This window comes from Malus sylvestris, chromosome 7 (assembly GCF_916048215.2).
Source record: "Malus sylvestris chromosome 7, drMalSylv7.2, whole genome shotgun sequence".
In the NCBI taxonomy this organism is placed as follows: domain Eukaryota; kingdom Viridiplantae; phylum Streptophyta; class Magnoliopsida; order Rosales; family Rosaceae; genus Malus; species Malus sylvestris.
Window position 1 is genome coordinate 16,605,910 of NC_062266.1, and position 144,179 is coordinate 16,750,088.

Genomic DNA, 144,179 nt, shown 5'->3' on the forward strand with positions numbered 1-144,179 from the left:
TCAATGCTAATTAAGCATGGATTATGGATACTGGTGCAACACACCATATGACAGGGGACATGGCTGATTTAAACATGATCACATATTTTGAAGGAGATCAAAAGGTAACTGTGGGAAATGGAGAGTGTCTTCCAGTGAAAAATACTGGTTCAAACTCTATCATCACTACATCTAAACCTTTACATCTTTTAACTGTCCTCCATGTTCCTAAGTTAGTTGCCAGTTTGCTATCTGTTTACACATTATGTAAAGATAATCATTGTTATGTCATTCTTGATGAGTTTGGATTTTGGGTGCATGACAAGGCAACAAAGACAATCTTAATGAGAGGAATGAGTAATGGGGGCTTGTACTACATTCCTAAGCAACTATTCTACAACTACAATAATTTGCTACATTTATCACCAACAGCTTTTCTCGGACAAGTGATCAAGACTTCAATGTGGCATCATAGACTAGGATATCCTAGCAATAAGATTATACATAGTATGCTTTCTCACTCTAAGATTCCTTATAAGTCTGATGTTGATAAGCATGTGTGTAGTTTCTGTTTACAAGGAAAAATGTCAAGACAGATGTTCTCTACTAGTTTTCATGTCTCTGTAAAACCCTTTGAGAGAATAAGTAGTGATGTTTGTGGACCATCACCGGTTGTATCAGTGGAAGGATATAAATACTATGTTGGTTTCATTGATGATTGTACAAGATTTTCTTGGATTTTTCCCTTGTGTTACAAGTCTCAAGTTCAATCTGTGTTTGAACATTTTTATGCATTTATCAAGAATCATTTTCAAGCTAGTGTCAAATATTTTCAATCTGATGGTGGAAGTGAGTACATGAGCTTGAGTTTTAAGAAATTCTTAGCTGCAAATGGAATATTACATTTGGTTTCTTACCCATACACTCCACAACAGAATGGAGTAGCAGAGCATAAACATAGACATATTATAGAAACTGCAGTAACTTTATTATCCATTGCTCATTTGCCTCACAATTTCTGGTTCCATGCTTGTTCTCATGCAACTTTTCTGATCAATAGAATGCCATGCCACAATTTACAAATGCAATCTCCATTTTTTAAGTTGTTTGGAAGACATCCAGAATTGAAAGGTCTTAGAATTTTTGGCACAACAATTTATCCCTTAGACCCTACAATTCTAGCAAATTGGATGCTAGAACTGATCAATGTATATTATTGGGTTATGCTTTAGGATACAAAGGTAGTGTGTGTTATCATCGAATGAAGAAGAAGTTGTTTATTTCAAGACATGTTGTGCATGATGAAACTGTGTTTCCATTTATGGATAAATCTTTCCATTCTTCTTTGCAACGGTCATATACTCCCTTTAACAAGCATCCTATACTTGCTCCAATTATCATACCTTTAGTTCCTAGTTCTGCTCAATCAAGTGGAAATAGTATGGATTCCTTCATCAATTGGAAGAACACAACATCATGCAGTATTCATCACAGTGGTGGTTCTAGAAGGAATGAGCAGCATATTAGTTCTTCAAGTCATTCATCATCTGGGAATAGTCGTTTACATGTTCAAAGTGATGATTATTTTGTAGAAGCTCCCCTCCCCCCTACATCCTTCTTCCTCTCAAACATCAAATGTTTTGTCGCTTGTCCATAGTTCTGCACAGTTAGAGGTAAATCTCTCTCCTGATCCAAATATTGATTCAATTGATACTGTCCATTCTGATGTATCTGTGGTATCTTCAAGTCATCCAATGACAACTAGATTGAAGTCCGGTGCCATCTCTAGGAAAGATTATAGTTCCTATATTGCATCTATTATTGATTTTTCTGAGATAAATGCTAGTGACTCTGTTGATGATGGATTCAAGGGTTACACTGCAGTATTATCTAATCATAATTCGGTTGAACCTAATACTTTTAGAACAGCAGTTGTACATGAACAGTGGATAAATGCTATGTTAGAAGAGTTTACAGCTTTACAAAAATAGGGAACATGGGAGTTGGTTCCACCACCAGTTGATAGGAATGTCATCGGAAGTAAGTGGGTTTATAAGATTAAGAAGGATCAACATGGCAAGATCTCTAGATACAAGGCTCGCTTAGTGGCTCAAGGCTATAGTCAAGAACATAGGTTAGATTATGATGATACATTTAGCCCTGTTGTACGACACACCACTGTATGACTTGTTCTTGCTATTGTTGCTTCACAGAGGTGGAAATTATGCCAGTTAGATGTCAAGAATGCATTTCTGCATGGTGATCTTCAAGAAGAGGTGTTCATGAAGCAACCACAAGGGTTTCAAGATTCTAATCATCCTCAGTATGTTTGTAAGCTTGTTAAGTCTCTATATGGACTTAAACAAGCCCCTCGAGCTTGGAATTCCAAATTTACCACATATTTACCTACTCTGGGTTTTGTGGTTTCAGAATCTGATCCTAGTTTGTTTGTTAAAGCTCTTGCTAATGATGTTGTGATTTTTCTTTTATATGTGGACGACATAATTATCACAAGTTCACAACCTGTGTTAGTGTAATAAATGATTGATAAGTTAGGAGAGGTGTTTGATATGAAAGATATGGGATTGTTAACATACTTCTTGGGTCTTCCGATTACTTACAAGGACAATGGGGATTTATTTATATCCCAGTCTAAGTATGTAAAAGATCTACTTCACAAGGCATTTATGGACTCTTATAAACCATGTTCAATTCCTTGCAAGCAACATACTCAGTTGTTTAAAGATGAAGGAACACTTTTACTTGATCCTACACTATTTCGTAGTCTAGTTGGGGGCCTTACAATACCTTACATTTACACGTCATGACATAGCATTTGTAGTGAATTATGCTTGTCAGTTCATGTCTACACCAATAGATTTGCATTTTGCCTTGGTGAAAAGGATTATGCGCTATTTACAAGGCACTATGAACTATGGTCTCACATTTTCTGATGCTGACTCTATGGAGTTAACTGTTTTTAGTGATGCTGATTGGGCATCGGATGTAAATACTAGACGATCAATCACTGGCTTCGTGGTCTTTGATGCGATGAAAGTTAAGCACTCAAATTAAACGCTCTTGTTGTTAAATTGTAGTATAAATGCAAGTAGGGATCGTTCTTAAACCGTGGATTATGAGGGCTTGCTAAAACCTCTAAACTTACTCAAAAACATAAAAACAAAGTTAAAAACGTTTGAATAGACTCAAGGGACTCAAAACAGATTCTAAAGACTCAAAACAACTTAAAAACACTCAAAACTGCCTAAAAACACAAACTGGGCAGATTTGACTCAAACACAACTTTGGACGAATTTAGTGTTTTGACTTAAATCAAAACACTCTAAAACACAAACAAAACAGATTTTAAACACTTTGGAACAAGAAAGTAAAATGGGAGTTTTGATTTGGATGAATTTGAAATAAACAAGCAAGTTATAAAACTAGGTAGATTATAAAATGAATTTGAGAAATAAAATGATGGATGGATTAGTTAGAGGTCCGTTCTTCACACATGACACACTTGTACATGAATCGATTTCCAATTGCTTTTTAATAAACTATGATACTCAACACCCCAGATTAACCGTGATGCACAAATTAACCCTCAGATTTTCCTTTACTCATTGAATTGGATGATGTTGGAAATGTGCCCTAAATCCAATCATATGATGATACTTTACGGACATTTCACATGTTAAACTAATCTAGTTTAACTATAAAAGGCAAAGATTATTGTTTGAGCCGTCTCATATAAATGTTATATGCTTAAACGATAAAGTCCAAGGAATATGTGATTGGGAGAATGTAATCTAATGAAGTTAGATTCATGAGACCATTCTTTCGTAGACACATCCTAAATGTTCCTGATCATAGGATTGCCAATTGGGCATTGACAGTCCGTCAAGATCGGTACGTGCTATGTCTTCTCTCAGGGAGAGTGACTAGTCTCGAGTCATTGGTGTGTGTGACATCAAGACAAGTACGTAGGTGCTCAGTAGAGAATGAGTTCACTGAACGCGATCAACGAAGAGTTCTCATACTCATGTCACATGAGAACTCATGGTTGGGATAATGCAAAGTAGTCCTTTGACCTGAGGCATCACAGTTGTCTTGTGGTTAAGTCCTTGATCTTTGATTATGTCAAACGTCATTCCATTGGAGTGTCCACGGCATCGTTGGGGTTAAGCCACTTAGTCATGGAGGCAAGTGAATGCGCAACAAGGGATCTCTAACCTTCAAACTGTTTGAGGGAGAATACTCTATGATATGATTAAGAATCTTTGGCCAAAGTATGAATGAGATTTAGGAAAACGTTCCAAATCACATTCAAGGTAATCATATAAGCACACGAATCACATTGGATAGTAGACATGAATAAATAAACTATCAAACCAAACAATGTGGTCAAGAGTATTGTATTAGAGAAATACCGTATTGCATTTGTAATCCCAAACTGAATAGGTTTTCTCTACCTCTTCTGATTAGCTTGGGTAACCATGATATGCTGCAAGGTGTCACTCATGGTTTGTGGAAGCCCTAAATGTGTGTAATCACTAAAGGGAGAATTGAAAGTAAGTTTCAATTCACAATCGATGTAAAATGGTTTTAATCGCCCACTGCCTCGCTAAAAGGAACCTAATGGATCGCACACCGTGTAAGGAGGAGATTGAAGAAACAATGGAGATGAGTAAGAATGATTAAATGGTTTAATCATTTATTTATGGCAATGATTAATTAATATGTTAATTAATCAAACGAATAAGTTCGTTAAAGACCTCGGGATAGTTTTGGATACTAAGGCCCAATGGGCTTCGAACGTCAAGCCCATTAACTTAAGTTGTATGACAACTTAATGAATAATGATTCACAAAGGCCCAAACAACCCAAAAATACCCCAAGGCCGGCCATGATGTTTAGGGTAGTGAACTTGGACTTATTTACAAGTTTGCCACTCAAATGAATAAAGGTATAAATATGACTTTATAGCCAAAATTCATTAGGGTTTGTTTTTGAGAAAATTGGTGAGAACTTGTCTCTCCATTTCTCTCTAAAGAGGCCGGCCACCTTGGGGGTGCATCTTGCAATCCCACTACTCCAAGGTCACTCATTTCTTCTCCAATCTCTCCTTGGTGAAGAGACTTAGAGGTTCTCAATTTTGGGAACTTGGAGAAACCTATTCTTCCATCCAAATCCATAGGTTTTAGATGCAAGGAATGAAGGCCCTCTCTTTGGGTGATTAGCCTTTGCTTATGCAAAGAGGAATCTACAAAGGTATAAATCTCAACTCACTTTGTTTTGAGTTGATTATTGGTTCACCAATCTACTAGGCTTTGAATTTCTTGGTTAATGTTTTGTTTTTGAATGCATGCAAGCATGATTCCGCCTTTTAATTGTTATTAGCATGCTATAGATGTTATTCAAATGAACATGTTTTCTCAAAATAATCCTTCAAGTGGTATCAGAGCCTAGGTCTAGTAGTTGGTGAATCCTTTTGGGTTTGTAGTTCATAGTTTGTGATTTAAAAGTTGTAATTGTTACAAGCTTTATTCTTGTTTCTTTGAATGTAAATTTTGTTAGAAAATTTGCCATCTCAAATGTTGTAGATGTAGTTCATATGAGCATGAATATTGGAGCTAAAATTTGGTGCCATGACTTTGGGGATTTTCGGCCAAATCCAAAGGGTGGATTTTTGGGTTCTTGTTTGACTTGTTAAAAGTGTTTTAAGGTGACTTTTGGAACCCCTATGTACCCTAGTTTGGTTAGATGTTATTTCCCTTAAGTTTAAATGGTTTTGGAATGTTTTTGGGTGAAAAATGTTCATGGAAAATTTTTGGGTTTTTCATGAATGTTCTTCATTGTTCTTGACATTTTTGCCAAGAACAAAAAGGTTTGTGTTTTGATTCAAAGTTTTGATTAATTTCATAAAGTCTTTGTTTTGTGTTGGTGGGTGTGACTTATCTATCAAAAACATTTATTGAAATTTTGAAAGGTGATAGAAATGGTGATGGGTGTGTAAGAAGTACTTCTCTTACACACACACCACTTGCAAGGCTTTGTTCACACCAAACTATTTCCACTTGCATGGCTTTATGACTTAGTTGAAAATTTTTCAAAAATTTTTGTGGACTCCTCTCTAAAACCGGCCCTCCCTTAAAGGGAGTGTTTTTGGGTCTTTTATGCAATTACATAAAGTTTTGATACTTTTGTGTATTTGCACTTTGGCCCAAAAGTTTACGTTTTTACGTTTAGGTCCAAAAACGCTAAAGGACAAATTGTTTTGCTCCTTTAATGAAGTTTTTGAATTGATTAAATTTTGGGTTCTAGTGTAATTACATGAAGTAGTGGACTTTTGTGTCTTTACAAAGTGACCCCAAAAGTTTTGCAATATAGCCCAAAAGTTGAGGTTAATTGCTTTATAGCCCAAATGTTGTGGTTATTGCAAGATGGCCCAAATTAAGTAGAGAACAAAATTGTTTTGTCTCTTTAAATGAGAATTGGATTTTCATTTTGTTTAGCTCCATTTAAATCAATTTTATGGATACAAAAACCAAATGAAAATGTTGCATTCAATTTAATTAGTTAAAGTGTTAATTAATTAAAGGGTGATTATGAACCTAAGCCTAATATAATTGAGCTATGTGAAAGGCCGTTTCAAATTTGTTTGAACCATGGGAATGTGTAGATTAGATTTTGGTTGTAATTTGATTTGATCAAATGTTGTAAAAGGGCTTAAGCTCTTCTTTACTTTAAAGTAATTTGTTTTATGCAAATGTTGTAATGAGCATAAGCTCACCTTTACTTTGAAGTACTTCTTTCTTGCTTTATTTGATATGCATGAAAATGAAGTAGTTGGGTCCAACGCCCCTAAGACAACACGCCTTAATGTGATTTAACGCGTAACTAAAATCAATCACCATCCCTAGACCGAGATTCAACACAAGGCTCGTGTTGAATCTAAACAAAGGTTCATAGTCATCCTAAGGCCCTAAGGCAACTATATAGTCCATCAAATGAATGCAAAGGTTATGTTAGTAGTATCATATACTCTTGCTTTAAAAACTTTTTATAAGCATAGTGGGAGTATTATATACAACTAAAAACAATCATATGGACCAATAGTTGTAATAGGACCAAAATTGTTTTAATAGAGATTAAAATGTATGTTTATATGTGATGAGACCTAAAACCCTCAACCAAACCATTGTTAAGTTGATAAGCGGAGAGTGCTTTGAACACTCTTTCGTGGCCTTCCACCGTGGTAGGCTCCAATCGTTTGTGACTCGTACACCGGCTTCACCCTATAATGGGGGAGTACAAAGTGCGTGCTTACACTCAGGAGGAGTTCTATATACATACATGATGAAGTGAGGTAGGCAACGAGTTTAGCCAACATGATATAATTCTGAGGCTATGCTTGAACCCCTACACGAACTAGGCATGGTGGGAATGACTTAACCAAGTGCAATGACGCCAACATGATATAATTCTGAGGCAATCATTCTCTAGAGGCCAAATAAGATGGGTACTTGCATTAGATGCAAATGAGTAAGCGTACTCTCTCATTATTATTAACGCTAGCCAACATGATATAATTCTGAGGTGGGCTTGGTAATAGTGAGCCTCCCATACCCTACTAAGAGTTTCATCCAAAACTCTCGAATTCCAAATGAGGGATATGGAATTTGCCAAAAATAGTGGGTGGTGCTATTTGATTTAAAGACCCGAATCAAATGGCTTAAAATCAATCAATTTATATTCGTTATGTATTTGTTTACCAATATATTTGCAAACGCTATCCAACACTTGACAAATAAAACCGAATGTTTTAGTTTCCGGACTTAGTACCACAATCCCAAAGAATGTCTTATAAAGATTGCATATGTATCTAAGTAGTCTCATCCTCACAATCTTCCTAATGATAATGTATCATTGGAAGAACATGTTAGAAAAGTCTATCATGAAGAGGACAACACAAACAACCAATGCTTAATCCTTTGTTAAATGAACAAAGGAACTTACGAAGATTAGCATAATGATAAGGACACTTTTAGTGTTATTAGTTCTTCACTTACAAATTGTTGTATGAAGAAATAATAGTTGCTTTGAACAACCCTTAGTCAATGCAAACACTAGTGCTTGTTTCTTTGTTAAATGAACAAAGAACTTGAGAAGAAAGCACAAAGGCATGGACACTTTATGTGCCATGATTCTTCACTTACAAATTGTTGTATGAAGAAATGAGAGTTGCCTTGTACAACTCTTGAAGGTTTGTAATTATGTTTAGAACATAATGGTTGGTTGACAAAAATAGTCCATTAACATGGACTTATGATGATTTTGAATCATTAAGTGTTGAAGTGATAAACCACTTAATGAGACGGAAACTAGGCAAGGACTTCACCTTTGTGTCCCTATCCTTATGGTTCACTAAGTTTATTGTAAACTATATAGTGAACAATAACCACATGCTCTCCAAAATGTTTGATGTGCATAACACAATTGAAATAAGTTTCAAGAGAGATAGTGGGAGTTTAGGGACCATGACTATTGTAGTCAGAGAAGTCATATGAAGAAGATAAAAATTAACTCCAAGGGAACAAACTTTCTTTATGAAAGGATGGACATTGGAAGGGGTATTTGCAAGAAATGTCTTGCAAATGTCAAGAACACACCTTTCGAAGGTGTTGTAAATTGTTCTTGAAAAGTTCAAAACAGTTGGTTCTTCTACTTGAATGCTTGATTCCGTATTAGTAACTATGTTTTACAATCGTTGTAAAAGTGTGACTAATAAGAAGTAGAAGATATATGAGAGAAGGAAAAGGTACTTCACATTCGGAAAGTGAATCAAATATAGATCTCTGCGAAAGCAGATGGTACTTACTTCCTCATATGAACTACCAAAGAAATTGGAAAAACATAGATTGTCTATATATTCCAATTTTAAGGAACTAAGTTCCGTCACTATGTGAAATGGATAAATGTATTGTTTGACAAAACATTGTTCTTTATTAATCAATGATTGGATTATGGTAATCTAATTGATTGTCTCTATAGTAGAGATGATATGGTAGTGTTAACTGTTTAGAATATAATGATGCTTAAAACCCAAAAGGTTGCAAGGTAGTGACTAATCCCAACTAAGTTGTGATTCCTCTAAAAACATAAATTACGAGTTGGTAATAAATGGACGCTTTGGATCGTTAGATCCGGATCCAATACCTTCTTGTTAAAATTGTATAGAGGCGAAATGTTTGAATCTTTATTCTTTTGGAAAGAAGAAAGAATCACAAAGTTGTTGAGGTTAATTCACTTAGATGTTAGTGGCACTTGTCCACAAACATAATACTACTCATGTTGGATGACATTCACCGAAGATCACCCTCGGTTGGACTATAGTTTATTTTAAATAAACACAAGTCCGAATACTTTGCAAAATGTTTCAAAGAATTCAAGAAATGTAAGTTGATGAGTAAGACATCTAAAGTATTTACCTCCTTGGATTTGATCCAAGGAAAGGTAACACTTTAGAATAGTTTCCTTGAAAGATATCAAGGAAAATAGCATCATAAGATAATGTATTTCTCCATTAGGAGAAGAACGAACTCGAATAAGATTTAGTTCGTTAGATATTATCAATTACCCATATATAGGATATATATGCTTCTAAGACAATATGATTGTCAATTAGAAGATCTTCCAAATTTTTCATGACTCCATAAGATGTAGTTGGAAAGAAAGACAAATCTTAAGCATGTTAAGATTTGGGGTTGTGTGCTTATAAGCAATATTTGTTTGATAACAATCTTGTAGGATATCCTTAAATTAACTTTTGGATATCGCTTCTATAAACCAATTAACAAATGTTGTTTTGTTGGATAGTTCATTGTAATCCTACAATGTGATTTGCCTAAGAGCAAATGAACGAGAGATAGAACTCAAAGAATGGGTTCTTTGAGAGACAAGAAAGTAATCAATAAATATAACAACCTAGTTCCTATACCAAAAGCTCCAAGGTAGTCAAGAAGGATTTATAAACCGTCTCAGTTGAATGGTTTGAACTTTATGACTATGTCATAGAGTTGCACCTCTTAATTCGAAAGAAATAAGAATGAAAATCCTTATGACTACATTGAGTGCATATACGATATATACTCAAGGAAATGGTAAAGTACCATTTGACCCGAAATAATGAAACCTTCACAAGCTAATTGGTAGCTTAAGGTGACTACAATCAAAGAGAATGGTTGACTTTGAAGGAACCATTTTTGACGTAGTCTTAGTTTCAATTAATTCGAAGATTGCTAGCTACAATTAAATGGTGATTCAATGTTTGGACATAATATAGGTTTCCGAAACCATTATTAAGATAGTCTTGATAATATATGTCTAAAAATATGAATCACAAGACATGTAAGTTGTAGAGATCCATCCATCATGGATCTTAGCAAGCTAGTGGGAGCTATAAGCGTCTTATGAGAGAAAGGTCAAATCGTTTGATTTCTCATAAAGATGTAAATGAATCTTTTGTTTACTAGGTTTACAAAAGATTAGTGGGAGTTAATCATATTCCTAAATTTGTATATATATATATATATATATATATATATATATATATATATATATATATGTGATATATATATGAATGTATATATGATATATTAATTTTGGAAATGAAAAGAATATTTCTTCGTTAAAGTTATGACTTTAAGCATTCTATAACGATAGAATGTATATGGGAGACATAGTCTATATACATGGGATGGAAATCTATATTGATAGATTTGAAGATATAATTTGATTATATCAATCCCTAATAATAGACAAAAGTTGCTAGGAAGTTTCTCATATGATGATAAACTTCAATTAGAAGGATGACTCTAGTGTGACTAGCAAGTTGCCCTTCTCAAAGGGAACGTACCCTTTTAACTCCCAAAGAAATAATGCGTAAATAGAATCCTTTATGCATACGCATAAAGGTGATTTATGTATTTCATATTGTATGAAAAACATTGATATGAGTTGTACCTAGAATGGTACAAGATGATATCAGTGCAAGCCCAGGATCAGAACCATGGCAACTGTCAAGTGAGTCCTTAAGTATTTAAGAAATACTAAAGGATAAATTCCTCAAAGATCGAGGAAGAATTAGAGTAACGTAATGGAAGCGTAAATGTATTAGATTATGAATCTAATCCATCATTGGATGTTTCTTCATTATGAATGAAGAGATAAACGGATATCTCTTTATTATGACTAAAGAGATATTTGGATGGAAACATTAAAGTAATGACTTTAGTGTGTTCCATTATGAATGCAAAATATATTGCCATAAAGAAGCTTACAACAATGTTATTTGGATGGGAAAGTTCATTTATGAACTCTCTATTCGGTTCCAACCAGAAAGTGTATGACACTAATGGGGCGATAGCTCAAGCCAGGGAATCAAGGTCTCATCAAGATCCGAACTCAAATGAGAGACTGAACCACATGATTGAGAATCATGTATAATGGTGACGTCGTTATTCTCAAGGTTGCTTCTATGGATAACATATGGATATCCATTGCCTAGGCCTACTACTCAGCCATTTATGAAATGACTACAAAAGAGGTATCATGACTGATGACCAAGCTGATTGGCTCTAGTGCAAGTGGGAGATTGTTGGAAATGTGCCCTAAATCCAATCATATGATGATACTTTACGGACATTTCACATGTTAAACTAATCTAGTTTAACTATAAAAGACAAAGATTATTGTTTGAGCCGTCTCATATAAATGTTATATGCTTAAACGATAAAGTCCAAGGAATATGTGATTGGGAGAATGTAATCTAATGAAGTTAGATTCATGAGACCATTCTTTCGTAGACACATCCTAAATGTTCCTGATCATAGGATTGCCAATTGGGCATTGACAGTCCGTCAAGATCGGTACGTGCTATGTCTTCTCTCAGGGAGAGTGACTAGTCTCGAGTCATTGGTGTGTGTGACATCAAGACAAGTACGTAGGTGCTCAGTAGAGAATGAGTTCACTGAACGCGATCAACGAAGAGTTCTCATACTCATGTCACATGAGAACTCATGGTTGGGATAATGCAAAGTAGTCCTTTGACCTGAGGCATCACAGTTGTCTTGTGGTTAAGTCCTTGATCTTTGATTATGTCAAACGTCATTCCATTGGAGTGTCCACGGCATCGTTGGGGTTAATCCACTTAGTCATGGAGGCAAGTGAATGCGCAACAAGGGATCTCTAACCTTCAAACTGTTTGAGGGAGAATACTCTATGATATGATTAAGAATCTTTGGCCAAAGTATGAATGAGATTTAGGAAAACGTTCCAAATCACATTCAAGGTAATCATATAAGCACACGAATCACATTGGATAGTAGACATGAATAAATAAACTATCAAACCAAACAATGTGGTCAAGAGTATTGTATTAGAGAAAGACCGTATTGCATTTGTAATCCCAAACTGAATAGGTTTTCTCTACCTCTTCTGATTAGCTTGGGTAACCATGATATGCTGCAAGGTGTCACTCATGGTTTGTGGAAGCCCTAAATGTGTGTAATCACTAAAGGGAGAATTGAAAGTAAGTTTCAATTCACAATCGATGTAAAATGGTTTTAATCGCCCACTGCCTCGCTAAAAGGAACCTAATGGATCGCACACCGTGTAAGGAGGAGATTGAAGAAACAATGGAGATGAGTAAGAATGATTAAATGGTTTAATCATTTATTTATGGCAATGATTAATTAATATGTTAATTAATCAAACGAATAAGTTCGTTAAAGACCTCGGGATAGTTTTGGATACTAAGGCCCAATGGGCTTCGAACGTCAAGCCCATTAACTTAAGTTGTATGACAACTTAATGAATAATGATTCACAAAGGCCCAAACAACCCAAAAATACCCCAAGGCCGGCCATGATGTTTAGGGTAGTGAACTTGGACTTATTTACAAGTTTGCCACTCAAATGAATAAAGGTATAAATATGACTTTATAGCCAAAATTCATTAGGGTTTGTTTTTGAGAAAATTGGTGAGAACTTGTCTCTCCATTTCTCTCTAAAGAGGCCGGCCACCTTGGGGGTGCATCTTGCAATCCCACTACTCCAAGGTCACTCATTTCTTCTCCAATCTCTCCTTGGTGAAGAGACTTAAAGGTTCTCAATTTTGGGAACTTGGAGAAACCTATTCTTCCATCCAAATCCATAGGTTTTAGATGCAAGGAATGAAGGCCCTCTCTTTGGGTGATTAGCCTTTGCTTATGCAAAGAGGAATCTACAAAGGTATAAATCTCAACTCACTTTGTTTTGAGTTGATTATTGGTTCACCAATCTACTAGGCTTTGAATTTCTTGGTTAATGTTTTGTTTTTGAATGCATGCAAGCATGATTCCGCCTTTTAATTGTTATTAGCATGCTATAGATGTTATTCAAATGAACATGTTTTCTCAAAATAATCCTTCAGATGAATGCATGCGACAACCCAAATCATTCTCTAAAAGTCCCCTATATGAATGCATAATAGAGATAAAATCAGAGATCATTACGTTCAATGAAAAATCATAAGTGTTGACGAGGCAATTATAACTATGAATGCATGATACAATTGCCAAGAATTCAATTAACGCAATTGTGATAGACAACCTTCACTACTCATGAATATAAACTTGTAACGATTAGGTGAAACTCATTTATATTCTAGCATCTAATTCATGCATGAAAACTAAGTATGCATCCTTAATAAACATACAAGAATCAGTTATGAATAAAATAGATAATTGAATTGCAATCACAACTTATCAAATCACAATTGGAAGAAATCAATTCAAATCTCAAGCATGTTCATGGCTTCAAACTTCCCCCTAACTAAATAGGGGTTTAGCCACTCATAATTGCAACAAAATTAGAAAATAACAAAGTAGACATTGAAAGCAAAAGAATGAAAACACCTAAAAACGCTCCAACAATCCAACTTGAATGGCAAGCACGTCCAAGGGTCCTCCTTCTTCTCTTTGTTGCGGCACAAGGTGTGGTTTGATGAATGGATGGTCTCTTGTGGTGGTTGATGGATATAGGTGAGTTATGGTGAAGGGTGGAGAGTTGTGTAGATGATATGGTGTCTTTGGATGATGGCCTCTAAATTATGGTGAAGGGTGGATGTATTTATAGGCTAGGGAGAGGAGTGTATGGAGTTGTAATGAGTGGATGTAATGGGTGTAGTGGATGAGTGTTTGGTAATGAGTAGTGTTTAGTAATGAGTGGATGTAATGGGTGTAGTGGGTGGATGTTTGGTAATGAGTGGATGTAATGGGTGTAGTGGGTTGTGGTAATGAGTGGATGTAATGGGTGTAGTGGGTGGATGTAATGGGTGTAGTGGATGAGTGTTTGGTAATGAGTGGATGTAATGGGTGTAGTGGATGGATGTTTGGAGAATGGATGTGTTGGGTGAAATGAGTGGATGTAGTGGTAGGTGAATGTGTTGGGTGAAATGAGTGGATGTAGTGGTAGGTGAATGTGTGTGTTGGGTGAAATGAGTGTGCTAAAATGGTTATTTATAGGGAGAGGATGATGCACAAACTTCAAATTTTGTCCATTCCTTTTCCTCCAAGCATATGCCATCCATTCCATGCCTAAAAATGCTCCAAAATGCTCCGAAATGCACTTTTTTGCCACATTAACCCTTTGGACCTACAAACACACGAAAATAGCTTAAAATACTAAAATAACTACGAACTAACAACATAAATGCCAAGAAACAAGCTAACTAAGTCGCATAAATATGCTCCTATCAGTCTTCTTAGGTCCAAATCCCATCTCTTGGCAATCAAAGAAGCAAGGAAGTGTTTCCAGAAGTTCAACTGAAGCAGAATATAAAGCTTTAGCTAATGCTGCTGCTGATGTCACTTGGATACGATTGATTCTCAAGGATTTGCATGTCTTCTTGTCATCTCCTCCACGTCTCAATTGTGATAATGTTTCAACACTTGCTTTGTGTTCTAATCCAGTTTTTCACACTCGGATAAAACACCTTGATACAGATTTTCATTTCCTTTAAGAACGAGTTCAAAAGGGAGATTTAGTGGCAGATGTATTAACCAAAGGTCTTCATGGTCCCTTGTTTCTGCAACATTGTTCCAATCTTAAACTGGGTTACCCCAGTTGAGATTGAGGGGGGGTATTAGGTGTGCATTTTCTAAATGGACAAGTGCAATGATCTTAAGAGTACATGTGTCACAATCTTGTGCTTGGATTAGTTAGAAGCTTACTTAGTACTTAAGTTTTCCTAGCTACTATAAATATTTAGAAGATTAACAGTTGTAAACACTTTTGCTGAAATAATATTTGCTCTCATACTTTCTCTCTCCCTCTCTCTCTCTTTAGAATTTGTTGTTCTTCATTTCTTATTTCTTAAGTCTTTGTAGAAGTGTTAATAGGTATTGCTAACGTGTTGAAAATAAAGTACATACAAAAAAAAAAAAAAACAAGAGAGAATAGATAGAGATTGGAAGGAGAAATTAAAATATCAAATATCTTAACTAATTACATATTACATATAAATTGACCCAAAAATGAACAACCACATAATAAATATTATTTATAAAAACATTTCATTCCTTACCAGTAAACATTTTTCTTTTCTAATTAACAACATATAAAATATTGACGACAAAAATACATAAATATTAGGACATACTTGTGTCCGTCATGGAGGAATGCACATACCTCATTGTTTGTGAATAAAGTATTCTTTATTTTCATTTGAATATCATCTAGACAGAAAATTGAAATATATATTTGAATTCAAATATCAATTATTCATCCAAATGTATGAAACAAGTTGATGATGTGAGTAGTACTAGTTAACATATTTATGATGAACCGTTTATTTATTTAATACATGTAAATGACTAAATGATACATTAATCTTTTGACACATAGATTATTTGCAATGAAATAGATGTATTCCACATCACGGGACTGCAAGTATTATGAAACTCAAATGTATAATCCACCCAATTTTTTTAGGGTTCTGATTTCCACTCCTTATTCAGAAACTTGTAAAATTATGGAATATATGGAAATATGAATGAATTAATTATGGATGTCTGCAAACACTGTTAGCACTCGATCAAGCATGTGTGTTTAATTCGAATGGGTTTTGCATGACACATTTTTTCAATGATTTTTTTCTCCCTAGTTTTTTTTGGGTGTGGGGGAAGGAACTTCCATATGGAATTCTTAACATCCTATGGCTTGAATTTAGTTCCTTGTCATTAATTTGACTTTTTCTTAACATCTTATGGCTTCAATTTAGTTCCTCGTGGCTGCTCGAAGCGCAAACTGCCAATTGAACTCGAGCCTAACTGTGTGGTTACTTTCCTCTATCCGTTATGCTGCCTTCTATGAGATGAACTAAATGATAGCCGCGTATGGATACTTTGCCTAAAAGGTCGCCCGTCATTTTCATATGAGTGTAGACCTAATGTGAGTGCACACTTGCTCGTGGGCCTAAACAAGAATGCATACTCCCTTACGCATTTAGGCGAGAGAAAGCGTTTTCCAAGGGCCTAGGTGGAAGTGCACATTTCCTGATTGCTTAGCGCGTGGCTAGTGAAGTGGCTGCTTGCTGGGACGCTGCTGGAGAGAAACATCATCACCTGCCCTTGTCCTACTTCGTGGCACCTTGTCTAGGACACGCTACATCTCGATATGCTACAGGAGTTGATTCACCAAGGTAGTCTGTTGCATTAGAGTGTTTATCAGTTCGGTGACCTGTCCGGATAGGTGAAGTTCACCATTTGGAGTGGAAGAGCAGGGATGGTAGGCATTTGCTTGAGTAGTGGAAGTGTAATGGACTTCTGGTACAAAGCTTGAGCCAGGATGGGTCAGATGTACAAAAAGGTGGGGTGAAAATCTCCTTTGTGCAACCATCGACCTCTAAATCTGGATCTGGGCTGGTTGAACTGGTCTGGGACCATGCTGGATTATTTGGAGGGCTGTGGAAGTAGGTAGGGCTCATGGGCACTGGGCCGCCTCAGTTTGTCTTACTTTGCCTCGAGCTAGAGGCACGCTGGGTTGTAGCTTGCGTCACAGTTGACGCTGCTTAGGCTGCCTCAGTCTGGCCAACTCGCGTCCAAGTGAAGGTGGTAGGTGCCAGGGGCTACTGTTTGGGACGACCAGCTATCTGGGTCTGCACTTGCTGGCTGCTTACGCTGTGGGCCTCCTACCCTAGGGTTTCCTCGCCATGAGTAGAGGTTGCCCCATGGGCCACTACAACGGCGGTTGCCGTTGATGGCATGGCCACTGTACCCCATTGAGGCAAATGTGTGGTCCTTACCATGATAAGCCTTGAAGAGCGCTGATGTGGAGCCACGTCGCGATCTTCATCAGTTAGTCCATGTTCTTCAACATAGGTGTCTCATTGGTTGTTGTAAAGACGAAAATCCTATGAAAAATCAAACAAGAGAGCACGTGTACAAAGAATATTTGTATTTATGTAAACATAGGGTTACAATCTCTATTTACAAGTTTCATTTGATTCGATCTTCGAATGATGTGTAGATGTGTGGGTTGTTGATTTAAGGGTCACAATGACTTAATCTTAGATGAACGGTTGCTGCGAGGTTTTGGCTCTTGGCGATTTGAAGGATTGGCACAGGTAGTAGTGCTTGATGATTCTTCTAAGGTTTGGTGAAGAACGTATAAAACTTTCTGAATTCTTCTAAGTATTTTGGGGCTTTGGGGTGCTTGAACTTTGGCAGCGTCTAGGTGTTTGAATGATTTCTAGATCTCTTTTCTTTGTCTTGGAGCCTCCTATTTATAGACTCTCCAAGCCTTTACTATGGATGAATTTGGCCTTGATTATGGGCTTGATTAATCGACGAAAGAACCAGGACTAGATTTGTGGGCCAGTTCGTGATTTGATTTCATCAATTAACATTTGATTTAATTAAATCAAAATCTCAAATAAATCCTTTCTGCCAAGTGTTGACACATATCCTTCTTGATGACTCATCCGATTTTGATGAGTCACATTTATGTGTACCACTTGTGAGACACATGGCGTATGCCACGTATACGCTAGCATGTCAAAAATTTTATGTGTTGGTGATAATCTATAGTTGTAGTTTTTGACTTTCATGCCATCGTAGTTGTGGATCTACGAACGAAGAAAGTTGAAAGCGAGAGTCTTCTCCGAGTCTTTGACTCAGAGCTCTTAATGAAAGCACAAATTTGTAGATGCAAATTTTCGCCATCTCTTCCTTTGACAAAAATGCACCTGCAAAATAATAACATTTAAGATTAAGGCCAAAAGCCTCACGTGCTCATGTGTCAGCTCCATGATTTTTGGGATTATTTTTGGCTCCACAGATTACAACTCTGATAGGATAGTATTGAATCCACAAGATATGGTAGAATCTCACAAGAATATCCAATATAACATAAGATTTACACAAGCACATTCCTAAACAATTAATCAGGACTGCAACATTTTGGTTGTTTTTACAAAAATTGAGACTTCAGGCCGTCAATTATTCAAAATTAGAAAAAGTCTAGTTTTCGATACGATTAAGAAACTTTTAATTTTGATTTAATTATTTGACATCTAGGATGTGCAATTTCATTCCTAGTCATGAGACAAAACAGTTTCTTATCAATGTCAGAAAAAAAAAATCCTCAAGGTGAGTTAATTCATCGAGTTCGACATATCTGTATTCTTGAGTTATTGAACTTCCTTCTTATGTAGGGATGCATGCTACCTGCTCATCGTTGAGATGCGAATTAAGGATTGAACGGATTAAAGTTTGGTGTTATAAAATGAGAGGTAGAGGGACTGCAGGTCCTGATCTCTTAAAATAAAACTCATCTTATCATATAATTTCTCATGTAGTCTCATTCGTTAAAATAAGTAAATGAGATAAAATAAGATTGTCCCATAAATAAATAATAGCATACAAAATGAGTGTATACCAGTTGCAATAGTGAACCAAATGTATGCCAATAACATTAATTAGAGAATAAAAGTTTTAGAGTAATGCTAAGAAGACTAAATTTGTAGACTTATTTTGCAAATAAATGATGTATCAGTAATAAGAAATAAGCACATTTATTAACGTTTAAGTAATAATCCTATCATCAACTTTCATATCATTTAGTTTATAAATTTAGTCTACAAATTTTATCTCCCTAACATTACTCAAAGTTTTATTAATCAAGTATATAATGGGAATGAAAACGTGCAAATTACAGATGAATGCAATACATAGGTCTATGATCAATTAATGAACTAAGGCATCGTTATATGCTACAAAAAAAGCACACACGACTCTACTTAACAATGGGACCATATTTTCTCACCACCATAATTATAGCATATGCTCATCATACACTTAATCATCTATCATGTGTCATTTCATTTAATTCTATTTAACTTTCATATTAAATGTTACTATTTCAATTTTGAAAAAAAAAAACCAAAATTAAGTTAAAGGATACGTGACAAATGATTAGGTGTGTGACGAACATACACTATAGTTTATGGTGATAAACAAAAATGCTCCCACTCAACCATAAGTCAAAGATTAAACTTTGGTTGATGGTACCAGATAAAACAACAATAATTATCACAAGCAATTGTACAATATTTGGTAACAATATGTTATGACGGTGTACTTTTCTTTGTATCCCGTATGCTGGTTATATAACTATATTGCTACAAGTAATATTAGACCTTAAATAAGAAAATCAATACCACGTCACATATTGGTTTTTATAGGTGCCAAAATTTACATCTTCCAAGTACTTACGTCCATCATGGAGGAATGCACATACCTCATTGCTTGTGAAATGTATTCTTCTTCATTTGAATATCATCCATACAAAAAATAGAAAAAAAAAATTTCAAATTCAAAGATCGTTTGTGCATCAAAATGTATGAAACAAATTGATGGTTTGAGTAGTACTAATTAACATATTCATGATGAACCGTCCGTTTATTTAATACATATGAATGACAAAACGATACATTAATACGATGAAAATACATTATTCGCAATGAAATAAGTGTATTCCCTATCACGCGGTTGCAAGTATTATGAAACTCAAATGTATAATCCACTCAACTTTTGGAGAATTTCCACCCCTTATTCAGAAACTTGAAAAATTATGGAATATATGGAAATAATAAGCATCTGTACCAAATATGAATGAATTAGTTGTGGATGTGCGCGGAATACTGTCACCACCACTCGATCAAGCATGTATGTCTAACTCGAATGGGGTTTTGCATGACACAGTTCTTCCATGATTTTTTCTCCACGGTGTTTTCGGGTGTGGGGGAGGGAACTTCCATATGGAATTCTTAAGATCTTATGGCTTCAATTTAGTTTCTTGTCCTTAATTATAATTTGACTTTTTCATAACGTTCGGACAAATATCAACTACAGTTTAGTAATATTCATCTTTATTTATAAGTAAGAGGTTTAAAAAAAAATTTCAAATTTGACTCAAATGGATGGCAATAATGTATTATATTTGTGTTCAGTTCAACACCTAATTAATAGCTACCTCATTGTGTGATCTAACCCAAACCTACATGCCTCCACATTATCCTATATATGTTGACCATATGTTAGTCTTAAATGATGCCACACGTGAGGAGCATGTTGAGAGTGCGAACCCGACCCCCACTGAAAAAGGAAGCCTTACCTAATAACGCAAAGAAAAAACATCTTTTTATACCATATTTTGTAAGTCACACGATGTAACGGTTGATGATTGAATTTAATTTTTAATGATCTAAAGAATTTATTCAATTATTAACCGTCACATCATATAAAATCATCAACTTTTCCATTTTCCATTCATTAGGGTTAGGGTTTAGAGAATCTAACACCTACGTGAAATTTTCTTATTCCGGTATCTTTCATGTAATTCGGCCCTAGTGAATGTGATACATACCATCCATATACCTATAGCTAGCCAATAGCTGCATAGCTCCTCCCCCACATCAAATTGGGCGCGTGGGTTTGGATAATATTCATTGCCCTAGGGCACAAATCTGCTCTGTCAACAGAGCTTATTAATAATGGACAATGCTCAGTAGATCAATTTTAAAATTAAATTTGTAAATTAAATAATGTGTTATTTATAAAAAATACACATAAATTAATACTTAAGTAATAATTTAATCATTAATAATCCCATTATTTGATTTACAAAATTTGATTTACCTAGCATTATCGAGATGATCCAATAATTATGTAAAATTGCTTAAATTGTTAAAATATGAAAAATAGAGGGAGCAAAAAGGAAGATTAGTAACTGCTGGGGGTTTCCGTATTTTGTTGTAATAGAATTAGAAGATGTATCATGTGCCACTTGAATTCTCTCTGCTAGAACATCCCATTTCTATAAAAAACAAACCTGGCCCCCTTGAGAACTCCCACTCCTCACAGACTGTCCATTTCACCAAACCACACCATTTTTGTGTAACCCCATCCTAAGGAGAAGAGGAATATATATCTATAGTTTATATATATGGGATAACAAATACAGAGACAAAAAGCACAAAATATATTTCATATTTAGTTTGCAAAAAAAGAAGGGGAAATTGAAGAGGTGAGAATATGGGGAGGGGAAGAGTAGAGCTGAAGAGAATAGAGAACAAGATTAACAGGCAGGTGACTTTCTCAAAGAGAAGAAATGGGTTGTTGAAGAAAGCCTATGAACTCTCTGTGCTTTGTGATGCTGAGGTTGGCCTTATTGTCTTCTCTACCCGTGGCAAGCTCTATGAGTTTGCCAGTGCTGGGTACTCTCTCTCTCTCTCTCTCTCTCTCTCTCTCTCTAACTAAAGTTTAAAAAAGATTGGTTCTTTTGCTCATTTTATGGATTGTGTGGTAATGGGTGGTTCTTAGATTTTCTTCTTCTTCTTCTTCTTCTTCTTCTTTTTTTTTTTTTTTTTTTTTTTTTTCTATATTTTTTTGCTGCATTTCTTTATCTCAGAAAGCTCATTCCTTTATTGTTGCATATTTCTTAAAAACCATTTTCTTTTGGAATTTTGGTTTCACATTTGTTGTGTTTACTTCTTCAAAGATTATAACTTAGGTTTTTTTTTTCACCTCCCTTGTTTTTGTTTCTTTAGCTAATAGCACCTGTCTCTGACATCTCTCCTTCCCTGGCTGAGCAATCTTTTTTTTTTTTTTTTTTTTTTTCTGATACTCCTTGTGCTCTTAACGTTTTTTGGATCAAACAAAGGCAGGTTTTCTGCGTCTATTATTATCCATTTTCCCAATCACAGATCGACATGTTTCATCCCCTCTCTCTCTTCATCTCTCTAGCTAGCTAAGCTCTTCTCGGTATATGGATGTGGTTGCTTGTCTTTGCTCTTTCATATATGTGAGAACAACTTCTCATCTCATATCATGTGGGGAGGTTTTAACAAACTGCACCTGCAGCAATCACCTGACTAGGAAACTCATCTTTTACCTTTGTATAAGAACTAGGCTCTCTCTCTCTCTCTCTCTCTCTCACACACACACAATATCCAACGTTCATAGAAACTTGTCCTCATTTCTTTAAAGCCTATGGTCTTTTGGTTTTACCAGTATTGTCCCTCTCTCTCTCTCTCTCTCTCTCTCTCTCTCTCTCTCTCTCTATATATATATATATATATATGATGGCCTCTATGGTGGGAGCAAATCCAAGCCTACAGTTCTGCCCAGATACATTATGTTGGTCTCTTTGTTTCATCTTTTGATCCCTAGGTTCAATGGGATTCTGTCTCTGTCTCTCTCTCTGTCTCTCTCTCTCTCTCTATATATATATAAAGCTTGCAATTAAGTTGTGTGGAAAATCAAGCATTGGTAAGCTCAAGAGAGATGAAATCTTGATCTTCAGATCTTTGGTCACTTTTTTTTTGGTAAAGAGTTCTTTGGTCCTTCAGATCTATGGTAATCTTCTTTATTTTAGTTTCTTAAAAGAACCCAGCTAGGGTTAAGTCATGGTTTTTGGTCAAGGAAAGTATTTGTATTTGAATCAGAATATTTTCAGAAAAAGATGTTACCTAATAAAATTACCTTTTCCTGGAAAGAGAATCCCAGGTTTTGTTTAGCAACAACTGGTATTCAAGGATTCGGTTTGACAAACTGGGCCTCAGTTCCAACTTTCAAATTGTATGATCCATATTGTTGAATGGTACATTAAATGATGCATGTTCAACTGCATATGTATATACATATACATTTATATATGCTGACGATATATATTTCCATAATCAACTATCCCCAAGTTCCCCAGTATATTTTGTTTTGTTTTGCTACTTTGGTGAAAATATTGCTTTCTCTCTCTCTCTCTCTCTCTCTCTCTAAAAGCTTTTGATGTGTCAAGCCTTGCCTGCAATTGTGGATCATGATATCATCAGTCCAGTAGTTTATAGATATGCCTTCGCTGTTTAGTATTTCCTCCTCTTCTGTACAATTAATGTCACAGACCACATATTAAATAGAAAATTTCCAATTTTGGTTTCAAAATTTATTTTTCAGTTTTTCTTACATTCTGGAAATAGATTTTGAACCTGGGTTCTAAAAAATTTCATTAAAATAAAAGGAAAACATATTCAAGCATATCTATAAAGCTGCAACACTTGCATAAATAGGTCCAGATCTATTTCATATTGTAAACAGAGAAGGGAAGAACTATCTCAAAGAATAAGAAAGGTTGTTTAGAGAGAGAAAGTATATGTTTGTATTGTATTTTCTTCAATATATCAGATTACACTTACACAAATGTATATATGTCTAACTATCTTAGCTTAACTACTAAGCTAAGATAAAGCTCACAAGATATTGACACTTGTCACAATCTAAGTTCATGATATGCTAACCAACTTAACTACCTTACACACTATATATAACATCCTCCCTCAATCTCAGAGTGAGGCTTTCCAACTCTGAGACTGTAGCAATGCGTGCGAAACAAAGGAGTAGAGAGTCCCTTTGTAAGAATATCGGCAAATTGGTCATTGGATGAAACGAATTGCACTTGCAGTAGCTTCTTGGCAACTCTCTCTCGGATGAAGTGGACATCGACTTCAATATGTTTAGTGCGCTGATGCATGACAGGATTGTAAGCAAGAGCAATGGTAGAAAGATTGTCACAGAACAAAGTTGTTGGACCAAAAACCTCAATCTGCATAAACTGAAGTAATTGTGTGATCCAATCGATTTCAGCAGCAGTACTTGAGAGTGCTCGATATTCAGCCTATGTAGATGATCGAGAGACTGTGTTTTGTTTCTTGGATGACCAAGAAATAGGATTTGGTCCGATAGACACAACCAATCTTGTTGTAGATCTACGGTCATTTGGGTCACCCGCCCAGTCTGCATCGCTAAAAGCATGGAGAGAACCAAGATCTTTAATATCAAATTCTTTGGTCAAAGCTCAAATAGTGATATCAATAGCAGCTGAATCACTACCTGTGATGAGGATATCATCAACATAAAGAAGTAGGATAACGACAGACTTGCCAACATGTATAACAAACAATGAGGGATCAGAATATGTGGAAAGGAATCCCAGAGAAGGAAGAAATGAGGTAAACCTGTCATTCCATGCCCTTGGGGCTTGTTTTAACCCATAAAAGGACTTGTGTAGTCGGCAAACATGTGCAGGATAGTGAGGATCACTAAACCCAGGTGGCTGTGTCATATACACCTCTTCCTAAAGAATGCCATGGAGCAAGGCATTCTTGACATCAAGTTGTCGTACTGGCCTTCCAAAATTAGCTGCTAATGCCAAAACCAACCTCACAGTTGTTGGTTTAACAACCGGGCTAAAAGTTTCTCCATAATCGATACCCTCTTTTTTATTAAACCCTTTGGCAACAAGGCGGGCTTTATATCGGGAAATAGAACCATCAGCATGCTTTTTGATCTTAAACACCCACTTACATCCTACCAAATTTTTATTATGAGGCAGTGGAACTAAAGACCAAGTGTGTTGAGTGTGAAGAGCCTGCAACTCTTCTTCCATAGCAGATAACCACATTGAAGACTTAAGAGCAGACTTGTAAGTGCCAGGTTCAACTTGTGAAATACCAACCGTTTCACTTTCTTGAACTACTAAAAGAAAAGCCTTCTTTTTCGAAATACCACTCTTAGCTCGGGTTTGCATAGAGTGAGTATTCATAGGAGGAATTGGAAGAATAATCTGCAAACGATCAGGTTGAAACTCATGTTGCAGTTCAATTGCAGTAGTACTCGAAGTTGCAGAAGTGAACTCATGAGAAGGCAACTCATGAGAAGGCTCATAACATACCCCACTTGAAATCTCAGGAACCACAGGGAGTACAGAAGAGGATTGTTATTCTGTGGATGCAGTAATGGATTGTAATGAACTACAAGTACCACTGTGTTGAGGAGATTGGGATGACATAGACACGATATGATTGTCACGATTAACTAATATGGAAGAAGATGATGGGAGAACAACAGAATTAGGAATAAAATGTTAGGTGACAGAACACTTAGCAGAGAGAGAAGGGTATGGAAGTTTAAACTACATGTCTGGAAATATAAAACTTGGTAGAACAAACATCATAACAAATGAAACCCTTGTATTTGGAAGCATAACCAAGAAAGATACTTTTGGATGTCTTAGGTTGCAATTTGGTACTGTTATATGGTTTTAGTAAAGGAAATACTGAACAACCAAACACTTTGAGATGATGTATATCTAGAACAGCACCAAATAACAATTCAAATGGAGATTAATTTTGAAGAATATGTGAAGGCATGCGATTTATAAGATATACAACAGTTTGGCACGCAAAAGACCAGAACATGGGTGGTAGAGAAGTAGTTTGCAAAAGAGTTATAGCTATTTCAATGATATGCCGATGCTTTCTTTCAGCCAAACCATTTTGCTCAGGTGTATAAGGGCAAGACAATTGATGTTTAATCCTCTTGTCCAGTAAAAATTGTTGAAATGATTTACTAAGATATTCACCCCCACCATCACTCTGTAATATTTTGATAGAAGTGGCAAAATGATTGGACACATAATTGGAAAAACCAACAAAGTAGAGAAAACATCACTTTTATTGATAAGACGAAACAGCCAACAATGTCTTGTGCATTCATCAATGAATGTCACATAATACCTAAAACCATCTATTGAATTACAAGGAGATGGACCCCAAATATCACTATGAATGACTTGAAATGGATGAACAGACTTAGACACAGAGTTGACAAATGGCAGTTTACAGAATTTACCTTCCAGACAAGTATGACACATCACAGACAGTGAATCAGGTAAAACAGACACATTACATTTCTTTAACATCAAAGACACCACAGAATTGGAAGGGTGACCTAGCCTATTATGCCAGAGACTAGAAGATACACGATGTCCAAGATAAGCAGTGGGAGCTGAAGGAGTGATAACCTTCTTTTTAACAGAAATTGGGATATGATACAATCCATTACTGCATTTTCCTTGAAAGAGAATCCTCCCTGTGGCTTTGTCCTGGATCCAGAAAGAGAATGCATCATATATTAGCCAACAATTGTTGTCCAAACAAAGTCTATGCACAGATAAAAGATTATGAGATAAACGAGGAACATAAAGAACTGAATTTAGTTGAAACGGTTTGAAGGAAGTGTGAAGAGTAGAAGAACCAATATGAGAAATCGATAAACCTGCACCACTCGTAGTCTGAATGGTGTCATTAGTAGGGTATGAGGAAGCCAATGACAAATTAGTCAAATTAGCAGTCATATGGGAAGAAGCTCCGGAATCAGTAAGCCACAGTTGCTGAGAAGGGGCACTTGGTGCATGAGATTGAGATGTCGAAGCATGCATAGCTGTCGGAGCATGAGAGAACATAGTAGAATTCTTGAAGTGATAGTATTTGGCACTATGATTCTTCTTCCCACAGATTTGATAGCATTCAGAGACTGCATTATCAGAATTTCGAAATCTGCAGGTAGGAGCGAGATGACCAAACTTGCCACAAATCTGACATGAGGTATTGGAAAATCCTTGTTGCCGTGGTGGAGAAGAACCAAGAATTCCAGGAGCTGGACTCGCATTGTAATTCCCATATGTATTCCTGAAACCTCCAGGACGAGAGTAGGAGTGATGCTAAAATTTACCCTTGTTTTTGTTCTTACTATAATTCGATTTGAACCCAGAAGAACCCCCATATGAAGAACCATTGGAAGGATCTCCAGTTTTGGTAGAATCTCCATAAGACGGTGAATGACTGCCATTATTTCTAGCAACCATAGCAGATAAGAAAGGAGTGATAGGGACATTGTCAACCATTGCTTCTTCAGCAAGTAACTAGGACCGGAGGTCCTTCATGGAAATCACATTCTCACGGCCTCGAATAATAGATCGCTGATGCGTAAAATAACTAAACACACAAATTAAACCCTCTTTTTATCAATTGTAGTAAAGTATGTAAGTAGGGATTGTTCTAGGCCGGGGATTAGGAGGGATTGCTAAATCACTTGGAAACTGACTTGAAAACGTGAAAACAAAGTTTAAAACACTAACTAGACTCAAAGAATGCAAAACTATACTTTAAAACACTAAAACAACCAAAAGACTCAAAACAGCCCCTAAACACTCAAAACTACCTTAAAAACACAATCTGGGCAATTTTGGGACTCTCACACAAACTTGGACAAATTTTGGTTTTCTAATGAACTAAAACACTTAAAAACATAATCTAAGACAAGTTCTAATTAATATGACTCAAAGAAATAAGATGGGGTTGATTTTTGACGAAAATAATTAAATTAAGACAAGAACAAAGTAAACAAATTCTTAGACAAATTTGGGTGAATCAAAACACTCTAACACACAACCAAAACAGAAATTAAACACTTTGAAACAATAAAGTAAAAGGGGGATTTTGGTTTTAATGAATTTGAAAACAAAACAAACTTTGTAAAACAAAACAGATTGTAAGTGAATTTGAATGAAACTTATGGATGGAAGATTAGCTAGGAGGTTCTTCTCCACATATGTCACACTTGCATACAAAACGATTTCCAGTTGCTTTTCGATAAGCTATGAATACTCAACGCCCCAAATTAACCGTGAATTGCACTAATTAACCCTCAGTTTTTTCCACAAGTTATTAGGTTGGATGATTGCATACGACAACCCAAAACATTCCCTACAAGTTCCCTACATGAATTGCATAATAGAGATACAAGCAAGAATCATTAAGTTCTATGAAAAACATAAGCATTGACGAGGCACTCGTTACTATGATTTGCATGAAACTTATGCCAAGAGTTTACTTAACGTGATTGTGACTAGCAACCTTCACTACTTGTGAATATAAGTTTATAACGATTAGGTGAAACTCCCTTATATTCTAGCGTCAAATTCATGCATGAAAATTAAGCGTGCACTCTTAACCAACATACACAAATTAGTTTTTATATGAACGGATAAGTAAATTGAATTCACAACTTATGAATCACAACTGGATGTAATCAAATCATATTGCAAGTATGAACATAGTTTCGAATCACCCCCTAACTAAGAGGGGTTTAGTTCCTCATACTCACAAAGCAAAGATACATAAAATTAGACATTAAAATCAAAGGAAAGAAAACACCTAAAATGCTCCAACTTGGTAGCAAGTGCATCCAAGATTCCTCCTTTCCCTTGCTTGCGGCAGATTGGGTTATGGACAGATTTTGGGTAGTTTTATGATGTAGAATGGATGGGGAATGGTATGGAAGGGTTTAGGGTGAGTGTGGAGGAGTGTTTGATGGTTGGAGGGTGGTGGAGAACTAGGCAAAGAGGGTGGAAGAAGGTGGAGTGGCTGTTATGTTTTCTAGGCACTAGAATGGTGTTTTTGGGGTGTTTTGCTTCCTAGGGTGTGTATGGACGAATTTTTGTGATAAAATGATGAATATGGGGGATTGTCCTTTGGCCAAGGGGTGTAAACATGTATTTATAGGCCCCAAAAACCTTAGAAAATCAGGTTAGGTTAAGGATGAAATGCATGGCAATTTGTGTGTGTGGTGTGCAATGGTCCAAGGGTGAAAATGAAGTAATGATGCAAAGTGTGAAGGGTAAAATGGAGTGGTGTTGTAGCTAGGGAGCATGAATGATTGTGTACATTGCATAGAGATGGAAAGGGAGGTGAAATGTGTCAACAAATGGGTCAAAGGTGCAACAACATGTGTTGCACATGGCATTGGATTCCAAATGTGAATGATAGAGCATCAATTGGTGCATGTAATGGATGTAAATGTTGTCTAAAATCTAATGAGTGAAGGGAACAAGAGGTATCAAGCAATTGAGTGTAATAATTAAATGAATTGAAGCATGAAATTAGAAATTATGTAGGGGACAAGAGTGATCAAGCATGGCATGGAATCCAAAGGGAATTCTATGTGGTTTGCATGGCAAGGAATGCAAGTTGGGGTGACAGATTTTTGGGCTGTTTTCTTCATCTTTTGGACCATAATTCTTCATATTCTTGGCCTCTTTAGTTCTCAAATTCGTCCATCCACTTGGCCCATGCATTTGCTATCCATTCCAAGCCCGAAACATGCTCCAAAGGCCTCCAAAATGCATCTTCTTGCATACTTTGTCCATAAAATCTGAAAACACACGAAAATGACTTTAAACATTAAAATAACTAAGGAAACACGACATAAATGCACAAGAACAAGCCAACTAAGTCGCATAAATGTGCTCCTATCAATCACAGAGTATTGTATTCAGATGGAAGGCCATTCAAGGTTAAGATAACTATATCATCATCATCAAAATGAACCCCAATAGCAACCAGATAGTCCCGAGCTTCTTTAATTCGTTGCAAGTATTGAGAAATGGAATCAGTACATTTCTTGATGTTCTGCAACTCTGATTTCATCTGAAAAATTGTAGCTCGAGTAATAATAGAGAATTGTTCTTTAAGACGCACCCACAGATCACGAGCACTAATACTACCGATGGCACAAGAGACCGCTGAGGGAGATAAAGTGGCGGTGATTAACGCATCAATGCCCTATCGTGCATCTTCCAAACCTTAAACTCATCACTTTCAATCAGAGAACCCCATCACTTGAAGAAACATTAGAATCCCCAGAAGTAGAAGCGACAAACCGTGGAGGGCAGATATGAGATCCATCAACAAAACCCATAAGACCATGACCTTCAAGAAGCAAGTCGATCTGAAAATTCCAAGTAAGATAATTGGAATCATCAAGTTTAACATTCACAGATGAAGAAACTGTGGAGATGAGAGACGTTATAGAAGATTGAAGAATCTGCAGCTGAGCAGAAGTCACCATTGCAAAGATCCGAGACAACCCAGATAAAGATTTTCACTGAGGAATTATATCAAACACTTGGTGTGCAGACAAAAAGATACACCGAGTATAGAGAACAGAGAATAATCACGACCCCAAGAGAGAGAGAAATCGTCAACCAGAATCTTTGAGTCATAACTTATAAAGATCTATATCTAACACATATTGCATATGTAATCAACATCTATATTTTACTTTTATTTTGTGGTGATCTTAACTTATAAAGATCTTTAACCTCAACCAGAATCTCTGAGTCATGAACTCATTTGTGTATGCGTGTGTAAAGAAGCTAGAGAGTTAATTTATTGTTTCATTGATTTTAAAGTTAATTTCCTGCCATGTTTTTAACTTCATATATATATATATGTTCATTTTACACTAGAATATATATATATATATATATATATATATATATTCATTTTACATAATCAGCCCAGAATATTTATTCAGATAATGAAATGCTTGAAACTTTTGCTCATAAGAATTTATCTTGGTGTACTTGAGATCAATGGTACTTTAATTAGTGATTTTCTTGGTATAATTTGCTATCTAATTAGGTTCAAATTTGTGAGCCGGTCGTTTACCATAAGTTTTAAAAATTATGTGCTGATCTGATGGCTTTGCTGTGGGAATAATTTCTTTATTTGATTCACCTACCAGTTTTCACAAACAAAATTTTAATTTACATTTTCTCGTGGCAGTATGAGCAAAACCCTTGAACGTTACCAACGTTGCTCCTTCACTTCACATGAGAACAGCATTGAACGTGAAACACAGGTTACTCTAGTTAATTTCTACTGTTTATCAAAAGTAGTTTCCTTTAGATTAAACTTGTAATGCACTCAAATCAGAAATTAATATCATGGGTTTAACAGTTTAGTTAATTCAAGCATAGTTTCATGAATGATCTTAACTATGTTTTGTTTTTGTGTATATATGGCTAATAATCATGCAGAGCTGGTACCAAGAAGTCACAAAACTGAAAGCTAAATATGAATCACTTCAACGAACTCAAAGGTTATGCAATAACTAATTAGAAATTAACAAATCAATAACTATATATCCATAATTATTTGCTAACCTTGGTTTATTTTTGTGATGCATTTGGATTAAGGCATTTGCTTGGTGAAGATCTTGGACCACTGAGTGTGAAGGAGTTGAAAAATCTTGAAAAACAACTTGAAGTGGCTCTTGCACAAGCCAGACAAAGGAAGGTGATTATTAATGCGTAATTACTTGCTATCGATAAGAAATTAAATTGTTAATTTATAGCATTGAAAGCTAATCCTTTTTTTAATTTTAGTTGTACGTCGATCACAAATATGAAAACACAACTAGAGGATCCTATTTCTATAGCTATCATCGTCAGTCTAATGATAGTCACACTCAGGTATCACAATTATGTTTCTATGCATATACTTAATATTCTCCTCTCTCTCTCTCTCTCTTTTTCTTTTTGTTTTTCAAACTTTATTCTGAGGTATTGCAAAATAAATTAATGCCTAACTTTGTTTTGCCTAATTAACTTTTAATAATAAATGTAGACCGGCAACCAACCCATCTTACAGGCTGCATTCCTTTTGTTTTCTTATTTTTCTCACTAAAATACATAAACATACATATTAAGTTCACAATCCTAAATTAATTAACTAGCCAGTTAAATGGACTAATAAGCTAATTGGACAATGAGATAATCTTATACATTCGGATTGTTCTTGATTGTAGGCACATCTTATGATCGAACAAATGGAGGACCTGCGCAAAAAGGTAAGAGAACTCTGAATTTATATAGTTAATTAAGTAATCATCTGCTACAAATAAAGAGCTCTTATCATCTCTCTAGCCATCGTCTTACAGACTGCAGTAATGCCATTGCACGTATGTGGTGATCGATGGAGGGGTGGGGTAATATTGTTATCAGTTAGGATTATGATAAATCTATACTTTGATTCCCTGCAATGTAACCAGAACAAACATTTCTTTTAAAATAATACACACCATGTTCATAATTTTATTAGCTGTATGACTTTCACAAACACAAATAATTTCTAACCTGCACTTGTTCTCTTTTTTCTTGCAAATTCTTGTGTTCTAAACTTGTCATTAGCATCTAAATATTTTCTAATATTCAAATACGGTAGGAGCGTCACCTTGGAGACCTTAACAAAGAGCTCAGGGTCCAGGTATATGTGCTACTGATATTCCTCCATATTTATGCCAGTAATACTCCATATTTGTGACATCAATTAACTAATTATAACTAGTATTGTGTTTATGCGCTTTAATTTGATTAGCTTGAGGCAGAAGGCCTTAATCTGAAAGTCATTCAGAACATGTGGAGCTCAAATGCAGCAGCTGGAAGTAGCAACTTTTCTTTGCATTCTTCACAAACCAATCCCATGGACTGTACACCTGAACCTGTCTTACAAATAGGGTAATTATCTCATTTCTCTTTTGTGCTTTTGGCTAAACTCAAGCTAGACTGATCAGATCATTGTTTTTCTGGAACAACTTCAACTATAAAAATACTAGCAATTAGGGTGAAAAAATAATCTTTGTCCTTTCTAGCAAAGTAAAAGTTTTCTTGCAGTTAATTGTGTAAGTAAATTTTTGGGTTTATGTTTAATGATCCAAAATTGTAAACTATTGTGCAAGTTTCGAACCATGCGAAAAGGGTAAAACAGTATTCTTATCCGAAAAATTCTATTTTTTGAACTTAAGCAGAATGAATTATTATTCAAGTCATCTATTGAATTTTGTGAATGGTATATTCATCATAAGACAATGAGGTACAAGAGATAGCAAATATATATGTGCTAGAGGGAAGAAAACAAGACTACATATCCCTCCTTGATTTACGTCTAAAGCTAACAAAAAAAGAACAAACAAGACACATCCCTTGAATTAAGGGAATTGACAACAAGACAAATAAGACACATCCCTTGAATTAAGGGAATTGACAACACTATCTATCACCCTAAAATCCTTTGTACGGTGAACATGCAACCTAACCTAACCCTAGTTGCCATTCTTTCTTCCAATACTCCCCCTCAAGCTGGATCAAAAGGATTAATTGATCCAAGTTTGAACAAAAGACGCTGAAAATTAGCAGAGGTTAGTCCTTTTGTGAAAATATCCGCAAGTTGATCATTACTGCGCGTCTAGTGAGTATCGATCACCTTGGACTGAACTTGATTTCTGACGTAGTGACAATCAACTTCAATATGTTTAGTTCGCTCATGGAATACAGGATTCGATGCAATGTGCATCGCGGCCTGATTATCACAGTGTAGGGACATGGGTTGTTGATGAGGAAAACCTAAAGCAAACAGAAGGTAATGCAACAACACTTTGTTTCTTGCTTTTTCAGGTAACTAGGTTGCCTCCCACAAATGTACAAAACCTAGTGGTAGACTTGCGATCAAGAGAATTGCCTGCCCAGTCAGCATCGGTATAGCCTGAGATCTAAGTGCGACTATTGTTGCGCATAAGAATTCCTCTACCAATGGAACCCTTAAGATAACATAGCACACGATGAACAATCTTCAAATGATCCATGCTTGGAGAGTGCATAAACTGGCTAACAATGCTGACGGTATATGATATATCAGGACGTGTGATAGTCAGATAAATGAGTTTGCCAACCATTATTTGATAATAACTTAAATTGGGAACTGGATCACCGTGAGTTTTTAGCTTCAAGTTACTATCTAAGGGGGTGCGAGCAGGCTTGCAATCTGTCATTTTTGCTTCGTGAACAAGATCCATGACATACTTGCGTTGGTTGAGGAAGAAACCCTTGTGAGAGTGTGCTATCTCGATGCCTAGAAAGTATTTGAGAGTGCTAAGATCCTTGATAGCAAACTTGTTGTTGAGATACTGTTTAAAAGCATTAATCTCTGACATATTATCACCTGTCACAATTAGATCATCAACATAAATGAGCATAACTAGTTTACCCACTGAGCTGGAACGAACAAATAGGGAAGAATCCGCAATACTTCGACAAAAACCAACCTTTCCAGAACATGACTGAGCTTGGCATACCATGCACGTGGACTTTGCTTGAGACCATAAATGGATTTATGGAGTTTACACACCATTTCTAGATTGTTTGATTGAGGATGACCTGGGGGTAACTTCATGTAAACCTCTTCTTCAAGTTCACCATGCAGGAAAGCATTTTTAACATCCATTTGAAAGAGAGGCCATGTATTGTTAATTGCAACCGACAACAATACTCCAACAATGTTCATTTTTGCCACCGAAGCAAATGTCTCTTTATAATCGACGCCATAGGTTTGTGTAAAACCTCGAGCAACCAAGCGAGCCTTATTCCTTTCGATTGTGCCATCTGAATAAAACTTAGTTTTGTACACCCAACGAGCCTTATTCCTTTCGATTGTGCCATCTGAATAAAACTTAGTTTTGTACACCCAACGACTCCCCATTGCCTTATTTCCTTTTGGAAGTTTCACTATAGTCCATGCGTTATTTTCATGGAGGGCTTGAAGCTCCTCTGCCATAGCATTTCTCCACTCACTGTGAAGATTGGCTTCTTGAAAACTTTAAGGTTCTAGAGCTTCATTAATGGCACTTAGGAATGTAGCAAAAAAAGATGAGACTTTGCTATAATCAATAACATCAGTCACGGGATACCTGGCAGTGTAGGTCACATAATCATGCAACTTGGATGGAAGTTTCCTCTCTCGTGCAGGATTGCGACAAACTGTAGGAGATTGAACTAGAGGTATTTGAACAACATCATGGTTAGAAGGATCACTGGAGGGTGCAGTGTGAATCTTTGATGAGGAAGGGGTTTCATCTTCAAGATGTTCTACCGAGTGAAGATTAACATCATCAGGCACATGATCACTAGGAGTGCATGTTGCATCTTCTCCGTTTGGATATGGAAAAGGAAATAAGTCCATCAAATGCTCCCCCTGTCTAGAGTAATCCAGTGATTGTGAGAAGTAAGGAACATGGTCTTCAAATTTAACATCCCTTGAAACAACCATTTTTCTAGTTGTTGAATTATAGCACTTGTAACCTTTTTGCGTAGATGAATAACCTAGAAAGACACATTTGGCAGCCCTTGGGTCTAGCTTGTCACGATTTTGAGCTTGAATGTGAACAAAGCATGTACACCCAAAGATTCTCAAATGGGAAAAGTTGATCTTTCTAATTTTCAAGACCTCATAAGGTGATTTAAAATTCAACACTTTACTAGGCAATCTATTGATGAGATATGCCGCAATAAGAACTCCCTGAGACCAAAACTTCTTAGGCACATTCATGTGAAACATAAGAGCTCTAGTCTTCTCAAGTAGATCTCTATTCTTCCTCTCGGCCACCCCATTTTGTTGAGGTGTTCAAACACAGCTTGTTTGGTGTAATATACCATGCGTGCTCAAGTAGTGTGACATGTTATGAGACATATATTATGTGCCGTTATTTGACCATACAATATGAATTTTTGAAGCAAATTGGGTGGCCACAAGTCTATGAAAATCTTGAAAAACTTCCATCACTTCACTTTTAAATTTCAAAAGATACAACCAAGTAATCCTTGTGAAATCATCCACAAAAGTTACAAAATATTTGTATCCATCAAAAGACTTTAGAATTGGTCCCCAAACATCGGAATGCACGATTTCAAAAGTATTACTAGCCCTAGACAAAAAGGAAGTAAATGGTATGTTGGAAATGTGCCCTAAAGCCAATCATGTGATGATACTTTATGGACATTTCACATGTTAAACTAATCTAGTTTAACATATAAAGGGCATAGATTATTGTTTGAGCCGTCTCATATAAATGTTATATGCTTAAACGATAAAGTCCAAGGAATTTGTGATTGAGAGAATGTAATCTAATGAAGTTAGATTCTTGAGACCATTCTTTCGTAGACACATCCTAAACGTTCCTGATCATAGGATTGCCAATTGGGCATTGACAGTCCGTCAAGATCGGTACGTACTATGTCTTCTCTCAGGGAGAGTGATAAGTCTCGAATCATTGGTGTGTGTGACATCAAGACAAGTACGGTAGGTGCTCAATAGAGAATGAGTTCACTGAACGCGATCAACGAAGAGTTCTCATATTCCATGTCACATAAGAACTCATGGTTGGGATAATGCAAAGTAGTCCTTTGACCTGAGGCATCATAGTTGTCTTATGGTTAAGACCTTGATCTTTGATTATGTCAAAGTCATCCCACCAGGAGGGTGTCCACGGCATCGTTGGGGTCAAGCCGCTTAGCTATGGAGACAAGTGAATGCGCAACAAGGGATCTCTAACCTTCAAACCGTTTGAGGGAGAATACTCTATGATATGATTTGAATCTTTGGCCAAAGTATGAATGAGATTAGGGAATGCGTTCCGAATCACATTCAAGGTAATCATATAAGCACAAGACACACATTGGATAGTAGACATGAGAAAATAAACTATCAAACCAAACAATGTGGTCAAAAGTATTAGATTAGAGAAGGACCGTATTGCATTTGTAATCTCGAACTGAATAGGTTCTCTAACCTCTTCTGATTAGCTTGGGTAACCATGATATGCTGCTAGGTGTCACTCATGGTTTGTGGAAGCCCTAAACGTGTATAATCACTAAAGGGAGAATTGAAAATAGTTTCAATTCACAATCGATGTAAAATGGTTTTAATCGCCCACTACCTCGCTAAAAGGAACCTAATGGATCGCACACCGTGAAAGGTGGAGATTGGAGATTAAACGGAAATGAGTAAGAATGATTAAATGGTTTAATCATTTATTTATGGCAAGGATTAATTAATATGTTAATTAATCAAACGAATAAGTTCGTTAAAGACTTCGGGATAGTTTTGGACCTTAAGGCCCAATGGGCTTCGAACGTCAAGCCCATTAACTTAAGTTGTATGACAATTTAATGAATGAAGATTCATTAAAGCCCAAAAGCCCAAATCCCATAAGGTGGCCGGCCATATTAGATGAATTAGGGTTGTTTGGTTATTTAGGTCACTTAAAGAAGTGACTATATAAATGACTTTATAACTAAATATTTATTAAGTGAAAAATGGGTTTATTTTTGGGGAAAAATGGGTGAGAATTGTCTCTCCATTTCTCTCTAAAGAGGCCAACACCTTGGAGGGTACATCTAGCAATCCTACTACTCCAAGGTCACTCATTTCTTCTACAATCGAACCTTGGTGTCGAGAATTAGAGGTTCTCAATTTTGGGAACTTGGAGAACCTATTCTTCCATCCAAATCCATGGATCTAAGAAGCAAGGAATGAAGGCCCTTATCTCTTTGGGTGATTAGCCTTTGCTTATGCAAAGAGGAATCTACAAAGGTATTAATTTCAACTCACTTATGTTTTGAGTTGATTATTGGTTCACCAATCTACTAGGCTTTGAATTTCATGGGTAAATGTTTTGTTTTTGAGTGCATGTAAGCATGATTCCGCCTTTAATTGTTAATTGCATGCTATATGATGTTGCTCAAATGAACATGTTTTACAAAATAAATCCTTCAAGTGGTATCAGAGCCTAGGTCTAGTAGTTGGTGAATCCTTTTGTGTTTTGTAGTTCATAAGTTTGTGATCTAAAAGTTGTAATTGTTACAAGCTTTATTCTTGCTTCTTTGAAAGTAAATTTTGTTGGAAAATTTGCTATCTCAAATGTTGTAGATGTTGTTCATATGAGCATGAATATTGGAGCTAAAATTTGGTGCCATGCTTTTGGGAAAATTCGGCCAAAATCAAAGGGTGATTTTTTGGGTTCTTGTTTGACTTGTTAAAAGTGTTTTAATGTGTTCTTTGGAACCCCTAAGTACCCTAGTTTGGTTAGATGTTATTTCCCTTAAGTAAGAATGGTTTTGGAATGTTTTTGGGTGGAAAAAGTTCATGGAAAAATTTGGGTTTTTCATGGATGTTCTTCATTATTCTTGATGTTCTTGCCAAGAACAAAAAGGTTTGGTGTATTGATTCAAAGTTTTGAATTATTTCATAAAGTATATGTGATATGTTTTTAAATGATTTATTATGTATTTAAAGTGTTAGATATTTGTATAAATGATGATTGAAATAATTGTGATTGAATTATTTCATAAACTTATCTTACATACACTTGCATGTTTTTGACAAAACTCACTAATCAACACACACACCAACCTTATCCCTCCCCAAAACCAGCCACTCCCTCAAAGGGAGTACTTTTGGGGCTTTTATGCAATTACATAAAGTTTTGATACTTTTGTGTATTTGCACTTTGGCCCAAAAGTTTACGTTTTTACGTTAAGGTCCAAAAACGCTAAAGGACAAATTGTTTTGATCCTTTAATGATGTTTTTGCATTATTAAAAGTTTGGGTTCTAGTTGTATTTACATGAAGTTGTGACTTTTGTGTATTATACAAAGTGACCCCAAAAGTTTTTGTTATTGCAATATGGCCCAAAAGTTGAGGTTAATTGCATGATGGCCCAAATAGGATGAGAACAAAATTGTTTTGTCTCTTTAAATGAGAATTTGATTTTCATTTTGTTTAGCTCCATTTAAATCAATCTTATGGATACAAAAACCAAATGAAAATGTTGCATTCAATTAATTAGTTAAAGTGTTAATTAATTAAAGGGTGATTATGAACCTAAGCCTAATATAATTGAGCTATGTGAAAGGCGTTTCAAATTTGTTTGAACCATGGGAATGTGTAGATTAGATTTTGGTTGTAATTTGATTTGATCAAATGTTGTAAAAGGGCTTAAGCTCTTCTTTACTTTAAAGTAATTTGTTATATGCAAATGTTGTAATGAGCATAAGCTCACCTTTACTTTGAAGTACTTCTTTCTTGCTTTATACGATATGCATGAAAATGAAGTAGTTGGGTCCAACGCCCCTAAGACAACACGCCTTAATGTGATTAAACGCGTAACTAAAATCAATCACCATTCCTAGACCGAGGTTCAACACAAGGCTCGTGTTGAATCTAAACAAAGGTTCATAATCATCCTTAGGCCCTAAGGCAACTATGTAGTCCATCAAATGAATGCAAAGTTTATGTTAGTAGTATCATATACTCTTGCTTTAAAAATCGTTTTAAAAGCATAGTGGGAGTATTATGTACAACTAAAACAAAGGGATGGACCAATAGTTGTAATAGGACCAAAATAGTTTTAATAGAGATTAAAGTGTATGTTTATATGTGATGAGACACAAAACCCTCAACCAAACCAATATTAAGTTGATAAGCGGAGAGTGCTTTGAACACTCTTTCGTGGCCTTCCACCGTGGTAGGCTCCGATCGTTTGTGACTCGTACACCGGCTTCACCCTATAATGGGGGAGTACAAAGTGCGTGCTTACACTCAGGAGGAGTTCTATATACATACATGATGAAGTGAGGTAGGCAACGAGTTTAGCCAACATGATATAATTCTGAGGCTATGCTTGAACCCCTACACGAACTAGGCATGGTGGGAATGACTTAACTAAGTGCAATGACGCCAACATGATATAATTCTGAGGCATCACTCTCTAGAGGCCAAATAAGATGGGTACTTGCATTAGTTGCAAATGAGTAAGCGTACTCTCTCATTATTATTAATGCTAGCCAACATGATATAATTCTGAGGTGGGCTTGGTAATAGTGAGCCTCCCATAACCTACTAGGAGTTTCATCCAAAACTCTCGAATTCCTATGAGGGATATGGAATTTGCCAAAAATAGTGGGTGGTGCTATTTGATTTAAAGACCCAAATCAAATGGCTTAAAATCAATCAATCTATATTCGTTATGTATTTGATTACCAATATATTTGCAAACGCTATCCAACACTTGACAAAACCGAACGTTTAGTTTACGGACTTGGTACTACAAAACCATAGATTGTCTTTAATGGCTTGTAAAAGTACCAAAGTAGTCTCATCCTCACAATCTTACTATTGATAATGTATCATTAGAAGAATATGTTAGAAAAGGTCTATCATAACGAGGACAACACTTTTAATGTCATAATTCTTCAATTACAATTTGTTGTATGAAGAAATAGGAGTTGCTTTGAACAACTCTTAGTCAATGCAAACACTTAGTGCTTGTTTCTTTGTTACATGAACAAGGAACTTGAGAAGAAAGCACAAAGGCATGAACACTTAATGTGCCATGATTCTTCATTTACAATTGTTGTATGAAGAAATGAGAGTTGCCTTGTACAACTCTTGAAGGTTTGTAATTATGTTTAGAACATAATGGTTGGTTGACAAAAATAGTCCATTAACATGGACTTATGATGATTTTGAATCATTGAATGTTGAAGTGATAAATCACTTAACGAGACGGAAACTAGGCAAGGACTTCACCTTTGTGTCCCTATCCTAATGGTTTACTAAGTTTATTGTAAACTATGTAGTGAACAATAACCACATGCTCTCCAAAATTGTTTGATGTGTATAACACAATTGAAAGAGGTTTCAAGAGAGATAGTGGGAGTTTAAGGACCATGTCTAATGTAGTCAAAGGTGAAAGTCAGATAAAGAAGATAAATAACTCCAAGGGAACAAACTTTCTTTATGAAAGGATGGACATTGGAAGGGGTATTTGCAAGAAATGTCTTGCAAGTATCAAGAACACACCTTTCGAAGGTGTTGTAAAATGTTCTTGAAAAGTTCAAAACAGTTGGTTCTTCTACTTGAATGCATGATTCCGTATTAGTAACAAAGCTTTACAATCGTTGTAAAAGTGTGACTAATAAGAAGTAGAAGATATATGAGAGAAGAGAAGGTGCTTCACATTCGGAAACGTGAATCAAATGTAGATCTCTGCGAAAGCAGATGGTACTTACTTCCTCATATGAACTACCAAAGAAATTGGAAAAACATAGATTGTCTTTGTATTCCAATTTTAAGGAACTAAATTCCGTCACTATGTGAAATGGATAAATGTTTTGTTTGACAAAACAATGTTCTTTATTAATCAATGATTGGATTATGGTAATCTAATTAATTATCTCTATAATAGAGATAATATGGTGGTGTTAACTGTTTAGAAAATAATGATGCTTAAAACCCAAAAGGTTGCAAGGTAGTGACTAATCCCAACTAAAGTTGTGATACCTCTAAAACATAAATTACGAGTTGGTGAAAGATGGATGCTTTGGATCGTTAGATCCGGATCCAATACCTTCTTGTTAAAATTGTATAGAGATGAAATGTTCGAATCTTTATTCTTTTGGAAAGAAGAAAGAATCACAAAGTTGTTGAGGGTAATTCACTTTGATGTTTGTGGCACTTGTCCACAAACATATTACTACTCATGTTGGATAACATTCACCGAAGATCACTCTCGGTTGGACTATAGTTTATTTTGAATAAACACAAGTCCGAATACTTTGCAAAATGTTTCAAAGAATTCAAGAAATGTAAGTTGATGAGTAAGACATCTAAAGTATTTACCTCCTTAGATTTGATCCAAGGAAAGGTAACACTTTAGATGAGTTTCCTTGAAAGATATCAAGGAAAATAGCATCATAAGATAATATATTTCTCCATTAGGAGAAGAACGAACAAGAATAAGATTTAGTTCGTTAAATGTTATCTATTACCCATATATAGGATATATACTTCTAAAAACAATATGATTGTCAATGAGAAGATCTTCCAATATTTTCATGACTCCATAAGATGTAGTTGGAAAGAAAGACAAATCTTAAGCATGTTAAAGATTTGGGGTTGTGTGCTAACAAGCAATATTTGTTTGATAACAATCTTGTAGGATATCCTTAAAATAACTTTTGGATATCGCTTCTATAAACCAACTAACAAATGTTGTTTTGTTGGGTAGTTCATTGTAATTCTACAATGTGATTTGCCTAAAAGCAAATGAACGAGAGATAGAACTCAAAGAATGGGTTCTTTGAGAGACAAGAAAGTAATCAACAAATATAACAACCTAGTTCCTATACCACAAGCTCCAAGGTAGTCGATAAGGATTTATAAACCGTCTCAGTTGAATGGTTTTGAACTTTATGACTATGTCATAGAAGTTACACCTCTTACTTCGATAGAAATAAGAATGAAAAATCCTTATGACTACATTGAGTGCATATACGATATATACTTAAGGAAATGGTAAAGTACCATTTGACTCGAAATAATGAAACCTTCAAAGCTAATTGGTAGCTTAAGGTGACTACAATCAAATAGAATGGTTGACTTTAAAGGAACCATTTTTGACGTAGTCTTAGTTTCAATAAATTCGAAGATTGCTAGCTACAACTAAATGGTGATTCAATGTTTTGACATAATATGGGTTTCCGAAACCATTATTAAGATAGTCTTGATAATATATGTCTAAAACTATGAATCACAAGACATGAAAGTTGTAGAGATCCATCCATCATGGATCTTAGCAAGTTAGTGGGAGCTATTTGCATTTTATGAGAAAAAGGATCAAATCGTTTGATTTCTCATAAAGATGTAAATGAATCTTTTGTTTACTAGTTTTACAAAAGATTAGTGGGAGTTAATCATGTTCCTAAAAATTTAAATATATATGATATATTAATTTTGGAAATGAAAAGAATACTTCTTCGTTAAAGTTATGACTTTAATACATTATATGAAGATAGAATGTATTTGGGAGATATAGTCTATATACATGGGATGGAAATCTATAATGATATATTTCATGATATAATTGGATTATATCAATCCCTAATAATAGACAATGGATGCTAGGAAGTTTCTCATATGATGATAAACTTCAATATGAAGGACGATTCTAGTGAGACTAGCAAGTTGCCCTTCTCAAAGGGAATGTACCATTTGACTCCCAAAGAAATAATGCGTAAATTGAATCCTTTATGCATACGCAGAAAGGTGATTTATGTATTTCATATTGTATGAAAAACATTGATATGAGTTGTACCTAGAACGGTACAAGACGATATCAGTGCAAGCCCAGGATCAGAACCATGGCAACTGTCAAGTGAGTCCTTAAGTATTTGAGAAATACTAAAGGATAAATTCCTCAAAGAATGAGGAAGAATTAGAGTAACGTAAGGGAAGCGTAAATGTATTAGATTATGAATCTAATCCATCATTGGATGTTTCTTCATTATGAATGAAGAGATAAACGAATATCTCTTTATTATGACTAAAGAGATATTTGGATGGAAACATTAAAGTAATGACTTTAGTGTGTTCCATTATGAATGCAAGATATATTGCCATATAGAAGTTTACAACAATGTTGTTTGGATGGGAAAGTTCATTTATGAACTCTCTATTCGGTTCCAACCAGAAAGTGTTTGACACTAATGGGGCGATAGCTCAAGCCTGGGAATCAAGGTCTCATCAAAATCCGAACACAAATGAGAGACTAAACCACATGATTGAGAATCATGTATAATGGTGACGTCGTTATTCTCAAGGTTGCTTCTGTGGATAACACATATAGATATCCACTGCCTAGGCCTACTATTCAGCCATTTATGAAATGACTACAGAAGAGATATCATCATTGATGATCAAGCTGATTGGCTCTAGTGCAAGTGGGAGATTGTTGGAAATGTGCCCTAAAGCCAATCATGTGATGATACTTTATGGACATTTCACATGTTAAACTAATCTAGTTTAACATATAAAGGGCATAGATTATTGTTTGAGCCGTCTCATATAAATGTTATATGCTTAAACGATAAAGTCCAAGGAATTTGTGATTGAGAGAATGTAATCTAATGAAGTTAGATTCTTGAGACCATTCTTTCGTAGACACATCCTAAACGTTCCTGATCATAGGATTGCCAATTGGGCATTGACAGTCCGTCAAGATCGGTACGTACTATGTCTTCTCTCAGGGAGAGTGATAAGTCTCGAATCATTGGTGTGTGTGACATCAAGACAAGTACGGTAGGTGCTCAATAGAGAATGAGTTCACTGAACGCGATCAACGAAGAGTTCTCATATTCCATGTCACATAAGAACTCATGGTTGGGATAATGCAAAGTAGTCCTTTGACCTGAGGCATCATAGTTGTCTTATGGTTAAGACCTTGATCTTTGATTATGTCAAAGTCATCCCACCAGGAGGGTGTCCACGGCATCGTTGGGGTCAAGCCGCTTAGCTATGGAGACAAGTGAATGCGCAACAAGGGATCTCTAACCTTCAAACCGTTTGAGGGAGAATACTCTATGATATGATTTGAATCTTTGGCCAAAGTATGAATGAGATTAGGGAATGCGTTCCGAATCACATTCAAGGTAATCATATAAGCACAAGACACACATTGGATAGTAGACATGAGAAAATAAACTATCAAACCAAACAATGTGGTCAAAAGTATTAGATTAGAGAAGGACCGTATTGCATTTGTAATCTCGAACTGAATAGGTTCTCTAACCTCTTCTGATTAGCTTGGGTAACCATGATATGCTGCTAGGTGTCACTCATGGTTTGTGGAAGCCCTAAACGTGTATAATCACTAAAGGGAGAATTGAAAATAGTTTCAATTCACAATCGATGTAAAATGGTTTTAATCGCCCACTACCTCGCTAAAAGGAACCTAATGGATCGCACACCGTGAAAGGTGGAGATTGGAGATTAAACGGAAATGAGTAAGAATGATTAAATGGTTTAATCATTTATTTATGGCAAGGATTAATTAATATGTTAATTAATCAAACGAATAAGTTCGTTAAAGACTTCGGGATAGTTTTGGACCTTAAGGCCCAATGGGCTTCGAACGTCAAGCCCATTAACTTAAGTTGTATGACAATTTAATGAATGAAGATTCATTAAAGCCCAAAAGCCCAAATCCCATAAGGTGGCCGGCCATATTAGATGAATTAGGGTTGTTTGGTTATTTAGGTCACTTAAAGAAGTGACTATATAAATGACTTTATAACTAAATATTTATTAAGTGAAAAATGGGTTTATTTTTGGGGAAAAATGGGTGAGAATTGTCTCTCCATTTCTCTCTAAAGAGGCCAACACCTTGGAGGGTACATCTAGCAATCCTACTACTCCAAGGTCACTCATTTCTTCTACAATCGAACCTTGGTGTCGAGAATTAGAGGTTCTCAATTTTGGGAACTTGGAGAACCTATTCTTCCATCCAAATCCATGGATCTAAGAAGCAAGGAATGAAGGCCCTTATCTCTTTGGGTGATTAGCCTTTGCTTATGCAAAGAGGAATCTACAAAGGTATTAATTTCAACTCACTTATGTTTTGAGTTGATTATTGGTTCACCAATCTACTAGGCTTTGAATTTCATGGGTAAATGTTTTGTTTTTGAGTGCATGTAAGCATGATTCCGCCTTTAATTGTTAATTGCATGCTATATGATGTTGCTCAAATGAACATGTTTTACAAAATAAATCCTTCATGGTAATCTAGTAAACTTAGAAAAATGACAAACATCACAAGGACTTGTAACTTTGCACATGTTTGGGAACAAGGTGGATAAAACTTTTTCAGAAGGATGTGCTAGACGTTGGTGCCAAAGTTGTTGTTCTTGAGCTAAGCTTGAAGTGACTTGAAAAACCTTGGGAACTTGAATATGCTTGGAAAGATAGTAGAGACCATTTAAGAAAAATCCTTCACCAATCGTCTTCTTGGTGACTACATCCTGAAAGATCACATTTTTGGGAGAGAAAATGGCAAGACAATTTAATGAGTTTGTGATCTTGCCAACAGATAAAGTTGAAAAGGGAATGAGGGAACATAAAGAGCCTCAGACTCGACATCACTTGAGATCAAATGTATTTTTCCTTTTCCCACAACCATAGCATTTTTTCCATTGGCATCTGACACTTGAGATGGAATAGAAAAATTTTCAAATTTATGCATGTTTGTAGACTTGTTAGTCATATGATCAGTGGCTCCAGAATCTATAATCCAATAATCTTGCACATTACCAATGTTGAGAGCAGTTGAGAATGAGTGTAAGATACCTGGGATGTCCCTTTGTACCACACCTTCATTTCCAGCTAGGAAGCCAGTAAACTGTCCTAGTAGTGCAGTTTGATTGTTGTCACACAGATTTAGTGGTCCTTCATTATCTCCAAGACCCTGTTTCTTGACCTTGTTTCTTATGAAGAAACATAGCAAACTCGTTGATCAGTGCAGTTGGATTAGTGGTGAACTTCAGTGCTCCCTCAAAAGAAGTTGTGGCAACATGATTTGCCTTGTAAGAAGGGTTATACAAGCCTTTCGAGACACCTTTGTTATCCTTACGAAACTTTGGTTTTAACTCTGGATGAAGAATCCAGCATCGGTCTCTTGAGTGCCCACCAGCATCACAATGGCTACATTTTAAGCCAGTTTTCTTTCCTTTGTAGCCTCCCTCCTCACCAAGTTTTTGGTTAGAGAAGTAAGCCCTAGCTTCTAGTATATTTGCCTTTATGTCCAAGGTCATGACTTTCCTTCGAACCTCTTCTCTTTGAATTGTGGCACACACACTTGAAAAAGAAGGCAGGTCGGGATTCATGAGGATATGGCTTTGAAAATCTTCGAATTCAGGGCTCAGGTTTGCTAGGAGTTGGAATATTTTGTCTTCCTCGGCTCTCTTAGTTAGCACAGCAGCGTCGATGGTGTGTGGTCGATACACATTCAGCTCGTTCCACATAGTGGTCAGCTTTCCAAGATGTTGCACAAATGGCTTCCCTTCCTGTTACAAACCAGTAATGTCCTTTTTTAATTGAAACACACGAGCCGCATTGTTCTGATTTCCATACATTTCCTTGAGATTTTTCCAAAGAGTTATGGAGGATTCAGCATAGCTAAATATTTTTGCAATCTTACGATCCATGGAATTGAGAAGCCATGACATGACTAACTGGTCTTTGCATAGCCAAGCATCATACTCCGGTGAGGTAGTCTCAGGCATTGGAATAGCACCATTAACATAACCAAGCTTTGATCGTCCTCCGAGAGCAAGAGAAACTGCTTTCTCCCATGGAAAAGATAGTTAAACTCATTTAGCAAGACAGAACTAAGACGTTGATTTGGGTTGATATCAATATCTGAGTGTGGTGATGGTGGAGTAGCATGAAAGCCGTCTCCTTCCAAATTTACTGAGCTTTCTTCAGCCATGATTGAAGGACAAGAATACGCTCACAAATCTCTCAAGAGAACACCACAGAGACAGGTCGGTTAGGGTCACTGCTCTGATACCATATTGAATTTTGTGAATGGTATATTCATCATAAGACAATCAGGTACAAGAGATAACAAATATATATGTGCCTAGAGGGAAGAAAACAAGACTACCTATCCTTCCTTGATTTACGTCTAAAGCTAAAAAAAAAAGAACAAATAAGACACATACCTTGAATTAAGGGAATTGACAACAAGACAAATAAGACACATCTCTTGAATTAAGGGAATTGACAACAAGAGACACATCCCTTGAATTAAGGGAATTGACAACACTATCTATCACCCTAAAATCCTTTGTACGGTGAACATGCAACCTAACCTAACCCTAGTTGCCATTCTTTCTTCCAATATCATGCTTCTTGAAATATTGTTGGTTAATTATTTTACTAGTATGCAAAAGTTGTGCAAGAATTATTTGATGTGATAATAGTTGCTCGTTTGAACTTTTAATAGGTACCAGCAGTATCTTCCAGCTGAGGGACCTTCTATTCCAAAGAGTGTGGCCGGTGAGACCCACTTCATCCAAGGATGGTTTCTCTGAAAACCTTCAATGCCAAAAATGAAGGATATATATTTATATATTACTGCAGCATCATATGCCGTCTGATATATGTACACATATTATGCTTTGCAAGAATATATGACTTTATGCTTTGTCTAGATTTATTGTTTTGTTTTAAGAATTGTTGTGGTGCCAACAGATTTACTTGAGTATGACAAGAGGTGTTTATATTTGTACGTGATTCAATATTTTAGTGGATAGGGTATTTGTCATTGAAAAAAACTGACCTGACTACTATTATCACATCAAATAATTCTTGCACATTTGCACGGGTTCAAAACACCTCTCTCCCCTAATGGAGTATGATTCTCTCTCCTCCCCTTCCCTTCTCTCTCACTTTCCTCTTCGTCTTTCTTTCTCTATAAAGAAGTCAACATGTTGACATAACTTAATTATAATAGTTTCGAACACTCCCCTTCTCCATAATAATAGTAATAATGATATTTAAAAAAGAACAAAAAATGGTGTTTATACTTCTAGTTTGCTTGTGTTTCCTTATTCTTATTTGTTTCTTTTTACTTTTTATTTATTGATAATTGCTTGTAGTTTTGGGCCTTTATGGTTGGATTTTGTACATCTATGAGTCAGTTTGTTTCTTGAGCTTTTGGACCACACTTGGCCCAGTAGGTATTTTGAATAACCATTCAATTGGGCCTTGGTTCATATTAAGGTGTTTGGAGTTTGATAAATCAAATCCAATCAAAGTTCTTGTATTTATTTTTTATTTTTTATTTTTTTATACAAGCGATATAGCCATATAGGAAAGAAAAAAGATAATTGATCACAAGGCTTATATTGACTATTTTATGGGTGGTTTAGGGATATGCTGGGGTTTGCTAGCGAACTGTGGTGTGTGTGCAAGTGCATGATGGAGCAAAAGCTTTTGTTCTTCGATGATTATAAGATAAGAAAATCTTATGTCTCGATCATTTTTAATTAATTAATAAAATTTACATTGGAGGGTCTAAGTTCTTTTAGCAGTCGTACAAGTTCTTAATCGTATTTAGTTATCTAAAAAAAAATTGACATTATTATGTAACCAAGATAACATCGCGTTTTCCTAAGGAGTTGTTGGTTTTTCTCTAGTACCATTTGTTATGATCCAAGAGTTCATCCATGAGTGCTAGTTGAAGTTGATTTTGGACTTCTAACCGTTACTTAGGTATCGAAGAACTCCACATCACATGTGAGATTCGAGGTATCATTGTATTATAGGAAGCTTTTTTAACACTTGACCAAGATATTTACCAAATTAATTTAGCATTTATTTTGTGTAAACTCGACTAGAGACCTTGCCCCTACAATGAACTAAAATTTGATTGACGATCTCATTTCGGAAGCCAACTCCGTCTTGACTGTAAAATTACTTTTGAGTGCTATATTGGCACCCAAATGAAGGTGTTTTTATTTTTTATTTTTTATTTTTTTAAGTTAGGTTCCCATCCCTAGTGATGATAATTACTTGATTGAAATCTTGTGTCCTTTTAACTTTTGATTGAAGTGCTTGATTTTTTTTTTAATTTTATTATTATTGAGGGGAGGGGGAAGGATTCGAAACTATTACAATAACTTAGGGGAGGGGAGAGTTTCAAATTCGAGACACATGAGTGGAAAACCAACACTCTATCCACTAGGATGTTAGACCACATAAAAGTCCTTGACTTCATTCCACATTAGTATTTTATATTATTTTTATTATAAATAAGTATTTAATTGAGTGTTTAACTCCTCTATTTTGGGCAACTAATTATCATCCTAAATTAAATTATTTTTAATACAATTAAACCTTTAAATCCTTTCTTCATTTTTTTGAATCAATCGAAAAAATAAAATGACCACAAAACTACTACCATCTATGTAAGTGGCCAAAATATACTTAGGATATTTAGATTTGGCTCCAAAATATCAACATGTTTTGGAGTAAAAAAATATCGCGTTTTTTTAAGGTGTGGACCTCGCGTGCGGACCAAATATGGGCCATTGGATGAAATCTGAACTGGCGAAAAACGAATCCACCATAATGAGCTTAGGGTAAAACCGGGTCATAAATGGCCCGACACTTATTAAAATGGTACCCGACATGGATTCAAAATTTCTTGGGATTTAAACTGTCCCTCCCTGACATCAACACTTACCATCTTTAATAAGTCTTGTCCTCCAAAAAAGATCTCTCTCCTGCGTTTGCTCAAACATTGTTGCCGTCGAAAACATCATTCCCGTTAAAAAACTTGCTTCTCATTCTAAACCTTGTTATAGTTGTTCGGTGCTTGTGAGCCTTACAGAAATTCTAGACATCATTGAAGAAAGTCAAGAGAGTTTGGTTGAAGGCTGGGCAGTCGGTTCCACATAAAGGATGTGTTATTTGCTTCCTTTGAGCTAGGTTGAAAGTGCTTCTGCAATAACCGACGTCATATTTGATTCCCCCAGTGAATTTCAAATTTGGTGAGTTCTGAAAATGGAACCTTAGAATTTAATTTTGTTATTTTTGTTAATTAGTATAAACTATGTTAGGTGTACAGTTAATTATGCATGTTTGTTGATGTAATTAGTTGGAATTTGTGGATATATGTGAAATTTTTGAGAAATTTCGATGCGTTGTGAAATTATGAAACTATATTGACAGTTTGTGTAGAGGCTAGGTCGTTATATGTTGGTTTGGTAAAGTTGTAGTTTTGAGTAATGATTTATTTTTACATTTGAATCATTGTTAGTTTTATGGTTGCAGGGATTGATTTTGGATCTGACTTATTGTTAGTTTTATGGTCGGACTTGAAATTGCTTAAGTAATGATGTTTTGTTCACAGTAGATGTATAGCTATGAAGCTTTGGTGACAAGTTGTTGTAAGGTTATGCGTTGTTGATTGTTAATGTGCGTGTATTGTTATGTGTACATGATATGGCAACCTAGGATGTTCAACTAGCAACCAAAAAAGAAGAATCATATAGGAAAAGGGTAAACAACCTATCCCATGTTGAAAATGTGCCATAAATCCAATCATATGATGATACTTTACATGCATTTCACATGTTAAACTAAACTAGTTTTGTATATGGGCAAAGATTGTTGCTTAAAGCCATCTTATATAAATGTTATATGCTTAAACAATAAGTTCGAGGAATATGTAATTGGGAGAATGTGATCTAAAGAAGTTAGATTCATGAGGCCATTCTCTTTCGTACACATATCCTAAACGTTCTTGATCATAGGATTGCCAATTGGGCATTGGCAATCCATTAAAATCAGTACATGCTATGTCTTATCTTAAGAGAGTGAATGGTCTCGAGTCATTGGTGTGATTGACACTAAGATAAGTATGTAGGTGCTTAATAAAGAATGAGTCCATTGAACGTGATCAACGAAAAGTTCTCTTACTTATGTCACATGAGAGAACTCATGGTTGGGATAATGCAAAGTAGTTCTTCGACTTGAGACACCATCATTGTCTTATGGTTAGGTCTTTAATCTTTGATTATATTAAAGGTATTTTGTTGAGGGTGTCCACGGCATTGTTGGGGTTAAGCTACCTAGTTGTAGAGGCATGTGAATGTGCAACAAAGGATCTCTAACCTTCAAACTGTTAAAGGAGAATACACTATGATATGGTTAAGAGTCTAGGGCCATAGCATTTGAATCTAGATTTAGGAAGTATGTTCCAAATCACATTCAAGGTAATCATATAAATGAGAGGATCATATTGGATAGTAGACTTAAATAAACTATCATCCAAACAATGTAATCAAGAGTATTGGTTTAGAGAAGGACCATATTACATTGTAATCCTAAACTAAATAGGTTCTCCACCTTTTTTGTTTAACTTGGGTAGCCATGACATGCTGCTAGGTGTCACTCATGGTTTGTGAAAGCCCTAAAGATTAGAAATCACTAATCTTTGTTAAAGGGACAATTGAAGGTAAGTTTCAATTCACAATTGATTAGTAAGGGATCTAATTGCCCACTACCCAGCTAATTAGAACCTAATGGATCGTACACCTTGTAAGGTGGAGATTGAAGAAACAACGGAGTTGAGTAGGGACAATTAAATGGTTTAATTGTTTATGGCTAGCATTAACAAATATGTAAATTAATCAAACGAATAAGTTCGTGTTAGCTTTTGATTAATTGTTGGACCTTACGGCCCAATGAGCTTAGAACCATCAAGCCCATTAACTTTAGTTGTATGACAACTTAATGACTAAAGACTCAAAAGGGCCCCAAAAGCTTTTAAAAGGCCGACCATAGCATGAAGGAAAGGTTTTGTTCTTCTTGTCACTTAAGTGAAGTGACTACAAAAAGGAATTTATAGCCAAAATTCATTAGTGTTCTCTTTGAGGCAATTAGAGAGAACAAAAGCTCTCATTCCACCAATAGGAGGCAGGTCATTTAGGGAGTTTTTACTAGCATCAAATTCTCCCCAAAGTCACTCATCTCTTCTCCATCCTCTCCTTGGTGTGGTGATGTTAAAGGTTCCCTTTCTTGGAAACTTGAAGAATCTATTCATCCATCTTTTCAAGAAATTCATGGAGCAAAGAATCAAGGAATGAAGATGTGAAGTCTAGACTTAAGTGTTTGGCTTTCCTTATTAAATATTGTAATTGAACCACACATGCTCAATCTAGCTTTAGGCTATTATCTGTTTATGAGTTGTCTGCTGGGAATAAATGTTCAAGAATGCGGTAGATCTCACTTCAAAAGGTTTGTTCATGCATGTGCACTTCATGCCTATATTCTTGTTACATTCTAACTAGTTTGGTTGGCTTGTTAGTTTTATGTGCTGATTTCCAGTTGTATGGGCACATAAATTAAGACAGCCCACATGGGCTGACTGACACCCTTTTGTTGGTGGTCAATTTCTGGCCCTTAATCTGCTCAGATTGTCTGCTAGGTTGACAAATGGCTTTTGTCCTTGGATGTGCAAAAAGATCATATTTGTCTACATAACCTCAGTTAAGGTTTTCATATTCTTTGGTCAGGGATTCTACATTTTTCACAAGAGTGTTCTTAATGCTTTTGAGCTAGCTTTTGGTGTTCCTCTTTAGAAACCATTTCCCAAAAAAATCACATTGATGCACTAAACACCCAAATCATTGTATATTAGGGTATCATTGTCTTTGTGATTTTGTTTTAAGTTTGTGGCTAGAAGATTTATACTTTATGTCAAGACTGTTTCCAAGCTTGTAGATGCCTCTTATGTTCTTACTTGAAACCCCAACCACAAATCACATTCATAATTGTTTGATAAACAATTCAGAAAGATTTTCAAGAACAAGGGCAATGATGTCAAAAGGACTGGAGAATCATCAACAAATCACATGACTCAATCTCATGGAAAGTTTAGTTTTGGAAGAAAACAATGATAGTTTGTTGATAAAAGGCAAGTCATTCTCTAATGTACCCAAATATTTTGCTTGTGGTGGAAGTGGACAATGTGCTGCTGAGTGTGCAAATAACCAAGTGTCAAATCAAAAGCGTGATAAAGCCATGATGGTCCCATGGAATGATAGTGAAGATGAAGATTTTGTCTATTCTAACAAGTCATCAGATGTTGAAGAAGATGTTGTTGCCTTTACTACTACTGTCGAAGAAGTGTCAATTAATTAAAGAATTGGATTAATTGTCTCTTCTGTCTATTCTAACAAGTCATCAGGGGAGTTTTGTCTTTTTAAATAAAAATTGGATTTTCATTTCATTTAGCTCCATTTAAATCAATTCTATGGATACAAAAACCAAATGACATTGTTGCATTCTAGTTTAATTATTTAAAGTGTTAATTAATTAAAGAAAGGTGTTGTGTTCCTTTCAAGTGCAAATATAAGGATAGTATAATGGCACAAGTAAGGCTGTCGAACCACAAAGACTGATAATAACTCTACAAATTACTACCTTTATGTGAACCCTAACTAAGTAATGAAAATGAAAACTGAATTTAGATTTTTGTTTTGAAAGCTAAAGTAACTTAAAATGCAAGAGAATGTAAATATGAATAATATCATGATTCAGAAACGATGGGAATGGAACTAGGGATACTGATTTCACCATTACAAGCCAATTCCATAAAAATTAAGTCAAAACGCATTCAACTCTCCAATCTGCAACTAGGGTTTGTTTTACTCATTTATGATCATCCATTTGATGTGTGGTTGTGACCAAGTATTCCTAATTAGCAACCTAGTTGTGATGTTCAACTTAGATTGCCAAATAATAATCCATTAAGAACTAGAAAACTTCAAAGAACCAAAGAAATCACATGACAGGATGTATGCATAGCAGTTTCTTCATTCATTCACATGTCCACCAAGTTAAGCATGATGTGTACTATAACCTTGATCAAATAATTCATAAGCAACCCTAATGGTGATCAAACATTAAGATTAACAAACAAATTAAACTATAAAATCACTGAATGAAACAAGAACACATATTGGTAATTTGAATACTTTAACTTAATAACAAAGAGTAGTTTTGCAAGGCTACATCAAAATCCCCAGCTATGAACTTAATTACACAATATGATTTCAGAATATATAAATATCAAGAACAACATGATTGAAATTAAATTCATAGAAGAAACCCCCTTGAAGCAATTATGATGTTGAACTTCTCCAAGAACAACGCGGTTGCGTGGTTTCTTCGGTGGCAACGGATAGCGAAGGGAAATAGGGTTTTGTTTCTGGAAGAAAGGCCAAAAAAAGGGCAAAGAGAGAGCTATGGGTGACCCCCAAAGGGGCTTGTATAAAAGTGATATGAAACCCTAGTATTTATATGCTAAATGGGACTGTAGCTGATTGCAAGGTGATCCTAACCATTAAGCCAAAGTTTTGAACGTTTTTCCTTATTTGGCTATTCCAAATCAGGCTAGATTTTCCAATTCCTCTCCCATTCTGCTCCCGATCTTCTAACGAGCCATATTTGTCTTTGATTCTTTATTTGGGCTTCAAAACAAGTAACAACTTTATTTAGGATCCAAAATAGGCCAGTAAACTTCTTTCCAAGTTTGAATAAGTGTCAACCCCAAAAATGGCATGTTTTCACTTCTTTTGCCTTCAAATTGATCATAAAGTACATGTAACTGCACACAAACACAAATAAGGTAAAATGCAACCATTTTAACTCAAAAACATCACGAAGAGACTAGAAATGGATGGTATAAATGCATGAAATATATGAGCTATCAAAAGGGTGATTATGAACCTAAGCGTACGATAATTGAGTTATGTGATATGCCGTCTCTCAAATTTGTTTGAACCATGGGAATGTGTAGATTATAAAATTAGTTGTAATTTGATTGATGAAATGTTATAAAAGAGCATAAGCTCTTCTTTACATTAAAGTACTCATTTCTTGTTTTATTTGATGTGCATGAAATTGGAATAGTTGGGTCCAAAGCCCAATAGATAAAGACACCTTATTATGATTAAACGCGTAACTAAAATCAATCACCATCCCTAGACCAAGATCTAATACTAGGCTCATGTTGGATCAAATCGAAGGTTCATAATAATCCTAAGACCCTAAGGCAACTATATAGTCCATTAAAGAATGCAAAGCTTAAGTTAATAGTACCATATACTCTTGCTTTAAAAACGTTTTACAAGCATAGTAGGAGTATCATATACTACTAAATCAATCACATGGACCCATAGTTGTGATATGACCAAAATAGTTTTAATTGAATTAAAATGTATATTAATATGTGATGAGACCTAAAACCCTCAATGATAGGAGCATATTTATGCGACTGAGTTAGCTTGTTCTCATGCATTTATGTTGTTATTTTTTAGTTAATTATGTATTTTAAGCTATTTTCGTGTGTTTGTAGGTCCATAGGCCTTATAAAGCAATAAGGTGCATTTTGGAGCAGTTTTGGGCTTGGAATGGATAGCACATGCATGAATCAAGGTGGATGGACGAAATTGAAGACTAAAGAGGCTAGGAATGTGTTAAAGAGAAAGAAGAATTAATGTAAAAAGGACAAAGAGCTCAACAACCAAAGAAGAAACATGAGTCAAGATTACCTTATTTTGATTTAACCTTTCTTAAACCTAATTCAACTAAGTTCCAGCCACAAGAAGGGTTCCCGAAGATATTAGGACACTAAATAAAGATTCTAGAAGCCTTAATCTCAGCCACAAAGAGGTGTCACTCCACCATTCACCTTCCATGCCGTGCCATCATCATTGTCCATTCCTTGCACTCATTTGATGCACCACTCCTTCACCTTTCCATCAATGCTGTGCACCACCATTGTCCCCTCCATTGATCCAGATTTCATGCACCATTGCACTCCCTTTGGATTCCTATGCTGTGCATCATCATCCATGTTCCCTCCATCCTTTGTCTACCATGTGCACAATATTCTTGTCCACTCCATGCACTCATTGCTGCACAATTCCTTGTTCCCTCCATCATTTCAGATTTCATGCATCATTTCATCACTTTAACCTTCATTCCATGCACTCATTGCTGCATCATCACTCCATTTTACCCCTCATGCTTTGCATCATCACTTCACTTTCACCCTTGAATCATTGACACACCATTCCTTGTTCCCTCCATCATTTCAAATTTCATGCATCATTTCATCACTTTAACCTCCACTCCATGCACTTATTGCTGCACCATCACTCCATTTTACCCCCCCCATGTTTTGCATCATCACTTCACTTTCACCCTTGAATCATTGCACACACCACTCCATGTTCCCTTCCATTGCCGTGCACTCCCTCTATAAAAGGAGTGTGTTTAACAACCATAGAGGGTAGATTTTGTTAGAGCATTCACCACCATTTCAACACAACCTTCATCCAAACGCATCCATTCATCTTCACATCCATTCCTCCATACAAACAAACCTTCAAACACTCACCAACACCTTGTGCCATAGCAAAGGAAGGGAAGGAAAGTTCTTGGATGTGCTTGCTCTTCAACTTGGATCGTTGGAGCATTTATGTGTTTTCTTTCTTTTGTTTCCAATGTTTAAATTCATTTTCTTTCGTTTTGTTGTGAACATGAGTGGCTAACCCCTCTTGGCTAGGGGTGATTTCGAAGCCATGATTATGTGTGCAATATGATTTGATAAATTCCAGTTATGAATTCTTGAATCGTGAATGCAATTGGCTTAACTATTTGATTGATAACTTATTTGTATTTGTTAATTAAGGGTCGACACTTAATTGGCATGCATAAATCCGTTGCTAGAGTATAAGGAAGTTTCACATAATCGTTACAAACTTATATTCACATGTAGTGAAGGTCGCTTATAAATGATCGCGTTAAATTCAATTCCTAGCATGAGTGACATGATGTCATAGTTGCAAGTGCTTTGTCAATGCTTATGATTTTCATTAAACGTAATGATCTTTGATTGTATCTCTATTATGATGTCATGTAGGGAACTTTTGAAGAATGTTTTGGGTTGTCGAATGATGTCATCCAATCCTAAAAAACAAGGAAAATCTGAGAGTTAACTAGTGATGTCACGGTTAATTTGGAGCATTGTCGTTCATAATTCAATGAAGTAGTAACTGGAAATCGAGTGGTTTGCATACATGTCATGTGTGGAGAAAAAGCCTCTAGCTATCCCATCATCCATCTAATTTCCTAAATTTGTTTTCAAACCTATTTTGAAGTTACAATTTGTTTTGTTATTCTAAGTTCATCCAAAACACAACCCCCCTTTACTTTCTTGTTTCAAATTGTTTTAAACTTGTTTTGTTTGTGTTCTAAGTGTTTTGAGTCAAGCCCAAACCTTATTTTCGTCCAAAATTGTGTTTAGTGTCAGAAACTGCCTAGTTGGTGTTTTTAGGCAGTTTTGAGTGTTTTTATCTTATTTTGAGTCTTGTGAACTAGTTTTGAGTCTTTTGAATCTATCCTATTTTTTTTAAGTTTGTTTTTGTGTCTTTAAGTCAATTTAGAATCAATTAGCAATCCTTCCTAATCCCCGGCCTAGAACGATCCCTACTTATACATATACTACAATTGTCAAAAAAGGGTTTAATTTGTGTGTTAAGTTAATTTTCGAATCACTCAATCAAACCAATATTAAGTTGACAATCGTGAGAGTGCTTTGAACACTTTTTCCTGGCCTTCCACCAAGGTAGGCTCTCTTCGAATGTACACAAGTGCACCACACTTTAACTATACATTACAGGGGCGCAAAGCATGCATTTACATTTAAGGAGTCTATTCCATACATTTGATGTTGTGAAGGTAGGCAACGAGTGTAACCAATAAGAAGACATTCTAAGGTCATGCTTGAACCCCTACACGAACAAGTATGGTGGGTAAGACTTAACTAAGTGAATGAAGTGCCAATAAGAAGATATTCTGAGGCATAGATTCTCTAGAGGCTAAATAAGATGGGAACTTACAAAAGTTGTAAATGAACAAGAGTTACTCTCTCATTATTATTAATGCTAGCCAATAATCAGATATGATGAGGTGGGCATGGTAATGGTGAGCCTCCTATACCCTACTAAGAGTTTCCTCCAAAACTCTCGAATTCCAATAAGAGCTATGAAATTTGACAAAATAGTGGGTGGTGCTATTTGATTTAAAGACCTGGATCAAGTGGCTTAAAATCAATCCATTTATATTTGTTATGTATTTATTTACCGATATATTTGCAAACGATATCCAAAACTTGACAAAGAAAAGCCGAAGACTTTAGTTTACATACTTGGTACCACAATCCCATAGATTGTCTTGGATGAATTGTATATGTACCTACTTGATCGGATCATATTTATATATATTTTTACTTCAAATTCACTCGTCTTTTCTTAGTTAGTTCCTTATATTTTTGAGCTATTTACGTTATTTTTGTGTTTATAGGATTTGTTATGCAAAGAAAATAAAAATGGCACAAATGAGTTTTAAATAATAAATTCGTCAAAAATTGCATCATGGTTTTGCTGATTTAGAAGGAATTTATTTTGTAATAATATTCTTGTGATTCTGATTTCAAATTATCAATCACTTGAATAAGGATTTAGTTCATCCAAGCTCAGCGGTTCCTCACCTACGCCCCTTCCAGCACGGGTGTACTTTTAACCCTATAGAAATGTACTCTTGCTTTACTAGACTTCATGAAAAATTGGAGAATACTGTGGCCTGGTGGCGTCTAGTTTAGCCCTTAAGGGCTTTAAAATCAGTTATCCTCGCTATTATAAAACCAGTGATGTTATCAGTATTGGATCTTTATTTTCTAAGAAGTTACTGCTGCTTTGTTTAAACTTGATCTTATGCAGATTGTTCTCAACAAAGTGTTGCTGGTGGGGACTAAAACAAGTACGTACATTGGAAAGCCAGTGGTGACAAATGCCGCTGTACATGCTGTCGTTGAAGAGCAGTGGACTCCACCCAATGTTAGCGTGCCTCTGTTGAATCTAGTGGACAAGGTATTTCAACTGAAGAAAAAGGGCAGCGAAAAAGAATAAACGCACTGAAGCCTTGTGCGGTGGGTAAAGAAAAAAAAAAGAATAAACAAAGCTGTTGGAGGGTGAGATGAGGCATTAGCCTCGGGGAATGACAGCTGCCTTTGCAGCGTGGTAGGAGAAAGGGGGGTCAGAAGAATAAACGGGAGAGACAGAAAAGCAGTACAGGGGGCTGTCTTTGCAGCTCAGAGGAGAGACTGTGGGCGCAGGAAATAATAGGAGGGCAGTGCAGGAAAAGAAGAAAAAGGCTGCCTTTGGGCAGCGTGAAGTGTGAGAAGGCAGGGAAGAAGCACAGCCAGCGCAGCGGAAATGGGGAGGACGCCAGTGAAGAAAGCAGCAAGCTGCTCTCTCTCTCTCGGTTAAATCTTTCCAAATTTATATTTCATTTCTATTTTAATAATGTGTAAATAAACTTATTTTGGCTAGAGGTTAATTCAAAGCCATGAATATATTTGTAATATGAATTGATTACCTTCAGTTGTGATTTTTGAGTTGTGATTTAATTTGCTTAACTGCTTGATTGATAACTTATTTTTGTATGTCGATTAAGAATGCATACTTAATTTACATGCATGAATTTGATGCTAGAATATAAGGGAGTTTCACCTAATCGTTATGAACTTATATTCACAAGTAGTGAAGGTTGCTAGTCACAATCACGTTAAGTAAATTTTTGGCATAAGTTTCATGCAAATCATAGTAACGAGTGCCTCGTCAATGCTTATGTTTTTCATAGAACTTAATGATTCTTGCTTGTATCTCTATTATGCAATTCATGTAGGGAACTTGTAGGGAATGTTTTGGGTTGTCGTATGCAATCATCCAACCCAATAACTTGTGGAAAAACTGAGGGTTAATTAGTGCAATTCACGGTTAATTTGGGGCGTTGAGATTTACAATTTATTGAAAGAACAACTGAAAATCAATTTAGGTTGCATATGTGTCATGTGTGGAGAAGAACCCTCTAGCTAGTCCGTCACCTATCCTTTCACCTTAATTTCATGCTTTTGTCAATTCTGTAATTTATTTAAGTTTAATTTACTTCTCGTTAAAACCAAACTACCCCCCATTATTAAATTATATTATTTAGTTAGTTTTCATTGTTGTTAGTCTTTTAATTCAATTTCCGTCCATTTCAGTTCCTAGTGTCTAAATTGATTGTTTTCATTATGTTGAGTCATTCTAAGTGTGTTTCGAGTTATTAGAGTTTTTAGCCTAGTTTTGTATCCTTGAGTCTTGTTTAATATTTTTTAAATTAATTTAGAATAGATTAGCAATCCCTCCTAATCCCCGGCCTAGAACGATACCCTACTTACATCTATACTACAATTGTCAAAAAGAGGGTTTAATTTGTGTGTCAAGTAATTTTCACATCACTACTCCTCACAATCTTCCGATTGATAATGTATCATTGGAAGAACATGTTAGGCATGTCTATCATAAAGATGATAACACAAACACTAGTGCTTGTTTCTTTGGTAAATGAACAAGGAATTTGACAAGTAATCACAAGGGCATGGACAATTTATATGCCATGATTCTTCGCTTACAAATTGTTGCATGAAGAAATGAGAATTGCCTCTTGAAATTTTGTAATCTTGTTTAGAACAAGATGGTTGTTTGACAAAAATAGTCCATCAATATGGACTAATGATGATTTTGAATCATTAAGTGATGAAAGTGTTAAACCACTTCACTAGATGGAAACTAAGCTAGGACTTCACCTTTGTGTCCTTATGCAAATGGTTCACTAGGTTTATTGTAAACTATATAGCGAACAACAACCACACGTTTTCCAAATCGTTTGATGTGTATAACACAATTGAAATATGATTCAAGATAGACAATGGGAGTTTAGGGACCATAACTATTGTAGTCGTAGGAGAAGTCCAATGAAGAAGGCAAAATAACTCTAAGGGAACAAACTTTCTTTATGAAATGATGGACATTGGAAGGGGTATTTGCAAGCATCATCTTGCAAGTGTCGAAGACACACCTTTCGAAGGTGTTATGAAATTATTCAGAACAGTTAGTTCTTCTGTTTGAATGTTTAATTCTGTATTAGTAACTATGATTGCAATCGTTATAAAATAGTGACTAATAAGAAGTAGAAGATTAATGAGAGAAGAGAAAGCACTTCACATTCAGAACGTGAATAAAGATATAGATCTCTGCCAAAGCAGATAGTACTTACTTCCTCATATGAACTCCCAAAGAAATTGGAAAAACAAAGATTGTCTTTACATCCCAATTTTGAATAAGGAACTTAATTCCATCACTATAATTTTAAGAGATGGATGGATTCTTTTGTTTGACAAAGCATTGTTCTTTATTAACAAATAATTGGATTAAAATAATCCGATTCATTGCCTCCATATTATAGAGATGATGTGACACCTCGAAAACATAAATTACAAGTTGGTCATAGATGGATGCTATGGATCGCTAGATTTGGATCCAATGCCTTCTTGTTAAACTTGTATAATGGTGAATTGTTAGAATCTTTGTTCTTTTGGAAAGAAAAAGAGTCACAAAGTTGTTGAGGTTAATTCACTCAGATGTTAGTGGAATATGTCCACTACATAATATTACTCATTTTGTGTGACATTCACCGAAGATCATTCTTGATTGGACTGTCATGTATTTTGAATGAACACAAGTTCGAATACTATGCAAAAAGTTTCAAAGAATTCAAGAATATAAGTTGATGAGTAAGACGTCTAAAGTATTTTCTCCTTAAATTTGATCAAAGGAAAATGAACATTTTAGAAGAGTTTCCTTTAAAGGTGTCAAGGAAAGCAGAATCATAAGATAATGGATTTCTCCATTAGGAGAAGAACGAACTCTAATTAGATATAGTTCATTACATATTATTAGATTACCCATATATAGGATATATACTTCTTAGACAATATGATTGTCAATAAAAATGTCTTCCAAAATGTTTCATTACTCCATAGGATGAAGTTGGAAAGAAGGACTAGTCTTAATCGAGTTAAGATTTGGGGTTGTGTGTGAATAAGCAATATTTGTTTGAGAATAATCTTGTGGGATATCCATAAATTAATCTTAGGATATCACTTCTATAAACCAACTAACAAGATAGTACTCAACAAATGTAACAACCTAGTTCCTACACCACGAGCTCCAAGATAGTCAAAAAGGATCTGTAAACTGTCTTAGTTGAATGGTTTGTACTTTATGACTATATCATAGAGTACATCTCTTAATTTGAAAGAAATAAGAATGAAAATCCTTATGACTACTTTGAGTGTGTGTATGACATATACTCAAGGAAATGGTATAATACCATTTGACTTGACATAGTGAAACCTTCAAATCTAATTGGTAGCTTAAGGTGGCTACAATAAAAGAGATTGGTCGACTTGGAAGAAACCGTCTTTGACATAGTCTTGGTTTCAATTAATTCAAAGATTGCTTGCTACAACTAAACGGTGATTCAACGTTTGGACATAATATGGATTTCCGAAACCATTATCAAGATAGTCTTGATGATATATGTCTAAGACTAGGAATCACAAGGTGTATAAGTTGTACAGATCCATCCACATGAACCTAAGCAAGCTAGTGGGAGCTATAAGCGTCTCATGAGAAAAAATGAATTTGTTTGATTTCTCATAAAGATGTTAATGAATCTTTTGTTTAATAGTTTTACAAAGATTAGTGGGAGTTAATCATATTCCTATATTTGAACATATACAATATATTAAATCTTGGAAATGAAAAAGGATTCTTCTTCGATAAAGTTATGACTTTAAATGTTCTATAATGATAGGGCGTATATGGGAGACATGGTCTATATATTTGGGATGGAAATCTATAATGATAGATTTTAAGATATAATTGGATTTTCTCAATCCCTATTAATAGATAAAAGATGCTAGGAAGTTTCTCAAATGATAAACTTCAAATGGAAGGACAATTCTAGTAAGACTAGGAAGTTGCTCTTCTTAAAGGGAATATGCCCTTTGGCTCACAAAGAAACAATGCGTAGATAGAATCTTGTATGCATGAGCATAAAGGTGATTTACATATTTCATATTGTATGAAAAACATTGATATGAGTTGTGCCAAGATCGGTACAAGAAGATATTAAAGCAAGCCCAGGATCATAACCATGGCAATTATCAAGTGAGTCTTTACGTTTTGAGAAATACTAAAGGAAAGGTTCCTAAAAAATGAGGAAGAATTAAAGTAACAAATGGAAATGTAAATATATTAGATTATGAATCTAATATCATATCCATCATTGGATATCTCTTCATTATGGCTGAAGAGGTAATTGGATAACTTTTTTTTTTTACTAAAGAGATATTTGGGTGGAAACACTAAGGGTAATAACCTTAATGTGTTCCATCATGCATGCAAAACATATTGCCATATAGAAGCTTACAACAATGTTGTTTGGATGGGAAAGTTCATTTATGAACTATCCATATGGTTCCAACCAGAAAGTGTCACTAGTGTATCCACACTACAACACTAATGGAGTGATAGCTCAAGCCAAGGAATCAAGGTCTCATTAAGATTTGAACATAAATGAGAGATTGAACCACATGATTTAGAATCACGTATATTTTTGATGTTGTTAATCTCAAGGTTGCTTCTGGGGATAACATATATAAATCCATTGTCTAGGCCTACTACTCAGCTATTTTTTAAATGAATTCAGAAGAGGTAACATCATTGATGACACAGCTGATTGGCTCTAGTACAAGTAGGAGATTGTAGAAAATGTGCCCTAAATCCAATCGTATGATGATACTTTACGAACATTTCACATGTTAAACTAAATTAGTTTAATATATAAGGGCAAATATTGTTTTTTTAAAGTTGTCTAATATAAATCTTATAAGCTTAAACAATAAGTCCAAGGAATATGTAATTAGGAGAATGGGATCTAAAAAATTTAGATTCATGAGGCCATTCTTTTTCGTACACATATCCTAAACGTTCATGATCATAGGATTGCCAACTGAGCATTAGCGATCCGTTAAGATCTGTACATGCTATGTCTTCTCCTAGAGAGTGATTGGTCTCGTGTCATTGGTGTGATTGACACCCAGACAAATATATAGGTCCTCAGAGGGGTTCTCTTACTCATGTCACATGAGAACTCATAGTTGGGATAATGCAAAGTAATCCTTTGACCTGAGACACCATAGTTGTCTTATGGTTAGGTCCTTAATCTTTGATTATGTTACAGGCATTCCGTTGAGGGTGTCCATGCCATCGTTGGGGTTAAGCTACCTAGTCGTAAAGGCATGTGAGTGTACAACAGGCGATCTCTAACCTTCAAACAATTGAAGGAGAATACTTTATGATATGATTAAGAGTCTATGGCCATAGCATTTGAATACCATTTAGGAAGTATGTTCCAAATCACATTCAAGGTATATCAACGAGAGGATCACATTGGATAGTAGACATGAATAAATCACCATCCAAACAATGTGATAAAGAGTATTGGTTTAGAGAATGATTGTATTGCAATGTAATCCCAAACTGAATAGGTTCTTCACCTCTTATGTTTAGCTTGAGTAGCCATGACATACTGCTAGGTGTCACTCATGGTTTGTGGAAGCCTTGAAGATTAGCAATCAATAATCTTCGTTAAAGGGAGAATTGAAAGCAAATTTCAATTCACAATCGATTAGTAAGAGCTCTAATCGCCCACTGCCTCGCTAATTAGAACCTAATGGATTGTACACTGTGTAAGGTAGAGATTGAAGAAACAAAAGAGTTGAGTAAAGGACATTTAAATGGTTTAATTGTTTATGGCTAGGATTAATTAATATGTTAATTTTTAATTGTTTATGGTTAGGATTAATTAATATGTTAATTAATCAAGCAAATATGTTTGTTTTAGCTTTTGAGTAATTGTTGGACTCAAGGCCCATTGGGCTTAGAATCGTCAAGTCCATTAACTTAAGTTGTATGACAACTTAATGCCTAAAGACTAAAAGGGCCCAAAGAGCCCAAAACCCTTTAGAAGGTCGGCCACAACATGAAGGAAAAGTATTGTTCTTTTTGTCACTTAAGTGAAGTGACTATAAAAAGGACTTTATAGCCAAAATTCATTAGGGTTCTCTTTGAGGCAATTTGAGAGAACAAAAACTCTGCTTCCACCTCTAGGAGGCCGGCCCTTTGGGGAGTTTTTACTAGCATTAAATTCTCCCTAAAGTCACTCATCTCTTCTTCATCCTTTTCTTGGTGTAGTGATGTTAGGGGTTCCCTTTCTTGGGAACTTGAAGAATCTATTCATCCATCTTTTCAAGAAATCCATGGAGCAAAGAAGTAAGGAATGAAGGCACTCTTTTTTGGGTGATTAGCCTATGCTTATAAAAAGAGGATTCAACAAAGGTATAAGAAACCTCGACTCTTTTCTCTTTGATTTGAGTTGAGTCTTGGTTCATAACTACTAGGCTTTGAATTTAATGGGCAAAGTTTTTGTTTTTTAGTACATATATGCATGCTTCTGCCTTTAATTGTTAATTCCTTGTGTAGACGTTGCTCAAATGAACTTAGTTTTTCACAAAAGTTTCCTTTATCTCAAGCCCCTTGTGTTAGGATTGATTAGCAAGAAGTTTAATGAGGCACTACTTGGTGCCTTTAGGGCATCCTGCTCTTTCCCCCTTTAGGGTGTGGATGAATTGGCCTAAACAATTGGTCCATAAGTTGTCACTCCGTAAAGTGGCAAATCAGAAGGTTAAAGACCTAGAAGGGTTGACCTATTTAATAGGTTATGAATTGACTCGATTTAAAAAGCAAGATTTATGCCTCATTATTGGGCTACGATGTGACTAACCCTATGACATATAGATTGAGCAATAAAGGATGAGGCTACAAAGGGAGTATTTTCTAGGGAAATTAGGGTTGGTACGTGAAAGTAGCAAGGGAGGAAATAAAAGCCGAAGCTGTCCCCAAGAAAGTCACTAAAAAAATATTTGTGACTTACGAGGAGCTTGAAAGGGCATTTAAGAATTGCAAGAATAGGGACAATGCTTTCAAGCTAGGTTCGACATACTTTGCCAAGGTTGTATTGATAGGGGTGAAGAACGATGTTGTTGTGAATCTAGACTATCTCGACCTCATGGAGAATATGGATTAGGTTCAGTAGCTTTGTGATGCGAAAATTAATTTAACACACAAATTAAACCCTCTTGTTGACGATTGTAGTACAGATGCAAGTAGGGATCATTCTAGGCTGGGGATTATGAGGGATTGCTAATCTACTCTAAACTGACTTAAAAACACAAAAATATACTTAAAAACACTTAACAAGACTCAGAAGAGTCAAAACAAACTTAAAATACTCAAAATAGCTTAAAACAACCAAATAGACACAAACTAGACACTAGGAATGACTTTGGACGAAAATTGACTTTTACTTGACTCAAAACACTTAAAAACACAAACTAAAATAGATTCTAACTAATTAGACACACTAAAGTAAAGGGGGATTGGGTTTTGGACGAAAATAAAGTAAAAACAAAACAGAAACTAGAACTAGACAGATTTGCACGAAATTGGGGGAAAATATGGGTGATGGGCTAGCTAGAGGGTCCTTCTCTACACATGACACACTTGCATACAAAATCAATCTCCTGTTGTTTCTTTCAATAAACCATAAATCTCAACGCCCCAGATTAACCGTGAAAGTGCACGCATTAACCCTCATATTTTCCTTATATCATTGAATTTGACGGAAATAGCACATCACAATCAAATTATTCTTCAAAAGTTCCCTACATGAAACGCATAATAGAGATACAATCAAAGATCATTAAGCTCTATGAAAATCATAAGCATTGACAAGGCACTCGTAACTATGAAAGCGCATGATACTTATACCAGGAATTTACTTAACACGATCGTGACCAACAACCTCCACTGCTTGTGAATATTAGTTCATAACGATTAGGTGAAACTCCCTTATATTCTAGCATCAAATTCATGCATGCAAACTAAGTGTCGACCCTCAATCAGCATACAAGAATAAGTTTTGAATTAAACAGTTAAGTAAGTTGCATTCATAATTTATGAAATCACAACTAGAAGTAATCAATTCATATTGAAAATATGTTTATGGCTTTGAAATTCCCCCTAGCCAAAAGGGGTTTAGTTCCTCATACTTGCAATTAAAAAGAAACAATTGAAATTAAACATTGAAAACCAAAGTAGAATACACCTAGAATGCTCCAACAATCTAAATTGAATGGCTAGCACAACTCCAAGCAATCATCCTTCCTTGCAAATATGTGGCACAAGGGTGTGAGTGGTGAATGGATGGTCTAAGGGTTGCAGCAGGTTATGTAGAGAGGGTTAGGGGTGTGTAGAGAATTTGTTGTGATGGGTGATAGAGGATGGATAGGTAGATAGGTGGATGGAATGACTGAGGAGAAGAGAAGAGAGCCCTAAAGGGTGCGGCAATATGTTATTTATATAGCAAAGTAAGTCAAAACCCGAAGGAATTAAAGCTAGGGTGCAGCAGAAAATAAAGGAAAAGGGAAATAAAGTTTTCATTATTTTAGATGGATTTTAACTCTAAATACACAAGGAAAAGGCTAAGTAAAATCAGAAATCAAGGGAGAAAGGGAAAGGAAAGTTACGGCAAGGACAAAGGGAAAGGGAAAAGGGAAAAAGGGAAAGAGGAAAGGGGAAGTTGCGGCAAGGGATGAAAAGGAAAGGGACACTCCTTTGCAGCTGGAACCTTGATAAATTAGGATTAGGAAAGGTCAAAACCAAAGTAGGAAACCTTGGCTAACATTCCTTCTTTGAGTAGGAATCCTCATTCTTCTAGGAGTCCTCATTCTTTTTGGAATCCTTCTTCAACTAGGAATCCTTCTTCAATTTCCTCTATACCCTTTGCTCCAAGCCTATGCTATTCATTCTATGTCCAAAACTGCTCCAAAAGGCTCCAAAATGCACTTCTTTGCCACATTAACCCTTTGGACCTATAAACACACGAAAATAGCTTAATATACTAAAATAACTAAGAACTAACAACATAAATGCAAGAAAACAAGCTAACTAAGTCGCATAAATATGCTCCTATCAAATTCCCCCACACTTAGCTTTTGCTAGTCCTCGAGCAAAATGAAATAAACGAAAGAAACAAAACACAATCTAGACCTTCCAACAATTGTCTTAGGGATTTCCAATAAATATGACATGCTAAAAATCATTACTTACACAGATTTTGGCCATCCTTACCCTCGAGCACATACTTAATCATAGTTACCATCACTAGCTCGCATGTAATCCATTAAAACAACATTTTGAATGTAGTAACATGCCTTAGAGAATTCCCTCAATTCCTTACTAGATATGCACTCAGTTTTTACTCAGATTTTCTGACTACACACCCTACACTAGGTATATGTGAGAAGATTGATGTAATCATGAAAACTAGTACTCACATATGTTATAACAAAGAAAGCAATTTTCTGGAATTATTAATGCATGTATATATATGATCTCATGAACGGAATGCCACTACTTAGGAGCGAGAACCAGGGATTCCATATGCTCATACCAATTCCAAACTCCACATATTGAAACACACAACACTCAAGATAGAAGTTAAGGGTTGTAATGGGGCTAAGGGTATTGGCTAACAAAGAAAGGTAAGGGATAAACAAAAGTTCTTAAAGAAATAGCAAGCAAAGTAATGAAATTGACACTTAGAATTCACTTTCGAAGGCAAAAATCAACTTTAAACACAAGGGAAGATTCATGCAATACTTAGGGTCAAATTCAAACTTTTGGACCCTTTCTTGAACAACCATCACATGTGAGTTCATTCTCACTTATTTTCAACTGTTTTTTTCATTCTTTTCACACTTTTTTCTTTTCTTTTTCTTTTTCCATGAATTTTTTTTATTATTTTTTTAAACCGTGCCTTTTTCTTTGGCACACAAAACATACACTTTGAAATCCTTCCCCCACACTTGTTTTTCTGCAAAAATCAAAAGGAATTCCCTCTAAGTCATGCTTCACTATTCTTTAAGAACAAGGGTATGGATAGTCCTAATCTAGGCTAGGTAGGGATAATATGGTTAACAAAGAAAATAGGCTAACGAAGGCTCAAAGGGGTTAAACCTACAAAACATATGACAAAGGGATGTGCTTTTTGGCTCTAGTTTAACTAAACAACTTCATCTTGAATATGTGTTATGCACTCAATATCATGCTTTGAATGGAACAGGCATGAGTTCTAGTATTTGGATCTATAGTGATGAAACGCATTCTAAGTAGCAACCAAGCAAAGAATAATGAGATCAAGCAACGACTTTAGAAAACAAGAATGCACAAATTAATAACTCTCCAAATAAACGTTTAGACTCAAGTCTCTCAGGGATGTAGCGTTTGTTTGAGTTCCTTTCTTCAAACATGTTACAAAAACTGATTTTTTTTCTTTTTGGATTACATGTGAATTCCTAAACGTCAACTACAACCAAGCATAAACCAAAGAGCATATTAAACTTCCACCCATGTTTGTAACTTTCTTTAACAGTCATGTACTTAAAAACCGAATCCTCATCATTGTGTTGGAAGGTACCCTAAAACACAAACACACAAAAATGACTCTTGTTGATATTTTTCAAAACATTTTTCGATTTTTTCTTTCTTTTTCTGTTATATGACATAAAAACACTTCAAACACACTAAAAACACTTAAAAATAGTGAGAAACAACATTAGAAATGATAGGTGATAAAATCCCACGAATATGCATAAACAACTTGTTTACCCCCCCCCCCACACTTAAATCAAACATTGTCCTCAATGTTTCAAACATAGACTCACACAAAAACAATCAAACAAACAACGAACTAACATGGCAAAATAAAACAGTAAAGAGAATGGTTTAGGAATGCAAATCTGATTGTGAAGTGATAATTCCCTCATTCCTTTGTTGAATGCATGGGTTGCCTCCCAAAAAACGCTTGCTTTAACGTCGTTCAGCCGGACGAAGACCTTCATTCATGCTTCATTAGACCCCATGGCATAGGGGGGTGTTTTTTCTATCACATGCTCATCGAATTGCCCCTGATTTGGCTCTATGAATGGAAGAGGATAGTGATCCTTCCTGATTGTGGCATTTAGCTTCCTAAAGTCAATGTAAATGCTTCCACCATTCTGGATTCGATGGGGGACCTGTACCAAAGAAGGTAACAACCTAATAGTTGAAATGGGAATTGAAATCGGACTATATTTTTTTTCCCCGATAAATCGGACTAGATGGCTCACTAATGTGTTGTAATGAAGTGGCAGCACTGTCAACAGATTCTCCAATGGTGCTCTCTGCCAGATTGTGCATTTTGAGGATAAGGTCGTGTTCTTTGTGCTCCACTCCAATACCCTCTTCGTTGGTGGTTTGGAATTCATCCTTCTTAATTGATGTTGCACGCTTCTACCCTATATTTTCAATTACATCAATGGCAAAACAAGAACGAACATCATTAAGATTCTCAATAGATTCAGGAATTTTAAAGTTAATCATATTGCCACCAAACGCCATTGTTAATGCTCTTTTGGCCACATCAATCTTGATTTGAGTTGTTTTCATGAAAGGTCGTCCAAGTAAGATTGACGATGGTGGAGAGTGGGCTGAATCCTCCATGTCAAGCACATAGAAATCTGAAGGAAAAATCAAGTGGTTTACCTGCACCAAAACATCATCCAAAACTTCTTTCGGGTATGCATTAGATCGATTGGCTAATTGAATAATAACACCATCATTTTTAAGCTCTTCTAAATTCATAGATGCATAAACAGAATATGGCATGACATTAATTGATGCACCTAAATCTAGCATAGCATGTTCAAACCTTGTATTACCAATGACACAAGGGATAGTGAAACTACCTAGATCTTTGCATTTAGGTGGCAGCTTTCTTTGCAACATTGCAGAGACATTCTCATTCACATGTACCGCCTCTTTCTCCCAAATCCGTTTCCTTGTTGTACAAAGCTTCTTAAAAAACTTAGCGTACTTCGGGATTTGTTTGATTGCATCCAAGAACAGGATATTGACTTCTACCTTCCTAAATGTCTCAAGAATGTCCATGTCACTTTCGTCCTTCTGTGTTTGCTTAAATCTGTGATGGAAAGGTACATTGGGTGGAATAAGGTTAGAATTAATAGAATTTGAGCCTTTCTTACCTGTGGTGGACATATTAGATGGATTAGGAAGTGCAGGAGGCTACGGCAAGGGTTGTGCATTCCTTGCCATGGCCTTGTCATGATTCTCCTCTTCGAATTGCAACTTCTCATCCTCTGTGTGACTTGATTTGGATGGTTGTGGATCCGTTCCTACTTCTTTTCCACTTCTCAATGTGATTGCCTTAACAGATTCAAAGCTTCCTTTTGGATTCGCAACGGTTGAACGAGGAAGTTTTCCTTGTTCTCTAAACTGCCCAAGGAACTCTGAAATCTACCCTATTTGCTTCTTCATGTCACTTATCTCATTGTCTTGATTTGCTATTCGATTGTTTTGATTTTGTAACGCTTGTGCAACAGTAGTTAATAATTGAATAGCTTGATCATTATCAAATAATGAACCTAAGGTGGTTTGGGCAGATTGTGGTTGGACTTGAGTAGGTGCGTATGGTCTTTGATACATCCTAGGGGGTTGTGGCCGAAATCCTCCTTGTTGAGCAGGTTGTTGTGGTTATCTCCACTTGAAATTTGGATGATCTCTCTACCCCGAATTGTAAGTGTTGGAGTAAGGGTTATTATGTTGCTGATTGTGGCCTTGAAAACCCCTGGCATTGAGGGTTTCCCATCCTCAATTCTCAATCAATTGAGGGCATTGGTGATTGAGATGTTCTTGCATTGAACACACTCCACATATGGCTGCATTTTGCATTTTTGATCCATCCACAACCTGTGACACAAGGGTAGTGAGGTTAGCTAATTGAGATTGAATTTCAGAAATTGCATTTACCTCATTAACTTGGGGTTGTTGCCGTGGGGCCTCTCTTTGTCCTACGCATTCATATTGTTGTGCATTTAAGGCTCGGTTGGCAATTAGGGTCTTGGCAACCACGAGTGTTTTGTCCACCAAAGCACCTCCAGCTGAAGCATCTAGCATTTGTCGTTCAATAGGAAGAAGTCATTCATAGAAATATTGAATGAGAAGTTCTTCTTTCATTTGGTGTTGGGGACATGATACAACAAGAGCTTTGAAACGTTCGTAGTATGCCGGAAAGGATTCTCCTTGATTTTGTTGAATACCACTGATCCGTTTCCTCAAAAGAATGATTCTTGATGTGGGAAAGAATTTCTCCAAAAATGCTCTTTTCATGCTCTCCCAAGATGTGACAGTTCCGGGAGCTAATTCGTACAACCAATCTTTAGCCTTGTCCATTAGAGAGAATGGAAAAGCTTTCATCTTCAATATGCTTCCATCAACGTTGACTGGAGTCATGCTTGAGCAAACCACTTCAAATTCTTTCAGGTGCTTGTTGGGATCCTCCACGGACAGCCCATGGTACTTTGGAATGTGATGTAGCAAACTGGACTTCAACTCAAACTCTTTGGTCTTGCCTTGAGCTGCCATGGGATATTGGATGCATAGGGGCATGGCATTGTCCAATCCCGAAGTGGAAAGCTCCTTGATTGTTCGATTGTTCGTTGCCATAACTTGTTCTTCCTCAAAAACCCTTGTCTTGGCCTCCTCTTGCTCTTCTACTTCTTCTTCTTCAAGCACGGGGTTAGGGCTAGGTGGATTGGATTCTCGCTGATTCCTCTTCCTTCTCAAAGTCCGCTCGAAATCATCGTCAAAGCCTATGACATGCTTATGAATCGGTTAAGAATTCCGAGTCATAAACTAGTACCTAAAACAAGAAAACAAAACAAGGTCAGAAACTAAAACAAAAACACACGAAAATAAACAAAAAGAAATAACAAGGGATTAGCAAAGTTGCCAATCCTCGGCAACGGCATCAAAAATTTGATGCGAAAATTAACTTAACACATAAATTAAACCCTCTTGTTGACGATTGTAATAAAGATGCAAGTAGGGATCATTCTAGGCCCGAGAATTAGGAGGGATTGCTAATCTACTCTAAATTGACTTAAAAACAAAAAAATAAACTTAAAAACACTTAACAAGACTCACAAGACTAAAAAAACTTAAAATACTCAAAACAGCTTAAAACAACCAAATTACTCAAACTAGACAATGGAATGACTTTGGACGAAAATTGACTTTTACTTGACTTAAAACACTTAAAAACACAAACCAAAACAGATTCTAACTAATTAGACACACTAAAGTAAAGGGGGATTGGGTTTTGGACGAAAATAAAGTAAAAACAAAACAGAAACTAGAACTAGACAGATTTGCACGAAATTGGGGGAAAAATGGGTGATGGGCTAGCTAAAGGGCCCTTCTCCACACATGACACACTTGCATACAAAATCAATCTCCAGTTGTTTCTTTCAATAAACCATAAATCTCAACGCCCCAGATTAACCGTGAAAGCGCACACATTAACCCTCAGATATTCCTTATATCATTGAATTGGACGGAAATAACGCATCGCAATCAAATTATTCTTCAAAAGTTCCCTACATGAAACGCATAATAGAGATACAATCAAAGATCATTAAGCTCTATGAAAATCATAAGCCAACAAGGCACTCGTAACTATGAAAGCGCATGATATTTATGCCAGGAATTTACTTAACACAATCGTTTTCAGCAACCTCTACTACTTGTGAATATAAGTTCATAACTATTAGGTGAAACTCCCTTATATTCTAGCATCAAATTCATGCATGCAAACTAAGTGTCGATCCTCAATCAACATACAAGAATAAGTTTTGAATCAAACAGTTAAGTAAATTGCATTCATAATTTATGAAATCACAACTAGATGTAATCAATTCATATTGCAAATATATTCATGGCTTTGAAATTCCCCTTAGCCAAAAGGGGTTTAGTTCCTCATACTTGCAATTAAATAGAAACAATTGAAATTAAACATTGAAAACCAAAGTAGAATACACCTAGAATGCTCCAGCAATCCAAATTGAATGGCTAGCACAACTCCAAGCAATCATCCTTCCTTGCAAATATGTGGCACAAGGGTGTGAGTGGTGAATAGATGGTCTAAGGGTTGCAGCAGGTTATGTAGAGAGGGTTAGGGGTGTGTAGAGAATCTATGGTGATGGGTGATAGAGGATGGATAGGTAGATAGGTGGATGGAATGGCTGAGGAGAAGAGAAGAGAGCCCTAAAGGGTGCGGCAATATGTTATTTATATAGCAAAGTAACTCAAAATCCTAAGGAATTAAAGCTAGGGTGCAGCAGAAAATAAAGGAAAAGGGAAATAAAGTTTTCATTATTTTAGAAGGATTTTAACTCTAAATCCACAAGGAAAAGGCTAAGTAAATTAGAAATCAAGAGATAAAAGGAAAGGAAATTTGCGGCAAGGACAAAAGGAAAGGGAAAAGGGAAAAAAGGGAAAGAGGATTGGGGAAGTTGCAGCAAGGGATGAAAGGGAAAGGGAAAGGTGTAAATAAGTGTCCTAACATATTTAGGACACTCCTTTGCATCTGGAACCTTGATAAATTAGGATTAGGAAAGGTCAAAACCAAAGTAGGAAACCTTGGCTAACATTCCTTCTCTGAGTAGGAATCCTTATTCTTCTAGGAATCCTCATTCTTCTAGGAAACCTTCTTCAACTAGGAATCCTTGTTCAATTTCGTCCATACCCTTTGCTCCAAGCCTATGCTATCCATTCCATACCCAAAACTGCTTCAAAAGGCTCCAAAATGCACTTCTTTGCCACATTAACCCTTTGGACCTACAAACACACGAAAATAGCTTAAAATGCTAAAATAACTAAGAACTAACAACATAAATGCAAGAAAACAAGCTAACTAAGTTGCATAAATATGCTCCTATCACTTTGCATGAGGTTCCATCTTCTTTGAACAACTTTTGCTGCTTCAAGGAGAGATAGAGGTAAAGTTGGAAGGGATGGTGAGGGAGATGAGGAGGAAGAAGAAGAAGTTAGGAGAACGAAGAGGGCGCAACTGTCCAGACGAGGCTATAAAGGATTTTCATACACTTTGCAAGTAATATGTGTTGATTTCGTTTGTAATATTGGCTTTATTGATGTGATTGAGTATTAATTTATTAAGGAATACATGCAAGTGTGTGCATATGAAAATATTCCCTAACTTGGCAAGCCCCTATGTTACTGCAAGATGGTAGATCTGGCAGCTACGCAGAGAATTTTGCAGTGGAAGACAACAAAGAAGCAGCTGCAGTTGTATATAACCGAGAGGTATAATTGTATTGCAAAAATTTTGAATTTTATGAATGAAAGCGAATGGGTGTTAATATTGTATGTGTTAGAAGTGTATTAATGATATGTAGGTTTAAATGGCAGGTTGTAGGGATTAGAGAAATTGTTCTAACTAAAGCAGAGAGGAACAAATCGTATTGGAAGTGGGGTGATGATGCAGATATTGTGATTCTTGACAACCTGACTCTTAACATAAATGATGTCAGTGAATTGAAATTGCAGATCAAAGAGTTGAAGGTGTCATTCGTGTGGTTGGCCCATAAGAATGAGATATCAAACAAGATTGTGTTAAAGAAAGTAGAAGAGCTATCAAAGATGGTGGAGGAATTAAGGAGGGTAGTGGAGGAAAAACATGTGGAGGAGAATAACAAAGAAGAAAAAGAAGAAGAAGGGAAAAAAGATGTGGGGAGAAGGAAGGAGATAAAAAGGAGGAAAAATAAGAAGAGGGTGGTCAAATTGGTGTTGATGTATAAACGGTTGTGGAAAAAGAAAAAAAAAAGATAAAGCAAAAAAAGAAGAAGAAGAAGAAGAAGAAGAAGAAGAAGAAGAAGAAGGTGGTGATAAAGGGTGTGATGAAAACAATGGTTTGGAGGAAGGGGAGGAAAAACTAGTGGGTGAGGATGGGAATCAGGAGGAGGAATTAAGGCATCAAGGCAAAGTTGGGGGGGGGGGGGGAAGGCGAGGGATTGAAAGGGAACGTGGAATAGGAGTTATGTAGGAAGAAGGTTAGAATTAGTTTATAGGGATGAATATTTCTATCACTTCAATAAGTTGAGTGAGAAAGAGAAGAAGTAAGTTACTCAATAACGTTACGATTTTATGTATGCTTCAAAAGAATTGACGAAATGAATACAGTGATGAGGCTAACAAATTTTTGCTTACATTGTTAGTCCAGTTGCCCAATCGGAGTCCATGACGGTTGAAGACACCGAAATGGCTTCTAGACCAGGAAAGCTGGCTGTCAACAGATGTAAGTGACTAAAACATATATGTTATATAGGGATATAAATGTGTTTTGATTACATTGGCGTGATAGTTAAATACAATTTATTATATTGCAACATATTCACTTTCAACTCTATCTCTTGCGGAAGCATGAGGATAAGGCTCGGAAGATTTGAAAAATGGTGACCACCAACAAAAGGGACTGGTTTCTAGTATTATATCTCACTTAATTTCTCATAATACAGAAAAGTTTGACAATTGTGAGGTTAAGTGTGCTTTCGTTTCGAAGAAGTGTTGTACATGTTTTTTATTTTTTTATTTTACACATGTGGATACTTTCAATGAAGCTATGATGAGAGGAATGCTAAATTGAAAAGTACAGGGCAGAAATGGGTTACATCCAAATAGTTTAAGTCAATGCTATACAAAATAGTGACGGGGAAAAGGGTGGAGTTTGGTGCATCATGGGTGGAGGTTGTGGATAAGGTGTACATGCCTCTCAACCTTCATCACTATTAGGTGGTGGTAGAGTTTAATCTTAAAGATGGAAGAATTATATGTGTATGACTCAACGAAGACGGCCACCCACATGCGGCAAATGACTGTGAAATTGGCTCCCATCACTCACGTCTTGCCATATGTCCTCCTTAGCCTGTCAAATGAGGTGAAGAAGGGACCTTAGCCGATCAACTTAAGTCCAAGATCCCCACAACAAGAGAACGGGTGAGTTGAAATTTCATTGATTTGTTATTGAGTTAAATTATTTAATAGTTTCTAAAACTTGTTGAATTGTTGTATTGCACAGGGAGGATTGCGGTATTTTCACCTTAAGCATGATTAAGTTTTCATCCACTAGCCTTCCTTTGGATGTAATTATGCCATCCATCATCCTTACATTTCGACTCAAGACGGCAATTGACATGTTGCACAAGGGTTAACAATCTATAGAGTGAGTGAAAATTAAGAAGTTTAGTGTAGTGTTAGTCTAGGGAGATAATGTGGTGAATAATGTTAGTCCAGAAAAAAATATTTTATTATTGATATGTTGTGTTGGAGAATTTATCCATGAGTGTGATGTGGTAGAAACTAACACACAAATTAAACCCTATAAATTATGTAATCGTATTACGAGTAAGTAGGGATCGTTCTATTCCAGTGATTAGAAGGGATGCTAATCAACACAAATTAAACATATAAAACTGAAAACTAAGTTAAACTAACAACAAAATAGTGACTGAAGGCATTCTGGACGAATTTAATTAAAACAAAAGTAAAGGGCAGCAAGTAAATTAAGTTGTGAATGAAATATGGATGAACGGATAGCTAAAGGATTCTTCTCCACACATAAATCATATGCATACAAATCGATTTCGAGTTATTCTTCCTATAAACCATCAATAACAATGCCGCAAATTAAGTGTGAATAGCACTAATTAATTGGACTCAGCGACGCAACCAAATTATTCTTCTCAAGTTCCCTAACTATGAAAAGCATGATAGAGATACATCTCAATGATCATTAAGTTCTGTGAAAATCATAACCATTGACAAAGCATTCGTAACTATGAAAAGCATGATACTTCTACCAAGAAGTTACTTAACTCAATCATGACTAGTGACTTTTACTACTTACAAATATAAGTTCATAACGATTAGGAGAAATTCCCTTATATTCTATGTCACAGCTCATCCCAGAGATATGTATTATTTTATTCTCGAGGACGTGAAAGGACGATTTTATCCTTAGATGTTGAAATTGTAGTGTATGTGTGTGACATATTTTGGTACTTGGATGTCATGTTCTTGGTTGGTTGGTGACCACATGGGACACACACACACATACAAACCTCATTCTCTCTCTTCTCTCCCGTGCTCTCTCTCTCAGACTCACTCTCACTCCTCCTTCTTCGTATGGACGAGCACCAAACTCACCCATTCACGAACGGATCGAGATCGTGCTTGGTTGCATTGTCTTCATCTCCTCACAACGAGCTCATCCATACCAGTTTTAGGTATGAAAACCTTCGAAAACCTCGTGAACCAAATCTTCGATTTAAACACTGTTCATGCTAACGTAAAAACATGTGTTTTTGGAAATTCTAAGTCACAGGGAGCTTTGGGAGGCCCTCTAGAGGCTCGGAGAAGTTCGTTGGGTGGTTTTGGATGTCGAAATCGAAAGGTCGAAGCTTGGCCGGTTTTTCTCGAATTTTCCAGGTGAGATCCAGTGGTTTTGAGGCTTGAAAGAGGTACAAATTTATTCTATTCGCCATGCACTTCATTTTGGTATAAAGATCGGGAAAAATGGTGCAAAAATGGCCGAGATATCACGGTTTAAAAATTTCCCAATTTTTCGGCGCCGGCACGGTCGTCGGAGTTCAGAGGTAGGAGACGACGGAATATTCCGACGCCGTCAGTTAGTTTGGACGGATTCTGTTAGGACTTAACTGAATATTCCTCAGTATATTCCTGACGTTGTTGACTGACGCCGTCAGTATGCCTGTTATGTGGCCGAGCGTGGGGGTGCGTATTACTGTGCCTTGGCCGAAGCGTGGCGGCACGTGGGTGGTCGGAAAATTATTCTAAAAATATGGGGATGTTTGTGGAGTTGTGTAGATCACGTTGATATATTCAAACACCCCATTTGAGCATTGTATGAGAAGTTATTAGCTAGTTCTGCCTATGTGCTTTAAATAATGTTTTTATAGTTAATTTGCATATAGGTGAGACTTATCCCGAGGACGAGCACGTTCAAGGGTGACTCGGGGGCTACGATCCTTCGACATACCAGTGAGTGGGCTTTTGGTTTTCAGTACATATTTATATACTTGATATTTTCCTAGAAATATGTGTTTAAATGAAAGTATGCGTTAAATGCCATGCATATGAATTTATATTTCATATATGAATTGGTATATGATGCATTATATATAATTATGGTGATGTGGATGCTTAGGTAAGCTCAGGTGAGTTATGTTTGGTTATGTGAATTATCAATGGTGCGATATGTGATTGAATATTGTTGAGCTCAGAAAACTGCACCTAGGGTGATTGTGATTTAGCTAGAGATATGGCACATGCCTGTTTTTATGTCACCTCCCACACAATATGCTCATATTGGATCCAATTTAGGTGCACAATCCTGTCGTACAGACCATCTTAGGTGATTTCAACTCGTAGGTGACTAGCGACTTATCGCCCAGCTATTATGTGAGAGTAGTATTGAGCATGATTATATTACACCCATTATTGTTGTACAGACCTTTTCATTTGGTTCCGACTCTTGTGCAGTATAGTGCCGTATAGGTCATTGTAGTGACTCCAGCTAGATTGACTTTTGAGCTATGAATTCAGCCATACAAACTACCACAGGGGTTCCGGCTAACATGTTATATTTATATGAAATTATTCTTACCTGAATTGCTTACTCTAGTATATCTTGGCATGGCATACATATGAATATGATTATGTGAAGCATGATTTGAATTGATATAATTATATATATATATATATATATATATATATATATATATATATATATATGTATATGCTTATATCTTGATTCTGGGAAAAATTATACATGTTTTACAGCGAGGGGTTAGATATGTTGATAAATGAAATGGTTTTGTAAAACATTTGTTTTTGCCCACTCACGTTTTCTGTTTTGAACCCCTCAAGGTTTTAGGTAAGCTTGCTGTTGGTGGCCTTGAGGACTTTGGTGGTTTTGACATATCAAAATAATTGTAGGACATCTTATGGAACTGTATAACTAGTACTTGTCCTACTGGACTGCACCTAGACTTTCTATGCTCTGATTTGGAGTACTTACTTTTGTATCTTACTCCTAACACTTCATGTTTTCTAGTAGATTCGGTTTTAAATATTCATATATTTCTTATCTTTATTGCTTCCTCACTGTGCACATGGCTACATCACCCTCATGTGACGGCTAGCAGGCCTTGATCTCGGTCGGGGTGTGTCATTCTAACATCAAATCCCTGCATGCAAACTAAGTATGCATCCTTAATAAATATACTAGAATAAGTTCTCTATAAAGCAGATAAGTAAATCACATTCATGTTTTATGAAACAATAACTGGATGTAATCAATTTATATAAAACATATAATCATGGCTTCGAATTCACCTCTAGTTAAAAAGAAACTTAGTTACACATGTTCATCATAACTGAAAAGAAATCTAAAATAAACATTGAAACTTAAAACAAAGACAGAAAGAGCTCTGAAAATTCTAGCAACTTCAGTGGATGAATGGTAGGCACAGCACACACTAAATTGCTACAGGAATTTTATATATAGGGGGAATGACTAAATCCAAGGAGGAAAGGGATTAGGTGTTCTGAGTTATTTTAGGACTCTCAGAAATAGGTGGGAAGTGTTGGAATGTGATTAGGATTCCTTCTTGTAGGTGGAGATAAGATAAGATAATGTTGGATAAGATAGGATAAGATAAGATAAGATAGGATATGATAATGTTCCTCTCCAACTAGGATTCCTCTTTCTTTTGTAATTCCTTGCCTTCCAAGCCTCAACTTTAATTTCTCCAGATTTTAGCACATGTTTAACACCTCTTAAACACCAAAAACATCCAGCCCATATGATATACACGCATGTTATCCAATCCAAGTTCAACACTGCCCTAAATTGCTCCATTTAGCTATTTATTGTCATCTTTACCAATTGGACCTACAATAATACAAAAATACTTTAAATTACCAAAATAAATGGAAATTAACTAAGTAAATGCAAAGAAATAAGATAACAAAGTCGCATAAATATGCTCCTATCAGAGTTCATGACTTAAGTGGTACCCCTCGCAATTTTATATATTGAATGAGCGTTTGTGAGAATTTATGAAACCAACAATTATGTTGAATGAATGTTTATGACAATTTATGAAACAAACCCTTATTTCTTAATATCCTTCCTATGGAGCAAAAAATAATCCTAAAAATCATGGAGGTGACATGTGGATTTTTGGTCTAGAAGGACGAGATTACCCTCGAGGCACACCGGGATTCCCACATGCATGCAACGGACAATAACAGCTTAATCAAGGAAGAGTCAAATGTGGTCTTTACGGAATTTATTAAAATTCCTCTCATCAGTCCTCATTGATTTTATTTAATAAGGTAACCTCCAAACTTCTTATTTAATTAGGGAATAATTGTTATGATAATTGCAAGATATTATTTCACATAATATCTTGCAATTATTCATCATTACCACCAAATATGGTTGGCCACTCTCCACCCATAGAGCCCGCCACCCTCCTAGTCATTTGCTACCCACAAACTCCTAAATACATTATTTTCAGAATTCTAACTTTGGCATTGGATATTTTTCAGCTAAAGCCCCCTCCCCCCAATTCATCATGGGCACGAGAGGCTTTTGGCCTTAATTGAAGGTGTTATTATTTTGTAGGTGCATTTTTGTCAAAGGAAGAGATGGTAGAAATTTGCTTCCACAAATTGGTGTTTTCATAGAGAGTTTGATTCACACGCTCAAAGAAGCATTCAAAGTTTCTCATTTCTCATTCGTTTGTAAATTTTTCGTACGTTCTTATTCCTAGAATTTATTTAATTCTTTAAATAAACATAAGAGAAATATACAATGGTTTAAAATTCAGAAACCACGACAAACAGAACTTCCTACGTTCAAAGATCCGGATCAAATGATGGAGGTCGAATGTAGCCCTACCACGACAATCCACGAGGCTCAACGTTTTGGCAAGAGGAACAACTTTGCCACCACGGAGCACCATCACCATGGTAGCCACGACAACCACCATGGTGGTAGGCATAAAAGCACACCACAAAGTAGCACACAAATATCCTATTAATTTTCCTTATTAACACTAGGATTTGTCAATTGTAGCATATGAAAATAAGGGTCTTTCCCGCAGAAGATTGTTTTATCTAACTACTTAAAATGTCACAAAAACTAGTTGTTATTCCTACTGACCAGCCACCAAAAAATAATTATTAGACTGACTTACATTGGTCTAAAGTCTATGAAAGTTTATATGAAAATACTAGACACACAGGACGACAGTCTCACAAATTTTTGGGATTTTTGGAGTTGATTTGCTATTTAAATTAAATCGTACAAAAACAGTACAGAAACAGATTTTGAGTAGATCACAAGTTTGAGAAAAACGAGTTAGGGGAATTGTTATCCACCACCAAATAATCATGCAAACATGTTATGTTTCATTCAAATTCCTTTTATTTCCGGATGACGATGCTCAAGTTGGCTCAATGTTAGAACACAACCTATTACTCTTTCTTACGTAGTATGTTAAGAGAATGGCGTTTTCAACTTAACGTAGTCCCTAGCATGCAATCTAGAATGGCATGTTCATAGATTTAACAAGTAGAAATCATTAAGAACGAAAAGAGTTTGAGTCATCACAAGGCATGGTAAGTACTGGCATTGTCTTACTTATCCTAGAAATTGGTTCACATGTTAATCGCAATTAACAAGTACTACTCTAGAACATATGTAGGTCCTCATTCAATAAGGGCAGGCATACATATATTCATAGCATTTGAATCCTAAATATGCTTACTAAGTATGCATCCATAGAAAACATATAAAGAATTCATCACTGACATAAGTAGTAAACCAATTTTCATCAATTCATAAAAGCAATTCAATGAAATGTCATAACAAACTTGCAATCATATTAGGGGCTTCAAAACAGCCCCTAACTACTTAAAATTTAGTTACACATAATTCACAAATTAAACCAAAAGTAAAACATGGGTTTGAGAAGATAAAACCAAGAAAAATAGAGTGAAGCTTTGCTCTCTGCCGTGCTTCTGCTGCACCTCTTCCTGCGCACTGCCTTCTGTCCTTCTGCTCCCGTCAGTCCTTCCCTTTTCTCTCTACCCCCTGTTGCGCATCAGTCTCTCCACTCCCCTTTATTTTCTGTTTTTTTTTCTTCTTTCTCCGCACAGTTTTCTATGTTTCCCCTATCCTCGCACGTTTGCTCTCTGTCAGTCTCCCCTCTCTCTCTTCTTATTTCCGTTTCTTTCTTTCTGCCGTCACCTTCATTCTCCACTTCCTTTTATTCTTTTATTCTTTTTCTTCCTGCGCACTCCACTTCCTTCCTTTCAATTATATTTTTCGTCCGTGCTCTCCCACTCTTATCTTCTTTTCTTTCTGCCCTCCACTGCTTCTTATTCTTTTATTCTTTGTCTTTCGTGCTCTCCCACTTCTCTCTTTCTCCTCAGTGTTATCCTCTCTGTCCGTTCTTTATGCCCTGTCTCCCATTTCTCATTCTTTTATTCTGCCTTCTTTTATTTTGTTTTCTTTCTGCCAGTGTGCTCCCCCCACTTAAGCCTTAAGATGTATTTTATTGTAGTGGTATTGTAGTGGTCTGCAACTTTGGATAAAGAGAATTGAAACCGGTATATTCTGGACCCATCTGCACATAATAACGGACTGGATTAGGTTCAATTATACAAAAAACAAAGTGTCATGTCTCTTTCTTTTTATTTTTCTCCACTTTGCTTGAAATTAATCCTAAAACAAATTTAACTGCATATTAACACAAGGTAAGGTAAAATGCCACAATTTTAACACAAAAACATCACAAAGACTTTAGAAATGGATGGTATAAATGCATGAAATATATGAGTGATCAAATACCCCTAAACTTACATTTTTGCTAGTCCTCTAGCAAAACAAAACACAAAACAAAACCACTCAACTAAGACTAGATTTAACAACTTAGTAGCCAACTTATCAATGTCGATTTCAGAGATAAGTGCTAATCATGAAACAAACAACCAAAAACTAAGCAAAAGCTCAAAACATCATCCACTAGTTAACCAAATTTCCTTCAAACAAAACGTTCAAAAGCCATGTGTGAGCTAGCCATGTCAATGCAATTCCAAGCTCCTTTAAATCATCATATGCAAACATGTGAGTTTCTCACAAGACATACGCTCATTCACTCATAAGTTTTGGTTAATGTGTTTCACTCAAGTGATCTCATTGTACATGCCGCCATATGCTTGCTTGTCCACCTAACTCGCTTATCAATATTTAAGTAATACCTTGGATCAATAGGACTTTATTACGGTTGTAATGGGGCTACAGGTGATAGGCTAATGAAAGAAAGGATATGGAAATAAAAAATTTTGAGAAAGTACACTTTGGTAGTTTTCCAACACCTCAATATCACACCACCTCAAATTGAAAGCAAAATAATAAAACCTCGAGCACCAGTTACTCCCCAAATTCAACTTCAAAAGGAAATTTATACTCTGTAGACATATTTTCAACAAATCAACACTTTCCAATTTTCATATATTTCAATAATTTTTTTTTTTTTTATTTTGTTGAATGAAAGAAACAAATCTGCAAAAGCTACATCACCCATCAAATTCACATTTCATTGTAATACACATGCTCCATCCATCTTTTTACATAAATGAAACCCCCAAAAGCACAAACCATGTAATACTTTCTCAAAACAATAAGGAATCGATTTTTGTGTATGGGCTCAACTCCAATATTGGAGCAAGGTAAAGAGATGTGGCTAACAAAGAAATGGCTTAGTGAAAGGCTCAATGGGCTACTACAGATAAACATAGCATATAAGGTAGGCATGAAAGGCTCAAACGATCCAAAGATGGCCTATATCACTTCCAAGTTATTACATGAATTGATTAATGAATCGAGTAGTATAAAGCAAGTTCTAGAGATACATGTACAGTGAGATCACACGCACAAGAAGGAATGAGATTGATGCATAATTGTTCAATCATGTATAGGCTCAAAAACTCACAAGGTTTACATAATCTCACATGATTCACATATGAAACGCTAAATCATGCTCAAGTTTCACATTGACAAGACTAGGCACATTTATTTTTCAAGTTGACTTCTGGAAATCACCGTTAACACAAAGACAACGAAAAGAACTTAGACTTCTTGAAAGTAAGAAGGAAATTAAGATCAAATCTCATCATTGAATTGAGAAGTAGCTACAAACAACAATAAAAATGCAAAAACTTTTTTTTTAGTTTTTTTTTTTAGTAAATAAACTAACGAAATATATTTCCACCCCCAAACTTAATTATAACATTGTCCCCAATGATAATGAAAGGAATTTTTGAACAATAAGACATAAAAATGGAAGGAAAGAAATATAAAATGAAATAAAGACACATAAAGAAAAGGAAAGAACACACCAATTTGTGTAGGCAAGGAGAGCAAATGTGTGAGTAACCCGTGGGATTAAAATCAGACTCCTTCTGCTGGGTTGATTTGATTGCTCAGTCTGCATTCTTCTCTGCTTGTTTCTTCTGCACCGCGGGCAGGCACAAGGTAGCTGTGTTGGTCTGTTTCTTTCTTCAATCTTTCCAAGTGCCCACCTGTTGCTTTCTTTCTCCTTGTCCCTAGCTGAGGATGAATTGGCAAATTGTCTCCACATGCTTCGAGGTATCATTTTCAATTCCCTTATCTATTCCCCAGGCAGATGTGGTAGACGAAGAGGAAGCACAAGATGATGAAGATGAGTACTCGAGAGCAAGGCTAGGTAAGTAATCAGGAAGGGGTTCCAGGCAGTTGGCTCCAGATCGGAAGATTAATACCAAGTGCTGGCTGATTGCTCTCTTTCTCCTTGTTGTAAAACAAAGACAAGGAGAAGGACAGGGAGAAAGCATGATATGAGATACTCTTGCTTTCAACCTTCATGATATGAAATACTTTTGCTTTGGATGGGTTGTTTGCAGAGGTACCCCAAGGAATAAGGAACACTGAGTGACTCGAGAGGGTTTGTTGGAAAGGCATTCTCGGAGATGATGGAAGGTTATGTATGTCTTCCTTGCCATGAAGGGTGAAGGTCGACATTTATAGGAAATAATAACCAGTACTGTTCTTTTACTCTTGTCGGCAACCATTAGATGATGGAACAGTAAACTTCACGTGTTTTCTACTTTACCAGAGATCTTCGACAGATTGCCCGTAATTTTTGCAAAGCAGACTCTGCATGTGACAAATGTTGACACGTCTGGAAAAGCAGATGCCTCTTCGAAATCTGGAATTGCCTCTTCGAAATCTGAGCTCTGTCGAGTGCAGAGGTTGCATGTGACGAGTGCGGACAAATCTGGAACAAAGGACGGCCCGTGGTTTCTAAGTAAGCTCAGCTTTTGAGAAAGCTAGCGCCTCTTTGATTTTTTTAGGTGGCCTCTTCGATTTCTGAGCTCGCCTCTTCGATCTCTGAAATCCCATCGCGTGCTGATTTTTATAGAGGTATGCAGGATGTTTAAAGCACACTTGAATTTTTGCCTGTAAAAACTCCCTCTTTGCATTTCTACGATCTTGACTTGTCCGACCTCTTCTTTCTTTAACACCTCTAAAAAATGTTTGGCCCTTCCGACCGTCGTTTTGACTTGAACCTTGGTGAAGAGGCAGCTCCGCCTTCTCCAGACAACATATGGCGCCCATCCTTCATATCCCCTACTGGTCCCCTTACCGTTGGGGATTCGATGATGAAGAATGATATGACAGCTGCGGTGGTGGCTAGGAACCTTGTCACTCCCAAAGATAACAGACTACTCGACAAACGGTCTGATGAGTTGGCTGTTAAGGAATCTCTGGCTCTCAGTGTGCAGTGTGCAGGTTCCGTGTCCAATATGGCCCAACGCCTATTTGCCTGAACCCGTCAAGTTGAATCATTGGCGGCTGAAGTGATGAGTCTCAAGCAGGAGATTAGAGGGCTTAAGCATGAAAATAAACAATTGCACAGGGTCGCACATAATTATGCTACAAACATGAAGAGGAAGATTGACCAGATGCAGGAATCTGATGGTCAGATTTTACTTGATCATCAACGGTTTGTGGGTTTGTTCCAACAACATTTGCCTTCGTCTTATGGGGTTGTACCGCGTAGTGAAGCTCCAAATGATCAACCTCTGATGCCTCCTCCTTCTTGGGCTCCGCCGTCTGTTGAAGCTCCGCCGACTACTGAGACTTCTCCTAAGCAGCCTTTGTGAAGGCTCCCTCTTGTATTTATATGCTTAATGTTCCTTTCGTTTTTATGAATGTAAAAATACCTTGCAAGAAGTTGTGGTAGAGATTGCAAAATCATTACCTGCATAAAGGAACAAAAGTAGGACTTAAACACAAAAACCATAAAACAAGAGAAAAACAGAACAAGAAAATTTAAAATTATTCAAAATAAAGATGAAAGATAGAAAGCTTGGGTTGCCTCCCAAGAAGCGCTTTCTTTAACGTCTTGCAGCCGGACGGTACCAAGAGTAATCATCCAAAGGGAACTGGTTCTTGAAGAGGTACAACCTCCACATCATGCTCCACAAAAGACTCGTAATATGGCTTGAGTCTATGCCCATTCACTTTGAACACGTATCCGGTCTTTGCACTTTGGATTTCCACTGCACCATGAGGAAAAATATTTGTTATAACAAATGGACCAACCCATCGAGAACGAAGCTTACCTGGAAATAACTGAAGGCGAGAATTAAATAGAAGAACTTTCTGTCCAATGACAAAGCTCTTCCTTAAGATCATCTTGTCATGAAATGCCTTTGATTTCTCCTTGTATATTCGACTAGACTCGTATGCATCATTCCAGATTTCGTCTAACTTATTTAATTGAAGCTTCCTTTGCTTTCCGGCAACACTCATGTCCATGTTGTAGGCTTTGATCGCCCAACAAGCTTTGTGCTCTAACTCTACTAGAAGACGGCATGGTTTCCCATAAATTAATCGAAATGGGGACATTCCAATAGGGGTCTTATAGGCAGTCCTATAAGCCCACAATGCATCATTCAGACGCATGCTCCAATCCTTCCTACTAGGACTCACAGTTTTCTCCAAAATTTGCTTCACCTCACGATTTGATACTTCTGCTTGACCGCTAGTTTGCGGATGATAAGGTGTAGACACCTTATGTGTGACATTGTACTTCCTAAGCAACGCTTCAAATGTTCGATTGCAAAAATGACTCCCTCCATCGCTAATGATTGCTCTAGGTATTCCAAATCTTGCAAAGATGTTACTCTTAATAAAATCTGAAACAACTTTTGAATCATTAGTTTTGGTGGCTTTTGCTTCCACCCATTTAGAAACATAATCCACAGCCAATAAAATGTAAAGAAAACCATTTGAAGATGGAAAAGGTCCCATGAAATCAATGCCCCACACATCAAAGATTTCAACAACCAAAATAGGGGTTTGTGGCATTTGATTTCTTGGGCCCAAGTTACCTGTTCGTTGACAACGATCACATGTTGCACAAAACTCGTTCGCATCCTTAAACAAACTAGGCCAATAAAAACCACTCTCTAACACCTTCAGGGCTGTCCTCTTTGCTCCAAAATGGCCACCACATGCATAAGAATGACAAAAAGTTAGAATAGATTTAAACTCAGATTCAGGGACACACCTTCTAATCAATTGATCAGTGCAATATTTCCACAAATAAGGATCATCCCACTCGTAGTATTTAGCGGTTTTGACAAGCTTATCTTTTTTAGCACGTGTAAAATCATCCGGAATCTTTTTGATGACCTTATAATTGATAATATCTGCATACCAAGGGTCAGTAATCTTTAATGAAAACAGTTGCTCATCCAGAAAACTTTCACGTAAAGGGATGAGATCCTCCTCCGTGTTTGAATGCACAAGTCGGCTAAGATGATCTGCTACAACATTCTCACTCCCTTTCTTATCCTTGATCTCCAAGTCAAACTCTTGAAGCAGAAGTATCCATCGAATGAGTCCTGGTTTTGCATCTTTTTTTATGAGTAGATACTTCAAAGCTGCATGGTCAGAAAACACAATAACTTTAGTCCCAATCAGATAAGATCTAAATTTTTCTAAAGCAAATACAACAGCTAGAAGCTCCTTCTCTGTTGTTGAATAATTCAACTGTGCATCATTGAGTGTTCGAGATGCATAATAGATGACATGTGGCAATTTGTTGACACGCTGCCCTAGAACTGCACCAACAGCATAGTCTGAAGCATCGCACATTAACTCAAAAGGTAAACTCCAATCTGGTGGCATGATTACAGGAGCCGTGGATAACAACTCCTTAAGCTTATTGAATGCTACCACACACTCTTCATTCATATCAAATGTTACATCCTTTTGAAGTAAACGACACAAGGGTCTAGAAATCATTGAGAAGTCCTTCATAAACCTACGGTAGAAACCTGTATGTCCAAGAAAAGAACGAACCTCCCTGACAATAGTAGGGATGAGTAAAGAACTAACAAGTTCTACTTTAGATTTATCAACTTCAATTCCCTTTTCAGATATGATATGCCCTAGAACTAATCCATGCGAAACCATGAAATGACATTTTTCCCAATTTAACACTAGATTAGTTTCTTGACAACGTTTTAAAACTAGGGACAGATTATGTAGACATGTATCAAAAGAATCACCATAAACTGAAAAATCATCCATGAACACTTCAATTATTTTCTCAATCATATCAGAAAAGATACTTACCATACACCTCTGAAATGTGGCAGGGGCGTTGCACAGTCCAAACGGCATCCTCCGGTATGCAAATGTGCCAAATGGACATGTGAAAGTCGTCTTTTCTTGATCCTCCGGAGCAACTGCAATTTGATTATACCCAGAATAGCCATCAAGAAAACAATAATGAGAATGACCAGCTAGCCTTTCTAACATTTGATCAATGAATGGGACTGGAAAGTGATCCTTGCGTGTGGTGCTATTTATCTTTCGATAGTCTGTACAGACTCTCCAACTATTTTGCACACGTGTAGGCATTAGCTCATTAGCTTCATTCTTAACAACTGTGACTCCAGATCGTTTAGGGACTACTTGAATAGGGCTTACCCACTTGCTATCCGAAATAGGATATATGATGCCAACATCAAGAAGTTTGATAACCTCTTTTTTTACGACTTCCATCATGAGTGGGTTTAAACGGCGTTGAGCTTCCCTTGTTGGTTTTGCACCTTCTTCCAGCAAAATCCTATGCATACATGTAGCTGGATTTATACCTTTGATATCTGCAATGCTCCAAGCTATGGCAGTTTTGTGATCCTTCAGTACCCGGATCAGTTTCTCCCCCTCTTCTGCTGTCAGTTGTGACGATATGATGACTGGTAATGTTTCATCCTTTCCCAAAAATGCATACTTCAAATGTTTAGGGATCGGTTTCAGCTCCAATTTAGGTGCCTGAATCACAGAAGGAAGAGTTTTTTCGTTAGAAGTAGGAAGAGAAATAAAATAGGAAGAACACTTACCACGAATTGGTGAAAGAGACTCAAGAGAAGCCACTGTTTGGATTAATTCTTCTTCAATGTGCTGTGAATAATTAAAATTTCCATGTGTAATGCTATGCACTAATGCCTTTTCTAAATTATCTTGTCCCACACCTTCATTAAAACAATCCTGCACAAAATAGTCAAACACATCAATAGACAAACAAGATTCTAATTCACTAGGATACCTCATAGCATTGAAGATTCTGAACTTGACGCTTTCCCCATCAATTTCCATGGTTAAGGTACCATCGTAGACATCAATCTTCATCTGTGCTGTTCTAAGGAATGGTCTTCCCAATATAAGAGGAAGTGCAGTAGGCATAGGATCATGTTCCATCTCAAGAACAAAAAAGTCAACGGGAAAAATGAGCTCATTCACTTGCATAAGTACATCCTCCAATAGGCCTTTGGGATATCTATTTGAACGATCTGCCAACTGGATTACTACCTTTGTTTCCTTCACGTCTCCAAGGTTCAATGACTCATACACCGAATATGGCATCAGATTGATGGATGCCCCCAAATCACACAATGCTCTCCCAAACTCTTTGCCTCCAATTACACATGGAATGGTAAAGCTACCGGCATCTTTCAACTTCGGTGGCAGCTTTATCTGCAAAACAGCTGATACTTCCTCGCTTAATGCCACAGTTTCTTGATCATTGAATCTCCTCTTGTTCGTACAAAGCTCTTTAAGGAACTTTGCATACTTGGGCACTTGTTTATTAGCATCTAAAAGAGGTAAGTTCACTTGGACTTTCCAGAAAGTATCCAAAATTTTCTTATCAGTTTGCTCTTTCTTAGACTTCATAAACCTACGAGGAAAAGGAATAGGGACACATGAGTTAAATGAATTTTGAACTTCTTTACTTACCTTATCATAATCTTTTTCGTTCAATTCTGTATCTTTAGGAGACTTTTCAGTTTCTATTGAAGCCTCATCTTGCTCAAGATTCTTGGTTTGTAGCTCCCCTTGTTCAATTGTGTCTTTTCTAGTCCTCTTTTGCATCCTCGGCTGCTCAAAAACTTCTTTTCCACTCCTTAAAGTCACAACATTCATCTGCTCCGCATTTGGATTCACCACGGTTTGGCTAGGCAACCTTCCTGGTTGGTGTTGTTGCCCCATTAAACTTGCTAACTGACTCATTTGGCGCTCAAGGTTTTCAATTGCTTTGTCTGTTTTCTGTTGATGAGATTGAGTAGAGTTAGCTAAAGAAGCAATTAAATCCTCAAGAGACTTACTTGGAGCTTGTTGTTGTTGAGGCTGAAATGGTGCCTGCGGTCTTGCTTGAAAGAAGCCAGGCGGACGGTTATAGTTGTGGGGAACAGATTGTTGTCCTTTGTCTTGATTGTTCCACTTTAAGTGTGGATGATCGCGCCATCCTGCATTATAGTTGTTGGAATAGGGATCATACTTTTGCCTTTGTTGCCCTTGAAATCCTCCTAATGCATTAGCTTGCTCAAGACCACCTTGATCCATCAACGAAGGGCACATGTCCGTGGCATGTCCCATCATTGAACATACACCACACACCTGTTTTGGAGCCACCATAACCTATTGCACAAGATTAGTCAAGTTAGCTAATTGTAATTCAATACTAGAATTAACACTTACCTCGTTAACTTTCTTAAGAGGTAGCTCATCTCTCCCTCTAAATTGTCGTGTGTTGCCAGCAATGTTCTTTAGTAATGCCTTAGCATTTATTGGTGTCTTGTCCATGAATGCTCCTCCACTTGCTGCATCAAGCATTACACGATCAGTACCATACAATCCCTCATAAAAGTATTGTATTAGTAAATGCTCTGAAATCTGATGGTTAGGACAAGATGCAACCAAATGTGTGAACTGCTCATAGTAATCTCCAAAGGGCTTTCCATGTTGTTGTCGGATTGCACATATGTCTTTCCTTATGCTTGCAGCTTTTGTGGCCGGAAAATATTGCTCCAAGAATGCTTGCTTCACCTGGTTCCATGTGTTCATTGATCCCGAAGGTAAATTGTAAAGCCACTCCTTTGCCTTAGCTTCTAATGTAAATGGGAATGCCCTCAACTTGACTTGCTCCTCATCCACATTTGCTGGTCTCATTCCTGAGCATATCATGTGAAACTCCATGAGATGCTTGTTGGCATCCTCTGTTGAGAAGCCATGGAACTTAGGCAAGTAGTGAATCATGCCGGACTTAAGCTCAAATCCTCCTTCTGCATTTGGATATGTGATGCACAATGGTTGTTGATCCGTATTTAGCATTGCCAAATCCCTCAATGTACGGTTATCAGCCATGCCTTCTTGTGGTTCTTCCTCCTCTTCCGAACTTAAATGTGGTGGAGAAGATGGTGGTAAAGATACCGATGCACACTTTTGCTTGATTTTTCTCTGAAGCTTTCGAAATGTTCGTTCAATCTCTGGATCGTAGGAAGCTAGATCAATGCTCTTAGACTTTCGAGTATGCATGTACTACAAAGAGTACCTGAAATAAAAACAAAAACAATAATTGGACAAGAAAAGAAAACAATAGAAAAATAAGTAATTTAGAAATAACAATCCCCGGCGACACGGCGCCAAAATTTGGTAGGCATAAAAGCATACCACAAAGTAGCACACAAATATCCTATTAATTTTCCTTATTAACACTAGGATTTGTCAATTGTAGCATATGAAAATAAGGGTCTTTCCTGCAGAAGATTGTTTTATCTAACTACTTAAAATGTCACAAAAACTAGTTGCTGTCCCTACTGACCAGCCATCAAAAAATAATTATTAGACTGACTTACACTGGTCTAAAGTCTATGAAAGTTTATATGCAAATACTAGACACACAGTACGACAGTCTCACAAATTTTTGGGATTTTTGGAGTTGATTTGCTATTTAAATTAAATCGTACAAAAACAGTACAGAAACAGATTTTGAGTAGATCACAAGTTTGAGAAAAACGAGTTAGGGGAATTGTTATCCACCACCAAATAATCATGCAAACATGTTATGTTTCATTCAAATTCCTTTTATTTCCGGATGAAGATGCTCAAGTTGGCTCAATGTTAGAACACAGCCTATTACTCTTTCTTACGTAGTATGTTAAGAGAATGGCGTTTTCAACTTAACGTAGTCCCTAGCATGCAATCTAGAATGGCAAGTTCATAGATTTAACAAGTAGAAATCATTAAGAATGAAAAGAGTTTGAGTCATCACAAGGCATGGTAAGTACTGGCATTGTCATACTTATCCTAGAAATTGGTTCACATGTTAATCGCAATTAACAAGTACTACTCTAGAACATATGTAGGTCCTCATTCAACAAGGGCAGACATACATATATTCATAGCATTTGAATCCTAAATATGCTTACTAAGTATGCATCCATAGAAAACATATAAAGAATTCATCACTGACATAAGTAGTAAACCAATTTTCATCCATTCATAAAAGCAATTCAATGAAATGTCATAACAAACTTGCAATCATATTAGGGGCTTCAAAACAGCCCCTAACTACTTAAAATTTAGTTACACATAATTCACAAATTAAACCAAAAGTAAAACATGGGTTTGAGAAGATAAAACCAAGAAAAATAGAGTGAAGCTTTGCTCTCTGCCGTGCTTCTACTGCGCCTCTTCCTGCGCACTGCCTTCTGTCCTTCTGCTCCCGTCAGTCCTTCCCTTTTCTCTCTACCCCCTGTTGCGCATCAGTCTCTCCACTCCCCTTTATTTTCTGTTTTTTTTTCTTCTTTCTCCGCACAGTTTTCTGTGTTTCCCCTGTCCTCTCACGTCTGCTCTCTGTCAGTCTCCCCTCTCTCTCTTCTTATTTCCGTTTCTTTCTTTCTGCCGTCACCTTCATTCTCCACTTCCTTTTATTCTTTTATTCTTTTTCTTCCTACGCACTCCACTTCCTTCCTTTCAATTATATTTTTCGTCCGTGCTCTCCCACTCTTATCTTCTTTTCTTTCTGCCCTCCACTGCTTCTTATTCTTTTATTCTTTGTCTTCTGTGCTCTCCCACTTCTCTCTTTCTCCTCAGTGTTATCCTCTCTGTCCGTTCTTTATGCCGTGTCTCCCATTTCTCATTCTTTTATTCTGCCTTCTTTTATTTTGTTTTCTTTCTGCCCGTGTGCTCCCCCCACTTAAGCCTTAAGATGTATTTTATTGAAGTGGTATAGTAGTGGTCTGCAACTTTGGATAAAGAGAATTGAAACCGGTATATTCTGGACCCATCTGCACATAATAACGGACTGGATTAGGTTCAATTATACAAAACACAAAGTGTCATGTCTCTTTCTTTTTATTTTTCTCCACTTTGCTTGAAATTAATCCTAAAACAAATTTAACTGCATATTAACTCAAGGTAAGGTAAAATGCCACAATTTTAACACAAAAACATCACAAAGACTTTAGAAATGGATGGTATAAATGCATGAAATATATGAGTGATCACATGGTAGTGGGGAGTGGGACAGCTTCATGGCAACAAGACCATTACGCCACAACCCAATAGGCGCAAGCCCTAAAGGTACCCCAGCTTGTTGCCATTGCAACAACCTAAACCCAAGAGCAAATCCAGGCCCAAACACTAGCAGCTGCAAACTGGCATGCCCAAGCCAACGTAACAAAGCAGTGCCAAGCCTAGGCCTACGCCACACAGCAGCAATGGCCAGCGCCAATCCAATCTATACGATCCCACATCTATGTCAAGCCAGCTGGAGTCGCGACTCAGCTTGAGACCAACGTACTCTAAACCTTGCACAAAGCCAATGCACTATCAGCCCAAGGCCAAGCAAGCTTGATCACACCACGCCCACACCTCCCATAAGTGGCTCAGCCCACTTCTGCGGCTTAACCCGCTCTCACGATACAATATATGTTCAACCGTCTCGACTTTAGATTTCTAGACTGACAATTTAACTGAAGGGGTTTTTACCCTTATTTTATGAAGATTTAACATATCGCGACTCAAAATTTTCACCTAAAGTCCACTACACTTCTACCACCCATGTAGAAACTTACAATACAAGCTTTTTCATCTTGCATGGCGAATAGATGACCTTGGTGAATCAGCTTTTGCATTGTACCGAGATGAATGGTGCCTCAGACGTAGTGTCCCTAAGCAGGACAAGGGCAGAAAATGACCCCTTCCGGTATCATCCCAGCAAGCAGCCTTTTGACCAACCATGAAACGAGCGTTATTGCAGTGTACATTCCTGCCTCATTGGAATAACATATACTTTCACCGTAGCATGGAAAAGCGTGCACTCCTGATTAGGCCCACAGACTAGCATACATTCACGATTGAGGCCACATTCCAATAATCAACAAGGACAACCTTCTAGGCAAAAGTGTTCATTCGTGACTAAGCCCGCAAGGAGCATCTTCCACCTCACATCTGAGTAGGTAGCATAGCGGACAAAGAGAAACAATTACTCAATTTGGCTTAAGTTTAACCGGTAGCCTACGAGTAACCCGCTCGCCTGCCATGAACTTACCACATGCACTACAGACGCAACTTAGACAAACCGAGTGTGGATGCAAATTTATTCCTCTTTGATCTTGGACAAATTTGCACCTACAAAACAATTAACACCTTAGGTTAAGGCCAAGAGCCTCACGCGCCCATGATGAATGGGGGGGCTTTGGTTGAAGAACCTCCGATGTCAAAATTAGAATTTAAAGAGAATGAGTGTTTAGAGAATTTTGGGATTTTTGCCAAAGTCATCACATTCCTAAGTTCCACGGGATGCCCATGGAAGATCCTAATAAACACTTGAAGGAGTTTAAGGTTGTTTGCTCGAGCATGACCCCTGTGAACGTTGATGGGAGCATTCTAAAAATGAAGGTCTTTCCCTTTTCTCTCTTAGAAAAGGCTAAAGATTGGTTGTATGAGCTAGCCCCCGGAACTGTCACATCATGGGAGAGTATGAAACGGGCATTTTTGGAGAAGTTTTTCCCAACCTCTCAAGTCATTTTACTACGCAAAAGGATTAGTGGCATTCAGCAAAACCAAGGTGAATCTTTTCCCACTTACTATGAGCGTTTTAAAACCCTTGTTGCTTCATGTCCGCATCACAAGATGAAATAGGAGCTTCTTCTTCAATATTTCTACGAAGGGCTTCTACCAATTGAATGCCAAATGCTAGATGCCTCAGTGGATGAGCTTTGGTGGACAAAACACCCATGGCTGCCAAGACCTTAATTGCTAACCGAGCATTGAATGCTCAACAATATGAAGGCATTGATGGACACCCCACGGAAGCAAGTGAATGAGGTAAGTTTCACATCCAACATTCAATCGCAATTAGCTAATCTTACTTCCATTATGTCTCAAATGCCCGAAAGAATGAGGATGAAAGAACCAAGTGTATGTGGTGTGTGTTCTATCCAAGGACATGCCTCTGAAAAGTGCCCGCAATTGATTGAAAATGGTGGATGGGAAAGTGCCAATGCAATTGGATTTCAAGGCCAAAACCAGCCAAGGAACGATCCATATTCTAATACGTACAATCCAGGTTGGAGAGACCATCCAAATTTCAGGTGGAGGGAGACACAACAACCCCAACAACAAGGAGGCTTTACGCAGCAACCTCCGGGCTTCTATACCAAGCAATACACACCAACACAAGCCCCACAACAACCTATCCAAAATACCTCAGGTACATTTTTAGATAATGAGACACTTCTTAAGTTACTCACCAATTTGTCTCAGGGGCAAGAAAATCAAGCCAAAGCAATGCAAAACCAAGAAAAAAGGGTGGACCAAATGGAGAAGCAAATTGGGCAGATTGCGGAGTTTGTAGGACAATTCAGAGAGCAAGGTAAGTTGCCTAGTTCAACTGTTGTCAACCCGAAGAGAGGATTCGAATCTGCAAAAGCCATAAGTTTGCGAAGTGGAAAACAAGTTGGATCTAATCCCGAACCGTCTAATTCACGTTCCAATGAGGTTGAAAAGTTGATAATTGAAGAGGAGGAGCAAAGCACCCCCACGGAAAGGGTGGAAACACCTTTGCCGCAGGCCCCAAAAGCTCTTAAACCATCCAATTCGGCCAACAAAGGTAAGGAAGTTCCAATTTTGATTAATTCTAACGTTGTTCCTCCAAATGTACCCTTTCCTCGTAGGTTTATGCAATCAAAGAAGGAGGAGGCTGAAAAGGATATTTTGGAAACGTTTAGAAAAGTTCAAGTTAATATACCACTTTTGGATGCAATTAAGCAAGTTCCAAGGTATGCTAAGTTTTTAAAAGAACTTTGCACAACTAGGAAGAGAATTTCGAGCAAGAAGGTTGTCAAGGTAAGTGAAAATGTCTCAGCTGTTTTACAACCTAAACTGCCCACTAAATGCAAGGATTCGAGAAGTTTTACCATTCCTTGTGTAATTGGTAATACTCATTTTGAATCGGCCATGTTAGACTTAGGTGCATCTATAAATATCATGCCTTATTCAATCTATGCATCTATGCACTTAGGCGAATTGAAAAATGATGGTGTGATTATACAATTGGCCGATCATTCTAATGCCTATCCAAAAGGAGTTTTGGAAGATGTTTTAGTGCAGGTCAATCACTTAATATTTCCGGCGGATTTCTACGTGCTTGAAATGGACGAGTTGGACCACTCCCCTACATTGCCCATCCTCCTTCGACGGCCATTCATGAAAACGGCTCAAACCAAGATTGATGTAGCCAAAGGATCAGTAACTATGGCATTTCGTGGTGATATGATTAGCTTTAATATTCCTGAATCTGTTGAGAATACTAATGATGTTCGTTTTTGTTGTGCCATTGATGTGATTGAAAATATAGTGCAGAAACGTTCAACACTAATAAAAAAGAAAGTACGTCGAACCACCATCGAGGAGGAAATTGGAGTGAACAACAAAGAGTGCACGACCACACCTCTCAAAACCCCAATTCTCACCGAGAGCAATCCTTGTGCATTTGTTGATAGTGCTGCAACTTCATTGCAGCACATTGGTACGTCACCTAACCCAATTTCAATTCCCATTTTAACTAATAAGTTGTTACCTTCTATGGTGCAGGTACCTAATCGAATGCAAGGTAGTAGGGAAGATTACATCGATTGTTGGAAGCAACACACCAAAATCAGGAAGGACTACTATCTGGTTCCGTTCAAGGATTCAATGTGTGAGCACTTTGAGGAGCATGTCGTGAAGAATGTACCCCTCCATGCCGTGGGCCCTGTACAAGCTTAAATGGAGGTATCGTCCAGCTGGAAGACGTTAAAGCAAGCGCTTCTTAGGAGGCAACCCATGTATTCAAATAAGGAAGATTTTTTAATTGCTCCACAATCAGTTTTGCGTTTCTAAAAACCTTCTCATTTCTGTAGTTTTATTTTGCCATGATTGTCATTTTTATTTGTTGCTTGTTTAATTGTTTTTGGTGTGGGTTTATTTTTGAAATACTGAAAGTTATGGAAGGTATTTTTACATTCATTAAAAAAAAGGAACATATAGCAGATAAATACAAAAGGGAGCCTTCACAAAGGCTGCTTAGGAGAAGTCTCAGCAGTCGGCGGAGCCCCAGAAGGAGGAGGCATCAGAGGTTGATCATTTGGAGCTTCAATACGCGGTACAGCCCGAGAAGACGAAGGCAAATGCTGTTGGAACAAACCCACAAACCTTTAATGATCAAGTAAAATCTGACCATCAGATTCCTGCATCTGGTCAATGTTCCTCTTCATGTTTGTAGCATAGTTATGTGCGAGCTTGTGCAACTGTTGATTCTCATGCTTGAGCCCTCTAATCTCCTGTTTAAGACTCATCACATCAGCCGCCAACGATTCAACTTGACGGGTTCGAGCAAATAGGCGTTGGGCCATATTAGACACAGAACCTGCACCCTGCACACTGAGAGCCAGAGAATCCTTGACAGCCAACTCATCAAATCGTTTGGAAAGTAGTATGTTATTTTTGGGAGTGACAAGGTTTCAGGCCACCACCGCAGCAGTCATATCATTCTTCATCACCGAATCCCCAACGGTAAGAGGACCAGTAGGGGATATGAAGGATGGGCGCCATATGCTGTCTGGAGAAGACGAGACTGCCTCTTCACCAAGGTTCAAGTCAAAACGACGGTCGGAGGAGCCAGACCTTTTTAGAGGTGTTAAAGAAAGAAGAGGTCGGACAAGTCAAGATCGTAGAAGTGCAAGAAAGGAGTTTCTACAGGCAGAAATTCAAGTGTGCTTTGAATGTCCTCCGTACCTCTATAAAAATCAGCACTTGACAGGATTTCAGAGATCAAAGAGGCGCTAGCTTTCTCAAAAGTTGGGCTTGCTCAGAAACCACGGGCCAATCTTCTTTTCCAAATTTGTCCGCACTTGTCATATACAACCTTTGCACTCAACGGGATTTCAGAGATCGAAGAGGCGAGCTCAGAACTAGAAGAGGTAAGCTCAAAAATCAAAAAGGCATTTGCTTTTCCAAACGTGTCAGCATCTGTCACATGCAGAGTCAGCTTTGCGGAAATCACAAGCAGTTTGTTGAAGCGCCGATTCCAGACATCGAAGAGGCACTTGCTTTTCCAGATGTGTCAGTGCCTGTCACATGCACACTCAGCCTTGCGGAAATTACGGGCAATCTGTCGAAGATTTCTAATGAAGTAGAAAACACTTGAAGTTTACTGTTCAATCATCCAACGGTCACCGACAAGAGTGAAAGAATAGTACCGGGTATTATTTCCTATAAATGTCGACCTTCACCCTCCATTGCAAGGCAGATATACATAACCTTCCTTCATCTTCGAGAATGCGTTCCCAACGAAGCCTTTCGAGTCACTCAGTGTTCCTTATTCCTTGGGGTACCTCTGCAAACAACTCATCTAAAGCAAAAGTATTTCATATCATGATGGTTGAAAGCAAGAGTATCTCATATCATGCTTTCTCCTTGTCCTTCTCCTTGTCGTTGTCTGCGGGACAAGGAAAACGAGAGCAAGCAGCCAGCACTTGGTATCAATCTTCCGATCTGGAACCAACTGCCTGGAACCCCTTCTTGATTGCTTACCTAGCTTTGCTCTCGAGTACTCATCTTCAACATCTTATGCTTCCTCTTCGTCTACCACATCTGCCTGGGGAACAGATAAGGGAAGTGAAAATGATACCTCGAAACATGTGCAGACAATTTGCCAATTCATCCTCAGCTAGGGACAAGGAGAAAGAAAGCAAGAGGTGGGCACTTGGAAAGATTAAAGAAAGAAACAGACCAACACCTCTACCTCGTGCCTACCTGCTGTGTAGAAGAAACAAGCAGAGAAGAATGCAGACTGCACAATCAAATCAACCCAGCAGAATGAGTCTGATTTGAAACCAAGGAACTCTCATATTCCTCGCTCAGAATTCCAAACCAGTTCGAGATCAAAGCTATGGAAAGACAACAAGATCATCTATCTCCAAAACCAGATTTACGTTCTTAAACGCTACTCTGTCTGGTATTTACTTTGCCATACTTGTCATGTTTATTCGTTGTTTGTTTGTGTGAGTTTGTGCTTGAAACATTGAGGACAATGTTTGATTTAAGTGGGGGGGGGGGTAACCATTGTTTTGCATGAAATTCTTTGCATGAAATTCGTAGGAGTTTATCACCCATTACTTCTAGTGTTGTTCTTTGCTATTTTAAGTGTTTTTAAGCTGTTTTGGAGTGTTTCAGTGTGTTTTGACATAAAAATCCGAAAATCTCATAAAAATTTGAAAAATTGTTTTGAAAAACCCAAAAAGAGTTGTTTTTGTATGTTTATTTGTGTCTTATGGTACCTTCTAACACAATGATGAGGATTTCGTTTTTAATTGCATGACTATTAAAGAGAGTTATAAACATGGATGAAAATTTGATTTACTCTTTGGTGTATGCTTGGTTGTGGTTATAATTTATGAATTCACATGCAATCATAAAGGAAAAATCAGTTTTGTAACATGCTTGAAAGAAGGAACTCAAATGTACGCTACAACCTTGTGAGATTTGAGCCTAAACGTTTATTTGGAGAGTTAATAATCTGTGCATCACTGTTTTTTAAAGTCGTTGCATGATCTCATTATTCTTTGCTTGGTTGCTACTTAGAAGGCGTTTCATCAGTTAGTTCCAAATGCTAGAACTCATGCCTATTTCATTCAAAGCATGTTATTGATTTGCATAATACATATTCAAGATGAAGTTGAGTAATGACCACCACAACCAAATTGTCGTGCTCTATTTCATTATGTGTTTAAGTTTAACCCCGTTGAGCCTTGTGTAGCCTATGTTCTTTGTTAACCCACACTATCCTTGAAGGAAAAATTTAGTCCTAGCTAAGAACAAGTATGAACATTTGAATACACATGCAAGCTATTAACACTTTAAAGTAGGCATGCATCCAAAAACAATTCATAAAACCCATGAATTTCAAAGCCTAGTATATGGTGAACCAAAATAAACTCTTTAACAACATTAAAGAGAAGTAAAGATTTAGAGTTTCTTTACCCTTGAAGCTCATCCTTGATTACACAAGGGATTCACCCAAGTGGAGGGCCTTCAAGTCACCTCCAAGCTCCTTGGATCCTCCTTGTGTTTTCCTCCCTTTAGTGCTCCTTTGATGATTTGAGGAAATAAGGATTGGTTCTCCAAAACACCAAAAGTTTGATGTCTCTAAGTCTCTTCACCAAGGATGTATCTTGTGAAGATGATATGGATGACTTAGGGAAGAAGAGATTGCTAGATGTCCCTCCCCTTAGTGGCCGGCCTCCTTAGAGAAAAAGAGAGAAAAATGTTTCACCCAATTTCAACCAGAAGAACCCTTGTGAGAAAATAGCTATAAAGCTGCTTTTATAACCTTTTCTTTGGTGAGTGGCAAACTTGCAATTAAGCAAACTTTGCCCATTCACCCTAATGGCCGGCCCTCCTTGGTGTTATTGGGCTATTTGCCCACTTTGTTTTAGTTGTCATACAACTTGAACATAATGGGCCTTTTGGACCAAAACGCTTTTGGGCCCCGAAACCCAAAACCAACATATAAGCCCAATACGAACCTTTCGTAAAATTAATTAACTAATTAATTAATCTTGACCATTCTTCAATTAAACCATTTAATTGCTTATCCATTTCATATAATTTCTTCACATACATCCTTACTCGGTGTACGATCCATTAGGTTCCAATTAGCGAGGCAGTGGGCGATGTTACTCTTAACTATCGATTTGTGAATTGAAACCACATTTCAATTCTCCCTTTAATGATTAGTGTTACCTAATCATTTGGGCTTCCACAAACCATGAGTGACACCTAGCAGTATGTCATGGTTACCCAAGCTAAGTAGAATTGGTTGGAGAACCTATCCAGTTACAACTACAATGCAATACGGTCATTCTCTAATACAATACTCTTAATCACATTGTTTAAGTGATAGTTTGTTTCATGTCTACTATCCAATGTGATACTTTCCTATATGATTCCCTTGAATATGATTTGGAACAAACTTCCTAAGTCATATTCATTTGCTTTGGCCAAAGACTTTAGAATCATATCTTAGAGTATTCTCCTTCCACCTTGGAAGGTTAGAGATCCCTTGTTGTGCATTCATATGCCTACATGACTAGATAGCTTGACCCCAACAATGCCGTGGACATTCCGATGGAATGCTGTTTGACATGATCAAAGATTAAGGACCTAACCATTAGACATCTATGATGCCTCAGGTCAAAGGACTACTTTGCATATTGCAACTTTAGAGTTCATACATGACATGTATGTTCGAACTCTCTTTTGATCGTAGTTCAGCGTACTCGATTACTCTTTCGAGCACCTATGTGTTTGTCTTAGTGTCCAACACCAAATGACTTGAGACTAGTGATACTCACGCTTGAGTCAACACAACACATACTAACCTTAGCGGATTGTCAATGCCCAATTGGTAATCCTATGGCTAGGAACGTTTTAGGAATGAACATAAGAGAAAGGTCTCGATAATCTAACTCACTTAGATCACTTATCTCTTAGAACAAATACATTCCTTGGATTCTCTTATTGCTTAAACACATGATACAATAAATAGTGATTAACAATAAGATTTGCCCTCCATTAAACATATAAAAGTTTAATACATTAAGTATTCCAAAAAGCTATTACATCAAATGAGTGGCTTTGTGGGCATACTTCCAACAATCCTCACCTAGCCTAGATTAGGACCATCCATACCCTTGTTCTTGAAGCATAGTAAAACATAATTTAGAAGGAATTCCTTTTGTTGAACTTTTGCAGAAAAACAAGTGTGGGGGAAGTGATTCTTGTGTGTGTGTGTGTGTGCCAAAGTCCTTAATAAGGCATAGGTAGAAAAGAAAAAGAAAAAAAAACATTCGTGGAAAATAGAATGAAAAGAAGAAAAGTTGTGAAAAAGAGCCCTAAGTGTTGCATGAATCTTCCCTTTGTATTTAAAAGTTGATTCTGCATTCTAAAGTGAATTCCAAAGTGTCTATTTCATTGCTTTGCTTGCTATCGCTTTAAGAACATTTGTTATTCCTATCCTTTCTTTATTAGCTAATACCCCAAGCCCCGTTACAACCCTTGACTTCTATCTTGAGTTTTATGTGTTTCAATTTGTGGAGTTTGAATTTGGTATAAGCATATGGTGTCACTGGTTCTCGCATCTAAGTAGTAGCATTCCATTCATGAGATCATATCTAAGCATGCTTATTAATACCGAAAAATGCTTTCTTGTTATACATATATGTGAGTATTAGTTTTCATGTTTACATCAATCTTCTCACATGTACCTAGTGTAGGGTCTGTGGTGCGAAATATATAAGCACACAAATTAAACCCTCTTTTTATCAATTGTAGCAAAATACGTAAGTAGGGATCGTTCTAGGCCGGGGATTAGGAGGGATTGCAAAATCACTTGGAATTGACTCAAAAACGTAAAAACAAGTTTAAAACACTAACTAGACTCAAAGAATGTAAAACTATAACTTAAAACACCAAAACAAACCAAAAGACTCAAAATAACACAAAAACACTCAAAACTGCCTTACAACCACTTTCTGGGCAGTTTTGAACTCTAAACAAGATTTTGACGAAAATAGGTTTTAACTTGACTCAAAACACTTAAAAACACAAACTAACACACTTTCTAACTAATTTGACACTTGAAAACAAAGGGGGATTTGGTTTTTACGAAATTGAAAACAAAATATAAACTTGTAAATCAAAACAGATTTTAAAACGAATTTGGTTTAAATGAATGGATGGTAAGCTAGCTAAGGGGTTCATCTCCACACATGTTATACTTGCATTCAAAACGATTTCCAATTGCTTTTCAATAACCCATGAATTCTCAACGCCCCAAGTTAATTAGGTTCGCTTAAATTAACCTTCAGATTTTCCTAACGTTATTGAATTGGATGATTGCATACGACAACCCAAAGCATTCCCCACAAGTCCCCTACATGATTGCATAATAGAGATACAAGCAAGAATCATTAAGTTCTATGAAAACCATAAGCATTGACGAAGCACTTGTCACTATGATTGCATGAAACTTATGCCAAGAATTTACTTAACGCGATTGAGATCATTAACCTTTACTACTTATGAATATAAGTCCATAACGATTAGGTGAAATTTCCTTATATCCTAGGATCAAATTCATGCATGCAAATTAAGTGTCGACCCTCAACCAACATACACAAATCAGTTTTAATTCTTGTAGATAAGTAAATTGAATTCACAACTTATGAAACGCAATTCGAAGTAATCAAATCATATAGCAAGCATAAACATGGTTTCGAATCCCCCCTAGCCAAGGGGGGGTTTAGTTCCTCATACTCGCAAAGCAAAGATACATAAATTTAGAAATTAAAATCCAAAGAAAGAAAACACCTAGAACGCTCCAACTTGGCAGCAAGCGCATCCAAGAATTCTCCTTCCTCCTTGTTACGGCAGAGAACTTTAGAACAGGTTTTGGGTGGTATTTATGGTGTAGAATGGATGGGGAATGGTATGGAAAGGTGTAGGGTTGATGGGTGGTGCGGCTAGGGATGATTTTGGGCAGAAAATATGGAATATGGTGGTGGAAAGGTGCGGCAAAGAGAGCCTCTTTGTTTCTGACGTGAATGATGTATATAGGAGGTGATATCCCCGGCCAAAAGGGTTTAATGAGTATATATAGGCACTTCAAAACCCTAGCAATCAGATTAGGGTTTCTAGAAGCCCAAATCCACCAGAAATTAGGTTAAAACAATCAGATTTTTAGTGGGAATAAGGCCTAAGGTGCGGCTAGGGTTAGGGTTTAGAGATGGGCCTTCTAGAATGCCTTGCTAGGCAAGGAAATCAGATATTCTAAAGGCCTAGGTGCGGCTAGGGTTAGGGTCCACAAGGAATTAGGGTTTAGGTCATCTAAAAGCCCAAAGCCAAGAATAGAAACTCTCGAAAATGGAAACCTCCAACAATAGAAACTTCCAACTTTAGAAACTTTGGTTTCCAAATCTGAATTCTTTGTTCTTCACTTTCATTTCTTCATTTCTTAAGCTCCTTTGACCTTCAAACTCGTCCATTCCTTGTACTCCATTAGCATACACTCCATTCCAGCTCAATTTTGCTCTAAAATGCTCCATTTTGCACTTCTTTGCATACTTCGTCTCTAAACCTGAAATTGCACGAAAATGACTTTAAACACTAAAATAACTAAAGAAAAACAACATAAATGCATAAGAACAAGCCAACTAAGTCGCATAAATATGCTCCTATCAGTGTGTTTACATCAATCTGAGTGAAAATTGAGTGCATATCTTGTAAGGAATTGAGCAAATTCTCTAAGGCATGTTACTACATTCAAAACATCGTTTTAATTGGTTAAATGTAAAGCAGTAAGTGGTGACTATGATTAAGTATGTGCTCAAGTGTTAAGTTGACTAAAATCTATGGGAATAATGATTTTTAACTTGTCATGTGCGTTGGAAATCTCTGAGGCAAACGTTGGAAGGTTTAGGTTGTGTTTTGTTTTCTTTATTTTGCTTGAGGACTAGCAAAAGCTAAGTGTGGGGGTATTTGATAAGCTCATATTTATATATATTTTACATAAAATTCACTTGTCTTTTCTTAGTTAGTTCCTTATATTTTTGAGCTATTTACTATGTTTTTGTTTTTTGTGTGATTTATCAAGCAAAGAAAAGAAAAGTAGCACAAGTGAGATATTAAGTAACAAATTCGTCAAAACTGCTTGTGCAGATTAGCTGACTTTGGAAGCATGTTACGAATAGTTCGGAATGAATGAGAGAATGAGCCTTATATACTTGGAAAGCTACGGATGTCTATTTTCTGGACCAATTTACGGATTGTTAATATCCTGTTTCTAGAAGAAGTTATGGGCATTGTAACACTGAAAGGTTGAGAAAAGGGCTAAGCAGATTTGGCTAATAAAATGAGAAAGTAAAGGCATTTGTTTTGTGTTTTGCTTTGTCATCAACACTCAGCAGCAAATGGGGTTATGATTGCACTCATTTGGCTTTGGAGCTAGTGGAAATGCACAGCTAGAAAGAGGAGACATGGCACATGCAAAAGAGAAACATGGACAGCTACACACATGCAAACTGCACAGGTTGGAGGGCATACACACACTCTACATGGACAGCACACACACAACAAGAAAGGCACGGCATGGGCAGAAAATGGGTGGATTGTTGGCTGAAATAATGAAGAACATGTGTGTGCAAATGCAAAGGAAAAACACACACATATGGGTAAAGGAAAAACACACACACATGGGCAAAGGAAAAACACACACACATGGGCAAAGGAAAGACACACACATGGACAGAAAATGGGTTGATTTGTGGCTGAAATGATGAAGAACATGTGTGTAAATGTAAAGGAGAAAAATGGCAGAAAATGTGTTTGTTTTATGGCTGAAATGATGGAGGTCATGTGTGTGCAAATGTAAAGGGAAACATGGACATCACACACCCATACAAACTGCACATGCAAGGAATTGAAGTGGTCATCTCCTTAGCCTATAAATACATCCACCATTCCCCTTCCTAAGTACAATCTTGATCCATAAAAAAAAGCTTCATTCACAAACACAAGTCCCTTGCCGTGAGCTCCATTCCATTTCATCCATACATTCGAACACATCTCCATACACTTCCATTTTCCATGCCATGAGATCCATTCCATCCATACATCCATAAATCCCACATTTCACAAACACAAATACATTTTCCTTCCCTTGGCCGAGACATTCACCAATCCTAAATACATTCCTAACCTTTCCATATATCCATACATGTCCTAGACACTTGTGCCGCAACAAATAGAAGAAGGAGGACCCTTGGACGTGTTTGCCATTCAAGTTGGATTGTTGGAGCGTTTTTAGGTGTTTTCATTCTTTTATTTTCAATGTCTAAATTTGTTTATCTTTGCTTTATGAGTATGAGGAACTAAAACCCCCCCTTAGCTAGGGGGAATTCGAAACCATGTTCATGCTTGCAATATGGTTTGATTACTTTCAGTTGTGATTCATAAGTTGTGAATTCAATTTACTTATCCATTTTGAATTAAAACTGATTTGTGTATGTTGGTTGAGAGTGCATGCTTAATTTTCATGCATAAATCTGATGCTAGGATATAAGGGAGTTTCACCTAATCGTTATGAACTTATATTCACAAGTAGTGAAGGTTTCTCGTCACAACCGTGTTAAGTAAATTCTTGGCATAAGTTTCATGCAATTCATAGTTACAAGTGTTTCGTCAATGCTTATGATTTTCATAGAACTTAATGATTCTTGCTTGTATCTCTATTATGCAATTCATGTAGGGAACTTGTGGGGAATGCTTTGGGTTGTTGTATGCAATCATCCAATTCAATGAAATTAGGAAAATCTGAGGGTTAATTAGTGCAATTCACAGTTAATCTGGGGCGTTGAGAATTCGTAGTTTATTGAAAAGCAACTGGAAATCGTTTTGTTTGCTAGTGTGTCATGTGTGGAGAATAACCTCCTAGCTAGCCTTCCATCCATTCAATTTACTCAAATTCGTGCAGATTTCATTAGTTCTTTAATGTACTTGTTTTGTTTTCAAATTCATCAAAACCAAACCCCCTTTACCTTGTTGAGTCATATTAGTTAGAAACTGATTTAGTTTGTGCTTTTAAGTATTTCGAACCAAGTTGAAACCAAAATTCTTCCAAAAGTGTGTTTAGAGTCCAAATCTGCCCAGTTTGTGTTTTTAGGCAGATTTGAGTGTTTTTAGCTTGTTTTGAGTTCTTTGAGTTTGTTTTGAATTCTTTGAGTCCAGTTTAGTGTTTTAAACTTAATTTTACATTTTTAAGTCAGTTTCAAGTGTTTTAGCAGTCCCTCCTAATCCCCGGCCTAGAATGATCCCTACTTACATTCTTTACTACAATTGACAACAAGAGGGTTTAATTTGTGTGTTAAATTAATTTTTGCATCACTGCCCATGCCAAGCCCTCCATGCCGTGCCTTTCTTGTTGTGTGTGTGTTGTCCATGTAGAGTGTGCGTATGCCTTCCATCCTGTGCAGTTTGCATGTGTGTAGCTGTCCAAGTTTCTCTTTTGCATGTGCCGTGCCTTCTCTTTCTAGCTGTGTATTTCCACTTGCTCCAAAGCCAAATGAGTGCAATCATAATCCCATTTGCTGCTGAGTATTGATGACAAAGCAAAACACAAAACAAGTGCCTTTACTTTCTCATTTTATTAGCCAAATCTGCTTAGCCCTTTTCTGAACTTTTCAGTGTTACAATGCCCATAACTTCTTCTAGAAAAATGATATTAACAATCCGTAAATTGCTCCAGAAAATAGACATTCGTAGCTTTCCAAGCATATAAAGCGTATTCTCTTATTCATTCTGAGTTGTTCGTAACATGCTTCCAAAGTCAGCTAATCTGCACAGGCAGTTTTCACGAATTTGTTACTTAATATCTCACATGTGCTACTTTTCTTTTCTTTGCTTGATAAATCACACAAAACACAAAAACATAGTAAATAGCTCAAAAATATAAGGAACTAACAAAGAAAAGGCAAGTGAATTTTATTTCAAATATATATAAATATGAGCTTATCAAATACCCCCACACTTAACTTTTGCTAGTCCTCAAGCAAAATAAAGAAAACAAAACACAACCTAAACCTTCCAACGTTTGCCTCAGAGATTTCCAACGCACATGACAAGTTAAAAATCATTATTCCCACGGATTTTAGTCAACTTAACACTTGAGCACATACTTAATCATAGTCACCACTTACTGGTTTACATTTAACCAATTAAAACGATGTTTTGAATGTAGTAACATGCCTTAGAGAATTTGCTCAATTCCTTACAAGATATGCACTCAATTTTCACTCAGATTGATGTAAACACACCCTACACTAGGTACATGTGAGAAGATTGATGTAAACATGAAAACTAATACTCACATATATGTATAACAAGAAACCATTTTTTGGTATTAATAAGCATATGTAGAGTGTGTGTATGCTCTCCATCCTGTGCAGTTTGCATGTGTGTAGCTGTCCATGTTTCTCTTTTGCATGTGCCATGCCTTCTCTTTCTAGCATTTCCACTTGCTCCAAAGCCAAATGAGTGCAATCATAACCCCATTTGCTGCTGAGTGTTGATGACAAAGCAAAACATAAAACAAGTGCCTTTACTTTCTCATTTTATTAGCCAAATCTGCTTAGCCCTTTTCTGAACTTTTCAGTGTTACAATGCCCATAACTTCTTCTAGAAAAATGATATTAACAATCTGTAAATTGCTCCAAAAAATAGACATTCGTAGCTTTCCAAGCATATAAAGCGTATTCTCTTATTCATTCTGAGCTGTTTGTAAATCACACAAAACACAAAAACATAGTAAATAGCTCAAAAATATAAGGAACTAACTAAGAAAAGACAAGTGAATTTTATGTAAAATATATGTAAATATGAGCTTATCAAATACCCCCACACTTAACTTTTGCTAGTCCTCGAGCAAAATAAAGAAAACAAAACACAACCTAAACCTTCCAACGTTTGCCTCAGGGATTTCCAATGCACATGACAAGTTAAAAATCATCATTCCCACAGATTTTAGTCAACTTAACACTTGAGCACATACTTAATCATAGTCACCACTTACTCATTCACATTTAACCAATTAAAACGATGGTTTGAATGTAGTAACATGCCTTAGAGAATTTGCTCAATTCCTTACAAGATATGCCCTCAATTTTCACTCAGATTTTCTGACTACACACCCTACACTAGGTACATGTGAGAAGATTGATGTAAACATGAAAACTAGTACTCACATATATGTATAACAAGAAAGCATGTTCTAGTATTAATAAGCATGTTTAGATATGATCTCATGAATGGAATGCTAAAACTTAGATGCGAGAACCAGTGACACCATATGCTCATACCAAATTCAAACTCCACAAATTGAAACACATAAAACTCAAGATAGAAGTCAAGGGTTCTAACAGGGCTTAGGGTATTGGCTAATAAAGAAAGGATAGGAATAACAAATGTTCTTAAAGTGATAGCAAGCAAAGCAATGAAATAGACACTTTGGAATTCACTTTAGAATGTAGAATCAACTTTTAAATACAAAGGGAAGATTCATGCAACACTTAGGGCTCTTTTTCACAACTTTTCTTCTTTTCATTCTATTTTCCACGAATGTTTGTTTTTCTTTTGCTTTTCTACCCGTGCCTTATTAAGGACTTTGGCACGCACACACACACAAGAATCACTTCCCCCACACTTGTTTTTCTGCAAAAGTTCAACAAAAGAAATTCCTTCTAAATTATGTTTTACTATGCTTCAAGAACAAGGGTATGGATGGTCCTAATCTAGGCTAGGTGAGGATAGTGTGGGTTAACAAAGAACATAGGCTACACAAGGCTCAACGGGGTTAAACTTAAACACATAATGAAACAGGGCACGGCAATTTGGCTGTTGTGGTTACTACAGAACTTCATCTTGAATATTTATTATGCAAATCAATAACATGCTTTTAATGAAATAGGCATGAGTTCTAGCATTTGGAACTAACTGATGAAACGCCTTCTAAGTAGCAACCAAGCAAAGAATAATGAGATAATGCAACAACTTTAGAAAACAAAGATGCACGGATTATTAACTCTCCAAATAAATGTTTAGGCTCAAGTCTCACAAGGTTGTAGCATACATTTGAGTTCCTTCTTTCAAGCATGTTACAAAACTGATTTTTCCTTTATGATTGCATGTGAATTCATAAATTATAACCACAACCAAGCATACACCAAAGAGTAAATCAAATTTTCATCCATGTTTATAACTCTTATTTATAGTCATGCAATTAAAAACCAAATCCTCATCATTGTGTTGGAAGGTACCCTAAGACACTGATGCGAAATATATAAGCACACAAATTAAACCCTATTTGTGACAATTGTAGTAATGATGTAAGTAGGGATCGTTCTAACCGGGGATTAACTAGGGGTGCTAAACACTTGACTCAAATAAATAAAACTAACTTTTAAAACACTAAGACAAACCAAAAGACTCAAAACAAGTTCAAAAGACTCCAAATACTTAAAAGCATAAAATAAGATAGATTTGAACGACTAAGACTTTAACAAAATATGGGGGGGGGGAAATTGAGTTGTTTTTGACGAGATTAAATTAAATGGACAGATTATAATTAAGGGCAAAATGTAAATATGAATGCAATGAAAAATATGGATGATGGAATAGCTTAAGGGGTTCTTCTCCACACATGTCACACTTGCAATACAAGATCGATTCTCAGTTGGTCTTTCGATAAATTATGAAACTCAACACCCTAGGTTAATTAGGTCCGCTTAAATTAACCGTCAAGTTCTCCTTAAGTTAATGAATTGGATGGGTTTGCGCAACGCAATTCACAACATTCTCCAAAAGTCCTTTACGTGAAAAGCACAATAAAGATACAATCAAAGATCATTAAGCATCATGAAAACTATAAGTGTTGACGAGGCATTCGTTACTATGAAAAGCATGAAACTAGTGCCAAGAATTCATTTAACGCGATTGTTTATAAGCAACCTCCACTACTTGTGAATATAAGTTCATAACGATTAGGTGAAACTCACTTATATTCTAGCGTCATATTTATGCATGAAAATTAAGCGTGCACTCTCAATAAACATACATAAATAAGTTATCAATCAAACGGTTAAACAAATTGAATCCACAACTTATGAAATTCCAACCAAAGATAATCAATTCATATTGCAAGCATAAACATAGTTTCGAATCACCCCCTAGCTAAAGGGGGGTTTAGTTCCTCATACTTACAAAGCAAAGATGCATAAATTTAGACATTAAAAACAAAGATAGAAAACACCTAGAAACGCTCCAACACTCCCAAGGTTTGGGCATAGGCACGGCACAAGATGTTCCTTCTCTTTCCTTCCTTGCAAGCAGCGGCACTAGAGGTTTTGGACGGTTTTGGGTGGTTTTTATGGTGTAGAAAGGATGGGGAATGGTATGGAAAGGTTTAGGATTGATGGGTGGTGTGGCTAGGGGTGGTTTTTGGCTAAATTTGGAGAGAAAATCTGTTATGACTTTGATGAATATGGAAGGTGGTATTTATAGGCTTGAGATAGGACCACTCCATTTCCTTTGCATGTGAGCTTGTGTGGGTGTGTGTTGGCATGTTTCCCCTTTACATTTACACACACATGCTTCATCATTTCAACCACAAAACGCACACATTTTCTGCCATGTTTTTCCCTTTACATTTACACACACATGCTTCATCATTTCAACCACAAAACACACACAATTCCTTCACCTTTGCCATGAGTTTTGTATGTGTATGCTTCAATGTTCTTCTCTTTGCCATGTGTTTGCTTTCTTTGCCATGTGTTTGCTGCCATGTTTTCCCCTTTACATTTACACACACATGCTTCATCATTTCAATCACAAAACACACACAATTCCTTCACCTTTGCCATGAGTTTTGTCTTCACTTTGCATGTGGGCTTCTTTGCATGTGTTTTCTCCCTCTCTTGCCTTGAGTTTGCATGTGGGCTTCTTTGCATGTGTTTATCCTTGCAATTACACACACACACTTGCACACACAAAAGCCCAAAACGTCCATCCTCATGTCTCCATGTTTGCACCATCCAATCTTAGCCCAAAAATGCTCCAAAATGCTCCAAAATGCATCTTCTTGCATCCTTGGCCCATAGAACCTATAAACACACAAAAATGGCTTAAACTACTAACATAACTAAGAACTAAGAACATAAATGCACGAAAACAAACATACTAAGTCGCATAAATATGCTCCTATCAAATTCCCCCACACTTAGCTTTTGCTAGTCCTCGAGCAAAACAAAGAAACAAAACATAAGAACAAAACAAAACCTAAACCTTCCAATATTTACCTTAGGGATTTTCAATGCAACATGACATGCAAAAGATCATCATAACCACATATTTTGGCCTTCCCTACCCTTGAGCACATACTTAATCATAGTCACCACATACTAGTTCACATATAACCAATTAAAACTATGTTTTGAATGTAGTAACATGCCTTAGAGAATCTGCTCAATTCCTTACAAGATACACTCTTATTTTCACTCCGATTTTCTGACTACACACCCTACACTAGGTGTATGTGAGAAGATTGATGTAAACATGAAAACGAACACTCACATATGTTTATAGCAAAGAAAGCAATTTCTGGAGTTATTAAGCATGTATAGATATGATCTCATGACTGGAATGCTACTACTTAGATGCGAGAACCAGGGACACCATATGCTCGTACCAATCCCAAACTTCACATATTGAAACGCATAACACTCAAGATTGAAGTTAAGGGTTGTAACGGGGTTAGGGGTGATTGGCTAACAATGAAAGGTAAGGAAACAAACGTTTTTAAAGCATAATAAGCAAAGTAATGAAATTGATGCTTAGAATTCCCTTTGAATGCAGCAACTAACTTTAAACACAATGGGGTTATTCATTCAACTTTTTAGGGCCGATTTCAACTACAAACAACACTTGTGAGCCTTTCCTCACTTATTTCAAACTCTTTTTCTTTTTCTTTTCTAACCCGTGCCTTATTACTTTCTTTTGGCACACAAAACACAAAAATCTCATTCCCTTTCTTTTGGCACACAAAACACAAAAATCTCATTCCCCCACACTTGTTTTCTGCATAAGGACAATCAAAAGGAATTCATTTTAAGTCATGCTTCATTATGCTTTAAAAACAAGGGTATGGATAGTCCTAATCTAGGCTAGGTAAGGGAAATGTGGTTTAACAAAGAAAACAGGCTAAACAAGGCTCAACGGGGTTAAACTTAAACAAATATGCACGGGATAAGCTTTTGGCTCTAGTTCACTACACAACTTCATCTTGAATATGTGTTATGCAAATCAATGTCATGCTTTGAATGGAACGGGCATAAGTTCTAGTATTTGGAACTAAATGATGAAACGCCTTCTAAGTAGCAACCAAGCAAAGAATGATGAGATCATGCAACGACTTTAGAAAACAAAAATGCACAGATTAATAACTCTCCAAAGAACGTATTAGGCTCAAGTCTCTCAAGGTTGTAGTGTTAGTTTGAGTTCCTTCCTTCAAGCATGTTACAAAAACTGATTTTTTTTCTTTGTGATTACATGTGAATTCGTAAACTATAACTATAACCAAGCATAAATCAAGAACATATCAAACTTCCATCCATGTTTATAACTTTCTTTAACAGTCATGCAATTAAAAACCAAATCCTCATTATTTGTGTTGGAAGGTACCCTAAGACACAAACAAACACACAAAAACAACTCTTTTTGGCTTTTTCAAAACAATTTTTTTTCAAACTTTTGTCAAATTTTCGGATTTTTATGTCAAAACATACTAACATGCTTAAAAACACACTAAAAACACTTAAAACAGCAAGAAACAACATTGTAAGTGATAGGTGAATAAAATCCCACGAAAATCATGCAACAGCAACTTGTTTACCCCCCCACACTTAAATCTAACATTGTCCTCAATGTTTCAAACATAAACTCACACAAAAGCAAACAAACAAACAATGAGGAAACATGATAAACATGGCAAAGTAAAAGCAACAGAGAGGAGGGTTAAAGAACACAAACACCTGGTTTTCTTTATTTCCATGGGTTGCCTCCATCACTAATGAGAACTCTAGGCATGCCAAACCTAGCAAAGATATTAGTTTTCACAAAATCTGCAACAACCTTTGAATCGTTAGTCCGGGTGGCTTTGGCTTCCACCCATTTGGAAACATAATCAACAGCTAGCAAGATATAAGTGAAACCAAAAGATAGAGGGAAATGACCCATGAAATCTATACCCCAATGTCAGAAAACACTATAATGCAAATAAAAATAAAATAAATAAATAAATAATAAGAAACAAAATAAAGCAATTGGACTGAAAATTTCCCTAGTTTGCAGTAAAACCAAGCGATGACCCCCCAAGCTAAAATTCTGTAATCAACTGCAAGGGTGGAAATAACCAAAAGTTCCTGCAAAGAAAAGAAATAATTCAATTAAGTAACGAAAGAATTGCAAACGAAAAATTGAAAATCACGATAAAAGACAATGAATAGAACTAATAAGTGATCATTGGTCGTGCTTGTTGACTTTCCACAGCTTTCCTCTTGAACTGGGTGACACTTAGCTTTTTACTTGCAAGTGATGATTTGATGATATTGTACGGCGAAGCTTTGCTCTTTGGGAATGTTGCAGTTCCTTATTTGTTCTCCAAGCAGATGTGGCAGCTTCTCTTGTTCTTCATCTCAGACTCCTTCCGCTGGAATGATTGTGCAAGCTGCATTCTTCTCTGCTTGTTTCTTCTGTACGTTGTCTCCACATGCTGCTGGTATCATTTTCGCTTGCCTTATCTGTTCTTCAGGTAGATGTGGCAGCTTCTTTGGAAGTACATCAGCAGTGGAAGACGAGTACTCGAGAGCAATTTCTCCATGTCCTGCAGGTTAGAACAAAGACAAGGAAAAGGACATGGAGAATGCATGATATGAGATACTCTTGCTTTCAACCTTTATGATATGAAATACTTTTGCTCTGGATGGGTTGTTTGCAGGGGTATCCCAGGGAATGAAGAATACAGAGTGACTCGAGAGGGTTCTTTGGGAATGCATTCTCGGAGATGAAGAAGTGCTGAGAGGGTGTGCCTTTGCTGTGGAAGGCGAAGGTAAATACTTATAGGACTTTTCTTCACAACCGGAACTATTCTCTCACTCATTGTCGGCAGCCGGTGGATGGATGAATAGTACAAATTACGCGCTTTCTGACAAAGCTGCCCGTAATTTCCGCAAAGCTGCCAGTTGCATGTGACGAGTGACGACACGTCTGGACAAATTGATCTTTTGAAATCCGAGGTTCGGCTCGTGGTTTCTGAGCAAGCCCATTTTTTGAGAAATGAAACGCCTCTTTTGAGAAAGAATCCGGCTTTTGAGAAAGGAAACTCCTCTTTTGAGAAAAGAATCAGGCGTTTGAGAAAGGAGCCCCGACTCTTCGATTTACGAGAGGACGCTTCTCTGATGAGCGCCTCTCCGATTTCTTCTTTTTATAGAGGCGCTAATTGTGTTCCACAACACACTTGAGCTCCCTCTTGTAAACACTCCCTTCTTGCAATTTCCAAAATCTTAATCTGTCCAATCTCTTCTTTCTCAACACCTTCAGAAAATGTCTGGCCCTTCCGATCGTCGTTTTGACTTGAACATTGGTGAAGAGGCAGCTCCGCCTTCACCAGACAACATATGGCGCCCATCTTTCATATCCCCTACAGGTCCTCTCACCGTTGGGGATTCGGTGATGAAAAATGACATGACCGCTGCGGTGGTGGCCCGGAACCTTGTCACCCCCAGAGATAACAGACTGCTTGCTAGACGGTCTGATGAATTGGCGGTTAAGGAGTCTCTGGCTCTTAGCGTGCAGTGTGCGGGTTCTGTGTCCAACATGGCCCAACGCCTATTTGCTCGAACCCGTCACGTTGAATCGTTGGTGGCTGAAATACAGAGTCTCAAAGAGGAGATTAGAGGACTCAAGCATGAAAATAAACAATTGCACAAGCTTGCACACAGTTATGCCACAAACATGAAGAGGAAAATTGACCAGCTGCAGGAAACTGATGGTCAGATTTTACTTGATCACCGGAGGTTTGTGGGTTTGTTCCAACCGCATCTGCCTTCGTCTTCTGGGGCGGCACCGCGTAGTGAAGCTCCAACTGATCAACCTCCGATACCTCCTCCTTCCGTGGCCCCGCCGACTGCTGAAGCTCCGCCGACTACTGAAGCACCACCTGACCAATGAATGCTATTAGTTTACACATCATTGTAAAAAATTTTTACTTTTATGTTTTTTTTTTTTTTTTTTTTTTTTTTTTTTTTTTTTTTTAATATGTAAAATATGTAAATCAATGTAAAAAGACTTTGTTTAACCTTCCCCACACTTACACTAAATAACACAAACTCACAGAAATCAACCAAATAACACAACTAACTAAACAAAACAAAATGAAAGCAGTAAAGATAAGGGTGTAAGAATGCAAATCTGATTTGGTTAGCGATTCCAAAGTCTCCCTTCGTTGAATGCTTGGGTTGCCTCCCAAGAAGCGCTTGATTTAACGTCCTTAGCCGGACGAATCTTTCCTTTAAACTCCCCTCGGCTCCAAAGCATGGAATTTATCTTTTAATGGGAGGTGATACTTGAAATGATTCGGCAATGATTTAAATTCAAGAGTGGGTGCCTGAATCATCAAAATCAGAAACATGTTAGTATAAATTAAAATTAAAATTGGAGAAGATGGCTTACTTTCTTTTTCCGACACAAACTCAATGACAAACACCACATCTGTGAACATTTCCGGGACTTTGAACTTGGCCAGGTTTACTATGATGGTTGTGGCTTGTCCCGTGTCATCAAACTCAACTGCTTTGGGCTTGATTGTCTCATGCACATCCTCTTGGATGTATTCTTGATATGCTTCAACCACTTCATTTTCTTGAATCCCTTTTCTTGGTGTGCAAGGTTCTTTGAACGTTTCAATACCCTCAGGAACTTGTTTTGGTGCACCAAGAATTGGGATATCACTTTGCACCTTTGGAAGAGCTTCCACAATGTCTTTTTCACTCTCTTTGATATTTGGAATCAAAAACCTGCAAGGACAAAGGACATTCGGTGGAATAATGTTAGAATGAAGTGAATTTAGAACTTCCTCACCTGAGTTGGATGACATAGGGATTTGAGGAGCTTGCAGCAAGAATTCTTCTAAACTGCCCAGGTTGTCCTCCTCTTCTTCTGCTTGCAGCAGCAATTCATCCATGTTCGGGCTGTGTTTGGATGGTTCTGGGACAGCTTCATCCTTCATGTCACCTTCCAAGGTGATGGCTTCATCGATTTCACTTTCTGCCTTTGAATTTGCAATGTTTGAGTTGGAAAGTTCACTTTGATCTCGAATCTGTGCCATGAATTCCACAATCTGCCCAACTTGCATATCCAATTCGTCCAATCTTTTGACTCGGTCTTGCATCTCCTGGTTTTGATTTTCTACTCCCTGATTCAAAGAGGTGAGTAACTTATTAAGTGTATCATTATCCAAGGACGTACCTGAATTGAATTGGGTTGATTGTTGTGGTGGCTGTGACGGTTCATATGGCCACTGATAGAACTCTTCTGATGGCGGCAATTGTTCTTCTTTTCGTAAACCCTGCGCCACAGAAATTAGTCCTTCAAGAATTTCATTATAATTCATGGGCATACTTTGATTTGATTGGAATTGTTGTGGGGGATGCTGTGGTGGCTGCATAGGTCTTGAATAGAACTCCTCATATGGCTGCCAATATCCATCTTGTTGGAATTGTTGAGGTTCCCCCCACATATAATTTGAATGATCTCTCCAAGCCGAATTGTAAGCGTTGGAAAACATGTTGTTGCTTGGTTGATCATAGCCTTGATAACCCCAAGCATCTTCGTTCACATTGAATTGAGGATGTTGATGAGTTTGATATCCGTGCCCATAGGACATGCCAAATGTAGGGACACTTTGCATTATGGTCCTTCCGGCAATCTATGACAATTGAGAAGTAAGATTCGCCAATTGAGCTTGAATGTTAGCAAAATCCATGTCTTACTTCTCTAGTATCTGAAATCAAAGAAACAAAACTAAATCAAATATCAAGAGTAACACAAAACAAAGAAAACAAAACTAAGTCAGAAACTAAAACAAAAACAAACTAAACAAAAAGAAAAGAACCAAGGGATTAGCAAATTTGCTAATCCCCGGCAACGGCGCCAAAATTTGATGCGAAATATATAAGCACACAAATTAAACCCTATTTGTGACAATTGTAGTAATGATGTAAGTAGGGATCGTTCTAACCGGGGATTAACTAGGGGTGCTAAACACTTGACTCAAATAAATAAAACTAACTTTTAAAACACTAAGACAAACCAAAAGACTCAAAACAAGTTCAAAAGACTCCAAATACTTAAAAGCATAAAATAAGATAGATTTGAACGACTAAGACTTTAACAAAATATGGGGGGGGGGAAATTGAGTTGTTTTTGACGAGATTAAATTAAATGGACAGATTATAATTAAGGGCAAAATGTAAATATGAATGCAATGAAAAATATGGATGATGGAATAGCTTAAGGGGTTCTTCTCCACACATGTCACACTTGCAATACAAGATCGATTCTCAGTTGGTCTTTCGATAAATTATGAAACTCAACACCCTAGGTTAATTAGGTCCGCTTAAATTAACCGTCAAGTTCTCCTTAAGTTAATGAATTGGATGGGTTTGCGCAACGCAATTCACAACATTCTCCAAAAGTCCTTTACGTGAAAAGCACAATAAAGATACAATCAAAGATCATTAAGCATCATGAAAACTATAAGTGTTGACGAGGCATTCGTTACTATGAAAAGCATGAAACTAGTGCCAAGAATTCATTTAACGCGATTGTTTATAAGCAACCTCCACTACTTGTGAATATAAGTTCATAACGATTAGGTGAAACTCACTTATATTCTAGCGTCATATTTATGCATGAAAATTAAGCGTGCACTCTCAATAAACATACATAAATAAGTTATCAATCAAACGGTTAAACAAATTGAATCCACAACTTATGAAATTCCAACCAAAGATAATCAATTCATATTGCAAGCATAAACATAGTTTCGAATCACCCCCTAGCTAAAGGGGGGTTTAGTTCCTCATACTTACAAAGCAAAGATGCATAAATTTAGACATTAAAAACAAAGATAGAAAACACCTAGAAACGCTCCAACACTCCCAAGGTTTGGGCATAGGCACGGCACAAGATGTTCCTTCTCTTTCCTTCCTTGCAAGCAGCGGCACTAGAGGTTTTGGACGGTTTTGGGTGGTTTTTATGGTGTAGAAAGGATGGGGAATGGTATGGAAAGGTTTAGGATTGATGGGTGGTGTGGCTAGGGGTGGTTTTTGGCTAAATTTGGAGAGAAAATCTGTTATGACTTTGATGAATATGGAAGGTGGTATTTATAGGCTTGAGATAGGACCACTCCATTTCCTTTGCATGTGAGCTTGTGTGGGTGTGTGTTGGCATGTTTCCCCTTTACATTTACACACACATGCTTCATCATTTCAACCACAAAACGCACACATTTTCTGCCATGTTTTTCCCTTTACATTTACACACACATGCTTCATCATTTCAACCACAAAACACACACAATTCCTTCACCTTTGCCATGAGTTTTGTATGTGTATGCTTCAATGTTCTTCTCTTTGCCATGTGTTTGCTTTCTTTGCCATGTGTTTGCTGCCATGTTTTCCCCTTTACATTTACACACACATGCTTCATCATTTCAATCACAAAACACACACAATTCCTTCACCTTTGCCATGAGTTTTGTCTTCACTTTGCATGTGGGCTTCTTTGCATGTGTTTTCTCCCTCTCTTGCCTTGAGTTTGCATGTGGGCTTCTTTGCATGTGTTTATCCTTGCAATTACACACACACACTTGCACACACAAAAGCCCAAAACGTCCATCCTCATGTCTCCATGTTTGCACCATCCAATCTTAGCCCAAAAATGCTCCAAAATGCTCCAAAATGCATCTTCTTGCATCCTTGGCCCATAGAACCTATAAACACACAAAAATGGCTTAAACTACTAACATAACTAAGAACTAAGAACATAAATGCACGAAAACAAACATACTAAGTCGCATAAATATGCTCCTATCAGACACAAATAAACATACAAAAACAACTCTTTTTGGGTTTTTCAAAACAATTTTTCAAATTTTTATGAGATTTTTGGATTTTTATGTCAAAACACACTGAAACACTCCAAAACAACTTAAAAAAACACTTGAAACAGCAAGGAACAACACTAGAAGTAATGGGTGATAAACTCCTACGAATTTCATGCAAAGAATTTCATGCAAAACAATGGTTACCCCTCCCCCCCCACACTTAAATCAAACATTGTCCTCAATGTTTCAAGCATAAACTCACACAAACAAACAATGAATAAACATGACAAGCATGGCAGAGTAAACATTAGATATAGTAGAGTTTAAGAACGCAAATCTGGTTTTGAAGATAGATGATCTTGTTATCTTTCCACAGCTTTGATCTCGAACTGGTTTGGAATTCTGAGCGAGGAATATGAGAGTTCCTTGGTTTCAAATCAGACTCCTTCTGCTGGGTTGATTTGATTGTGCAGTCTGCATTCTTCTCTGCTTGTTTCTTCTGCACGGCGGGCAGGCACAAGGTAGAGGTGTTGGTCTGTTTCTTTCTTCAATCTTTCCAAGTGCCCACCTCTTGCTTTCTTTCTTCTTGTCCCTAGCTGAGGATGAATTGGCAAATTGTCTTTACATGCTTCGAGGTATCATTTTCACCTCCCTTATCTGTTCCTCAGGCAGATGTGGTAAACGAAGAGGAAGTATAAAATGATGAAGATGAGTACTCGAGAGCAAGGCTAGGTAAGTAATCAGGAAGGGGTTCCAGGCAGTCGGTTCTAGATCGGAAGATTGATACCAAGTGCTGGCTGATTGCTCTCTTTCTCCTTGTCCCTAAACAACGATAAGGAGAAGGACAGGGAGAAAGCATGATATGAGTTACTCTTGCTTCCAACCTTCATGATATGAAATACTTTTGCTTTGGATGAGTTGTTTGCAGAGGTACCCCAAGGAATAAGGAACACTGAGTGACTCGAGAGGGTTTGTTGGAAAGGCATTCTCGGAGAAGAAGGATGGTTATGTATGTTTGCCTTGCAATGGAGGGTGAAGGGTGACATTTATAGGAATTAATAACCGGTACTATTCTTTCACTCTTGTCAGCAATCGTTGGACGATTTAATAGTAAACTTCACGTGCTTTCTACTTCACAAGAGATCTTCGACAGATTGCCCGTAATTTCCGTAAAGCTGACTGTGCATGTGACAGACGCTGACACATCTAGAAAAGCAAGTGCCTCTTTGATATATGGAATCGGCGATTCGACAAACTGCCCGTGATTTTCGCAAAATTGACTCTGCATGTGACAGATGTTGACACGTATGGAAAAACGCTTCGATAAGCTGCCTGTGATTTCCGCAAAGCTTACTTTGCATGTGAAAGATGCTGACACGTCTGGAAAAGTAGATGCCTCTCTGATATCTGGAATTCCCTCTTTGATCTCTGAAATCCCGTCGAGTACAGAGGTTGCATGTGACAAGTGCGGACAAATCTGGAAAAGAAGACTGGCCGTGGTTTCTGAGCAAGCCCAGCTTTTGAGAAAGCTAGCGCCTCTTTGATTTTTGAGTTGGCCTTTTCGATTTCTGAGCTCGCCTCTTCGATTTCTGAAATCCCGTCGAAAGCAAAGGTTGCATGTGACAAGTGCGGACAAATCTGGAAAAGAAGATTGGCCGTGGTTTCTGAGCAAGCCCAGCTTTTGAGAAAGCTAACGCCTCTTTGATTTTTAAGTTGGCCTCTTCGATTTCTGAGCTCGCCTCTTTGATCTCTGAAATCTCATCGCGTGCTGATTTTTGTAGAGGTACGCAGGACGTTCAAAGCACACTTGAATTTCTACCTGTAAAAACTCCCTTCTTGCACTTCTATGATCTTGACTTGTCCAACCTCTTCTTTCTTTAACACCTCTAAAAATGTATGGCCCATTCAATCGTCGTTTTGACATGAACCTTGGTAAAGAGACAGTCCCGACTTCTCCAAACAATATATGGCACCTATCCTTCATATCCCCTACTGGTCATTTTACCGTTGGGGATTCGGTGATGAAGAATGATATGACAGCTGCGGTGGTGGCCAAGAACCTTGTCACTCCCAAAGATAACAGACTATTTGCCAAACGGTCTGATGAGTTAGCTGTTAAGGATTCTTTGGCTCTCAGTGTGCAGTGCGCAGGTTCCGTGTCTAATATGGCCCAACGCTTATTTGCCCTAACCCGTCAAGTTGAATCATTGGTGCTGAAGTGATGAGTCTCAAGCAGGAGATTAGAGGGCTTAAGCATGAGAATAAACAGTTGCACAGGCTCGCACATAACTATGCTACAAACATGAAGAGGAAGATTGACCAGATGCAGAAATCTGGTGGTCAGATTTTACTTGATCATCAGAGGTTTGTGGGTTAGTTCCAACAGCATTTTGATAGGAGCATATTTATGCGACTTAATTGGCTTGTTCTTGTGCGTTTATGTTGTGTTTCTTTAGTTATTTTAGTGTTTAAAGCCATTTTCATTTGTTTATAGGTCTTAATAACAACCTTGGCAAGAAAAGTGCATTTTGGTGCATGTTGGATCAATATTGGGCTCAAATGGATTGCATGCATGAGGATGGACGTTTTGGGCATATGTGTGTGCAAGTGTGTGTGTGTAATTGCAAGGATAAACAATGACAACTCATACACATGCAAAGAAGCCCACATGCAAAGTGAAAGACTCTAAGTACAAAGTATGCAAGAAGATGCATTTTGGAGGCCTTTGGAGCATGTTTCGGGCTTGGAATGGATAGCAAATGCATGGGCCAAAGTGGATGGACGAATTTGAGAACTAAAGAGGCCAAGAATGTGAAGAATTAGTGTCCAAAAGATAAAGAATTCAGCCCAAAAATGTCACTCCAAGTTGCACACTCCTTGCCATGCAACACATAGAATTCCCTTTGGATTCCCATGCCATGCTTGATCACTCTTGTCCCCTACATAATTTCTGATTTCATGCTTTAATTCATTTAATTATTTCACTTAATTGCTTGATACCTCTTGTTCCCTTCACCCATTAGATTTTAGACAATCTTTACATCCATTACATGCACCAATTGATGCTCCATCATTCACATTTGGAATCCAATGGCATGTGTCACACATGTTGTTGCACCTTTGACCCATTTATTGACACATTTTCACCTCCCTTTCCATCTCTATGCAATGTACACAATCATTCATGCTCCCTAGCTACAACACCACTCCATTTTACCCTTCACACTTTGCATCATCACTTCATTTTCACCCTTGGACCATTGCACACCACACACACCAACTTGCCATGCATTTCATCCCTAGCCTAACCTGATTTTCTAAGGTTTTTGGGGCCTATAAATACATGTTTACACCCCTTGGCAAAAAAAACAATCCCCCATATTCATCATTTTATCACAGAAATTCGTCCATACACACCCTAGGAAGCAAAACACCCCAAAAACACCATTCTAGTGCCTAGAAAACATAACAGCCACTCCACCTTCTTCCACCCTCTTTGCCTAGTTCTCCACCACCTTCCAACCATCAAACACTCTTCCACACTCACCCTAAACCCCTCCATATCATTCCCCATCCATTCTACACCATAAATCCACCCAAAAATCTGTCCACAAGCTTCATGCCGCAACAAGGAGGAAGGGAGATCCATTGATGCACTTGCTTTCCAAGTTGGAGCATTTTAGGTGTTTTCTTTCCTTTGATTTTAATGTCTAATTTTATGTATCTTTGTATTGCAAGAATGAGGAACTAAACCCCCCTTGGCTAGGGGGGGATTCAAAACCATGTTTATGCTTGCTATATGATTTGATTACTTCCAATTGCGTTTCTTGAATTGTGAATTCAATTTACTTATCCGTTCGTATAAAAACTAATTTGTGTATGTTGGTTGAGAGTGCACGCTTAATTTTCATGCATGAATTTGACGCTAGAATATAAGGGAGTTTCACCTAATCGTTATGAACTTATATTCACAAGTAGTGAAGGTTGCTAGTCACAATCACGTTAAGTAAATTCTTGGCATAAGTTTCATGCAAATCATAGTAACGAGTGCCTCGTCAATGCTTATGTTTTTCATAGAACTTAATGATTCTTGCTTGTATCTCTATTATGCAATTCATGTAGGGAACTTGTAGGGAATGTTTTGGGTTGTCGTATGCAATCATCCAATCTAATAACTTGTTGAAAAACTGAGAGTTAATTAGTGCAATTCACGGTTAATTTGGGGCGTTGAGTATTCATAACTTATCGAAAAGCAATTGGAAATCATTTTGTATGCAAGTGTGACATGTGTGAAGAAGAACCTCCTAGCTAGCCTTCCATCCATAAGTTTTAAACCAAAGTCGTTTTAAAACCTGTTTTGTTTTACAAAGTTCTTATTTTATTTTAAATTCGTCAAAACCAATTCCCCCTGTAGTTTCAAGTGTCATTTTAGTTAGAAATCAATTTAGTTTGTGTTTCTAAGTGTATTGAGTCAAGTTATAACATATTTTCGTTCAATTTCTTCCTTAGTGTTCAAAACTGCCCAGATTGTGTTTTTATGGCAGTTTTGAGTGTTAGGTGCTGTTTTGAGTCTTTTGGTTTGTTTTAGTGTTTTAAAGTATAGTTTTGCATTCTTTGAGTCTAGTTTAGTGTTTTAAATTTTGTTTTTATGTTTTTAAGTCAGTTTTCAAGTGTTTAGCAATCCCTCCTAATCCCCGGCCTAGAACGATCCCTACTTACATACTTTACTACATTTGATAAAAAGAGGGTTTAATTTTGTGTGTTAACTTATTTTTCGCATCACATTTCCCTTTGTCTTCTAGGGCTGTACCGCGTAATAAAGCTCCAAATGATCAACCTCTGATGCCTCCTCCTTCTAAGGCTCCGTCGACTGCTGAGGCTTCGCCGACTATTGAGACTTATCCTAAGCAACCTTTGTGAAGGCTCCCTCTTGTATTTATCTGCTTAATATTCCTTTCTTTTTTATGAATGTAAAAAGACCTTGCATAACTATCAATGTTTCAAAAATAAACCCACACCAAAAACAATTAAACAAGCAACAAATAAAAAAGACAATCATGGCAAAATAAAACTATAGAAAATGGAAGGATTTTAGAAACGCAAAACTGATTGTGGAGCAATTCAAAAATCTTCCTTATTTGAATACATGGGTTGCCTCCCAAGAAGTGCTTGCTTTAACGTCTTCCAGCCAGACGATACCTCCACTTAATCTTATATAAGGCCCACGACATGGAGGGGTACATTCTCCACGACATGCTCCTCAAAGTGCTCACACATTGAATCCTTGAACGGAATGGGATAGTAGTTCTTCCTGATTTTGGTGTGTTGCTTCCAACAATCGATGTAACCTTCCCTACTACCTTGCATTCGATTAGGTACCTGCACCATAGAAGGTAACAACCTATTAGTTGTTGGAAATGTGCCCTAAAACCAATCATATGATGATACTTTACGGACATTTCACATGTTAAACTAATCTAGTTTAATATCAAGGGCAAAGATTATTGTTTAAGCCGTCTCATATAAATGGTATACGCTTAAACGATAAGTCCAAGGAATATGTGATTGGGAGAATGCGATCTAAAGAAGTTAGATTCATGAGACCATTCTTTCGTATACATATCCTAAACGTTCTTGATCATAGGATTGCCAATTGGGCATTGACAGTCCGTTAAGATCAGAATGTGCAATGTCTTCTCTTAGTGAGAGTGACTGGTCTCGAGTCATTGGTATGACTGACACCAAGACAAGTACGTAGGTGCTCAATAAGGAATGAGTTCACTGAACACGATCAACGAAGAGTTCTCATACTCATGTCACATGAGAACTCAAGGTTGGGATAATGCAAAGTAGTCATTTGACCTGAGGCATCATAGTTGTCTTGTGGTTAGGTCCTTGATCTTTGATTATGTCAAAGTCACTCCATTCACGGGTGTCCACGACATCGTTGAGGTTAAGCCACTTAGCCATGGAGGCAAGTGAATGCGCAACAAGGGATCTCTAACCTTCAAACCGTTTGGGGGAGAATACACTATAATATGATTAAGAATCTCTGGCCAGAGTATGAATGAGATTTAGGAAGTCGTTCCAAATCACATTCAAGGTAATCATATAAGCACACGAATCACATTGGATAGTAGACATGAATAAACTATCAAACCAAACAATGTGGTCAAGAGTATTGTATTAGAGAAAGACCGTATTGCATTTGTAATCCTAAACTGAATAGGTTATCCACCTCTTCTGATTAGCTTGGGTAACCATGATATGCTGCTAGGTGTCACTCATGGTTTGTGGGAGCCCTAAACGTGTATAATCACTAAAGGGAGAATTGAAAGTAAGTTTCAATTCACAATCAATTTGAAATGGTTTTAATCGCCCACTGCCTCGCTAAAAGGAACCTAATGGATCGTACACCGTGTAAGGTGGAGATTGAAGAAACAATAGAGATGAGTAAGAATAATTAAATGGTTTAATTATTTATGGCAAGGATTAACTAATATGTTAATTCATCAAACGAATAAGTTCGTTAAAGACCTCGGGATAGTTTTGGACCTTAAGGCCCAATGGGCTTCGAACGTCAAGCGCATTGAATTAAGTTGTATGACAACTTAATGAATAATGATTCACAAAGGCCCAATTAGCCCAATAATACCCTAAGGTCGGCCATTTTGAGATGGAGTGAGTTTTGGATTTATTTACAAGTTTGCCACTCCAATGAATTAAGGTATAAATATGACTTTATAGCCAAAATTCATTTAGGGTTTTCTTTTGGGGAAAGGATGAGAACATAAGCTCTCCTTTCTCTCTAAAGTGGCCGGCCTCCTTGGAGGGTTTAGCTAGCAATCCTACTACTCAAATGTCACTCATTTCTTCTCCAATCTAACCTTGGTGAAGAGACTTAGAGGTTCTCAATTTTGGGAACTTGGAGAACCATTTCATCCATCCAAATCCATAGATCTAAGATGCAAGGAATGAAGGCCCTCTCTTTGGGTGATTAGCCTTTGCTTATGCAAAGAGGAATCTACAAAGGTATAATTTCTCAACTATCAAATGCTGTTTTAAGTTGAGTCAAGGTTCACCAATCTACTAGGCTTTGAATTTCATGGTTAATGTTTTGTTTTTAAGTGCATACAAGCATGATTCTGCCTTTTAATTGTTAATTGCATGCTATAGATGTTGCTTAAATGAACATGTTTTTCACAAAATTTCCTTCATTAGTTGAAATGGGAATTGAAATTGGGTTAAGTGACATACCAATATGCTGTAATGAAGTGGCAGCACTATCAACAAATGCACAAGGATTGCTCTCGGTTAGAATTGGGGTTTTGAGAGGTGTGGTTGTGCATTCCGTGTTGTTCACTCCAATTTCCTCCTCGATGGTGGTTCGAGGTACTTTCTTTTTTATTACTGTTGAACGTTTCTGCCCTATATTTTCAATTACATAAATGGCACAACAAAAACGAACATCGCTAGTATTCTCAATAGATTCAGGAATATTAAAGCTAATCATATCACCACCAAATGCCATAGTTACTGATCCTTTGGCAACATCAATCTTGGTTTGAGCCGTTTTCATGAATGGTCGTCCAAGGAGGATGGGCAATGTAGGGGAGTGGTCCGACTCGCCCATTTCAAGCACGTAGAAATCCGTCGGAAAGATTAAGTGATTGACCTACACTAAAACATCTTCCAAAACTCCCTTTGGATAGGCATTAGAACGATCACCCAATTGTATAATCACACTATCATTTTTCAATTCGCCTAAGTGCATAGATGCATAGATTGAATAAGGCATGATATTTATAGATGCACCTAAGTCTACCATGGCCGATTCAAAACGAGTATTACCAATTACACAAGGAATGGTAAAACTTCCCGGATCCTTGCATTTAGTGGGCAGTTTACGTTGTAAAACAGCTGAGACATTTTCACTTACCTTGACAACCTCCTTGCTCGAAATTCTTTTGCTAGTTGTGCAAAGTTCTTTTAAAAACTTGGCATACCTTGGAACTTGTTTAATTGCATCCAAAAGTGGTATATTAACTTGAACTTTTCTAAATGTTTCCAAAATATCCTTTTCAGCCTCCTCCTTCTTTGATTGCATAAACCTACGAGGAAAGGGTACATTTGGAGGAACAATGTTAGAATTAATCAAAATTGGAACTTCCTTACCTTTGTTGGCCGAATTGGATGGTTTAAGAGCTTTTGGGGCCTGCGGCAAAGGTATTTTCACCCTTTCCGTGGGGGTGCTTTGCTCCTCCTCTTCAATTATCAACTCTTCAACCTCATTGGAACGTGAATTAGATGGTTGGGGATCAGATCCAACTTGTTTTCCACTTCGCAAACTTATGGCTTTTGCAGATTCGAATCCTCTATTCGGGTTGACAATGGTTCAACTAGGCAACTTACCTTGCTCTCTGAACTGTCCTATAAACTCCGCAATCTGCCCAATTTGGTTCTCCAATTGGTCCACCCTTTTTTCTTGGTTTTGCATTGCTTTGGCTTGATTTTCTTGCCCCTGAGACAAATTGGTGAGTAACTTAAGAAGTGTCTCATTATCTAAAAATGTACCTGAGGGATTTTGGGCAGGTTGTTGTGGAGCTTGTGTTGGTGTGTATTGCTTGGTATAGAAGCCCGGAGGTTGCTGCCTAAAGCCTCCTTGTTGTTGGGGTTGTTGGGGCTCTCTCCACTTGAAATTTGGATGGTCTCTCTAACCTGGATTGTACGTATTAGAATATGGATCGTTCCTTGGCTGGTTTTGGCCTTGAAATCCAATTGCATTGGCATTTTCCCATCCACCATTTTCAATCAATTGCGGGCACTTTTCAGAGGCATGTCCTTGGATAGAACACACACCACATACACTTGGTTCTTTCATCCTCATTCCTTTGGCCATCTGAGACACAATGGAAGTAAGATTAGCTAATTGCGATTGAATGTCAGATGTGAAACTTACCTCATTCACTTGCTGCCGTGGGGTGTCCCTTTGACCAACGCATTCATATATGTTGAGCATTCAATGCTCGGTTAACAATTAAGGTCTTGGAAGCCATGGGTGTTTTATCCACCAAAGCTCCTCGCGCTAAGGCGTCTAGCATTTGGCGTTCAATTGGTAGAAGCCCTTCGTAGAAATATTGAAGAAGAAGCTCCTCTTTCATCTGGTACTGTGGACATGAAGCAACAAGGGTTTTAAAACGCTCATAGTAGGTGGGAAAGGATTCACCATGGTTTTACTGAATGCCACTAATCCTTTTGCGTAGTAGAATGACTCGAGAGGTAGGGAAAAACTTCTCCAAAAATGCCCGTTTCATACTCTCCCATGATGTAACAGTTTCGAAGGCTAGCTTATACAACCAATCTTTAGCCTTTTTTAAGAGAGAAAAGGGAAAAGCCTTCATTTTTATAATGCTCCCATCAACGTTCACAGGGGTCATGCTCAAGCAAACAACCTCAAACTCCTTCAAGTGTTTATTAGGATCTTCCATGGACATCCCTTGGAACTTAGGAATGTGATGCAACAAACTTGATTTCAATTTGAACTAGTCGTCTTCCCTAGCGCAGCCATGGGGTATTGGATGCATAGGGGAGCGGCATTGTCCAATCTGAAGTGGAAAGCTCTTTGATTGTTCGATTGTCCGCTGCCATGTTGGGATCTTCCTCTACAACCTATGTCATTGGCTCCTCTTGCTCTTCTACTTTGTCTTCTCCAAGATTTGGTGCGGGTTGAGATGGTTGGGGTTCTTGTTGATTCCTTGCTAGTCTCAAAGTTCGTTCAAAATTGTCGTCAAAGTCACGGATGTGCTTATGAATAGGTTGAGAACTTCGAGTCATAAACCACCTAAAACAAGAAAACAAGTAAAGTAATCAACTAGGAACAAAAACATATGAAAATAAACAAAAAGAAATAACAAGGGATTAGCAAAATTGCTAATCCCCGGCAACGGCGCCAAAAATTTGATGCGAAAATTAACTTAACACATAAATTAAACCCTCTTGTTATCAATTGTAGTAAAGAATGTAAGTAGGGATCGTTCTGGACCGGGATTAGGCAGACTTGCTAATAACCTCTAAACTGACTTAAAAACATAAAATTAAGTGTAAAACACCAAACTAGACTCAAAAGATGTAATACAAACTAAAAAGACTCAAAACTAGTTTAAAAGACACAAAACAGCTTAAAAAAATGAATTGGCCTCTAAACTGACTCTAGGGATGGTTTTGGATGAAATTAGGTTCTAACTTGACTCAAGACACTTAAAAACACAAATCAAAATAGATTTTGACTAATAAAACACTTTAAAGTAAAGGGGGATTTGATTTTGACGAATTTGAAAACAAAACAAACAGATTGTAAACTAAAACAGATTTTGGACGACTTTGGGTAAACTATGGATGATGGGCTAGCTAGAGGGTTCTTCTCCACACATGACACACTTGCACATAAACCAATTTTCAGTTGTTCTTTCGATAAATCATGAAACTCAACACCCCAGGTTAATTAAGTCCACTTAAATTAACCTTCAAGTTCTCCTTAAGTTATTGAATTAGATGGGAAAGCGCATACAACAATTCAAGCATTCTTCAAAAGTCCTTTTCGTGAACAACACAATAAAGATACAATCAAAAATCATTAAGCATTTTGAAAACTATAAGTATTGACGAGGCATTCGTTACTATGATGAGCATGAAACTCCTGCCAAGAATTCATTTAACGCGATCGTTTATAAGCGACCTCCACTACTTGTGAATATAAGTTTTTAACTATTAGGTGAAACTCCCTTATACTCTAGCATCATATTCATGCATGCAAACTAAGTGTACACTCTTAATAAACATACATGAATAAGTTATCAATCAAGCAGTTAAACAAATTGAATTCACAACTTATGAAATCACAACTGAAGGTAATCAATTCATATTGCAAGTATGTTCATGGCTTTGAATTCCCCCTAGCTAAGTAGGGGTTTAGCCACTCATAATTGCAACAAAATTAGAAAATGACAAAGTAGAAATTGAAAGCAAGAACGAAGTACACCTAAAACTCTCCAAAGTTCCAAGCTTGAAACACCAAGGACCTTCATTTTCACCACCTTGTTATAGCACAAGTGTCTAGGATGTGTATGGATACATGGATGGAATGGATTTGCATGGCTAAGAGATGAAAGTGTATGGATTGGTGAGATATAGTATGGCTAGATGAATGGATGGAGGTCACGGCAAAGAAATTATGTTTGTTAATGGAGCTCTTTTGATGGATCAAGATTTTTCTTAGGAAAGGGAATGGTGGATGTATTTATAGGCTAAGGAGAAGACCACTTCAATTCCTTGCATGTGTAGTTTGTATGGGTGTGTGAAGTCCATGTTTCCCTTTACATTTGCACACACATGACCTCCATCATTTTAGCCACAAAACAAATACATTTTTTGCCATGTTTCTCCTTTACATTTACACACATGTTCTTCATCATTTCATCCACAAATCAACCCATTTTCTGCCCATGTGTGTGTCTTTCCTTTACCCATGTGTGTGTGTTTTTCCTTTGCATTTGCACACACATGTTCTTCATTATTTCAGCCAACAATCCACCCATTTTCTGCCCATGCCAAGCCCTCCATGCCGTGCCTTTCTTGTTGTGTGTGTGCTGTCCATGTAGAGTGTGTGTATGCCCTCCAACCTGTGCAGTTTGCCTGTGTGTTGCTGTCCATGATTCTCTTTTGCATGTGCCGTGCCTTCTCTTTCTAGTTGTGCATTTCCACTTCCTCCAAAGCCAAATGAGTGCAATCATAACCCCATTTGCTGCTGAGTGTTGATGACAAAGCAAAACACAAAACAAGTGCCTTTACTTTCTCATTTTATTAGCCAAATTTGCTTAGCCCTTTTCTGAACCTTTCAGTGTTACAATGCCCATAACTTCTTCTAGAAAAATGATATTAACAATCTGTAAATTGCGCCAGAAAATAGACATCCGTAGCTTTCCAAGCATATAAGGCTCATTCTCTCATTCTCTCATTCATTCTGAGCTGTTCATAACATGCTTCCAAAGTCAGCTAATCTGCACAGGCAGTTTTGATGAATTTGTTACTTAATATCTCACTTGTGCTACTTTTCTTTTCTTTGCTTGATAAATCACACAAAACACAAAAACATAGTAAATAGCTGAAAAATATAAGGAACTAACTAAGAAAAGTCAAGTGAATTTTATGTAAAATATATATAAATATGAGCTTATCATTGCTCATGTTGACTATCGGAGTGTGAACCCAACCGTGATACGCTTACCCGTGGGCCTAATCGATAGTGCACGCTCCTCTGTGTGCTAAGACAGGAGTATTCGTTATCTCGGGGGCCCAATCGGGAGTGTACACTACCCGAACGCTCGGCTCGTGGCTAGTCGAATGGCTACATGCCGGGACGCTACTGGAAAGGTTCGTTTGCCCTTGTCTTACTTCGGGATACCTCGTTTGAGGCACGTTGGATCCCGGTGCGATGCAAAAGTTGATTCACCAAGGTTTTCTGATAGGAGCATATTTATGCGCCTTAGTTAGCTAGTTCTTATGCATTTTCGTTATGTTTTCTTAGTTAAAGTAGTCTTTTGAGCTACTTTCATGCGTTTTCAGGTTCAAAGGGCATAATACATAAAAGTTGGCAAATTGGAGTTTTTAGAGCCTAATGGAGCGTGGTTTGAAAAGTACATGCTTGGAACACAAGGTTGGGATGAAATTGAAGATTTGAAGATTTTGAGGATTCCTAGTCCGAGAAGGATTCCTAGTTGAAGATGGATTCCGAGAAGAACGAAGATTCCTACTCAAATGAGGTTTCCTACTTGAAGTAGGAAAGCTAAGCCTAAAAGTTTCCATTTTGGGTTGATCTTTCTTAAACCTAAATGGCCTTGCGTTTTAGCAACATTGGAAGGTTCCGAAGCGTTGGAAGATACGAAGAGTGGTTCTAGAACATTCTCCACATCCTTGCCGTGGGTTGGGTCCATTTTTCCTTGGTTTTGGGCTTTCTAGAAGCCCTATCCCTAATCCCTACATTGGTGCCGCACCTAGGCCCAAAATATCTGATTTCCTTGCCTTGCAAGGCTTTCTAGAAGGCATATCCACACTCCCACCAAATCTGCCGCACCCTAGCCCTTTTCCCATGCAAATTCCTATTGTGTTAACCTAATTTCTGGTGGATTTGGGTTTCTAGAAACCTTAATCTGATTGCTAGGGTTTTTAAGTGCCTATATATACTCATTCTAACCCTTTGGCCGAACTACCACTCCCCATCTAATTCATTCACGCCAAAAACCCTAGTTACATCCTTGCCGCAGCCTTTCACCTTAAAACTTCCATATTTCTGATTTCTACACCATTGCTGATAGGAGCATATTTATGCGACTTAATTGGCTTGTTCTTGTGCGTTTACGTTGTGTTTCTTAGTTATGTTAGTAGTTTAAGCCATTTTCGTGTGTTTATAGGTTCTATGGGCCAATGATGCAAGAAGATGCATTTTGGAGCATTTTGGAGCATTTTTGGGCCAAGATTGGATGGTGCAAACATGGAGACATGAGGATTGACGAATTTGAATATTAGAAGGCTAGGAAATCAGCATTTGTGTGTGCAAGTGTGTTGGCCTACAACTACAAACATCATAGCTGCCATGTGATGGCAGAAAATGTGTTTATTGCTAGCTAAATGGATGAAGAGCATGTATGTGCAAGTATAAACACCACATGGGCAGCAAGAAGGAAAGAAAACAGCAACACACACACCACATGGGCAGCAAGGAATCAGAAATTAAAGCATGGAAGAGTGGGAAGTGATGAGGACAACACACACACACACACACACGACAATGGCAGATTTCTACAACAAGGGGAGTGAATGGACAGCAGAAAAGCAAGGAAATTGGACCACTATGAAGTGGATTTCTTGTTGGTCTCCCACTTATAGCTTTGGGTGGCTTTGGAATGATTATTTCTAGGTGGAAAGAGCACAAAAACAGCACACACACATGCAAAACAAAGCTGGCAGCATCCTTTCTTCCCTTTGCCGTGAGTTGTCATGTCCATTACCTTGCATTTCTTTTCATTTTCAACCTCTATATAAACACCATTCAGCCTTCAAGGAAGACACACAGAAATTCATACACATTTACATTAGTTCCAAGGCTTGCAAAGAAGGAGGAGTGCTTGGAGTTGTGCTAGCCATTCCATTGGAGTTGTTGGAGCATTCTAGGTGTATTCTACTTTGTTTTTCTATGTTTAATATCAATTGTTTTTGTTTAATTGCAAGTATGAGGAACTAAACCCCCCTTGGCTAGGGGGGGATTCAAAACCATGTTTATGCTTGCTATATGATTTGATTACTTCCAATTGCGTTTCTTGAATTGTGAATTCAATTTACTTATCCGTTCGTATAAAAACTAATTTGTGTATGTTGGTTGAGAGTGCACGCTTAATTTTCATGCATGAATTTGACGCTAGAATATAAGGGAGTTTCACCTAATCGTTATGAACTTATATTCACAAGTAGTGAAGGTTGCTAGTCACAATCACGTTAAGTAAATTCTTGGCATAAGTTTCATGCAAATCATAGTAACAAGTGCCTCGTCAATGCTTATGTTTTTCATAGAACTTAATGATTCTTGCTTGTATCTCTATTATGCAATTCATGTAGGGAACTTGTAGGGAATGTTTTGGGTTGTCGTATGCAATCATCCAATCTAATAACTTGTTGAAAAACTGAGAGTTAATTAGTGCAATTCACGGTTAATTTGGGGCGTTGAGTATTCATAACTTATCGAAAAGCAATTGGAAATCATTTTGTATGCAAGTGTGACATGTGTGAAGAAGAACCTCCTAGCTAGCCTTCCATCCATAAGTTTTAAACCAAAGTCGTTTTAAAACCTGTTTTGTTTTACAAAGTTCTTATTTTATTTTAAATTCGTCAAAACCAATTCCCCCTGTAGTTTCAAGTGTCATTTTAGTTAGAAATCAATTTAGTTTGTGTTTCTAAGTGTATTGAGTCAAGTTATAACATATTTTCGTTCAATTTCTTCCTTAGTATTCAAAACTGCACAGATTGTGTTTTTATGGCAGTTTTGAGTGTTAGGTGCTGTTTTGAGTCTTTTGGTTTGTTTTAGTGTTTTAAAGTATAGTTTTGCATTCTTTGAGTCTAGTTTAGTGTTTTAAATTTTGTTTTTATGTTTTTAAGTCAGTTTTCAAGTGTTTAGCAATCCCTCCTAATCCCCGGCCTAGAACGATCCCTACTAACATACTTTACTACATTTGATAAAAAGAGGGTTTAATTTTGTGTGTTAACTTATTTTTCACACCAATTGCCGCACCATCCCCTTCCCCAAACCATTCCTACATCCTTCCATAACCATTCATCCACCTTGTGCAGCCACTAAAGGAGGAGAAAGAAGGAGTGCCATGCAGTCCAAAGGAAGGAGAAGCCTTGCACATGCAATCTGCCATTAGTGGAGTGTTTGGAGTTCTTTCTTTCTTTGTTTCTGTTTTCATGTTTAATTTAACTTGCCTTTCAATTATGTTAGACATGTGGAACTAATTTCTTTTTAGTTAGAGGTGAATTTGAAGCCATGGACATATGTTTTATATGATTTGATTTCTTCCAATTATGATTTCAGAAATTGTGAATGTGATTTACTTATCTATTGGATTGATAACTTGTTTATGTATGTGGGTTGAGGGTCGACACTTAATTTGCATGCCTAAACTCGATGCTAGGATATAAGAGAATTTCACCTAATCGTTATTAACTTATATTCATAAGTAGTGAAAGTCGCTAGTCACGATTGCGTTAAGTAAATTCTAGGCAAAAGTAACATGCGTATCCCATAGTTATGAATGCCTCGTCAATGCTTATGATGTCCATTGAAATTAATGATCTTTGATATGTGTCTCTATCATGCGTATTCCATAGTTAGGGTCCTTGATAAGAATAATTTGGTTGTAATGCGTATTCCATTCAATTCAATGAATCTAGGGAAATCTGAGAATTAATTGGTGCAATCTAGTTAATTTGGGGCATTGTCATTCATGGTTTGTTGGAAGAGTAATTGGAGATTGAGTTGTATGCATATGTTCATGTGTGGATAAGGAACCCTCTAACTAGCTTCTCACCATTCTATTTAATCACAATCTGTTTTGCTTTACATTTGTTTTCAAAGTTTAAGTTTTAAAGTTTTAATTTCGTCAAAATCATTCCCCCATTTATTTTAAGGTGTTAGATTAGTTAGAAATTCATTTAGTTTGTGTTTTTAAGTGTTTTGAGTCAAGTCATAGTCCAAATTCGTCCAAATTAGTGTTAGGTACTCAAAACTGCCCAGAAAGTGGTTTTAAGGCAGTTTTGAGCCTTCTAGTTGCTGTTTTGAGTTTTTAGTTTGTTTAGGTGTTTTAAACCCTAGTTTTGCATTAATTGAGTCTAGTTTAGTGTTCTACATTATATTTTTATGTTCTTGAGTCAGTTTTACATTGATTAGCATCCCTAGTTAATCCCCGGTTAGAACGATCCCTATTTGCTCATATACTACAATTGTCATCCATAGGGTTTAATTTGTGTGTCAAGTTAATTTTCACATCAAATTTTGGCGCCGTTGCCGGGGATTAGCAAAATTGCTAATCCCTTGTGTTTTTGCCGTGTGTCTTGATTTAATTTACCTAGTTTTCTGATTTTGTTTTGTTTTCTTGGTTTAGGTACTAGTGCATGACGCGGAGTTCTCAAACTGTGCATGCAAATATCTTGGACTTTAACGACGATTTTGAACGTGATTTGAGAAGAAAGAGGAGGCATCCCGAACCTAGTGAACCTAGTTCAAGTACAGAGGCCGAATCTGAGTTTGAAGAAGAGGAAGACGAAGTTATGGCCGCGGACAATCGGACCATTAAAGAGCTTTCAGCCTCGGGGTTGACCAATGCCGCACCATTATGCATTCAATACCCCGCGGCTGCCCAAGGCAAGACCGACGAATTTGAGTTGAAGTCAAGCTTGTTGCACCACATTCCGAAATACCATGGGCTTTCCATGGAAGATCCCAACAAGCATCTCAAGGAGTTCGAGGTTGTTTGTTCGAGCATGACACCCATCAATGTTGACGGGAGTATTCTGATGATGAAGGCTTTTCCATTCTCACTTTTGGAAAAGGCGAAAGATTGGCTTTACGAGTTAGCACCCGGAACGGTTACATCTTGGGATAGTATGAAAATAGCGTTCTTGGAGAAGTTTTTCCCAACTTCAAGAGTCATTCTCTTGAGGAAACGGATTAGTGGCATCCAACAAAACCTAGGTGAATCGTTTCCTTCTTATTATGAACGTTTTAAATCACTTGTTGCTTCTTGTCCACAGCATCAAATGAAGGAGGAGCTACTCATTCAATACTTCTACGAAGGACTCCTTCCCATGGAACGCCAAATGCTTGATGCCTCGGCGGGAGGAGCGTTGGTGGATAAGACTCCGGGGGCAGCAAAAGTTCTAATTGCCAACCGAGCACATAATGCACAACAATACGAAGGTGTTGGACAAAGGGACCCCCCACGGCCACAAGTGAATGAGGTAAGTTCTATGCCCGAGATTCAATCCCAATTAGCTAACCTTACTTCTATTGTTTCTCAGTTGGCCGAGGGAATGAAGATTCATGGACCAAGTGTGTGTGGCGTGTGCTCGATGCAAGGACATGCCAATGATCAATGCCCTCAATTGATTGAGAATGGGGGTTGGGAAGCTGCCAATGCCGTGGGTTTTGGGAACCAAAATCAACCACGCCATGATCCATACTCTAATTCTTACAATCCGGGGTGAAGGGATCATCCGAATTTCAAATGGCGGGATCCTCAACAACCCCAACAACAAGGAGGATTTAGGCAGCAACCACCGGGCTTTTATACAAAGCCATTCGTCCCCAATCAAAACCAAGTGCAAACCGCCCCACCAACCTCAGGTACGTCTTTGGATAATGATCAAGTTGTTAAGTTACTTACTACTTTGACGCAGGAAGTACAAACTCAAAATAAGGAGAGACAAATCCAAGACAAACGGGTGGACAACTTGGAGAAGCAAATGGGTCAAATTTCAGAGTTTATGGGGCAAATTAGAGAACAAGGCAGATTGCCTAGTTCAACCGTTGTGAACCCGAAGGGAGGATTTAAAACCGCTAAGGCCATCATGTTGAGAAGTGGTAAACAGGTTGGAGCGGACTCAAATACATCCAAATCAAGTCAAGACGAGGAGGACAAGTTGATGCAAGAGGAGGCATAAAGAGCAAAGCCCACGGCCAAGGATGACCAATCCTTGCCGCCACCCTCTAACCCTCCTAAATAGTCCTCAACCACCAAGGTAAGTCCAAATTTGACTTTTTCTTGTTCTATTCCACTGAATGTGCCCTTTCCTGGCAGGTTTAGGCAATCAAAGAAGGAAGAAGCCGAGAAGGACATTCTAGAGACCTTTCGGAAAGTTCAAGTCAATATCCCGCTCCTTGATGCGATTAAGCAAGTCCCGAGGTATGCTAAGTTCTTAAAAGAACTTTGTACAACAAGGAGAAGGATTTCGAACAAAGAGGTGGTCCAGGTAAGTGAAAACGTCTCTGCTGTGTTACAAAGGAAATTACCCCCTAAATGCAAAGATCCGGGTAGTTTTACAATTCCGTGCGTTATTGGTAATACTAAGTTTGAACAATGCATGTTAGACTTAGGGGCTTCGATTAATGTCATGCCATACTCGATTTATGCATCTATGAACGTAGGTGAGCTTAAAAAAGATGGTGTGATAATTCAACTAGCCGATCGTTCTAATGCATACGCAAAGGGTGTTTTGGAAGATGTTTTGGTGCAGGTTGGTAATTTGATTTTTCCAGCGGACTTTTACGTGCTTGACATGGAGGATTCACCCCATTCTACCCCATTGCCGATTCTATTAGGGAGGCCCTTCATGAAAACAGCCCGCACCAAGATAGATGTGTTTAAAGGAACTTTAACGATGGAATTTGATGGGGAAGTCATTGATTTTAATCTTTCTGAAAGTATTAAATTTCCTAAGGACGATCATTCTTGCTTTTCTATTGATATAATTAATGATTTGGCGCAGGATTTTCTCGATTGTTTGGAGAGGGATACACTTGAAACGATAATTGCACAAGGAATTGGGCACAAAAATGGTGTTGCCGTGCCTAGAAGTGAGGATGAGGCCGAGATAGTGGCTGCCCTTGAGTCACTCCCTCAACACCATGGTAAGCCTTCTAACCCAATTTCAATTCCAGTTTCCACTAATAAGATGTTACCCTCAGTGATTCAGGCACCCGTACTTGAGCTTAAACCGTTACCCGATCATTTAAAGTACGTTTTTCTGGGAGACAACGAGACATTGCCCGTCATTGTCTCTTCATCACTCACGGCCATAGAGGAGGAGAAGTTGATCCGAGTGTTGAAAGAGCACAAGACGGCCATTGGGTAGACTTTGGCCGATATTAGGGGAATTAGCCCAACTACGTGCATGCATCGCATACTTCTAGAGGAGGGGGCTAAACCAACTCGAGAGGCTCAGCGCCGTCTCAACCCTCCAATGATGGAAGTTGTGAAAAAGGAGATTATCAAACTTCTTGATTGTGGAGTGATTTATCCGATCTCTGATAGTCGTTGGGTGTCACCGGTGCAATGTGTTCCAAAGAAGTCCGGAGTGACCGTGGTGAAGAATGCCGAGAATGAGCTTGTGCCAACCCGTATCCAAACAGGTTGGCGAGTGTGCATTGATTATAGGAAGCTCAACGCCACCACAAGGAAGGACCACTTCCCTTTGCCGTTCATTGATCAAATGCTTGAAAGGTTAGCCGGTCATTCTTTTTATTGTTTCCTTGATGGTTATTCTGGATATAATCAGATTGTCATAGCGCCGGATGACCAAGAAAAGACAACTTTCACATGCCCCTTTGGTACTTTTGCTTATCGTCGCATGCCTTTTGGTTTATGCAATGCTCCGGCCACATTTCAAAGGTGTATGGTAAGTATCTTTTCAGATTTTGTGGAAAAAATTATTGAGGTATTTATGGATGATTTCAGTGTGTTTGGTGATTCATTTGATGGTTGTTTGGAAAATCTCACACTAATTTTGAAACGATGTGTAGAAACTAACCTAGTGCTTAATTGGGAAAAATGTCACTTTATGGTTAGACAAGGCATAGTTCTAGGGCATATTGTTTCAGAAAGAGGAATTGAAGTGGATAAATCGAAAATAGATCTTGTACGCTACTTACCCTCTCCTACTTCGGTTCGAGAGGTTCGTTCGTTTCTTAGTCATGCAGGATTTTATAGGCGATTTATCAAGGACTTCTCCAAGATCTCAAACCCTCTTTGCCGTCTCCTCCAGAAAGATGTGGCATTTGACTTCAACGAGGAGTGTGAGAAGGCGTTCAATCACCTCAAGGAAATGCTAACTTCGGCCCCTATCATAGTTCCACCGGATTGGAGCCTTCCTTTTGAGCTTATGTGCGACGTTTCCGATTATGCATTAGGAGCTGTTTTGGGGCAAAGGAAGGACAAGAGGCCGCATGCTATCTATTATGCCTCTCGGACTTTAAATGATGCACAATTGAATTATTCCACCACTGAAAAAGAACTTCTAGCTGTTGTATTTGCTTTAGATAAATTCCGTTCTTATTTGCTTGGTACTAAAGTTATTATTTATACTGACCATGCAGCATTGAAGTATTTGTTCACCAAGACGGAGGCCAAACCACGACTCATTCGTTGGATGCTTCTTCTCCAAGAGTTCGATATCGAAATCCGGGACAAGAAGGGAAGTGAAAACATGGTGGCTGACCACTTGAGCCGTATGGTACATGAGGAGGATGCCGTACCTATCATGGAGACATTCCCAGATGAGCAACTGATGTCCGTCAAGGTAAGTGAACCGTGGTATGCTGATTTGGTGAATTATTTGGTGTCTAAACATGTTCCTAGTGAATTACTTAAACACCAAGGTGATAAATTGAAGAAAGAGGCACGGTTTTATGTGTGGGATGACCCGTATTTATGGAAATATTGCCCTGACCAAGTTATACGTAGGTGTGTGCACGATTCTGAGTTTAATGCTATTCTAACATTTTGTCACACTTATGCTTGTGGGGGACACTTTGGCACTAATAGAACAGCACTTAAGGTATTAGAATGTGGTTTCTATTGGCCTACCATCTTTAGGGATGCTAGAACATTTTGCATGTCTTGTGATAGATGCCAAAGAACGGGCAATATAGGTCCTAAACAACAAATGCCGCAAACCCCCATTTTTAGTGTTGAAATATTTGATGTTTGGGGTATTGATTTTATGGGTCCCTTTCCTTCGTCACATGGATTTCTTTATATATTACTTGCTGTGGATTATGTGTCGAAGTGGGTGGAAGCAAAAGCCACCCGAACTAATGATTCTCGAGTGGTTGCAGATTTTGTGAAAACTAACATTTTTGCAAGGTTCGGAATGCCACGCGTGCTCATCAGTGATGGAGGTTCCCATTTTTGTAATCGAACCATCGAGGCGTTGCTCAAGAAATACAATGTCACGCATAAGGTGGCCACACCTTATCATCTTCAAACGAGCGGGCAAGCCGAGGTTTCGAATAGGGAAATCAAGCAAATTCTTGAGAAGACCGTGGGGCCTACGAGGAAGGATTGGAGTTTGCGCTTAAACGATGCATTGTGGGCGTATCGCACTGCCTACAAAACCCCCATTGGGATGTCACCTTTTCGGCTCATCTATGGGAAGCCATGCCATCTTCCCGTCGAGTTAGAGCATCGTGCACACTGGGCCGTCAAAACGTTTAACATGGACCTTGATGCCGCAGGTTTACATACGAAGCTCCAATTGTGTGAGC

At 37.2% G+C, this 144,179-nt stretch overlaps 1 protein-coding gene and 2 long non-coding RNA genes across 3 annotated transcripts; 2 read left to right on the top strand and 1 right to left on the bottom strand.

Moving 5' to 3' along the window:
• Positions 1-21,619: 21,619 nt before the first annotated feature.
• Positions 21,620-48,020, top strand: LOC126630568 (agamous-like MADS-box protein MADS3). The gene is made up of 8 exons (XM_050300699.1): positions 21,620-21,801; positions 31,045-31,120; positions 31,299-31,360; positions 31,458-31,557; positions 32,069-32,110; positions 32,485-32,526; positions 32,638-32,777; positions 47,933-48,020. The coding sequence occupies exons 1-8, from the start codon at positions 21,620-21,622 to the stop codon at positions 48,018-48,020; spliced, it is 732 nt and encodes a 243-aa protein (XP_050156656.1).
• Positions 48,021-59,621: 11,601 nt separating this feature from the next.
• On the top strand, positions 59,622-59,977 carry LOC126630569 (uncharacterized). Its single transcript, XR_007626036.1, has 2 exons — positions 59,622-59,700; positions 59,757-59,977. It is a non-coding gene; the product is annotated as an uncharacterized LOC126630569 (long non-coding RNA).
• Positions 59,978-67,556: 7,579 nt separating this feature from the next.
• Positions 67,557-74,577, bottom strand: LOC126630570 (uncharacterized). The gene is made up of 2 exons (XR_007626037.1): positions 74,519-74,577; positions 67,557-67,686 (listed from the first exon to the last, which is right to left on the bottom strand). It is a non-coding gene; the product is annotated as an uncharacterized LOC126630570 (long non-coding RNA).
• Positions 74,578-144,179: the final 69,602 nt, after the last annotated feature.

Bases quoted from the DNA above. Each gene is read 5' to 3' on its own strand.
- LOC126630568 (XM_050300699.1), top strand. From the start codon at position 21,620: ATGGGGAGGGGAAGAGTAGAGCTGAAGAGAATAGAGAACAAGATTAAC. The intron at 31,121-31,298 runs GTTACTCTAGTT...ATAATCATGCAG, and splicing joins GCATTGAACGTGAAACACAG to AGCTGGTACCAAGAAGTCAC. The intron at 32,527-32,637 runs GTATATGTGCTA...TAATTTGATTAG, and splicing joins ACAAAGAGCTCAGGGTCCAG to CTTGAGGCAGAAGGCCTTAA.